This window comes from Bos mutus, chromosome 7 (assembly GCF_027580195.1).
Source record: "Bos mutus isolate GX-2022 chromosome 7, NWIPB_WYAK_1.1, whole genome shotgun sequence".
Taxonomy (NCBI): Eukaryota; Metazoa; Chordata; class Mammalia; order Artiodactyla; family Bovidae; genus Bos; species Bos mutus.
Genome location: NC_091623.1, coordinates 57,349,016 through 57,472,423, shown reverse-complemented (window position 1 = coordinate 57,472,423; position 123,408 = coordinate 57,349,016). Strand labels below are relative to the sequence as shown.

The window sequence follows — 123,408 nt, the reverse complement described above, 5'->3', positions numbered from 1 at the left end:
GTTGGAGAAGACTTTTGACAGTCCCTTGGACAGCAAGGAAAACAAACCAGTCAATCCTAAAGGGATCAACCCTGACTATTCATTGGAAGGGCTCATGCTGAAGCTGAAGCTCTAATACTTTGGCCACCTGATGGGAAGAGCCAACTCATTGGAAAAGACCCTGATGCTGGGAAAGATTGAAGGCGGGAGGAGAAGAGGGTGATGGAGGATGAGATGGTTGGATAGCCAACATGAACTTGTGCAAACTCTGGGAGACAGTGGAAGACAGTGGAGCCTGGTGTGATGCAGTCCATGGGGTCGCAAAGAGTCAGACATGATTTTGTGACTGAAGAACTAAGAGGTTCCAAGCCCACTTGGTACAAAGAGTTTGTTTGAAACAGAAGTGATGGTATACTCTACAATCAAGGTTCAGTTCATGCCCAGTGAGCCAGCAAAAAAAAAAAATGTGTATAAGTCACTAACCAGGACCATTTGGCATCAAATCTAAGCTGCCATTCTAATAGGGCAGAGACACCGGGCTTTACTTTATTCTTGTGTCTTGCAGGATGAGACACCTTCATCATATTTTCAACCAATTCCCACACCAAACACCCACCATTTCAAAGTATGTGTTGTTCGGTGAGAAACACTTGTTTGTAGATGATGGGCAATAGAGGAAGTAGCATTTATGTTTTGTGCTTTAAGTTCATGTGTTGGTCAAAGGAGAATGTTTCCTTCTTTTCTTAGAATATATCTTCCTCTTCCATGACAGTGGCTAAGAAAGGTTTAGCTTCAGGACTTCCCTGGTAGTCCAGTGGCTAAGAATCTGCCTGCCCATGCAGGGGGACTCAGGTTGGATCCCTGGTCCAGGAACTAAGATCCCACATGGCATGGGACAACTAAGCCCATGTGCCACAACTACTGAGCCCAGGTTCCAGAGCCCATACTCCACAACAAAAGAAGCCCCCACGATGAGAAGCCTAGGTACTGCAACTGGAGAATAGCCCTTACTTTCTCTATAACTAGAGAAAGTCAGCAGCACAGACCCAGCACAGCCCAAAATAAATACATAAGATTTTTAAAAGACTATCTTAAAAAAAAAAGAGAGAGAAGTTTAGCTTCTTGGTAGAATGGTAGATATGCTAGAGTGCCAGGGTGTGTATTAGTTAGTGACTTGGTGAGAAGCAGCTGGACCAATCAAGTGAATTAAACAGAGACTTAATGAAGAGACTTAATAGTGTGGGCAGATAAAAGCAGTTCTGAACCTAGTACCGATGTGTGTGGTTTTCACAAAACCATTCTCTGACACCAGCTGAAAGTCCAACAATTCAACTCAACTGTGATACTGTCTAGCCAGAGGTAGCATTATAAGTTCAGGACTTGGTTCCACAAGACTGCGCCCCCTCCCTGCAACTCCCAATTTCAGATGCCAACACAAGTCCAGGTTGTCACCTGTGCTTCTGTCCAACAGATTATAGATCAGAGATTCCCATGACCCTCTCCATGAGTTCCATGAGTTTGCTAGAATGGCTCACAAAATTCAGAAAACATTTTACTTACTAGATTACTGGTTTATTATCAAAGGTATAACTCAAGATTTGTCAAGTGGAAGAGATGTATAGGACAAGGTACTAGGAAAGCACACATTATTTCTGTTCCCTCTTCCCAAATCTCTGTGTGTTCTCTAACCCAGAAGCTCTCTGAATCCCAAGCTTTTGAGTTTTTATAGAGCTCATTACACAGGATTCCCTGATGGCTCAGCAGGTAAAGAACCTGCCTGCAATGCAGGAGACACAGGAGATGTGGGTTCAATCCCTGGGTCATGAAGATCTCCTGGAGGAGGAAATGGCAACCCACTCCAGTATTGTTGCCTGGGAAATTCCAAGGACAGAGGAGCCTGTTGAACCACAGTCCAAGGGAGTGGCAAAGAGTCAGACACGACTGAGCATGAGCATAGGGCATTACGTAGGAATGACTGATTAGATTATTGCTACTGAGCATGAGCATAGGGCATTACGTAGGAATGACTGATTAGATTATTGCCATTGGTGACTGATTTGACCTCGAGCCCCTTTCCCCTCCCTGGAAATCAGGAGGATGGGACTGAAAGTTCCTACCTTTCATTATGTGGTTGGTTCCACTGGCAACCAGCCCCAACCATTAGGTACTTTCCCAAAGTCACCTCATTAACATAAATGCAGTTGTGGTAGAAAGGGGCTTGTTATGAATAATTCATATTCACCTCTAGACAGCATATTAAAAAGCAGAGACATTACTTTGCCAACAAAGTCCATCTAGTCAAAGCTATGGTTTTTCCAGCAGTCATGTATGGTTGTGAGAGTTGGACCATAAAGAAAGCTGAGCCCTGAAGAATTGATGCATTTGACCTGTGGTGTAGAAGAAGACTCTTGAGAGCCCCTTGAACAGCAAGGAGATCAAAGCAGTCAATCCTAAAGTAAACCAACCCTGAATATTCATTGGAAAGACTGATGCTCAAGCTGAAGCTCCAATCCTTTGGCCACCTGATGTGAAGAGTCAACTCATTGGAAAAGACCCTGATGCTGGGAAAGATTGAAGGCAGGAGGAGGAGGGGGTGACAGAGGATGAGATGGTTGTATGGCATCACCGACTTGATGGACATGAGTTTGAGTAAACTCCAGGAGATAGTGAAGGATAGGGAAGCTTGGTGTGCTACAGTCCATGGGGTCACAAAGAGTCAGACACGACTGAGTGACTGAACAACAACAATATATTCACCTCTATGGCTGTAAAGTGGTTTCAGGAATCAAAGACAAGATATTGTAATAAAAGATGTTCCCATTGCTCTCATCACTCAGGAAGTTCCAAGGTTTTTAGAATCTCTATGCCAGAAATAGGATGAAGACCAAATACATATTTCTTATTTTAAAACACAATATCAGACTTCCCTGGTGATCCAGTGGTTAAGAATCCTCCTGCCAATGCAGGGGACACGAGTTTTATCCCTGGTCCGGGAAGATTTCACATGCCATGGGGCAATTAACCCCGTGTACCACAACTACTGAGCCTGTGCTCTAGAGCCTGTGCTCTGCAATAAGAGAAGCCACGTCAATGAGAAGCCTGCACACTGCAACTAGAGAAAGCTTGTGCATAGCAACAAGGATCAAGTGCAGTCAAAAAGAGAAAAGAAATAAATTAATTAAATGATTTTTAAAAGCCCACAATACCACAACAGGTTTAAAAGAAACAAAGGAGAGTGGGGCACCCTGGAAGTATAATAGCAGTGAGGGAGGTGGGGTTCTTATAACTTCTTGGCTTAAGGGAGCATCTGGATGGAGCAAGTATAGCAAACTGGAAAGGGTTTTAGCCTGTGACAGAAGAATCCAACCACTGTCCAGATGTGCAGTCCCTGCCAGGAAGAAGGAGTTGGGAAAACAAATATCCTCAACTCTCTTTTTTAAATCCTTCTTCCCTCCTTCAGGTGGCTTTGTTGTTGTTCAGTCGCTCAGTCGTGTCTGACTCTTTGCGACCCCATGGACTGTAGCACACCAAGCTTCCCTATCCTTCACTATCTCATGGAGTTTGCTCAAACTCATGTCCATCGAGTCAGTGATGCCATCTAACCATCTCATCCTCTGTCACCCCCTCCTCCTCCTGCCTTCAATCTTTCCCAACATCAGGGTCTTTTCCAATGAGTTGACTCTTCACATCAGGTGGCCAAAGGATTGGAGCTTCAGCTTCAGCATCAGTCCTTCCAATGAATATTCAGAGTTGATTTCCTTTAGGATTGACTAGTTTGATCTTGCTGTCCCAGGGACTTCAAGAGTCTTTTCCAGCACTGCAATTAGAAAGCATCAATTCTTTGGTACCTAGCCTTCTTTAGGGTCCAACTCTCATATCTGTACATGACTACTGGAAAAACCATAGCTTTGACTATATGACCCTTTGTTGGAGTTTTTCAAGTGGTTTCCACTGACATTTGTCTGTTTCTTTCTCTTCCAAACCCAACTGGAAGAGAGAGCACAAGAAGAGCCTGATTATATGATCCATACAGGACAACTCCAAGTACACAGAGCAGCATCTAAAAGGATGGTAGGATGGAGAGCAGATTCTTCCACAATCATTCAAACTGAACAGTCTCATGTTTATTAAAGCTTGAGAGGTTGGCCATACCCTACTGAACTGTTCCGTAGATGGAACATTTGCTCCCTTGGTTGGTGCAGGAAAGAACTGGAATCCTGTGATGTGTGACAGGCTACTGCTTGACCAAGGAAGGATGAGGTCATCAGCAGATTCTCCTGTCTGATGATCTCTGCTTTTGTTCTTTTTCAATTTGTTCCTTGATTTATGGGACACTGCATTGTCTGCCTGGATCCCTCTCTAGCGGGCTTTGGATTCAAACTCTCCAAGAGAGACACAACTTGGATAGATTGATCAATCAACATCCAATAGAGAGAACTGCTCTAAGATAGACTTCTCTGCTTGGGATACATCATAGGTTATTGACACCCACAGACCAAACCATGGTCCAGTCCTAAAGGATGGGAGGTGAAGTCACATGGTATGATGCCTGGCAACATGTGTGGAAAGAACTCCTTCCAGTCCACTTTGTGAAGTGTACTAGTTAGACTTGGCTGTGCAGCAAACAGTCCCCAAATTTCATTTGCTTAAAATAACAACTGTATTATTCTGTACATGATTTTGTGGGTTGGCAAGTGATTTCTTCTGGTCTAGTCTACCTGGCTGGTCTTGGCTGGTTCTTTCATGCATTTTTGGTCAGTTGGTGGGTCAGCTGTTTGCTGGATAATCAAACAGCCCACTCCTACATCTGGCAGGTTGGCAATCAGGGTGAAGAATTATTGGCTAGACAACCTTGGTTCTCTTCCACATGGCCTCTCATTCTCTAGCGGGTTAACTTGGGCTCATTTACATGGTGATCTTAGGGTTTCAAGTGCATCGGGGGAGGGAAAGCCCCAATACGTGAGCATTTTCCAAATCTCTGTTTGTATCCTGTTAACTTGCTATTCCACTGGCCAAAGTCAGTTACGTGGCCAAGTGTAGAGCCAGCATGGGTGGACTACACACAAAGATGGGTCATTCTTGCATCTATTCATGCAAATAATCTCTCATTGCAGACTGATCTTGAGCACACGGAATGCTCAGAATTTCATGGACTTCTCTTGGATTCAGGCATTTCACTTTAATATTTAGACACTTTTCACTTCACCTCAGCTGACAAAGATAGATCTAAACCTTCTTTAAGTTGCCATGCAAAATAAACTTTTTTCCATATTTTAATAACTGTAATTTTTAAAAATTTTATTGAAGTATGGTTGATTTACAAGGCTGTATTATTTCAAAAGAAACATTTTTTGAGTATCACATGAAGCAAATATTTTGAATACTACCAGAGGGGTTGACTGCCAGCCTACCTATGCAGCCATATCTAGGTATTGTTTGAATATTTTACTGCATTGACTCTAAATAATTTATAACAAGAAACGGGAAACTGAAAGATACTCATTGCAAGGACGTGAAGCTGAATAAAGCAAACGGTATTTAAAATGGAGTTGGGAAAGCCAGAAAGGGGCGCTGTCATGCCTTACCAGTCACTGCCATTTGCAGACCTCAAACAGAAAGAGAGGTACTTTGCATTTTCAACAGGAAGACTACTGCTTTATTAGCCAATGGGAGGGAGGAAGGTTTTCTTCTTACTTGGTGACAGCCCAGCCAATGAGAGATTGTCGCAGGTCAGCCAATGATAAGCCCCTACACTTTCAACTCCCAGATTCCTCCAATGGATCCTTTGTTTACAATAACCCTTCCCAACTGCTTTTCCCCTCTAAAAAGCAGTTTTCTGGTGCTGCTGCTTAGTCGCTTCAGTCGTGTCCAACTCTGTGCGACCCCATAGATGGCAGCCCACCAGGCTCCCCTGTCCCTGGGATTCTCCAGGCAAGAACCCTGGAGTGGGTTGCCATTTCCTTCTCCAATGCATGAAAGTGAAAAGTGAATGTGAAGTCGCTCAGTCGTGTCCGACTCTTAGCGACCCCATGGACTGTGGCCCACCAGGCTCTTCCGTCCCTGGGATTTTCCAGGCAAGAGTGCTGGAGTGGGGTGCCATTGTCTTCTCCGAAAAAGCAGTTTTAGTTCCCCTCTAAAAAGCAGTTTTAGTTCCCCTCTAAAAAGCAGTTCCTCTCCTTTGTTTCTCTGGACTTACATATAGTTTTTGCGATAGCATGCTTGTCCTGTATTGCAATTCTCTGCTACTTTCAAAGAAACTCATTTTTCTGGTAAAATAACTAGCTGTTTTATTTTTGTCTTTATTTAAAAAAAATTTTTATTGAAGCATTTACAATGTGACATTAATTGGGCTGTTTTATTTTCAAGGTCAACAGGGATATGTTTCACAACTATAATACAACCAGGGCAAGACATCAATCACTAAATGTGTATTTGAACTTGTCAAACTAGGAGATATTTGCAATATTTGTGGTGGATCATACCAAGACTCTTTAAATATGAATGAGAAGACAATTTCAGGACACCGTATTAATGGGACCAGTCATGAATTTTACTAGTCAAGTGGTTGAATTTAATTACATTGGGTGATGGGGCTTCCCCAGTGGCTCAACAGTAGAAGAATCCACCCGTGATGCAGGACATGCAGCAGGAGCCATAGGTTTGATTCCTGGGTCAGGAAGATGCCCCAGAGGAGAAAATGGCAACTTGCTCCAGTATTCATGCCTGGAGAATCCTATGGACAGAGGAGCCTGGTGGGTTACAGTCCATGGTGTCACAAAAAAGTTGGACACAACCTAGTGAGTAAACAGCAACAATAACACACTAGGTGACCCTATCTCTAAGACCAGAGTTATGGGTACTCACTTTGCAGAAGTGGTAAGCTGAGAAATGAAAGGATAACAGGGAACTGGGTAACATAAAGTTTATCACACTCTTCCACACTCTGGACTTCAACCCTCTCATTAAAGAAGCCTTCTCGAAGTTGCATCCATTTTCTTGGCATAGATGGAGATTGGGACCACTCGCCATTACCTGGTTTTCCGCCTTGGCCACCATCATTGTTTCCAAATTCATTTTCTGAAGTATGGTCCATCCTGGTGATGTACTATTTAAATTACTTGGATGAAAAGAGAACTAATGGACCCTTATGCAATGAGAAGTAATGGACCCATCATGCAAGTGCTCCTACTGAAAAGTTGTTATGGAGCCATGAAAAACGCTGGGATTCTTGGCCTCCGGAGGAAAGAAATTCAGTCCAGGGCCAGTGACGAGGCTTGATCACTTGGAGCTTTTGTGTAATAAAGTTTTATTAAAGTATAAAAGAGATAGAGAAAGCTTCTGACATAGACATCAGAATGGGGCAGAATGAGTGCCCCCCTGCTAGTCTCTAGCAGGGAACTATATACCTACTGCTGCTGCTGCTGCTAAGTCGATTCAGTCGTGTCCGACTCTGTGCGACCCCAGAGATGGCAGCCCGCCAGGCTCCCCCGTCCCTGGGATTCTCCAGGCAAGAACACTGGAGTGGGTTGCCATTTCCTCCTCCAATGCATGAAAATGAAAAGTGAAAGTGAAGTCGCTCAGTCGTGTCCGACTCCTAGCGACCCCATGGACTGCAGCCTACCAGACTCCTCCGTCCATGGGATTTTCCAGGCAAGGGTACTGGAGTGGGGTGCCATTGCCTTCTCCCTAGCAGGCTGCTAATTAGAGAAAGGAAATGTCTCATAACTCAGAGAGTGGCACCAGGCCCCTCACACACAACATGCATTTTGAGATAACATTGGCACAAGGTGAGTCATCTTGGGTGATAAAACGATTGACATGAGTCTTGAAGAAACGCAGATTTCCAAGCAAATACATAGTCTCATTAATACAGCTTAAGAGAACGTTTACATGAGTAAAACATACTGGTTTGTTGAGTGAAACATACTGATTTGTCAAGTCGGTTCTGAGTCTTAGACAGAACCAACTTGAAGAAAGAGAGTCTAAGGTAGATACGTAGTTCATTAACATAGCTTAAGGAAAACATTTCCATAAGTAAAATGCATAGGCTAGCTCAAGGTTTGAGAAAAGTTAAGTTTAGGTGTAATCAGGTGTTGTTATGGCAACGCAGAATTTTAAAAGAAACCTCCTTTCAATTTTGTATAGAAAAGGGAAAAAAATCTGATGCTTGTCCTCCTGCTGCTGAGCTCAATTCAGTTCAGTCACTCAGTCGTGTCCGACTCTTTGAGACCCAATAGCCTGCAGCATGCCAGGCCCCCTGTCCATCACCAACTCCTGGAGCTTGCTCAAACTCATGTCCATCAAGTCGGTGATGCCATCCAACTAGCTCACCCTCTGTTGTCCCCTTCTCCTCTGCCTTCAATCTTTCCCAGCATCAGGGTCTTTTCCAAGGAGTCAGTTCTTCACATCAGCTGGCCAAAGTATTGGAGTTTCAGCTTTAGCATCAGTCCTTCCAGTGAATATTCAGGACTGATTACCTTTAGGATGGACTGGTTTGATCTCCTTGCAGTCCAAGGAACTCTCAAGAGTTTTGTCCAACACCACAGTTTAAAAACATCCATTCTTCAGCGCTCAGCTTTCTTTATAGTCCAACTCTCACATCCATACATGACTACTGGAAAAGCCATAGCTTTGACTGGATGGACCTTTGTCAGCAAAGTAATGTCTCTACTTTTTAATATGCTGTCTAGGTCTGTCATAGATTTTCTTCCAAGGAGCAAGTGTCTTTTAGTTTCATGGCTGTAGTCACCATCTGCAGTGATTTTGGAGATCAAGAAAATAAAGTCTGTCACTGTTTCCATTGTTTCCCCATCTATATTCCATGAAATGATGGGACCAGATGCCATGATCTTCATTTTTTGAATGTTAATTTTTAAACCAGCTTTTTCACTCTCCTTTTTTACTTTGATCAAGAGGCTCTCTAGTTCTTCTTCACTTTCTGCCATCAGGATAGTGTCATCTGTGTATCTGAGATTATTGATATTTCTCCTGCAATCTTGATTCCAGCTTGTGCTTCATCCAGCCTATCATTTTGCTTGATGTACTCTGCATATAAATTAAATAAGCAGGGTGACAATATACAGCCTTGATGTACTCCTTTCCCAATTTGGAACCAGTTTGTTGTTCCATGTCCAGTATTTCTCAAGAGGCAGGTTAGGTGGTCTGGTATTCCCATCTCTTGAAGAATTTTGTGATCACAGTTTGTTGTGATCTACACAGTCAAGGCGTAATCAATAAAGCAGAAGTAGATGTTTTTCTGGTATTCTCTTGCTTTTTTGATGATCCAACGATGTTGGTAATTTGATCTCTGGTTCCTCAACCTTTTCTAAATCCAGCTTGAACATCTGGAAATTCACAGTTTATGTAGTGTTGGAGCCTGGCTTGGAGAATTTTGAGCATTACTTTACTAGCGTGTGAGATGAGTGCAATTGTGTGGTAGCTGAACATTCTTTGGCATTGCCTTTCTTTGGGATTGAAATGAAAACTGACCTTTTCCAGTCCTGTGGCCACTGCTGAGTTTTCCAGATTTGCTAGCATATTGAGTACAGCACTTTCACAGCATCATCTTTCAGGATTTGAAATAGCTCACCTGGAATTCCATCACCTCCACTAGCTTTGTCCATAGTGATGCTTCCTAAGGCCCACTTGACTTTGCATTCTAGTATGTCTGGCTCTAGGTGAGTGATCACACCATTGTGGTTATCTGGGTCATGAAGATCTTTTTTGTATCTTTCTTTTGTGTATTATTGCCACCTCCTCTTAGTATTTTCTGCTTCTGTTAGGTCCATACCATTTCTGTCCTTTATTGTGCCCATCTTTGCATGAAATGTTCCCTTGCTATCTCTAATTTTCTTGAAGAGATCTCTAGTCTTTCCCATTATATTATTTTCCTCTATTTCTTTGCACTGATCCCTGAGGGAGGTTTTCTTATCTCTCCTTGCTATTCTTTGGAACTCTTCATTCAAATGGGTATATCTTTCCTTTCTCCTTTGCCTTTAGCTTCTCTTCTTTTCTCAGCTATTTGTAAGGGCTCCTCAGACAACCATTTTTGCCTTTTTGCATTTCTGCTACTTAAGAGAAATAAAAAATGTCTGACTCTTGCAGCCTATTTCCTCCATTTAGGGCCTTACCCTTCTTGAACGTTACCATCTCGCTACCAATGCCTGCAGTCATCTCACCCAGCCACAAGACTCCTTGAGAAACTAAAGTTCAAGATAAGAAGAGATGAACTTCCTGTTTTGGTTGTTGTTAGCATGAAGAAGCTGCCAGACTGGGTGACCAGTGAGAATTTTCATCTTGTGGGTAAGGAGGAACTGGTTTTGCGTTTTTTCCACTGAAAATACAAAATGCTTTGTTTGTGATCTTGAGTCTTAAAAAAATATACTGGCTCTGGAAAGATTTTAAAGGATAGCTCGTTATATGTCCTGTTGCTTTATTTTTTAATTTAAATTTATTTTAAAATTTATTTTTAATTGGAGAATAATTGCTTTACAACATTGTATTGGTTTCTGCCATGCTTTATCTCTTGAAAGATGCTCTAGAAACATTATTTCATATTTATTTTCCCATTTCAGTTTAGTATGTATAGGACATACTAAAATGTTTTTCAAATACTCAAAAGAAATCATGAATTGTGTGTTGAGGGGCTTAAGGAGAACTAAAATAAAAGTTTCAATGAACAGAGTCTGAAGCAAATACTCTTTTCTCTCTATCTCTGTGAAATAAAATGTATTTTTTATAATGGGTCTTGTTTAAAAACAAGCAAACAAAATACTCTGTAAATCAATGTTGCTAGATATGTGAAATAAATCAGACCCAAAGAACAAATACAATATGATCTCACTTAGATGTAGAAACTACGGTAGTCAAATGCATAGAAGCATAGACTGATGTTTTCCAGGGATTGGGGAGGGAGGAAGATGGGAGTGGAAGTTCATAGGGTATAAAGTTTTAGTTACACAAGATGAAAAACTCCAGTAATGTATATACAGCTTAGTGTCTATAGCTAATGATACTGTGTTGTATACTTAAAATTTTCTAAGAAGGTAGATCTTATGTTAAGTTTTATTCACATACACACACACACTCAAATCATAAAGAGGGCAGGAGGATATTTTCAGATATGCTGGATATGTTTATGTCCTTAATGGTAGTGACAGTTTCATATGTATATATTTATTCTAAACTTATCAAGTTATATACATAAAATATGTACTTTTGCATGCTTTTTACATGATGACCATCCCTCAGTAAAGTGGTTAAAAAAAAAAAAGAAATCAACATCACTAGAGGTCTCAGCTCTTCTGAAAAATATTATCACCCTTTTCACACAAGATATTCACTTCAGTTAAACTGGTTTCAAAAGAGTCTTTAAAGATAAAGAATAACGACTAACTAGACTGGGTTTCTCTACGTTGAGAGTTTCTATAGTTTATCTTACAGTAGGCTTTTGGAAGGGAAGAGAAATATAAATAAAAAAGGAAATGAATGTTGAGAGAAGGGAAAGGATCAGGAAATAACAAAGGTAAAGTCCATGGTCTCCAGATCTCCAGAGTTCTAATTATTCCCTCCAGATCCCAAGTGGCCTCATTTATTTATATTCCAAGTTTAGACCTAGGAGACAAGGGGGTTTGGGCTTCCCAAGTGGCATTAGTGGTAAAGAACCTCCCTGCTAGTGCAAGAGACTTAAGAAATGCAGGTTTGACCCCTGGGTTGGGAAGACCTCCTGAAGGAAGGCATGGCAACCCGCTCCAGTGTTCTTGCCTGGAGAATCCCATGGACAGAGGAGCCTGGAGGGCTACAGTCCATAGGGTGGCAAAGAGTCGAACAGTACTGAGCGACGACTACTGCTACTACTAACCTTGCTCCTAGGAGCCATTATGCTATAATCATCCTTGCAGAACCTTGCTTATTTCCCGGAATTGGAGTTGTTGAGTCAAAAACAGGTAGAAATGAAAGGGTTTTGATAAACATCAACCACCTGCCTTCTAAATTTTGTGACCATCCAAAATAAATCCTCATGGGGCTTATTTATCCCAGGAACCCTTGTCACATCCTGCTTGGGAGTGCTTCTAAGGTTGTCATTCCTGGAACCTCGACTGCTATGGGAAGCAGGTGCCTGTTGCTACTCTCTGGTGAGTAGAACAAAGAATTCTCCCCACCCTCCAGTACCCTGGATACCCCAGCTTTGGTTGCTTTCTAGAATTTGGCACTTTCTCCAGAAATTCCTGTGTGTGTGTGCCCTATTCCAAACTCTGATACCGAGTCTCTTAGTTGCTCTCCTCCAAAGCAGAACTGAGACAAAAACTTGGATTTAATTAATTTAGGCTTCCCAGATGGTGCTAGTGGTAAAGAACGTGCCTGCCAATGCAGGAGACATAAGAGATCTGGGTTCGATCCCTCGGTGGGGAAGATCCCCTGGAGAAGGGCATGGCAACCACTCCAGTATTTTTGCCTGAAGAACCTCATGGACAGAGGATCCTGGTGGGCTACGGTCCATAGGGTCCCAAAGAGCCGGACACAACTGAAGCAACTGAGCACAAACAGTTTGGGAAGGAATCCCAGGAAGGCTTTAGGATTCTTTGGGAAGGGAAGCCAAAGAGGGAAGAGAGAAGAGTGGTGGTGAGGGGTCAGCACTGTGAGTAACTGGCACTCCAGTCCTGCTGGGTATCCTTTCTAAGGCACAGTATGTAATGTGCCTTAGAAGGGCAAAGAATCTGGACCAGTTCCCCTCCCGTGCTTCTTGATGCCCTTCACGGGTTGCAGAAAAACATCCTTTTACAGAAAGATACGGTAAGTTATCTGCTTACTGTGCAACCCTTCCTGGGTAGGCTTAGGGGACATGGCAAGCATCTAACATGCTGACTGACCACTATGCGGGTCCAAACTTGGAGGATCATTGCTTAGTATATTATTGTAACTGGAACCTACCCACCCGTCTGCTCTGAGCTTTAGGGACTTCAAGATAATAAAAAATACCACTGGGGGAATCAAACACAGTTTAAGGCTAGGCAGTTTGTAAGCAGTTCTTAGAAGCAAGCACGTGATGGCCATTACTTTATGACAGAAATGAACATATTTTTTCTTTTTGTAAAGATCCAGGTAATCATTATTCTCAGCTTTGGGGGCCATTTTGATCCCTGTCTTAATGCCTCAACTCTGCTTGTTGCTTTATAAAAGCAGCCAGAGTGGGACAGATCTTTTGGAATTTGTCTAGTGGGGTTTTCACAAAACTGCACTGGAAAACCTCATCCCCGCCCACAAAAAAAGTAAATAAATAAATAAAAGCAGCCACCAACCTTTTGTGAACTGATGGGCACTGCTGTGTTCCAATAAATCTTGATTTATAGACATAGGAATGTGAATTTCAGGTAATTTTCATATTCCATGCATGCACTATATTCTCCTTGATTAAAAAAAAAAAAAAAACATTTAAAAACCACTAAAAACTTGGCAACCCACTCTAGTACTCTTGCCTGGAAAATCCCATGGATGGAGGAGCCTGGTGGGCTGCAGTCCATAGGGTCACTAGGAGTCGGACACGACTGAGCGACTTCACTTTCACTTTTCACTTTCATGCATTGGAGAAGGAAATGGCAACCCACTCCAGTGTTCTTGCCTGGAGAATCCCAGGGACGGGGGGAGCCTGGTGGGCTGCTGTCTATGGAGTTGCACAGAGTTGGACATGACTGAAGCGATTTAGCAGCAGCAGCAAAAACAATTCTTAGCTCATGGGCTGCACAAAACCAGGCGGGGGTCTGCATTTGGCCTAAGGCCATAGTTGGCTGACCTCTGCCCTATGGTCATACTTCTTCTTTATGTGTCAAAAAAGTATTCACAAGGAAAATGCAGAGGCTTGAGGGTTTTTTTAGCTGTGCTGGATCTTCGTTACTGCTTGCAGACTACTTTCTAGTTATGGCGCTCAGGCTTCTCATTGCGGGGGCTTGTCTTGTTGTAGAGTACTGGCTCTAGGGTGCACGGGCTTCAGCAGTTGTGACGCACTGGCTTAGTTGCCCCATGGCATGTGGGATCTTCCCAGACCAGAGATCTACCCTATATCCCGCACATTGGCAGGTAGATTCTTGACCACTGAGCCACCTGGGATGCCCAACGAAGTGTCTATAAAAGCCCCAAAATGATGGGATTCCGAGAGCTTCTGGGTTGGTGAACACATGGAGATTTGAGGAAAGTGGTGCCAAGAGGGCGTGGAACCCCCACTCCCTTCCTCATACCTTGCCCAGTGTATGTCTTCCATTTGGCTCTTTCTGAGATATATTCTATGCGTGCATGCCAAGTCATTTCAGTCGTGTCCGATTGTGACCCCACGGACATAACCCACTAGACTCTTCTGTCCATGGGATTCTCCAGGCAAGAATACTGGAGTGGGTTTCCTTGCCCTTTCAAGAATCTTTCCAACCCAGGGGAACCCGCGTCTCTTATGTCTCCTGCATTGGCAGGCGGGTTCTTTACCACTAGTGCCACCTGGGACGCCCAATATCCTTCTACAATAAACTGGTAATCCAGTAAGTAAATGGTTTCTCTGAGTTCTGTGAGCTGCTCTAGCAAATTAATTGAACCCAAAGAGGGAGTCATTGGGACATCCAATCCATAGCCAGTTGGTCAGAAGCCCAGGGGACAACTTGGAATTGTGATGGGCATCTGAAGTCTTTGGGACTGAGCCCTTAACCTGGGATAGCTGATACTCTTTCTGGGGAGTTAGTGCCAGAACTGAGTTGAGAGGGACACATTCGGAGGTTGGGATTGACATGTACACACTACTCTATATAAAATAGGAATTCCCTATTCCAGTGGTTAGGGCTCTGCACTTCCACTGCAGGGATCACAGGTCTGATCTTTGGTTGGAGAACTTAAGATCCCACGTGCCACGCTGCATTACAAAAATAAAAAATAGATAACTAATAAGGACCTATTTTAGGCTTCCCAGGTAGCATTAAAGGTAAAGAATCCACCTTCCAATGCAGGAGACATAAGAGATGTGGGTTTGATTCCTGGGTGGGGAAGATCCTTGGAGGAGGGCATGGCAACCCACTCCAGTATTCTTGCCTGGAGAATCCCGTGGACAGAGAAGCCATGGTGCAACCATGGTGGATCCATAGGGTTGCAAAGAGTTGGGCACAACTGAAGCAACTTAGCATAGCACAAGGACCTATTTTATAGCACAAGAAACTCTTCTCAATACTCTTGTAATGATCTATATGAGAAAAAAAGTCTAAAAAAGAGTGGGGGGGTGGGGAGAGGAAAAAAGAACTGAGTTTAATTATAGGATACCCAGCTGGTGTCAGAGGATTGCTTATTGTTGTGGGAACTCCCATCGTCCCCCACACACACTGGACTTGGGTGTAGAGTCTCTGATAGCTATAATCAGTACTGTGACATTAGTGTTTATAGCCAATCTAGAAGAATCTGCAGTGAAGCTAGCACAAGTATGACTTGACAAGAGGAGACAAAGCCCCCCAGACTGACGCAGGCTTCAGCCAAGCAGAGCCTCAGGGCATCTCCCATCCGCTTTATCTCTGCCCTTATTCTTCTAGGTCTCAGTGTCCTCCTGGCTCTGTCAGGATTGGAAGCAAAGGAGGCTGGAGGTGAGTGTGTTGCTATTGTTCAGTCATATCCTACTCTTTGCGATCCTATGGACCTCAGCACACCAGGCTTCTTTGTCCTTCACTATCATTGCAAATACTTCATACTTCAATGAGAAAAAAGACACCTTGGTTTGTTTTTGTAGTTGCATACATGAACCTCACTTTTCTACACTATTCGCTTGTTGGTTATCCTCCTCGTGTTTCCTTTTTTCCAGCCTTCAGTTGTTGTTTTTCAGTCACTAAATCATGTCTGACGCTTTGCAACCCCATGGACTGCAGCACACCAGGTTTTCCTGTCCTTCACCATCTCCCGTAAGTTGCTCAAACTCATGTGCATTGAGTCACTGATGCCATACAACCATCTCATCCTCTCTCAACACCTTCTCCTCCTGCCCTCAATCTTTCCCAGCATCAGGATCTTTTCTAATGACTCAACTCTTCACATCAGGTGGCCAATGGATTGGAGCTTCCGCTTCAGCATCAGTTCTTCCAGTTAATATTCAGGGTGGATTTCCTTTAGGATTGACTGGTTTGATCTCCTTGCTGTCCCAGGGACTCTCAAGAGTCTTCTCTGGCACCACCAGCCCCCAATACATGTAGCCAAAGAGAGCTTTATTGTTGCAGGGTTTTTTTTTGTTGTTGTTAATTATTCTGGTTAGCTGATTCATATCTGGAATGAGAAGCTGGTTTATTTTTAATCCACTGACTCAGTCAGTCCATCACTGTTTGAGGAAACTAGTCCTTGGGGAAGAGGACCTTGAAAACCAGCATGTGCTGTGCAAAAAGGATGCTAGTGGCCAGAGAGAGCCCTCAGTAAGGAAACATAGGTGCTGAAATCTGGAAGTTCTACTGACGAGCAAAATTGGTATTAGTGGCAGAGGTGGGGAGTGGGTGGGGCATGGTGAGCGTCTATGTTCAGCAGTAGGATGGCTTCCAAAAGGATGCCAATAAGCTATTCCCAAGAGGAGGTTCTTGCGACTGCGGCATCTGGTACATCATAGGTGCTCAATGAATATTTCTTAAATGAAATGAATGAACAAGCGAATGAATGGATTCTATGTTCCTTGCAGTTTCCTGTCCTCCGTGCCCAGAAAATGCTAACTGCCTCAATGGCACCTGCGTTTGCAAAGATGGATTTGAGTCTGTGTCTCTGAGGTGGTACTCGAGGTCCGCTCAGAAATGTGAAGGTAAAGAAGAAGTCCGCATTCATCTTGGCATTTGAAAGGGACCAGGGGCAACCTTCCTAGTCTCAAATACTGTGTCACCTAGTGCTGCTGGTACTGCAATGGTACAATGATATTACAAAGTGGAAAATATCAGGACTGCCTCAATGTCCCCATAGAAGCCCCCAGCCCTTGCCTTCTTTTCACATGCATCCCAATGCTGGCTTAGTGAGCCCTGATATTGGCTTGGTTTTTCTTCAGAGAAAAGTGGAGTTCTCAGGACCCTGGACTCTTAAAGTCTCAAGCACTGGTGATTGGTTTTTTTTTTTTTTTTTTGGAGGGGTGTGTTCTGAGGATTCCACAAGGGCAGGGAGAATTTCTTTTGTTTATCACTCAATACATAGGAAAAAGAACAATATCACATGGCAGATGCCCAAGAAATAAGTGTTCCCTAAAGGAACAAATGAATAAACTCTCTCATCACTCAGCATCTTTCGTGGTGTGGTCCCAACTTAGCTTTTCAGTTTCACTTTTCACTATTCTCATCAGCTCTGGCCAAATCTCTTTTTCATTTCTACAAATTCTAAAGATCAATCTAAATGCCAAGGGCAATACCACTCCTGAATCCTGATTGCTAGAACTGGTTAACTGTTTGATGGCTTTGTTGTGTCAATTCATTAGGTGAAACAGAAAATAGTAGACTATTTAAGATGTATTTATTCCTTTTTAACTTCATTTTACTGTGGCAAATGTATAAATTACAATTTACCATGTGGCTCAGTTGTGTCCAACTCTTTGAGACCCCATGGACTGTAGCCCACCAGGCTCTTCTGTTCATGGGATTTCCCAGGCAAGAGTATTAGAGTGTGTTGCCATTTCTTCCTCCAGGGGATCTTCCTGATCCAGTGATCAAACCCAGGTCTCCTGTCTCCTGCATAGGCAGGCAGATTCTTTACCACTGAGCCACTTGGGAAGCCAGATGTATCTTTCAGTGGTTTTTAATACATTCACATTGTCCTGCAACCTTCTCTACCATCCAACCACAGAACTTTTTCATCTTCTCAAATGGAAACTTTGTACCCATTAAATGCTAAATTCCCATTCCTACTCCTCCCCCAGCCCTTGGCAGCCACCATCCTACTTTCTATCTCTGTTAATTTGACTCCTTTCAGTTCAGTTCAGTTCAGTTCAGTGGCTCAGTCGCATCCGACTCTTTGCAACCCCATGAATCGCAGCACGCCAGGCCTCCCTGTCTATCACCATCTCCCGGAGTTCACTCAAACTCACGTCCATCAAGTCGGTGATCCCATCCAGCCATCTCATCCTCTGTCATCCCCTTCTCCTCCTGCCCCCAATCCCTCCCAGCATCAGAGTCTTTTCCAATGAGTCAACTCTTTGCATGAGGTGGCCAAAGTACTGGAGTTTCAGCTTTAGCATCATTCCTTCCAAAGAACACCCAGGACTGATCTCCTTTAGAATGGACTGGTTGGATCTCCTTGCAGTCCAAGGGACTCTCAAGAGTCTTCTCCAACAGCACAGTTCAAAAGCATCAATTCTTTGGTGCTCAGCTTTCTTGACAGTCCAACTCTCACATCCATACATGACTACTGGAAAAACCATAGCCTTACTAGACCGACCTTTGTTGACTCCTTTAGGGCCCTCCTATAAGTGGAATCATATGATAATGTATTTATTTATTTAAATTGTTTTTTTCAATTATAGTAAAATATGTATAATGCAATTTACCATTTTAATCACTGTTATTCACTGACTACTTTGTTACTGTACTTCACTGTTATTTAGCACATTCATACTGTTGTGCAACCATCGCTGCCTTTTGTCTCCAGAACGTTTTTCATCTTGCAGAACTGAAACTCTTTCCCCGTTAAACACTAACTTCCCTCTTCTCTCCCCCTATCCTCTGGTACCCACCATTCTACATTCTATCTTGGAATCATACAATATTGGATGTATTTTTTTAGATGTTGTATTTTGAAACAGTTTGAGACTTAAAACTGCAAAACAGTGCAATGAATTCTGTAGAGCTTTTACTCAGTTCTCTAAGGTCAGCCAATGATATGACAACCATCATACAGTGAGCAAAATCAGAGGATGAATAATGGGACAATAATATCAACTAGACTAGAGACTTTATACAAGTTTTACCAGTATAAAGTTTTACCCCCTGAAATCCACCCCGCTTTTTTTTTCTGTTCTAAGAGCCATTTCAGTGTCTCATATTGCATTTAGTCATCTCAGTCCTGCCTCATCTAATCTGTGACAGATTCTTAATCCTTCTTTGTCTTCTGTGATCTTGATCCTTTTGATAGGACATCAGAGAAGGCCTTCTGAACTTTATTTCACTCCACAGTGCATCCTAGAAATTACTTTGGCTTTATAAAGTAACTTCAGGAAAATTGTCATCTCTGTATTGAATCATCTTAACCAAGGAGAGATGTTCTGGGTACATTTATAAGTGATGTTGGGTAGTAGAGATCTCATGGGCAAGGGAAAACAATATGGTTTTATGAGAATAAAAAGTGATATTTTCTAATGATATTTTCTCTTGATTCACAGATATTGATGAGTGTGCGAGAGGGCTGGCAAAGTGCAAGAAGAAAGCATATTGCAGAAATGGAATTGGAAATTACTACTGCAGCTGTGTCCCACATTATCCTCTCTTCAACTGGGTGGCTGGTATATTTACAATTAATCATGCAGAATGTTATGGTAAGAATCTCCAGATACTCCAGTAATCAAATACTCCACTATGAAAAAGGAGGCAGGAGAAGATCCCTTGAGAGTTTCACCAATTTCAGGCTAGGGTAACAAGGTAGAGATCTGTCCTGGTCCTCACCCTTCAATCCATTGTTGTCCTTGGTAACCATTTCCTGGGAGATTTCACTCAAGCCCATGGCAATAGCCACCATCTCCAAGTAGATGCCTTTGTTGTTGTAGTTCAGTCATGTCCAACTCTTTGCGACCCCATGGACTGAAGCACACCAGACTTCCCTGTCCATCACTATATCCCTGAGTTTGCTCAAACTTAGGTCCATCGAGTCGGTGATGCCATCCAACCATCTCCTCCTCTGTCATCCCCTTCTCCTCCTGCCTTCAATCTTTCCCAGCATAAGGGTCTTTTCCAATGAGTCAGCATTTCACATCAGGTGGTCAGTGTCACTTAAAATATGATGCTAGGTAGACAACAACTGATCGTTATTATCCCAATTAACACCTGTTTCTTTGGGAAGGGTTTCCCACACCCTAAACATGGTCTTTTTCTGTATACTGCCAAGGCGTCTCATCCTATGTATTAATATGCTGGACTCTTATAATCACTCAATTATTTGCTTGGCAACTTTGCCATAGGCTGCAAACTCCACAAGGGAACATATTTTGTCTCTGTTTTTAAAACCCTGGAGTATAGTTGCTTTACAATGGTGTGTTAGTATCTGCTCTACAATGAAGTGACTCAGCTCTGTGTATACACATATCTGCTTCCTCCCATCGCCCTCCATTCCACCCATCCAGGTTATCGTAGAGTGCTGAGCTGAGCTCCCTGTGGTACTGCAGGTTCCCACCGGCTATCAGTTTTACACATGGCAGTGTATTTAGGTCAGTCCCAGTCTCCCAGTACATCTTTCCCTCTACCCCTTCAGTGCTCACATGTCTGTTCTCTATTTCTGCCCTGCAAACAGATTCATCCATAAGTTTTTCTAGATTCCACATAAATGTGTTAATATACAGTATTTGTTTTTCTCTTTCTGACTTACTTTACTCTGTATGACAGGCTCTACGTCTACCCATGTCTCTTCCAATGACCCAGTTTCATTCTTTTTGTTGGTTTGTTTTGTTTCTTCTACTTATTTATTATTATTTAATACTTAAATTTTATATTTCATCTTAAAATGTATTTTATCTTAATTCTTAGTTATTTTTGTTCACTTTAAAGAAATTACTGTTTTCTAGATTCCATTGTTTCTGATGAGAGGTTAGCTATCAGTCTAATTGGTTTTCATTTGAATATAATCTTTTTTTCTCTTTGTCTTTGATTTTTAGCAGTTTATTTTTTTTTAGGTTTTTAAAAAATTTATTTTGTTTTAATTGAAGGATAATTGCTTTACAGAATTGTGTTGTTTTCTGTCAAATCTCAGCATGAATCAGCCATAGGTATACATATATCCCCTCCCTTTTGAACCTCCCTCCCATCTCCCTCCCCACCCTGCTCCTCTAGGTTGATACAGAGCCCCTGTTTGAGTTTCCTGAGCCATACAGTAAATTCCTGTTGGCTATCTATTTTATATATGGTAATGTAAGTTTCCATGTTACTCTTCCTATACATCTTGCCCTCTCCTCCTCATTCCCCATATCTGTTCTCTGTGTCTGTTTCTCCATCGTTGCCCTATAAATAAATTCTTTAGTACCATTTTTCTAGATTTCGTATATATGCATTAGAATACAATAATATCTTTCTCTTTCTGACTCACTTCACTCTGTATAATAGGTTCTAGGTTCATCCACCTCATCAGAACTGACTCAAAGGCATTCCTTTTTACGGCCGAGTAATATTCCACTGTGTATATGTACCACAGCTTTTTTATCCATTCATCTGTCGATGGACATCTAGGTTGCTTCCATGTTCTAGCTATTATAAATACAGCTGCAGTGAACATTGGGGTACTTGTGTCTTTTTGAATTATGGTTTTCTTAGGATCTGTGCTCAAGGGTGGGATTGCTGGGTCATATGGTAGTTCTATTTTTAGCTTTTTAAAGAACCTCCCATACTGTTCTCCATAGTGGCTATATCAATTCACATTCCCATCAACAGTGAAAGATCATGGCAGCTGTCTCTATTCACCTATAAGATTTAGCCTCCCTCTTAGTAAATGCTCCATGAACACTACTGACTGAATTTTTAAATGAGAAACCCCATCCTAATTCCCTTTGAAAATTCTACCTTAGAAGAGATTTGGGAATTCTTAGAATGAAATTAGGATGGTATTTGAGTGCAGAAGGAAACACTCAACTTGAATGTGATTGGAAGAAAGATCTATGTTAGAGTGTGTTATTTCCCATATTTCATTTGACTGTTACTTTTCTTTCTCAGAGGATGCCAGTGATAAGACACAAGCACCAGGGGACATTTGGGTAAGTAAGGTGTAGCCTAGGTTTGAAAAACAATCAGTCTGACCATACATTTCTCCTGCTCAAATACTACCATGGCTCTCTATGACTTTTGTTGTTGTTATTGTTCAGTCGCCAAGTCGTGTCTGACTCTTTGCAGCTCCATGGACTGCAGTATGCCAGGCTCTCCTGTCCTTCACTAACTCCTGGAGTTTTCTCAAATTCATGTTTGTTGAGTCAGTGATGTTATCTAACCATCTCATCCTCTGTTGCCCCTTCTCCTTTTGCCTTCAATCTTTCCCAGATCAGAGTCTTTTCCAATGAGTTGGCTCTTTGCATCAGGTGGTCTTCCGATGAATATTCAGGGTTGAGTTCCTTTGAGATTGACTGGTTTGATCTCCTTGCTGTCCAAAGGACTCTCAAGCATCTTCTCCAGTATGGAGAAGTTGGAAAGTATCTCACAGTTGGAAAGTTTCTCACAGTTGGAAAGTATCAACTCTTTGGTGCTATGCCTTCTTTATGGTCCAGCTTTCACATCTGTGCATGACTACTGGAAAGCCCATACATAGTCTTGACTATATGGACATTTGTCAGCAAAGTGATATCTTTGCTTTTTAACCTACTGCCTAGGTTTGTCATAGCTTTCCTTCCAAGATGCAATCATCTTCTAATTTCATGGCTGCAGTGACCATAAGCAGTGATTTTAGAACACAAGAAGAGGAAATCTGTCACTTGCCTTTCTGTTTGCCACAAAGTGATGGGACCGGAGGACATGATCTTAGTTTTTTTAATGTTGAGTTTTAAGCCAGCTTTTTCACTCTCATCAAGAGGCTGGCTCACTCAACCACACTTACGTATATTCCTGCTTTTCAAAGTTTCAATAACCATCTACCTAATTAGTTTTATTTCTTTGAAAGGAAATGCTGAGGAACAATGGAAGCAAAAACTACGTTGCAAAACAGGCGACCCAACTACTTCAACATGTAGAATTGACCATATGGAACGAGAGTTTTGTTTCTCCAGGAAAGTATGAAAATTCTGCACTTAACATAGGTAAGAAACACTAAGCATTAGTTTTAAGGCCAGAAAATTTTATGAAAGTCATCTTTCATCAGACATTGTGTTAATATATTCACATATCATGAACAGAGTTCACTTAAGTGATTTTTCCCAAATGCAGAAGACTGCTCCCAGGTGACTATTCCCTTGGAAAATTTTTATTTTTTATTGTTAAATTTTTAAAAATTGAATTAGAGTTGATTTATGTTATTGTGTTAGTTTCAGGTATATAGCATAGGAGGGCTTCCCAGGTGGCACTAGTGGTAAAGAATCCACCTGCCAATGCAGGCTTTTTGCGTAGAAAATCCCATGGATGGAGGAGCCTGGTAGGCTGCAGTCCATGGGGTCGCGAAAAGTCGGACACGACTGAACGACTTCACTTTCACTTTTCACTTTCATGCATTGGAGAAGGAAATGGCAACCCACTCCAGTGTTCTTGCCTGGAGAATCCCAGGGACGGGGGAGCCTGGTGGGCTGCTGTCTATGGGGTTGCACAGAGCCGGACACAACTGAAGTGACTTAGCAGCAGCAGCAGCAGTAGCCAATGCAGGAGACATAACAGATGTGGGTTCAATTCCTGAGTTAGGAAGATTCCCTCGAGGAGGGCATGGTGACCCACTCCAGTATTCCTGCCTGGGGAATCCCATGAACAGAGGAGCCTAGCTTCAGTCCATGGGGTTGCAAAGTCAGACATGACTGAATTGACTTAGCATGCACACATGCATGTATAGCATAGTGATTCAGTACTTTTGCAGATTACATTCCATTGTAGATTATTATGAGATATTGGGTATAACTTCATGTGCTATTCAGTAAATCTCTGTTGCTTATCTATTTTATATACTGTAGTCTGTACCTGTTAATCCCATAGTCCTAATTTATCCCTCCCCACTGCCTCTCCCCTTTGGAAACCATAAATTTGTTTTCTATGTCTGTGAATCTGTTTCTATTCTGTACATACACTCATTTGTATTATTTTTTAGATTCCACATGTAAGTGTTATCTGTAGTATTCGTCTTTCTATGACATTTTATTAAGTATTATATTCTCTAGATCCATCCGTGTTGCTGCAAATGGCAATATTTCATTCTTTTTAATGGCCAAGTAATATTCCAATATGTACCACATTTTCCTAAGTCAATCATCTGTTGATGGGTACTTAGGTTGCTACCATGTCTTGGCTGTTGTGCACAGTCCTGCTGTGAACACTGGGGCAAGTGTATCTTTTCAAATTAGAGTGTTTGTTTTTTCTGGATCTATGCCCAGGAGTAGAATTCCTGGATCATATGGTAGCTCTGTTTCTAGTTTTTTTTTTTTTTTTTTCATGAAAACTCTATTTCTTGGAAAACTTTTAAATGCTTAGCTTCCCTTGTTTAAAAAAATTAGTTCTCCTTTCCCCAGGCGCCCCATTACACATTGTTTAAAGAAAATTTTTCCCTTTAAATATTCTATGGTAAAGGCTGAGCTTGCCTGTTTCAGCCAGCTCTGGGAAGCATGACAGTCTTCTCTCTTCCCCTGAGTTGTGTGACCCACATGTGTTGCCTATACTTTCGACATTTCATCTCCACCAGTCAGAAATGTTAGGGGAGGACCACATGGTCTACCTTGCATGTAGTAAGTAAAATGACTAGTAATGGATCTGTCAAAGAAGGGAGTTATTAGCAAGTTTTTTAGGCATGAGAACTGAGCAAAGCAGGACTCACTTTCCTAATGTTTTCAGTTTATGAAACCAAGAAGTGCAATGAGACAAGTGAGAAGACTGTTCTAGAAGCTGGAAACAACACGATGGATATCGACTGCCCAAATGCTTTCAAAGGAACCACAAGAGGTACTGTGTCTAAGATGACCTATACTCTTGACCTATAATTTCTAGGCACTGTTGTCTCATTTCTAGGTGATGAAGCCAAGCTTCCAAAGCATTCAAGGTAAGAAGACTCTTCTGGCAGAATTTAAAGATCTGCTTTGACCACTAACCAGGCAATTTTGAGGACACAGTTTGTATGGACTTTGTGATACACGCGGAGGTTCAAACAGAGATTCCTTGACTTAGTTCCTTAAAAGGGACGGGCTGGTGCCTGCTCAGTTTCATGTGCTGATCCAAAAAGCTTACTCTTTTTAAAAAATTTTATTTTTTAAGTGAAGTCCCTGGTGGCTCAGCTGTTAAGACTCTGCCTGCAATGCGGGAGACCTGGGTTCGATCCCTGGGTTGGGAAGATCCCCTGGAGAAGGGAAAGGCTGCCCACTCCAGTATTCTGGCCTGGAGAATTCCATGGACTCTATAGTCCATGGGGTCACAAAGAGTCGGACACAACTGAGTGAGTTTCACTTTCATAGTTGATTTACAATGTCATGCCAGTCTCTGCTATATAGCGAAGTGACTCAGATAATACAATTTCTTTTTTAAATATTCTTTTCCATTATGGTTTATCACAGGATATAGACCATAGCTCCCTGTGTTATAACAATAGAGCCTTGTCGTTTGCCCGTCCTCTGTATAACAGTTTGTGCCTCCTCGCTCATCCTACATGCCCAGTCCCTCCCTCCCCCATCCACCTCCCCATGGCAACCTCAAGCCTGTTTGTGTCTGTGAGTCTATTTCCATTTTGTAGATAGGTTATTTTGTGCCATATTTTAGATCCACATGTAAGTGATATCATATGGCATATTTGTCTCTCTTTCTCACTTACTTCACTTAGTATGATAATCTCTAGGTCCATCTGTGTTACTGCAAATGGCATCATTTCATCCTTTTTTTGGCTGAGTAATATTCCATTGTATATACATACCACATCTTCTTTACCTATTCTTCTGTTGATGGACTTTTAGGTTGTTTCCATGCTTTGATTATTGTGAACACTGCTGCTATGAACATAGGGGTATATGTACCTGTTTGAATTATAGCTTTAGCAGGAAATATGCCCAAGAGTGGGATTGTTGGATCATGTATTGGTTTTTTGAGGAACCACCACACCATTTTCCATGGTGGCTGCACCAACTTACATTCCCACCAAATGTAGTATAGAAGCGTTTCCTCAGAGAAGCTCACTCTTGATGATGGCACATGAGTTGCCTCAAACACTCTTTCCCTTGAGAAGCATTATATAATCTCTCTATTCTGCTAGCCTGCTGCTGCTGCTGCTGCTAAGTTGCTTCAGTCATGTCCAACTCTGTGCGACCCCATAGACGGCAGCCCACCAGGCTCCTCTGTCCATGGAATTCTCCAGGCAAGAACACTGGAGTGGGTTGCCATTTCCTCCTCTAATGCATGAAAGTGAAAAGTCAAAGTGAAGTGCTCAGTCGTGTCCGACTCCTAGCGACCCCATGGACTGCAGCCCACCAGGCTCCTCAGTCCATGGGACTTTTCAGGCAAGAGTTGGCAAACTTTTTCTGTAAGAACACAAGAGGACAAATATTTCTGGTTTTGGGGCCAGATGGTTTTTGTTTTATCTGCTCAACTCTTGACATTGTAGTGTGAAAGCAGCCATTGGTGATATGTAAATGAAGGGACATGGCTGTGTGCCAATAAAACTTTATTTACAAAAACAGGTCGTAGGCTGGATTTGACCCCCAGGCCATAATTTGACACCCTTGCTTTATTCTGTCATTTTATTTAAGTCTCTGCATCACATCCACACTATGCGACCCTTTCTAATTTATTTATTTGTTTGTTGTCTATCTCTCCCACGACATCATCTCCCTGATGGCAGGGACTCTGCCCATTTTGTTCCCTGTTGTGTTGTGATGCCTGGAACACTGTCCAGTACACAGTAGATGCTCAGTAAACATGTGACAAATGAATGAATGAATGCATGCATGAAAAGTATTTCAAAGAGAAAGACCCAGTTACCTTGAGAGAGTGAAATACTTGTTCCTATGACTCCTCTGTAAAATTCCTGGCTACTGGTTAATCTTCACTGTTTACTGTGAGCTGTAGAAGAGAGGAGGGAGAGGGGAAAACATATAAAACTGAGTTGATTTTTATTATTTTTTCAACCATTCACTCCTTTTTAAAATCTATTTTTTAATTGATTTTCGGTTGTGCTGGGTCTCTGTTTCTGCTTGCGGGCTTTCTCTGAGTTGCAGTGCTCAGTATTTCTCATTGTGGCAGCTTTCTCATGCATCCAGCCTCCACGGGATGCATGGGCTTCAGTACTTGTGATTCACAGGCTCTAGAGCACAGGCTCAGTAGCTGTGACTTACTTGCTCTGCGGCATGTGGAATCTTCGAGGACCAGGGATCAAATCCATTTCCTCTGCATTGGCAGTGATTCTTATCCACTGGACCACCAGAGAAGACCAGTTGGTTTTTTTAGATCGAGTGATATAGGTGGTAAGTGGTTTGGGGTAAAACTGGCATGGTGGCACGTGAATGATTGCAGTTTAGGAAACCGTGTCATACTGTGCATTCAACTTCTATGACTTAAATTCTTCTAGCATGAAAAGGGAAAGGGAAGAGGGTGGGAGGGAGACAGAGAGAGAGAAAGAGAAAAAGAGAGAGAGAGGCTGAGCGAGAGAGGTAGGAGGAGGGAGTGAGGGAAGGGTGAGAGGATAAATTGAACAGAATGGGCCGTCACGATACTTTTCCATTAAATTAGATACCCAGGAGTCAGCTTGAGGTGGAAGATGGGAATTATTTGGAATACTTTTTAAATTAATTTTTGTTGGAGTATAGTTGCTTTATAATGTTGTGTTAGTTTCTACTATCCAGCAGAGTGACTCAGTCATGTGTATACACATATCCCCTCTTTTTTGGATTTCCTCCCCATGTAGCTCAGCACAGAGCATTGAGCAGAGTTCCCTGGCTATACAGTAGGTTCCCATTAGTTATGCACTTTATACATAGTGTTGATACTGTACAGGGCTTCCCAGGTGCTGCAGTGGTTAAGAATGCACCCGCCAGTGCAGGAGATACAAGAGGTGTGGTTCAGTCCCTGGGTTGGGAAGATACCCTGGAGTAGGAAATGGAAACCCACTCCAGTGTTCTTGCCAGGAAAATTCCATGGACAGAGGGGCCTGGTGGGCTACAGTTCATAGGGGTGCAAAGAGTTGGCCAAGACTGAGCAACTGAGCACACACACATCAGCAGTGATATATGTCAATCCCAATCTCCCTGTTCATCCAGCGCCCCACGTCCCCCCTTGGTGTCCATACATTTGTTATTTAGGTCTGTGTCTCTGTCTCTTTGGCGAATAAGATCATCTGTACCATTTCTCTAGATTCCACATATGCGTGTTAATATATATTTGTTTTTCTCTTTCTGGCTCAGTTCACTCTGTATGACAGTCTCTAGGTCCGTCTGTGTCCCAACTTTATTTCATTTTATAAATGAGTAGTATTCCATTGTACAGACATACCACATTTTCTCCATCCATTCCTTTGTTGATGGATATCTAGGTTGCCTCCGTCCCTTGGCCACCATAAACAGTGTACAGGAATGAATATGAGGGAGTCATCATCTATTCAGAAACATTTGATTTCTTCATCCCACATGAGTTCCAGGCTTCTCAGGTGGTGCTAGGGGTAAAGAACCTGCCTGCCAGTGCAGGAGATGTAAGAGATGGGGGTTTGATCCCTGGGTCGGAAAGATCCCCTGGAGAAGGAAATGGTAACTCACTCCAGTATTCTTGCCTGGAGAATCCCATGGATAGGGGAGCCTGGCGGGTTACAGTCCATGGGGTCGCAGAGAGTTGGACATGACTGAACGGGCACATGCACATGTGCGTGCCCACACAAACACACACACACACGCACACCTGAGTTTTACCTTCTGGAGACAAACATCTTGCCTTATGATTCTCCTTTTGATGTCTAATGTTCATATATAAATATTTTACAACACATCGATAGAATATTTTGCACATGCTGCTGCTAAGTCGCTTCAGTCGTGTCCGACTCTGTGCGACCCCAGAGATGGCAGCCCACCAGGCTCCCCCGTCCCTGGGATTCTCCAGGCAAGAACACTGGAGTGGGTTGCCATTTCCTTCTCCAATGCATGAAAGTGAAAAGTGAATGTGAAGTCGCTCAGTCATGTCTGACTCCTAGTGACCCCATGGACTGCAGCCTACCATGCTCCTCCATCCATGGGATTTTCCAGGCAAGAGTACAGGAGTGGGGTGCCATTGCCTTATATCCCTTATAATGTGTGATACATTTGACTATATATTACATATACAGAATAATAATCCCTAAGACACATGTAATGTATTGATTGGGCAATGGAAAAGACTTCCAAGTGCAATTATGACTTTATATAACCCTTACAACCCTTTACAACCCTCACACAGAACACTAATGTACCAATTCCCCAACCTCTAGATACCCTAGCAAACGTGACTTTTCTTCCATTTTCTCAGATGCAAGTGCAGTGGCGCTTATCACTTATCGATCTCTTGGGGATATTCTAAATGGATCCTTTTTCAGTGATAGAAGAGGGATAAAGGAAGTCAACCTGAACTCTCAAGTGATAAGTGGCTCCATTGGTGTGAAGGAAAAAGTTGATCTATCTAAACCTGTGTTCCTGACCTTCCAACATACTCAGGTGAGCAAAATCTAGGCTTTACCTTGAACAGGTGAATTATCAGTCCAGGCAGGAAACTGAATTCAACTCTGATCATTCAGAGTTAAGAGAACTAACAAATGTTGAGGCACTCAGAGATGGCAAATGTGGGACAGCTGGTATCACACTTAAGCATAAAAAGGCAATAGGGGAAAAAAAGCACTGGGGGGATGAGCATTGCCCAGTGAAGGCTGCAGGTATACAGGAAGATTGGCAATTGGAGATGGAGACAGTTGGCAGCAGAAAAGCAGTACAGAAGAAATACCGGAGCTGCCTCTTCTCCCTCTCATCCATTTCTCTCATTGGTCTTATCAATGACCAACAACCTGGGGAAAGCAGTGCATAACAGTCAGTCCCAGGGAAAACCAGAGATGGGCAGAATAAATGAAGAGCAAATCCCACAGTGAAAGTGGGGTATGCAACACTTCCCCACAAGGGTTTCAGAGTTTTTCCAATCCAGTTTCCAACCCAGTGCACCTCACTTAACCTATAAAGTTGAAATGATAAAAACCAGAAGAAATCCACTTTCATGCTCTTCTCTTTCCAGCCAGGTGGTGGGAGGAGAAAATATTTCTGTGTCTACTGGAAAGGATCAAAGGATGGGGGCAGCTGGTCGACGGAGGGTTGCGCTCATTTGGGCAGCAATGATTCTCACACCCAATGCAAGTGCTCCCACCTTTCCAGCTTTGCTGTCCTCGTGGCTCTTGTTCCCAAGGTACAACAATTTATGGTCCCTTACAGTGAACTTGACTGTGTCCAGAAAGACTCTCCGAGTCTCAGGGAAAATAAAAAAAACAACTCTGAGATAAGGTGTCAAGCAGAATTACTTGAGAGGTAATTCCAGGAAGCATCAGTAAGGGACTGGGAAATGAAATGGGAAAGAGACAGAAGCCAATCAGAGAAGCCAGATGCCAGGTACCACTATGAGTAACTGGGGTTACTTCCCTCTGGGAGATTTTTGGAGTCAGGGTAGAAGACACACCTCAGAGTCATCCTAAATGAATGGCGAGAAAGCTGGGTTATTTATACACCATCTCCCTTCAGTCATTTGTTGAAAGCTACATCATTGACTCAATGGATATGAATTTGAGCAAATTCTGGGAGATAGCAGAGGACAGAAGAGCCTTGCGTGCTGCAGTCTATGGGGCTGCAAAGAGTCAGACGAGACTTAGCGACTGAACAACAACAACATCCAGGGAGTATTCATTCTCTTGACATGTCCATGGGCACGGGCAGAGTGTGCTCAAGCTAGCAGAGAAAGCCCTCAATCATTGAAAAGTCGGTTGTCAGCCCCTACGGTGGAAAGATCCATGGAGACCTGTTACTCTGCGAGAAATAGACCTAACCCCCATCGCCCAGTCACACCAGAACAAAGGCAACTGACCATCACCCATGTAAAAGCACAGCCCCCTAAACTTCCCAGGTCCCAACCATACCTCAGATAACTCGCATTTAAAGAAATTTACCTAACTTGTTTCCCCACTTATTTTAAACTCCCATTTATTGGTCATTGACTGGAAGATAACACCATATTTCTTACGTAAACGCACAACCTCATTTTGTTCATTTAACAGATTTATATATAAGTAACTTTCTTGTTGTTCAGTCACTAAGTCGTGTCTGACTGTTTGAGACCCCATGGACTGCAGCACGTCAGGCTCCTCTGTCCTCCACTGTCTCCTGGAGTTTGCTCAAATTTATGTCCATTTATAACCAGTGATGCTATCTAACCAACTCAATGAACATGAATTTGAGTAAACTACTATATGTCTGATGCCATTCCAGGCATTGTGGATACTACAGAGAACAAAACAGCCTTCATGAGATTATATTTGATTGCTGTCTTGTCCAATAGGATCAGACATATGGTTATTGCACACTTAAAATGTGACTAGTATGACTGAAGAAAAAAATTCTATTCCATTTGAATGTATTGAAATTAAGAAATAGTATAAAATATTTTTCCACTAAATACAACTTTGTTTTTTGGTAGGACGGTGCTTTACTTTCACTCTTTAAAATATAGCATTTGATTGAGATGCTCGGTAAGTGTTAAGTACATACTGGGTTTCAAAGACTGAATATGGAGGGAAAAGAGGACCAACTAGTTCATTAATAACTTTTACACTGAATGTAATTTGAACTGATTATATTTTTGTTATATCATTATATTAATTATATGACATTCAACACGTTGAACTGATAGTATTTTGAACATGTGTACATGAGTGCTAAATTGCTTCAGTCGTGTCCGATTCTTTGTGAGTGTAGCCAGTGAACTATAGCCCACCAGGCTCCTCTGACCATGGGATTCTCCAGGCAGGAATACTTGAGTGGGTTGCCATGCCTGTCTCCAGGGGATCTTCCTGACCCAGCGATTGAACCTGCCTGTTACATCTCCTGAATTGGCAGGCAGGTTCTTTACCACTAACACCACCTGGGAAGCCCAGTATTTTGAACATGTACTATTAAATCAATTAGACTTGTTTCTTTTGACATTTTCAAAAATATGGCTACTAGAAAATTTAAAATTATGCACATGGCTCATCTGTTTCTATTTGTCAATGCTGGTCTAGCTCTGTGTGATAAATGCTATAACTACCCATATTTTGAAGAGGGAATCACCAAGTCTTAGAGAGATTAAGTCATTTCTTTGGGAGCTGATCTGGAAAGTCCATCCGATGCTCCATCAGGAACATACCTATAGAGCTGGAATAATATATTCCTCTTTTGGTGTCTTCTAGGAGGATCCTGTGCTGACCATGATCACCTATGTGGGGCTGAGCCTCTCCCTGCTCTGCCTCCTCCTGGCAGCCCTCACCTTCCTCCTGTGTCGATCCATCCAGAACACCAGCACTACTCTCCACCTGCAGCTCTCCATCTGCCTCTTTCTGGCCCACCTCCTCTTCCTCGTGGGGATTGATCAAACTGAACCTGAGGTAGGAGAATTAACATATTATTTATTTCATGGTCCTAATCCAATCTAGCCACTTAGTTTGGAGGAAAGATGGGATGAATGATGATAAACACCAATGATTGTGTAGGGTAAAAAGCAAGAATTCCCATTTTATCTCTCTGTGTAATTTTGAACATGACCCATAATTTCTTTTTTTTAATTTTATTTTTTAAGTATAAATTTATTTATTTTAATTGGAGGGTAATTACAATATTGTATTGGTTTTGCCATACATTGACATGACTCTGCCACGGGTGTACACATGTTTCCCATCCTGAACCCCCCTCCCACCTCCCTCCCCATCCCATCCCTCTGGGTCATCCCAGTGCACCAGCCCCAAGCATCCTGAATAATGTATCGAACCTGGACTGGCGATCTGTTTCACATATGATAATATACATGTTTCAATGCCATTCTCCCAAATCATCCCACCCTCACCCTCTCCCACAGAGTCTAGAAGACTGTTCTATACATCTGTCTCTTTTGCTGTCTCGCATACAGGGTTATTGTTACCATCTTTCTAAATTCCATATATATGCGTTAGTATACTGAATTGGTGTTTTTCTTTCTGGCTTACTTCACTCTGTATAATAGGCTCCAGTTTCATCCTCCTCATTAGAACTGATTCAAATGTATTCTTTTTAATGGCTGAGTAATACTCCATTGTGTATACATACCACAGCTTTCTTACCCATTCATCTGCTGATGGACATCTAGGTTGCTTCCATGTCCTGGCTATTATAAATAGTGCTGCAATGAACATTGGGGTACACGAGTCCCTCTCAATTCTGGTTTCTTCAGTGTGCATGCCCAGCAGTGGGATTGCTGGGTCATATGCCAGTTCTATTTCCAGTTTTTAAAGGAATCTCCACACTGTTCTCCATAGTGGCTGTACTAGTTTGCATTCCCACCAACAGTGTAAGAGGGTTCCCTTTTCTCCACACCCTCTCCAGCATTTATTGCTTGTAGATTTTTGGATCGCTCTACTGACCCACAGGGGAAAATGAACTACTCTTAGGATAAACCACTGATATTTTATAGTTTATTTGTTGCAGTAGCTATTGTAACCCTAACTAACACCATCAGTCTGACACTCAAACATTTTGTTAAATCAGACTGATGGTGTTAGTTAGGGTTACAATAGCTACTACAACAAATAAACTATAAAATATCAGTGGTTTATCCCAAGAGTAGTTCATTTTCCCCTGTGAGTCAGTAGAGGGTGAGTGAACAGGTGTAAAGGGTATCTCTACTCCAACCTCAGGCCATGGGAGGCTCTCTCATAGCATACACAGCTTCCAAGGTCATCCTGAGATTCTTTCCATTTTGACCAAGTGGAAAGAGAAAGAGGGTGGTGGAGTCCTAGGAGAGGGGTTTATATGGACCTCTCAAATCCCATTGGCTAGAAGCCAGTCACATGGTCAAACTAACTGCAAGGAGTGCTGGGAAATGTAGTCTCTGTTTGGTAAGTCGAGTCCTAGTGACAAACTGAGGGTGGATGGAGGCTTGGCATTTTGGTGGATGTGACTTTGCTGGTTTCTGCCATACATTTCATAAATAAAATTAATTGGAACCATGACCTTTGATGTCTGAGAGCTAGAGAAGATGGATGTCCCAGTTCAAGCAGAGAGAGCAAATTCTCCCTTTCTCCAACTTTCTGTTCTATTTATGCCCTTGACAAATTGGATGATGCCAATCCTCATTGGTGAGGGCCATCTTTGTTACTCAGTTTATTGATTCCAATGCTAATCTCTTCCAGAAACATCCTCACAGGCATGCCCAGAAATAATGTGTTATCAGTTGTCTGGACATGCCCTAGCCCAGTCAAGCTGAAACATAAAATTAACCATCCCATCCCCCCAAATGCCAAAGTCAATGGAGTATTGATTTGCTAACTCTTGTCTATTATGGATTTGAGTGCTGCTCCCACAGTGGCTCAGATTGTAAAGAATCTGCCTGCAATAGAGCAGACCCAGGTTCAATCCTTGGGTTGGAAAGATCTCCTGGAGAAGAACATGGCTACCAATCCAGTATTCTTGCCTGGAGAATTCCATGGACTGAGGAGCTTTGCAGGCTACAGTCAATGAGGTCACAAAGAGCTGGACATGACTGAGTGACTAACACTTTCACTTTTCACCCATGACATTCATTTCTTGGCACTTCTGGCTTGCCCCATGCACAAGATAGGCAGATTTCAATGGTTGGTGAGAGTCCCTAGAAGATGTGTTTCCCCTAAGCAAAATGGCACAGGTGTAAGAATTGAAATTCCAGGCTAGCATGCAGGAAATAATAAGTGTTAAGTATATAATTTGACTTCCCAGGTGGTGCTAGTGATAAAGAACCAATGCAGGAGACATAAGAGATGCAGGTTTGATCCCTGGGCAGAGAAGACCCCCTGGAGGAGGGCATGGCAACCCACTCCAGTATTCTTGCCTGCAGAATCCCATGGACAGGGGAGACTGGTGGGCTACAGTCCATGGGGTTGCAAAGAGTTGGACACGACTGAAGTGACTTGGCATGCACACAGGCAAGGATATAATCAGGTACAGACCACATCAGCTCCATGTTCCTAACTCTACTCTCCCCCCAGGTGCTGTGCAAGGTCATCGCAGGTGTACTGCATTACCTCTACTTGGCCGCCTTCACCTGGATGTTCCTCGAAGGGCTACACCTCTTCCTCACTGTCAGGAACCTCAAGGTGGCCAACTACACCACTGCAGGCAGATTCAAGAAGAGGTTCATGTACCCTGTAGGCTATGGGGTCCCAGCTCTGATTGTGGCTGTATCAGCAACAGTAGGACACAAGAATTATGGAACGTATACTCAGTAAGCATGATGAGTGCATTCATGGTGGAAGTGGTGTCCATTACCAATACAAAATCTGAAACAGTGGGGGTAGGGAGGGGCTGGCAAACTTCCTATAAAAAAAAAAAACAACAAAAAGAAAAACAACAGATGGTAACTATTATTGTTTTGCAAGCCATATGGTCTTTTTGGAAATTACTCAACATTGCCCCTGTAGTGTTATAGACAATTTGTAAATTAATGGATGTGATTGTGTTTAAATAAAACTTTATTTACAAAAACAAAGAGAGGACCAGATTTGGCCTATGGGCCATAGTTGTAACCCTTGGAATAGAATCAAGTATGGGAGATTTTCTGCCTACTGAGTATTGGTAATTGCTTACTTTTACCAGTTTCATATTGCCATGTCCTTTTTCAGAATAAATTATATTGATAAATTATACTATTTTTTCAAATATAAGCTATGAAAGAATACAAAGTATTGGACATTAGAGTGCTTGGTACATGAAATATGCTTGATTATTAGTGTTGATAGTTTTTGTAGCTGAAAATTACTACTTTTACTCTCTTATTTTAGCAATCATTATTATTAGAATCCACCTTCAATGTGGGAGACCTGGGTTCAGTCCCTGGGTTGGGAAGATCCGCTGGAGGAGGGCATGGCAACCCACTGCAGTATTCTTGCTTGGAGAATTTCATGGACAGAGGAGCCGGGTGGGCTACAGTCCATGGGGTTGCCAGGAGTCAGTCATGACTGAGCAACTAAGCACAGTACATTATTAGAATACATTTATTGGGATTCCCTGGTAGCTCAGCTGGTAAAGAATCTACCTGCAATGCAGGAGACCTTGGTTCAATTCCTGGGTCAGGAAGATTTGCTGGACAAGGGAATGGCTACCCACTCCAGTATTCTGGCTTGAAGAATTCCATGGACTCTACAGTCCATGGGGTTGCAAAGATGCAGATAAGACTTTCACTTTTCACTTTCACATGGTATTAGAATACATTATTAGCTACAATCATTGGTCTTTAATTCTGTCAGGAAATGTATTAAAAATGCATGAACATTATCTCATTTAATCTTTACTATGAGATCTATATGATGGAAACTTTGATAAAAGAAATCAAAATAAATTCAAATAAATGAAGTGATAGTCCATGTTCATGGACAGGAAGACTCAATATTGTCAATAAGTCAGTTTTTTCCTACTTGATCTATAGATTGAATGTATTCCCAACCAAAATCCCAGAAAATTATTTTGTGGATATTGACAATCTGGTTCTGATGTTTATAGGGAGTGGCAAATGACCCAGAATAGCTAACACAATATTGAAGGAGAAAAGCAAAGTCAGAGGACTGATAATACTATCTGACTTCAAGACTTGGTATATAGTCACAGTAGTTACTTAAAAGTGTTGAAAACATTTTGGTTGGCCCCACTTTATACTTGGGAAACTGAGGTTCAAAGCATGCAGTTTGCAAGAGATGAGGACCCATGTTTAATTCCACCTAATATTCAGATCTGAACCAAACAGGTATGGACACTGCTCAGATATTGCTACAGTAGCCGGAATTCAAGTCCTTTGCTTTCTCCTAAGAAATCAGCAGCTAATGCTTATCTTTCTCTCAACAGCTGCTGGCTCAAACTTGATAAAGGGTTCATCTGGAGCTTCATGGGGCCAGTAGCACTCATTATCTTGGTAGGTGACCAACCATTGATATTTACTGGTGAAACACCGAGTGTGTTTCTTACCTGTTAAAGTGGAAATGAGATGTGATAAGGAAATACAGCCTAATGTGATCAACCCTTCTTGCTGGAAATATTGTCTTCAGATGTCTTTCTTCAGCTTCCCCCAGCTCCCTGGTTCCTCTGATATAACATAACCCTCTGCTGGGAAGTCTTTTAAAAATCCAGGATTTGTTCATTTGACAAAACTTTAGAAAATATTCACTCTGCATAGAACATTTTCCTGTTTGCCAAGAAATTCCTGGTTACATCCGTCATCCTGGTATAGATGTGAATAGCATTCTTTCACTTTTAAAGTGTCCTGGCTTGAATGATAAATTATATAGTCATGCTAATCAACCATCAGATGCATGGGTTCTATAGTCTGTGTTGTATAAAAGACCAGAGCCTGTGTGCATATCACTACCCTTATAAAGTCTGTATCTTTTGGGAAAAGATTCTTAGGTCTACCTCAAGTTGGGTTGCATGACATAGCTTCAAAAGACAGTTCCAAGTCAATTTTCCATTCTGTTTCCACAGATAAACTTGGTGTTCTACTTCCAAGTTCTGTGGATTTTGAGAAGCAAACTTTCCTCCCTTAATAAAGAAGTTTCCACCATTCAGAACACCAGGTAAGAATGCATACCAGAATTAGTGGTACCCATAGATTTTTTTTTCCTATAGGACCACATTTTCTGGGACCACCCATACAAAAATAGGGTATAAAACTTCCAGGTAAAAGACTTTGCAGAGGAATAATTTTCAAGAGTGAGAAAAAAGCATTATTCTCAGAGGTCATAAACGTTAGGTTTTCCATTGCTCCTGTGCAGAAAGGTTCATCAGTACTATCTTCTTAGACTGCATGTATGCATTAATATGAGATATTTGTTTTTCTCTTTCTGACTTACTTCACTCTGTATAAAAGGGTCTAGGTTCATGGAGACGCAGACACAGAAAATAGACTTGTGGACACAGCAGGGGAAGAAGAGAGTGGGATGAATAGGGAAAGTAGCATTGAAACAGATACATTACCATATGTAAAATAGATAGCCACTGGGAATCTTCTATATGATGGAAGGAGCTCAAATCTGATGCCCTGTGACAACCTAGAGGGGTGGGATGAGGTGGGAGGTCTGAGGGAGGTTGAAGATGGAAGGGGCATACCTATGGCTAATTCACGTTGATGTATGGCAGAAACCAATACAATTATTGTAAAGCAATTATCCTCCTACTAAAAATAAATTTTAAAAACTACTTTTAATTTCAAAAGAAAAAACAAATTGGGTTCTGCCTTCTTCAAGTTGTATGAGTTCGAGGAAGACACTTTGCCACATGAGCTACTCATGAGGTTTAACTAAGGTGATTCATGAGAGGGCTTCCCAGGTGGCACTAGTGGTAAAGAATGTGCTGAAAGCCTTGAGTGCCATGCACACTATGTAGTGATAAATGAGAGGTATTACTGTTTTTTCCTTTTTCAGAGTCATGACATTTAAAGCCATCTCTCAGCTGTTTATCCTGGGATGTTCTTGGGGTCTTGGTTTTTTCTTGGTTGAAGAAGTTGGGAAGACCACTGGATCGATCATCGCCTACATGTTCACCATCATCAATGTTCTACAGGGGACTTTGCTTTTTGTGGTACACTGTCTTCTTAATCGCCAGGTAAGGCAAATCATTTTGTGTCTCACCAGCTTAATCTGAAAGTCTTGTTGAATTGTTGTTCATATCCTCGCCCTTCTCTGACCGTGTGAAAGTCGCTTAGTCGTGACTGACTTTTGGCAACTACTGTCCATGGGATTCTCCAGGCCAGAATACTGGAGCAGGTAGCCATTCCCTTCTCCAGGGGATCTTCCGAACCCAGGGATCAAACTCAGATTTCCCACATTGCAGGCGGATTCTTTACCATCTGAGCCACCAGGGAAGCCCTGGAGTGGGTAGCCGTTCCCTTCTCCAGGGGATCTTCTCTCTGACCTTGTATATTTATAATTTTGGAGTTGCCTTGATTCTAGGAAGAGGGTTTAGGTGCTTCTTGGGTAAATCATGTGCTCTGAGTCTCATCCATTCATCATTCCAATCTGGACCTGCCATATGGAAAAAAAAAGGATTGTTAGTCTAGTTATTAATAACTTCTTTTTAAGTAAACTTTTTATTTTGGAATAATTTTAGAAGTATATGAAAGTTGCATGCCTTTGTCTGCTGGTGACTGCCATAAAAAATATCACAGAGTGATCTGGTCAATAGAAATTTATCGTCTCACAACTCAGGAGACCAGATGCCTAATATCAGGATGCCAGTATGTTTGGGTTCTGAAGAGGACTCTCTTCTTGGTAGATGGCCACTTTCTGAAAGTGTCTTCACATGGGAGTGAGAATGAGAGTTTTCAGGTCTCTTCTTATAAGGATGTTGTTAATCCTATTGAACAGGGACTCGGTGCTTATGACCTCATGCATGCTAAGTTGGTTCAGTCGTATCCGACTCTCTGCGACCTCATGGTCTGTAGCCCGCCAGGCTCTTCTGTCCATGGGATTCTCCAGGCAAAAATTGGAGTGGGTTGCCATGCCCTCCTCCAGGGGATCTTCCTGACCCAGGGATTGAACCTGTGTCTCTTGTGTCTCCTGCATTGGCAGGCAGGTTCTATACCGCTAGCACCACCTGGGAACTTATGACTGCATTTAACCTTAATCACTTCCATCAAGGTCATACCTCCAGATATAACCACATTGGGAAAGTTAGGGCTTTCATACATGAATTTTCAGGGGACACACTTTAATTCATAGCAGAACACATATCAGTCTGGATAAGGGAGATTCTGCTGTAGTAACAGTTAGCTCATCCCCCTCTGATTTCAGTGGCTTACAATGACAAAGGCTTATTTCTTGCTTATGCTACATAGCTGCAGTTTGATATGTATCATCTTCACTCTGTGATGAAGGCTGAAGGGACAGCCCTTATTTATTAGTAGAACATTAGTGTGTTCATGGCAAAGGGAAAGGAGATTATGACAAAGCACAGTTCAACTCTCTTTCATTGGCCAAAGCAGATCCCATGGCCATACCTGAGTTTGTCAGAGAGAGGATGAATAATCCTTCTAGTCAGGTGCACTGTATGGAAAAGCACTGGTTTATTGGCATAATTTTATATTACCACAAACCCAGAAAGACCAGAATCCTGGTATTTCCACTAATTGGGTTGCTGTGTGACTCTGGGAAGGTTTCTTACGCTCTCTGAGCCTTGGTTTTTCTCATCTGCAAATATGGCAATACCAGCCTCACCAGATTGATAATTAAACGAGATAACATAAAACAAATGTCTTAGCAGTTTGTGGCACACATGTTCTCAGTGAGGATCATTATAATTTCACTCTTTATAGGGTAAAAATTGAAAACAACTTTCCTGGCTTTTTCCCCTTTGCTGTTGAGTAGACCTATCAGCAATTAAGATGCTGGCGGTGAAAAGACCATCTTAACAATTTACAAAGTTCTCTTTCATCTTTTAGTGCCTTAATGCTTGGTGCTCCTCACACACAGAAGTAAAATAGAACTTAATGCGAGTTAATGTTGAGTATTAAGAATTTAGATGTCTTTTAAAAAATATGATAATGTGGTTAAAGGAAGGCAATTCATGGAATCACAGTGGGTGGTCTGTGTCAGGGCTCTGAGTAAAAATGACAAGATTTTGCATGCTGGCCATGTGATCTTCAGTTCAGTTCAGTTCAGTTCAGTCTCTCAGTCGTGTCCGACTCTTTTCGACCCCATGAATCGCAGCACACCAGGCCTCCCTGTCCATCACCAACTCCCAGAGTTCACTCAGACTCAAGTCCATCGAGTCAGTGATGCCATCCAGCCATCTCATCCTCTGTTGTCCCCTTCTCCTCCTGCCCCCAATCCCTCCCAGCATCAGAGTCTTTTCCAATGAGTCAACTCTTCACATAAGGTGGCCAAAGTACTGGAGTTTCAGCTTTAGCATCATTCCTTCCAAAGAAATCCCAGAGCTGATCTCCTTCAGAATGGACTGGTTGGATCTCCTTACAGTCCAAGGGACTCTCAAGAGTCTTCTCCAACACCACCCTTCAAAAGCATCAATTCTTCAGCACTTGGCTTTCTTGACAGTCCAACTCTCACATCCATACATGACCACTGGAAAAACCATAGCCTTGACTAGATGAACCTTTGTTGGCAAAGTAATGTCTCTGCTTTTTAATATGCTATCTAGGTTGGTCATAACTTTTCTTCCAAGGAGTAAGTGTCTTTTAATTTCATGGCTGCAGTCACCATCTGCAGTGATTTTGGAGCCCCAAAAAATAAAGTCTGACACTGTTTCCGCTGTTTCCCCATCTATTTCCCATGAAGTGATGGGACCAGATGCCATGATCTTCGTTTTCTGAATGTTGAGTTTTAAGCCAACTTTTTCACTCTCCTCTTTTTAATGTGGTTAAAGGAAGGCAATTCATGGAATCACAGTGGGCGGTCTATGTCAGGGCTCTGAGTAAAAATGACAAGGTTTTGCATGCTGGCCATGTGATCTTAGGCAAGTCAATTTACTTCCAAGAGTCTCAATTTTTTCACATTTAATTGGGGGTAAGAGAAGAATCTTTCTTCTGTTGTTTCTTCTGAATGTTACATTGCATTGGTTAACGTATTAACTGATACATTGTCTATAAAGTACATTAAACATTGCTAGTGTTCAATAAATAATGGCCTTCATCTTCGTAATCATCACATCACCATTACCTTCTTTGTCATCATCACCATCACGACCATAATCCTTTTCATCATTATTACTATCATATCATCACCATCACCATCACCACCATCATACCAACATCATCATCATTTTCACCATCACCCTCACCACCAACATCATCATTATTATCATCCTATATAGAATCCTTATGGTGCCTTTCATTTAGTAAATGCCTCTTTAACAACCAAGCAAATCCAGTCTAAATTAAATGAATCAGCATGAATATGGCAATATTATACCAAGAATCAGTATAAGGGTGGCAGAGAATATGTCTTGGCATCCACACCTTTAATTTCCTGTTTTAGGGTCTTTTCTCCCAAACCAAGCTTTGGATGTAACACAAGCCTCTATATTCCTTAGGTGCAGATGGAATTCAAGAAGTGGTTTAGTGGGGTGCGGAAAGGGGTTGAAACTGAAAGCTCTGAGGTATTTCGCTCTGCTACTCAGACCAAAATGGTAAGATGGGCTCTTCTGCAATGCCGTGTACTTGTCTGAACTCAGTATCTCCTGCTACTCGGAACTTCCTGGTTGTTTGATCTGAAAAAAAGAGAGAGATTACATTAGATTCCTGCATTAAGCTGTGGAAGTTTCTGGGTTTTGAGACCAAACCCAGAAAATCTCTTTTTTCCCTTTTTCTTCCTCTCCCTTACTTCCTTTCTTCCCTTTTCCTATCTTTCTTCCTTCTTTCCTTTCTTTCTTCCTCTTCAGTCCATTAACAAATACCCAATGATATTTAACAGAAATGTTACACGTATTCAACAACATTCTTTTAACAAAAATTAACTGAGTTCCTAGTTTGTGCCAGCCACTGTTTTAGATATTGGGGGGAAATCCTCGCCTTCACAAAGTTGATATTCCAATAGGGAGTAGACAGACAGTAAATACCAAAAGTAGATTATACAGAGTGCTACAAAATGATATATGCTATAGAAAAAATATAGAGCAAAGGACTCACAGATACAGAGGACAAACTCATGGCTGGACTTGAGGAGAGGCGCTGCAGGGATGGGGACATGGGGGGTACGAACAACTGGGTATAAGATGGGCTCAGAGATCTATTGTACAACACAGGGAATATGCCCAATATTTTATAATAACTTCAAATGGAAATTAACCTTTAAAATTATATTAAAATTTTAAAAAGAAAATGAAAAGGGGAAAAATTTAGAAAGCAATCAGGAATGCACCAGGCTGAAAGAGTTTTGTTGTTCTTTAGTGGCTTAGTCGTGTCCAACTCTTTGTGACCCAGTGGACTATAGCCTGCCAGGATCCTCCATCCATGGAATTTTTCAGGCAAGAATACTGGAGTGGGTTGCTGTATCCTCCTCCAGGGGATCTTCCCATACAGCGATTAAACCTGCATCTCCTACACTGCAGCTAGATTCTTTACCACTGAATCACCAGGGAAGCTCTGGGGAAGTTTATTTTTAAATAATGTGGCCATAATGAACCTCCCTTCCCAGGTGGCTCTGGTGGTAAAGAACCTGCCTGCCAATACAGGAGACATAAGAGATGCAGGTTTAATCCTTGGGTCGGGAAGATCTCCTGTAGGAGGACCTGGCAACTCACTCCAGTATTCTTGTCTAGAGAACCCCATGGATGGAGGAGCCTGGTGGGTACACTTCATAGAGCCACACAAAGTCGAATACAACTGAAGTGACTTAGCGCACAGCACATTGAACCTCCCTAAGACTCTGGCACTTGAGTCCTCAGTTGTGTCCAGCTATTTGTGACCCCATGGACTGTAGCCCAGCAAGATCCTCTGTCCCTGGAATTCTCCAGGCAAGAATACTGGAGAGGGTTACCATTTCCTTCTCCAGGGGATCTTCCAGACCCAGGGATCAACCTGGGTCTCCTTCATTGCAGGCAGATTCTTTACTGTCTGAGCCACTAGGGAAGCCAAAAAACTTGATGAATATACCTAATTTTTAAAAAATGACCCCTGGGTAATCCTCTGGTGGTCCAGTAACTAGGGCTCTCTGCTTTCACTGCTGAGGGCATGGAGTCAGTCTCTGATGAGGGAATTAAGATTCCTAATGCTAAGACCCTAATGCTGGGAAAGACTGAAGGCAGGAGGAGAAGGGAGCAGCAGCAGATGAGATGGCTAGATGGTATCACCGACTCAACGGACATGAGTTTGAGCAAACTCTGGGAGATAGCAAAGAACAGGGGAGCCTGGCCTGCTGCAATCCACCAGATCGCAGAGTCAGACATGATTTAGCAACTGAACAATAGCAACAAAACAAGAAATTAAGACTCTCAAATCCAGTGAGCAATTTCCACTAGCCAGGCATTGCCCTAGGCAGAAGGAAAACAATAGTGACCAAAGCAATGAAATTTATAGAGAGTAGAGATTGACCAAAACACCTTTAGGGGCAGGACAAATATCATACAGTGAGTATGCAGAGAATTAGAATATAATGATAGGTCATGAGGAAAAGACTATTTTGGAATGAATGATTAGGGAAAAACTGAGGAGGTGACATTTCAACTAACTATATAGAAGAGTCCAGAATAATAATCATAATCCCTTATTTTTTTTAATGTGGATTATTTTTAAAGTCCACATTCTTGCCTGGGAAATCCCATGGATAGAGGAGGCTGACGTGCTACAATCCATGGAGTCTCAAAGAGTCAGTCACAACTTAGCGACTAAACAACAACAAGATTTTTAGACTTTACTGAATGTGTTACAATATTGCTTGTTTTATATTTTGGTTTTTTGGCCCTGAAGCATATGGGATCTTAACTCCCCAGCCAAGGATTGAACCCACACCCTCTGCATTGAAAGGCAAAGTCTTAACCACTGGACCCCCACAAGAGTCTCATAATCCCTATCTTTGGACAACGTGTTACATTCTAAAAAGCACATAATCAGAGACTTTCCTGGTTGTCCAGTGGTTAGGTTCTGTGCTTCCACTGCAGGGGGCATGGATTAGATACCTGGTCCGGAACTAAGATCCCGCATGCTGTGTGGTGGAGCTGCCAATAAATAAATAAGTAGTACATAATCAACCTAACCAAGCTTGCAACCTCCATTAATCCTCTGTAGCGTTTAAGTGATCCATCACTATTGGGTTTATATAGAGCCCAAGTGTCTGGATTCAGATCCCAGATTCTACCATCTCCAGGCTGTGTGACCTTGCACAAGCCACTTGATATCTCTGAATCTCAGTTTCTTCATCTGTAAAATGGGAATGATAATATCTGTCTCATCATGAGAATTAAATGATATCTTATAGGTTAAGTGCTTCAAACGCTACCTGGCACACAGTGTATGTTAGTTGCTCAGTCATGTCTGACTACTTGTGACTCCATGGACCGTAGTTCACCAAGCTCCTCTGTCCATGGAATTCTCCCTGCAAGAATACCTGAGTGGTTGCCATTCTTTTCTCCAGTGAAACTTCCTAACCCGGGGGCTAAACCCAGGTTTCCTGCATTGCAGGCAGATTCTTTACCTCTGAGCCCCCAACATGTAATGTTTGTGAAGAAACTAAGTTTTTAAACCCCATCATAGATGGTGTTATGGGGTGTTGAGTAAAAAAACCAAAAAAATACACAACCTAAAAGTTGAGAATTATGTTTTATTTGTCATACTTCCGAGGACTTCAAGAAGAGCCCTGAGGGACTGCTCCAAACAGGCAAGGGAGGAGTCAGGATATATAAGAGTTTTTACAACAAAGATCAGGTAGTCAGAACAGCAAAAGATTACTGTTAATTAAGGGAGATTAACTTAAGGGACATCTTAAGGAATTTAGTGCTTTTCTATGTACAGGAAAATGTGAGTCTGCATGTTTGCTCTAAGTCCCTTCAGTCGTTCCCACTCTATGCGACCCTATGGACTGAAGCTCTCCAGTCAAGACTACTGGAGTGGGTTGCCATGCCCTCCTGGATCTTCCCCACCCAGGAATAGAGGATCTTCCTGACTCAAGTCTCTTAAGTCTCCTGCTTTGCAGATGGATTCTTTCCCACTAGCACCACCTGGGAAACCCACGAGAGCCTAGGCTCTTTGAAATAATTCCTTTGATAAGCATCTTAGCTATTTACCTCCATATCCCATTCTTTCTCATCCTGAGTCCCCTCAGGGTGCACCTTTGTAGGTGGCTGTACCATCCTTTGTTTACTGATACATCAGGCAACATTAATAGCACCCCACTCCAGTACTCTTGCCTGGAAAATCCCTTGGACGGAGGAGCCTGGTGGGCTGCAGTCCACGGGGTCGCTAAGACTCGGACACAACTGAGTGACTTCACTTTCACTTTTCACTTTCGTGCCTTGGAGAAGGAAATGCCAACTCACTCCAGTGTTCTTGCCTGGAGAATCCCAGGGACGGGGGAGCCTGGTGGGCTGCCGTCTATGGGGTCGCACAGAGTCGGACATGACTGAAGCGACTTAGCAGCAGCAGCAGCAGTAGCTTCGGATTTACTGAGCTTTGAACCTTAGGGCAATTCTAGCTTGTCACTTCCAAGCACGCTTAAAAGTTTTAGTTAATTTCTGAGGTGTTCATTTCCCTTCAGCTTTTTCTCCACATTGTTTCCCCCAAATAGGAGAAACTGGAGAAGTCATCAGAATTCTTTTGCAAAAAAGACTCTGCGTCTATCCAGCCACCGCCTGGGCCTCAACTTGTTAGTGTTTCTTGGCTCAAAACAGACAACTGAGCTGCGTGTGGACTGCGCCCCCTCGTGGTCATGTATGGATGGGACCAATGCCACTGTGGACCTTACCTGTGAAAATGAGTCCTAACTGATTTCCTCATCTTGGTTTCTCTCTCCATAGAAGGAAAGGGACACCTGGGGGAATTCTTAGATTCAGAATCCAGTATTGTGTGTCAGGCGCAATCAAATGGTTAAGAAATCCTTTTTAATGATGAGAGAAATAAGTGGATTTTCCTCTGCTAGACATTACCAACTTGCCTATGACTGACTAACATCTGGATCCAGCTTACAGATTCTCCTCTGGCTTCTCCGCTGCATTTTATGCTCCCCAAGATTTTGCATCTCTGGACACCTGCATAATTCAATAATTCTCATATGAATTAATATGAAAAGAGGGTTGCATGCTTGGCAATGCAAAAATGGGACACCACCAGTCCCACTTAGGAGTGAATTGTCTTCAGGAAGAAGTTTGCAGTCAGAACACCAGCACTTTTCCGTTTTCTTTGCCTGAAGACTTTTTTGAACCTACCCTACTCTCTGATTAAATATAATTTTGTTTTCTTAGTTTCATCTCTGAAGGAAAGTTACAGGGCTCAAAATAGCCTGGCGTTAAAGTTCCCCTCCAGGTCCTCCCCACCATTCTATGCAAAACAAAGAACTCTCTCACCCCAAGAAAAAATGGACATTAAGGTTGATTATGCCCAGCTCCCAGCCGGTCCAGCCTCTGGCCGATCTCCAAAATTCCTTGCCCCAGCCGTTTAAGAGATAACTACTCCGAACAACCTTGAAGAACAGGCCCCCTTAAGACAGTAGCTTTCCACGTACATGCCTATATATACTTACTGTTTTCTTGGGTAAGTGCAGCAGCTCACTAATCTGACTGCTGCCCCTTCTCGCCTCATTAAAGGTGATCTGTCCCTGTAGAGTGCTGGTCTCGTTATTTTTCTGAACCTCACCTTCTTTAACTCCCTTACCCTACATTTTTGGTGTCGAAACCCCAGGAGGTTGACGGTTCCTTCTCCTTCTCCACGGCCAGCTCTTCGCAGCGTGGAAGCCTGCCAAGCTCTTTCCCGCTGGGGTTTTCAAGACCTCCTCAAGAGGACGCCCTATGCCTTCGTGAGCGGTACAAGTCCTGTGTAAGGGCTTTATTGGTTTTCTATGTAACCCGAGGAATATTGGCCTCTCTCTCTCTCTTCCTCTTTTCTCTACACTTTTCTTTTCCACAAGACCGACCAACTCCAGGACAGAGGCCTTTTGCCATTCGATCCCTTTACATGCAACACTCCACTCAAGCCGGCCCCTAAATTAAGGTAAGATCCGGACGCTGTTCTAGAGGCTCCCTAGAACCCAGTTCTCTCCGATCCCGGGACCCCCGGCCTAGGACCACTCTGTAGGCGATGGTGGGGGACCCTCCACCTCGACACAGAGCTCTCTTCTCGTAACTCCTATTGCGACTACGGGTGACAACTCGAGCTCCCAATAAGAGCCTTTGCTTGCCTTTCAATTATGGGGTCTGGCCAATCTGTCCCAAAAGATTCCTCTCTAGCTTGTGTTCTCAAAAATCTCAGACCACTCACTCACTGAACTCAAAGCTAACTGCTTAAAACAACTGTATACAGATCTGGCCTCAATACCAATTAGACAATCAAAATTAGACAATCAAAATCCTGGCCTGAGATCGGGACTTTCGATTTCAATATTTTATCAGATCTCACTAACTTCCTCAAATGGAATGGCAAATGGTCAAAGGACCCCTATATTCAAGCCTTCTGAGACCTTAGAAGCCATCCTTCTCTCTGCAAAGACTGTTCATCAAATCCTCCTCTGCTGTCTCTCCCTGTCCATTACAAAAGAATCCAAATCTAAAGCCCCTAAAAGGCCCCCTAAACCCTCAGCCCCCGATTTTGACCCAGCAGATGAGCCTCCTTCCTACCGCCCCGGAGAAAAAGCTTCCGGAGACGAGACCCCATCCTCTAGCCCTTCCTCCTCTGAAACAGAAGGCGATGACTCCAGAACCCCCAAAGAGATTTCCAGCCCCCTCCATCGGCCAGGACCCGAAGCAAACACATTTCCTCTCAGAGAGGCAGTGGGACCAGAGGGCCCTACACGGGTTCATGCACCTTTCTCAATTTCTGATATGAGCCAAACTGAAGAAAAATTGGAATCCTTTTCAGAAAATCCTACTAGATACATAAAAAAATTCCTCCGCCTTACACAAGCATATCATTTAACCTAAAATGATCTTTATTACATCCTAAATGCCACTTTAACCCCTGATGGAAAGAAATGGATATGACAGGCAGCCTGGACTCCTGCTGATCAGCTCCATAACCAAGATAGGACAAATTTGGTGATTGATGATGCAGTCCCTTTAACTGAACCACTGTGGACATATCAAGCAGGCAATGCCAACATCTGGTACCTACATCATATGATCATTTGTTTACTAGAAGCAATGCTAAAAAGCTCTCACATTCACGTTAATAATTACAATAAGATTAGGAAAGTGACTCAAGAAAAAGATAAAAATACTGCCCTTTTTCTTTCATGGCTTACTGAGGCAGTCCAAAAATACACTAATCTAGATATTTCCACCCCCGCCGGACTTCTGTACCTACATGTCCAGTTCATAAGCCAGTTAGCCCCCAATATTCGCTGAAAACTATGCCAGTTAGAAAAGGGCCCTAAATCCCCTCAGTGAGATCTCCTAAAATTAGCCTTTAAAGTTTTCAACAATAGGAAGGAAGAAGCAAAAAAAGAAAAAGAAAAAAAAAAAAAAGGCCACATATGCTTTATTCGCTGCAGCTATCCAAGGGAAAAAATCAACCCCTTTGGCCCATCAACCTCAGCCCACCCATAGGAAACTACTCTCCAGGTCCCTGCTTCAGATGTAACCAAACAGGACACTGGGCTAAGTCCTGCCGAAACCCCTGCTGCTGTTGCTGCTGCTGCTAAGTTGCTTCAGTCGTGTCTGACTCTTTGCGACCCCATAGACGGCAGCCCACCAGGCTCCCCCGTCCCTGGGGTTCTCCAGGCAAGAACACTGGAGTGGGTTGCCATTTCCTTCACCCACCAAACCCTGCCCCACCTGCAAACAACGGGTCCACTGGAAAATAGATTGTTCTCAGACACTACCCACCAAATCTTGGGGTCCACCCCAGGCCCAACAACAATGGGCCAGGAACCAGACTCAGGGAGGCCCTGGCATCCCAGACCATGGTTCCTCGAATTAGGTGAGAGATGATCCAATCATGCCTGGGTTATTCCAGTGATGGAGCTCAAGCTCCAAACCCCAAGTCCGCCCCATACAGATAGACTCAAAGCTTCAGGTAATTGGCATGGTGGCCAGACACAAAGTCTCATTTCTAACACTGGAGTGGCCTTTTCACTTTTAACCTCCTTTAAGGGCCCTCTCCAACCTTCAAAAGTGGCCATCATATGGGTCTCAGACATCCCTTTCTATCCCAAAATAACCCCTCCTCTCCTTTATTCCTTTGGCAAAACAACACTAACACATTCTTTTATAATAGTTCCTCAATGCCCAGTGACAGTGATCGGATGTGATCTTCTGGCTAAGCTAAAACTTCCCATTTTTAGATCCCATATCACTTCTTTGCATTCAAATGGCACCTGAACCCCTGGCCAACCCTCACTCCCAAAACCTGCCCCCTGACCTTTCCCCGATAGATCCTCAGGTCTGGGGCACCGAAGCCCCATCAGTAGCCAGACACCATTCCCTATGCAGGTCTTTCTTTAAAATCCCTCTCAAATAATAACCCAAACTCAATATACCCTGATCACAGAATCCCAACAAGGACTTAAACCAATAATCTCCCGACTGCTCAAAACCAGCCTTTTGCAGCCTATCTGTCCTCCTCATAATACTCCTATACTGGCAGTCAAAAAGGGACCCCACTCATGGTGTCTAGTCCAAGATCTTCACAAGGTCAATGAGGCCATAATACCTGTACACTCCGTGGTCACTAACCCTACACCCTTCTCTCACGTATTCCCCCTGACACACTCTATTTCATGGTTTTAGACCTCAAAGATGATTTCTTTACTATACCCTACACCACTCTTCACAGCCCCTATTTGCCTTCACCTAGACAGCTCCAGGGATGGGGGAGCCTGGTGGGCTGCCATCTATGGGGTTGCACAGAGTTGGAGACGACTGAAGCAACTTAGCAGCAGCAGACAGATCCAGATACATATCAGTCTCAACAGTTAACTTAGACCGTTTTACGGGAGTTTAGAGATAGCCCTCATTTTTTCGGTCAAGCCCTCCAAAGAGACCTACAAACTTTAGACCTAGGTTCTACTACCTGACTCCAATATGTACATGATTTATTGTTCCTCTCGTCATAACTGCCTGGTCCACACTGCGACAGTATTAAATGCCCTAGGCGACTGTGGCTACAGAGTCTCACTCTCCAAAGCACGAATTACTTCCACCATTGCTGATCACATGGGATTACTTCTCACTCCCACATCCAAAATAATCCCAACTCAGAGATTTCGAGCCTTGACACAGACCCCCAGGCCCCAAACCAAGAGAAAACTTCTTTCTCTATTAGGTCTATTAAACTTCTTCCAAATATGGGTCCCAAATTTTGCCCTCCACACAAAACCTCTCTACCAAGCTACTCGAAATAACTTGAATGAACCCTTATTGGCCCCCACCTCTCTCCACACCCCAATACAGACTCTTATCAAACATTTACTACAGGCCCCTTCTCTTTACTTACCTGATTACACCAAGCCTTTCTTCCTTTTTGTACATTTTCGACAAGGACATGCCTTAGAGATTCTGTGCCAAAAAAAGGGGAGACTTACGGGGCCCCTAGCTTATCTAAACAACTTATCTAAACAACTCGATCTCATCACGCTCGGATGGCCACCTTGTCTCCAGGCCTTAGCTGCAACCACCCTCTTAATACCTGAAGCCCAAAAACTAACCCGAAATGCTCCTCTAACTGTATGCTCACCTCATTCCTTCAAAGATTTACTCTCTCATCGGGCTTTCCTTTCTCTGCCCCCTGCTCAACTACAAATCCTCACCCACACCTCCTTGGCCCATCCCTTTCTTTTATGCCTTGTAAACCTCTCAATCCTGCTAGCTTACTCCCTACATCAGATCCAGAAGCAGAACACCTATTTCATGACTGTGTTCAGACTTTAGATGTGACACTTAATCCCTTTGAACATATAACTGATCAGCCCCTTACTGACTCCAAAGTCCCATCCTGGTTCATAGATGGCACTGCCCAAAAACAAGCCCCATTTGGGGCTTGATACACTATAGTTCAGGGACAGCCCGACAAAGTTATCCCCGCTAGCCTCATCAAGTCAGCCACACTCCCAACTCACACGTCCTCACAACAGGCTGAACTGATAGCTCTTACACAAGCTTTGACCCTAGCCAAAGACCAAAAGATAAACATTTACACTGACTCCAAATACGTCTATAACATATTACATTCTAACATTATAATCTGGAGAGAAAAGAGATTCCTCTCTCAGAAAGACACACCCATTCTCAATGCTTCTTTTATATCTGAACTCCTCCATGCAGCTCAGCTCCCAAAATAAGCTGCTGTAATACACTGCCAGAGACATCAGCGATACAGTCCTATCTCCTTTTATAGTGAAGTCGCTCAGTCGTGGCGACTCTTTGCTACCTGTGGAGTCTAGCCCACCAGACTCCTCTGTCCATGGGATTTTTCAGGCAAGAATACTGGAGTGGGTTGCCATTTCAACAACAGGCCGCCTCTGTTAGTCCTGCCTTTACTATCGCCCAAATTGGGGAACCTAACACCCACACATTACTTTCATATTTACATTCCTTTTTCCACCCCTCTGCAAAAGTACTTAAGGCTTTCCTTCAGAACTTTATTAAACTGACTAAGGATGATGTGACTTATTTAAATAATCTGACCCAAACTTGTGCCATTTCTCAGTAGACAAATCCTAACATTTGACTCCCTCCTTTCCCCACCCACCAAATTCGTGGACATCTTCCTGCACAAGACTGACAGATAGATTTCACCCACATGCCACCCGTAAAAAGGGTTAAATTTCTCCTAGTCCTCGTAGATACATTTTCTGGATGGATTGAAGCTTTCCTGACTACTAACAAATGAGCCCCTACTGTGGCTCAGCTTATTCTTACTGAAATCCTCCCAAGGTTTGGAATACCTTCCTCCTTCCAGTCTGACAACAGGCCCGAGTTCACATCCCAAATCACCCAAAATATTGCATGAGCCCTTCTAGTTCCTTGGAGGCTTCACATTCCTTATCATTCCCGGTCTTCTGATAAGGTTGAGAGAGCCAACCAAGTCCTAAAAGAAACTCTGACCAAATTAACAATCAAACTTCATCAAGACCGATCTAAACTCCTCCCTTTACCCCTCTTAAAGGTCCAGGCCTTACCAAAAAAAAAAAAATCCCTTAAATATCAGTCCATTTGAGGCCATGTATGGGAGGCCCATAATACCTTTGGGTCTACCCCCTTCCCAGGACAGTCCCAAACTGCCTTCCCACCTTCCTTTTCCTTTAGTTGCCCAGATACGAAATGCCCTTTGGCAACATATGGATAACTTACTCCCTCGACCACACCCCAATCTTCCATACCCATCCCTTCAAATAGGAGACAAAGTCTATATGACAGTTCAGTCCCACTCAGATGTAACCCCAAAATGACAAGGACCCTACATAGTAATTCTGCTGACCCCTACCACTACAAAATTAGAAAAAAAAAAATCACCCCTTGGGTACACATCACCCTGTTTAAAAAAAAAAAAAAAGGTTATGCAGCCCAATGATGAAAATGCTTGCCAGACTAATACTTATCTAGTTTCTCACACAGACCCTACAACTCTAAAATTCTCACAGCTTCCACTAGCCCCAACTGGCAACAGATGAGCCTGTCTGTTTCACGGCTACAATTATTCCTGGAACAACTTCTGGCAGATATCTGGGTCATGAGTCCTCAAGGATCCACACTCAAACACATTGAAGATTACATCTCCACCCTGTGGCTACAGGAAACCTTTTATAACTTGTACCCCTTCTCAGACCATTCATTTTTATCATCCTCCTACTCACCTTTGGGCCTTATTTGTTTAATCTTTTCCAGAAATTCCTCCAAGGCCGAATCTGAGCCATTTCCCAAGACCAAGTCAAGATTGTTCTTTTGTTTGAGACCCTGATGGCTAGAATAAAAATCAACACTACGGGCCTTAGACTTCCTTCCTCCCAGACCACAAACCCCTGATCCTCATTTATCAGCATGAAGAAGCCCTAAACATTAACTGCGTCCATCTCTCTTTCTCTTTTTATATATATTCCTTAGGGCCTGGAATGAAGAAAAGTTACGTGGCTCAAAATAGTCTGGAATTAAAATTCCCCTCCAGGTCCTCCCCACCATTCTACGCAAAACAAAGAACTCTCTCACCCCGAGAAAAAATGGACATTAAGGTTGATTATGCCCAGCTCCCAGCCGGTCCAGCCTCTGGCCGATCTCCAAAATTCCTTGCCCCAGCCGTTTAAGAGATAACTACTCTGAACAACCTTGGAGAAGAACAGGCCCCCTTAAGACAACAGCTTTCCACATACATGCCTATATGTACTTACTCTTTTCTTGGGTAAGTGCAGCAGCTCGATAATCTGACTGTTGCCCCTTCTCGCCTCATTAAAGGTGATCTGTTCCTGTAGAGTGCTGGTCTCATTCTTTTTCCGAGCCTCGCCTTCTCTAACTCCTTTACCCTACAATCTCCATGTCCTGGTATAAATGCTCCCAAACTAAAACCGTGAGGCATATCACATCAGTAATTTGATCTGATTTATTCTGTTCTACTGTTTCTAAATTCGTTTCCAAACATGTTGGGTTTTAGGTGTGTGTTTCAACATTAGAATTATTAAGTGCATGGATAACTTGGTGACCAGACAATGTTTCCAAAACAATTTTAAATTGTAATGACAGTACAATTATGATTCATTAAAAAAGAAAGTGTAGAACATACTGTAAAGTTAAGCATATAGTCAAATTCAGAATACCCCAATACTGTAATTATAACAGGCTTCCCAGGGGCACTAGTGGTAAAGAACCCGCCTGCCAATGCAAGAGAAATAAGAAACTCAGGTTCGATCCCTGGGTTGGGAAGATCCCCTGGAGAAGGAAATGGCAACCCCCTCCAGTATTCTTGCCTGGGAAATCCCATGGACAGAGGAACCTGGTGGGCTACAGTCCATGGGGTCACAGAGTCAGACAAGACTGAGCATACACCATATATAATGCTATAATATGGCGGTGTGTTAACAACTTAGTCTTAGTAAAGGTTAAAGGATGAGATATTAAAAATAACTGTAGCTACCTTAATTTGTTAACAAATACAAAATATAAAAAGAGATTGTAATTGTGATATCAAAGACAAAAAAGGAGAGAAGAGTGTAGCTTTTATGTGTGATTGGGGTTAGTGAAAATAGAAGTCACTCAGTTCCTTTGCAACCCCATGGACTATACAGTCCATGGAATTCTCCAGGCCAGAATACTGGAATGGGCAGCCTTTCCCTTCTCCAGGAAATCTTCCCAACCCAGGGATTCCCCACATTGCAGGTGGATTCTTTACCAGCTGTGCCACAAGAGAAGCCGAAGAATACTGGAGTGGGTAGCCTATCCCTTCTCCAGTGGATCTTCCCGACCCAAGAATCAAACCAGGGTCTTCCGCATTGCAGGCGGATTCTTTACCAACTGAGTATCAGGGAAGCCCCGGGGTTAAGTTGCTATCAACTTAAAATGGATGATTTTAGCTGTAAGATGTTTTATGGAAGCCTTGGGGTAACCACAAAAGCAAAAACGTATAGTAGATTCACACACACAAAAAAAATGGAATCACTGTATACCACCTTGGAAAATCATCTATTCATAAAGGTAGGCAGAGAGGAAAAAGGGAACAGTGGAGCTACAAAAAAATTGCCAGGTAATAATTAGTGAAATGACATTAGTGTGTCCTTAACTAATAAGGACCTACTGTACAGCTCAGGGAACTCTATTCAATACTCTGTAATAGCCCACATGGGGAAAGAATCTTAAAAAATAGCAAATATATGTATACATATAAATGATTCACTTTACTGTACAGTAGAAGCGAACACGACATTGTAAATCAACTGTATTCCAGTTAAAAAAACAAAACCAACATTTATACAATGGAATATTACTCAGCTGTTAAAAAGAATGAAATAATGCCATTTATAGCAACATGGATGGACCTCTAGATTGCCATACTGAGTGAAGTAAGTCAGGCAGAGAAAGAGAAATATCTTTATTATGGCATCTCTTATATGTGGAATTTAAAAAGAACTGATACAAATTAACTTACTTACAAAAAAGAAACAGATTTACAGACTTCAGTTCAGTTCAGTCGCTCAGTCCCGTCCGACTCTTTGCGACCCCATGAATCGCAGCACGCCAGGCCTCCCTCTCCATCACCAGCCCCCGGAGTTCACTCAAATTCACGTCCATCGAGTCAGTGATGCCATCTAGCCATCTCATCCTCTGTCATCCCTTTCTCCTCCTGCCCCCAATCCCTCCCAGCATCACAGTCTTTTCCAGTGAGTCAACTCTTCGCATGAGGTGGCCAAAGTACTGGAGTTTCAGCTTTAGCATCATTCCTTCCAAAAACACTCAGGACTGATGTCCTTTAGAATGGACTGGTTGGATCTCCTTGCAGTCCAAGGGACTCTCAGGAGTCTTCTCCAACACCACAGTTCAAAAGCATCAATTCTTCAGTGCTCAGCTTTCTTCACAGTCCAACTCTCACATCCATACATGACCACTGGAAAAACCATAGCCTTGACTAGACGGACCTTTGTTGGCAAAGTAATGTCTCTGCTTTTCAATATGCTATCTAGGTTGGTCATAACTTTCCTTCCAAGGAGTAAGCGTCTTTTAATTTCATGGCTGCAATCACCATCTGCAGTGATTTTGGAGCCCCCAAAAATAAAGTCTGACACTGTTTCCCCATCTATTTCCCATGAAGTGATGGCACCAGATGCCATGATCTTCGTTTTCTGAATGTTGAGCTTTAAGCCAACTTTTTCACTCTCCTCTTTTACTTTCATCAAGAGGCTTTTTAGTTCCTCTTCACTTTCTGCCATAAGGGTGGTGTCATTTGCATATCTGAGGTTATTGATATTTCTCCTAGCAATCTTGATTCCAGCATATGCTTCTTCCAGCCCAGAGTTTCTCATGATGTATTCTGCATATAAGTTAAATAAGCAGGGTGACAATATACAGCCTTGATGTACTCCTTTTCCTATTTGGAACCAGTCTGTTCCATGTCCAGTTCTAACTGTTGCTTCCTGACCTGCATACAGATGTCTCAAGAGGCACGTCAGGTGGTCTAGTATTCCCATCTTTTTCAGAATTTTCCACAGTTTATTGTAATCCACACAGTCAAAGGCTTCGGTATAATCAATAAAGCAGAAATAGATGTTTTTTCTGGAGCTCTCTTGCTTTTTCGATGATCCAGCGGATGTTGGCAATTTGATCTCTGGTTGCTCTGCCTTTTCTAAAACCAGCTTGAACTTATGGTTGCCCATGCATGCTAAGTCTTCTCAGTTGTGTCCGCTCTTTGCTACCCTATGAATTGTAGTCCGCCAAGCTCCTCTGTCCATAGGAATTCTCCAGGCAGGAATACCAGAGTGGTTTGCCATGCCCTCCTCCAAGGGATCTTCCCAACCCAGGGATTGAACCTGTGTCTCCTGTGGTTCCTGCATTGCAGGCAGATTCTTAACTGCTGAGCCACGGGGGAAGACCATGGTTGCCCGTACATACTGCTGTATTTTAAATGGATGACCAATAAGGACCTACTGTATAGCACACAGGATGACCAATAAGGACCTACTGTATAGCACACAGGACTCTGCTCAATGTTATGTGTCAGCATGGATGGGAAGGAAGTTTGGGAGAGAATGGACACATTTACATGTATGGCTGAGTCCCTTTGCTGTTTGCCTGAAGCTATTGCAATGTTGTTAATTTGTTAAAATCCTATACCAAATAAAAAGTTAAAAAAAATTAAAGCTTCACTGAGAAATAAAATGGACTTTTACATAAATATAATTTTAAAATAATTTTAAAACTAAACAAAAATTGTAACAATAGTAAATGTTAAAATAGCAGCCAAGAGTCACCATAATTCATTTGAAGAGATTTTGTGTGCATTTTTAAGGTCATAGACAAAGGACTGTATCCCCTTTCTACTTAGGGGGCTCAAATATCTCCTCCATGTGGTAGCAATATAACCAGAGTATACAAATCACTTCCTCTCCCAGCTTTGAAATTATGTAATTTCTCTTGAAAAGCTGGCTTCTCCTATGGCTCAGTGGATAAAGAATCTGCCTGCAAAGCAGAAGACATAAGAGATGCGGGTTAGATCCCTGGGTTGGGAAGATCCCCTGGAGAAGGAAATGGCAAGCCACTCCGATTTTGTTGCCTGGAGAATCCTATGGATAGAGGAGCCTGGTGGGCTACAGTCCATGGGGTCACAAAGAGTCGGACACAACTGAAAGACTAAACACTTTCACACTTTCTCTTCCTTGAAAAGTTAAAATTTAGGGAAATTCACATGGTTTCAAAATGTGTACACATAGAGTGATTTGTTTATATTATGCAATTTCAAATTTACATAGATGGAACTTGCATAAAACAAAATATTTTTCAGGAGGACAATTTGGCACTAACTCTCCAGATTTAATCATTAAATAATCCTTCCATTTAAAAACTTCCTTGATAGGAAACTATCCAGGGGCTATTGTGATAAGCGTAATTTTTAACTACAGGGATGTAGGATATATAAATTCAGGTCAATGATGTTGAATTTAAAAATATGTCCAGCCTAAAATTTGAGAGAGTCGGGCTTCCCTGGTGGCCCAGTGGTTAAGAATCTGCCTGCCAGGGCAGGGGACATGGGTTTGATCCCTGATCCAGGAAGATTTCACATGCCGTAGGGCAACTAAGCTTGTGCACCGCAACTACTGAGCATGCGTGCCTAGAGCCTGTGCTCTGCAACAAAAGAAACCACTGCTTTGAGAAGCCTGTGCACCGCAACTAGAGAGTAGCCCCCGCTTGCCACAACTAGAGAAAACTCAGGAAGCAACGGAGACCCAGTGCAACCAAAAATAAATACACATTTTTTTAAAAATGAAAGTTGAGAGTTAAGTTTTATTTGGTGGAAAATCTCAAATAACTTTGAGAGACTGCTCCAAAGAGGCAAGGGCAGGACCCAAGATACATAGGAGTTTTTGCAATAAAAACCAGGTAGTTGGAACATCAAAAGTGACTTAAAGTGAAAGTCCCTCAGTCGTGTCCAACTCTTTGCAATCCCATGGAATTCTCCAGGCCAAGTGGGTAGCTTTTCTCTTCTCCAGGGGATCTTCCCAACCCAGGGATCAAACCCAGGTCTCCCACACTGCAGGCAGATTCTTTACCAGCTGAGCCACAAGGGAAGCCCAAGAATACTGGAGTGAATAGCCTATCCCTTCTCCAGCGGATTTTCCTGACCCAGGAATCGAATTGGAGTCTCCTACATTGCAGGTGGACTTTTTACCAACTGAGCTATCAGGGAAGCCTTGGAACATCAAAAGGTTACTGTTAATTAAAGAAAACCAGATATCTGAAGTTAAGAAATTTAGCGCTTTTCTAGGTATGGGAAGATGCAAGAGTCTGGGCTCATGGAAATCATTCCTTTGACAGGCACCTCGGCTTACCTGTGCTTTCTCTTCCCGAGTTTCCTCTTAGAGGTTGTCTGCAGTGGCTGAGGGCTTGATGCCGGGCATCCTGTCTTTTTTTACCCTGAGTTCCATCAGGGCTCACCATCTGGATGGCTGCAATACCCTTTGTTTACTGAAGTGGCAGGCAATATTTTTCATTCACAATGTGATTTGTTCTATCACCCTGAATTATTTGCTGTGATGTATCAGATGGAGGAAAAAGGAACACTTTGTACAGAAAATGTTGCCTTAAACTTGTACATACAGTTACAAAATTACTAAGCTGCCATGCTCAAAGATAGTCCACGCTAGCATGGCTTAACTTTTGTTGTTGTTCAGTCGCTAAGTCGTGTTCTCTTGTCAGACTCTTTGGGACCCCTTGGACTGCAGCACACCAGGTTTCCCTGTTCTTCACCATCTCCCAGAGTTTGCCCAAACTCATGTCCATTGAATCAGTGATGCCATCCAACCATCTCATCCTCTGTCGTCCCCTTATCCTCCTGCTTTCAATCTTTCTCAGCATCATGGTCTTTTCCAACGAGTTGGCTCCTTGCATCAAGTGGCCAGAGAGTTGGAGCTTCAGCTTCAGCATCAGTCCTTCCAATGAATATTCAGGGTTGATTTCCTTTAGGATTGACTTGTTTGATCTTCTTGCAGTCCAAGAGACTCTCAAGAGTCTCCTCCAGCATCACAGTTCAAAAGCATTAGTTCTTAAGTGCTCAGTTTTCTTTATGGTCCAACTCTCAGCTTTGCCTATATGGACCTTTGTTGGCAAAGTGATGTCTCTGCTTTTTAATATGCTGTTTAAGGCTTGTCATAGCTTTTCTTCCAAGAAGCATGCATCTTTTAATTTCACAGCCACAGTCACCATCTGCAGTGACTTTGGAACTCAAGAAAAAAGTCTGTCACTGTTTCCACCGTTTGCCCATTTATTTGCCATAAAGTGATGGGACCAGATGCCATGATCTTAGTTTTTTGAATGTTGAGGTTTAAGTCAGATTTTTCACTTTCACCTTCATTAAGACACACATACACATATACATATATCAGATGAATGCATATATATGGTATGTCATTTAAGTTTTGAAATGAACTTTCCCTATTATTCAAAACAATGCAGGTTTAAAAAAATATAATAAAGACTTATCATGGGAACTGGATGACTTACAAATTTTCTCTCATGACAAAAAATGTAGTCCTGACCTGCCCTCATGTTCTTAGCTCAATTTACAATCTAAATATGTGTTCTGTTATCAAAGCCTCACAGAATTGGGGGTGGGGTGGTGTATGATTGTGTGTATGCCAGTGTAAACTTGCCTGTCTTTACAGTGCTAAAAAGTTTAATACCAGTTTTGGAAAATCATCTTGCAAGTCATCATCATAGCCAGGATGATACTACTACTATATATATTAGTATATGATATGTATATGTATATGTATATTGGTAAATACCAAAATTGGTACCAAGACTATGTCTCCCACATTGGCAGGTGAATTCTTTACCCTAGAACCACCAGAGAAGCCCCACTTCTATCTATCTATCTATCTATATAATGACAAAGTTTGGCGTGATGTGTGTGAGTATGTGTCTTCAAGCAAAATTGATGAGGTTCGTTGTTTCACTCGCTCATTACGAAAAGAAAGAAAAGAAAAAAGAAAAACCTGAGTTTTTTATGCTCACCTGTTTCCCCACATGCGATGTTTTTACCACATATAATGTTTAGGAGAATGAACAGGATAGGTAATCAAAGTGTACCTAGCTGGAAAAGTCAGTGTATTATTTCTACCATTCTGTAGATATAGGTGACTTCTAAAGAAAATATTGATTTTTTTAGAGCAGTTCTAGGTTCACAGAAAAACCAAGCGATGGGTATAGAGAATTCCCTGCCACCTGCACACAGGCAGAGGCTCCCTGACTGGCCCACCCACAGCGGTACATTTGTTAAAACTGATGAATCTGCATCAATACATCATGGTCACCCCAAATCCATAGTTCACCAGTTAGGGTTCACTCTGGGTGTTGTGCATTCCAAGGGTTTAGATAATTGTGTAATGATCTGTGTCCATCATTATAGTCTCACACAGAGCATATTCACTCATGAGCCCTAAAACTCATCCACCTATTCATCATCTTACTGCTAATGCCACATTTGGGGGGTTTTTTATAGCTAATATCGCATTGTATGCTTTTAAAGACTTATTTGTTTATTGGCTGTGGTAGATCTCTGTGGCTACACATGGGCTTTCTCTAGTTGCCTCCAGCGGGGGCTTCTCTTTGATGTGGTGCTCGTGCGTCTCATTGTGGCGGCTTCTCTTCTCGCTGAGCACAGGCTCTGAGGTGCACGGGCTTCAGTAGTTAGAGCACACTGGCTTAGTCGCTCTGCAGCATGTGGGATCAAACCCGACCAGGGATCAAACCCGTGTCCCTTGCATTGCAAGGCTTAACCACTGGATTCTTAACCACTGGACCATCAGTGAAGTCCAGCTCATTGTATATGCCATTATGTATATATATATGATATGTAATATATATAAATATATCACATCTTTTTCAATTTAATTACACTTGATTTACAATGTTATGTTAGTTTCAGGTGTACAGCAAAGTGATTTGGTTATATATATCTATTATATATATATGTATATAATCCCCACCCCTTGGGCTTCCCAGATAGTGCTAGTAGTAAAGAACCTACCTGCCAATGCAGGAGACATAAGAGATGCAGGTTAGATCCCTGGGTCGGAAAGATCCCATGCAGAAGGAAAAGGCAACCCACTTCAGTATTCTTGCTGGGAAATCCCATGAACAGAGGAGCCTGGGAGTCTACAGTCCATAGAGTTGCAAAGAGTTGGACACGACTGAAGCGACTTAGCCTGCATGCATGCATATTCTTTTTTCAGGTTTTTTTCCCATGTAGGTTATTACAAAATATTGAATATAGTTCTCTGGGCTGTACAGTAGGTCCTTTTTTTTATCTATTTTATATATAGTAGTCTGTATATGCTGACCCCAAACTCCCAATTTATCCCTCCTTCCTGCCTTTCCTTTTTGGTAACCATAAGTTTAGTAGTCTGTATACACTGATCCCAAACTCCCAATTTATCCCTCCTTACTGCCTTTCCCTTTTGGTAACCATAAGTTTGTTTTTGATATGTGTGAGCCGGTACCCTCTTTTCAGAGAATGCAATGGCACCCCACTCCAGTACTCTTGCCTGGAAAATCCCATGGATGGAGGAGCCTGGTGGGCTGCAGTCCATGGGGTCGCTAAGAGTTGGACACGACTGAGCGACTTCACTTTCACTTTTCACTTTCATGCATTGGAGAAGGCAATGGCAACCCACTCCAGTGTTCTTGCCTGGAGAATCCCAGGGACGGGGAGGGCTGCCATCTATGGGGTCGCACAGAGTCGGAAACGACTGAAGTGACTTAGCAGCAGCAGCAGTACCCTCTTTTAAGATTCCACATGTAAATGGTATCATATGATATTTGCCTTTCTCTGTCTGGCTTACTTCACTTAGTATGACAGTCTCTAGGTCTATTCACTTTGCTACAAATGGCATTATTTTATTCACTTTTATGGCTAATATTCCATTATATAAGTATACTACATCTTCTTTATCCATTTATCTGTTGATGGGCATTTTCATTGCTTCCATGTCTTGGTATTGTTAAATGGTGCTGCTACAGACATTGGGGTACATGTATCTTTCCAAATTAGCATCTAAATGTTTTTAGATATATACCCAGGAGTGAAATTGCTGGGTCAGATGGTAGTTCCCAAATTGAAGATTTTTTTTTAAAATTTCAAAAGTTATTCAGGTGACCTTGACATAATACAATATCACATACAAGCAGTTCTTTTGACCTCTCCCCCACCCCCACACCAAGGTCAGACAAAGACAGTACAGAGCGAGAGGAAGTCATGGAGGAAGTTAGAACATAAGACATTCTCAGGACTCTTGTCCACTCTCTCCCGCCCAGGTGGTGGAGCATTTGTGGAGCAATCGATATAATTTGGCAGGTGCAGAAGCAGAAGGAATCTCTTTCAGAATGAACTGTCAGATACCATCCCAAACAGGGTCCCCAATAATGCAGATTGACAAAAGAACAAAAAGATGCTTCTGAAATATCCAGAGCAGTGTCAGTGATGTAACATCAGCCAGAAGCCAGAATTAGAAGAGAAAGGGAGTAGAGACCATGAATGACTTTTTTCCAGCTTCATTGCAGTGCAATTGACATATAATATTGTCTAAGCTTAAGTTTACTTACATGTTGTGTAAGTAAATCGTGTGATAATTTGACACATATACAACTGCAAAATGTTTACCATCAGATTATTTAACACATCCTTCACTTCACATAATTAACATAATTTTAAAAGAACTGTTTCAGAAGGTGCTCCTCATTGCTAATTATTAGAGAAGTACAAAGCAAAACTATAATGAGGTATTACCTCATCATTCTAATGATGGTCAGAATGGCCATCATTAAAAAGTCTACAAATAACAAATGCTGGAGAGGGTGTGGAGAAAAAGGAACCTTCTTACACTATTCATAAGAATATCAGTTGGTGTAGTACTATGGAGAACAATACGGAAGTTCTTTTAAAAAATTAACAACAGACCTACCATACGACCCAACAATCCTACTCTTGTCAGTGTCACCACTGACATTGCTCTGGATGTTTCAGAACCATCTTTTTGTTCTTTTGTCAATCTGCCTTATTGGGGACCCTGTTTGGGATGGTATCTGCCAGTTCATTCTGAAAGAGATTCCTTCTGTTTCTGCACCTGACAAATTATATAGATTGCTCGGCACCTGCTCCACCAGCCGGGTGGGAGGGAGTGGACAAGAGTCCTGAGAATGTCTCATGTTCTAACTTCCTCCATGACTTCCTCTCGCTCTGTAGTGAGAGGATCCATGCACTGTAATGTTCATCAGTTCAGCTCAGTTCAGTCGCTCAATCGTGTCCGACTCTTTGCGACCCCATGAATCGCAGCACGCCAGGCCTCCCTGTCCATCACCAACTCCCGGAGTTCACTGAGACTCACGTCCATCGAGTCGGTGTTACCATCCAGCCAGCTCATCCTCTGTCGTCCCCTTCTCCTCCTGTCCCCAATCCCTCCCAGCATCAGAGTCTTTTCCAGTGAGTCAACTCTTTGCATGAGGTGGCCAAAGTACTGGAGTTTCAGCTTTAGCATCATTCCTTCCAAAGAAATCCCATAGCAGCACTATTTACAACAGTCAAAATATGGAAGCAACCTAAATATCCATCCACAGGTGAATGGATATCAAAGATGTAATACATGTAGACAGTGGACCATTAGCCATAAAAAAGAATGAAATAATGCCATTTGTAGCAACATGGATGGACCTATAGATTCTCATATTAAGTGAAGTAAGTCAAACAAAGATAAATATCATATGACATTGTCTCTATGTGGAATCTATAAAAAAACGATACAAGTGAATTTATTTACAAAACAGAAACAGATTCACAGACACTGAAAACAAACTTATGGTTACCAAGTGGGAAAGGGGAGGGTGGAGGAATAAATTAAGTGTTTGGGATTAATAGGTACATACTATTATATATAAAATGAACATCAAGAACCTATTGTACAGCACAGGGAGCTATATTCAGTATCTTGTAACAACCGATAACGGAAAAGAATCTGCAAAAGGATAGATACATACACCAGAAACTAACACAACATTGTACATCAACTATACTTCAGTAAAAGAGAACTGTTTCAGATTTATAGAAATGTGATGATAGTACCGATGTAGCCAGCACCCACGTACCCCCAGGAGTAACATCTCCGTAGACACCGAGCGTCTCCTTCACTTCTCTCTCCTGTGTAATGCCTTAGAAACAGGAATAGCATTCGTATTCCCAAGGCAAATTAACAGATTAGTTGGAGCTCAATAAATATTTGAGAATATTTGAGAAATGAAGGAACAGAGAGCCAAAGGAGGAAAGAAAGAACCACTTAATTCGGATTCATGAAATCTCAATCTTTAGTCTCTTGCTAAATCAACCAAATTCTGATCTTTTTCTTGAAAAAAAAAATTGTTTTTTTTTAAAGAAAAAATTAAAACCAAAGAATTACTATGTATTATATCAAACACTTATATACCCATCACCTAGAAAGGACAATTAGTAACATTTTATTGTGCTTCCCTGGTGGCTTGGTGGTAAGGAATCCACCTGCCAATGCAGGAGACCCAAGTTCAATCCCTGGGTTGAGAAGATCCCCTGGAGGAGGAAATGGCAACCCACTCCAGTATTGTTGCCTAGAGAATCCTATGGACAGAGAAGCCTGGCGGGCTATACAGTTCATGGGGTTGCAAAAGAGTCAAACACTACTTAGCAACTAAGCAGCAACAACAGCAGCATTTTATTATATTCAATTTGGGTCTTAATTAGCAACATTTTATTATATTCATTATGGGATTTTAAACAAAGAAAATAACTTTTGACAGATCCAATGACTCCCTTTGACTCTCCAACCCTAGGTTCTGTTTTTCTTCCCATTCCCCCAAGGCAGCAAATAGTATTTATTTAGCATATATCCTTCCTTTCTGATTTTCACACATATGTTTATTATATGCATCCAAATACATATGCATCTCAACATATATTCATGCATAAAACACCCATATCAGTGAACAATGTCTAGCATTGCTTTGTGCATTTCCATTTTAATCTATATTTGCCTAAATACATAATAAATACTTACAGTTCATCTTATATTTTTAAGTTCAACTGGTCTATAAAGATGATGTCTGTGAAACTGGAATGTCATACTGCATGTTATATTAGCAAGCAAACACACATTCATCATTCGTTTGCACCCTGAGCTCTGCTAGTTACCACAGGAAGAAAATGGGGGAAGTGGGTTTTTGCAGCAACATGCATCAGGGTGCCACCTTTACAGAGCTAAATAATCTAGTCTGAGAAAAAATACCCATCAGTATCTAGGAAGTGAGTATGGCAACCAGACAGCACATAATTAAAGCACCCCATTTCTCAGTGCATGTTATTTTTTAAATGTGGGGAAAACACTAAATGCTGGTATAAAAACTTTGGAACATTATTTGTCCATATCTACTGCATCTCTGTGATCTTTATCCCTATCTATTGTTATCTGTATATACTTTTTGCTGTGTGTGTGTGATTTCACTCCTAGGCATATTCCCAAAAGAAATGAGTACCCATGTACACCAACAGATATGTATGGATAAGTAGATTGGGACATATTCATGGAATGGAATCCCATATACCAATGAAAAAGGACAAAGCACAGCTACATGCCCCAACATGGATAAATCTAATAGACAATGATTAACAAAAGAAGAGCAATTGAAGAGACAACAGACGGTAAGAGTCTACTTATATAAAGTTCAAGAACAGACAAAAATAATCTGTGGTGGTGGAAATGGGTTAATTCCAGGGTTGGGAGGATGGTACTGACCAGAAGTGGACATTGGAGAATATTCTGAGGGACTGAAAAGGTTTCCATGTCTTGATTACCCTCCCTCTGAAGAGAGGAGAACACTTCCTGAGACACTAGCTTGCTGTACTCCCTCTTTGCCTGACAAAGAATAAATCTGCTCTTTCTTTCTCCTTCGAAACTCTGTCTCCGTATCTCATATCAGCATTGTGTACAGAGGACCAATATTTTGGCGTCAGTAATGGTCTTCTGAGTTTGTACGAATCTACAAACTCGTTGAGTTGCACATATTCATTATGCACAGCTTTTTTTTTTTGTATGTAAAAAATTACTTAATTAAAAGAAAAGAAAATAGAAATAACCTTCTAATGAATGAAAGGCATCAATCTGGTCTCTGATGGAAGGAAGTAAGATTCAGGTGGAGAATATAGCATGATCAAGTTGTTGTTGGGCATATGTTGGGGCCGAGAGGCGAATGCAGAGAGAAAGGCCATGGTGGGACATTCAGCATCTCACAAACGTGGGCCTCCATCTGGAAGAGATCAGCTCAGTGATTTGATAACTTCATCTTTGTAGGACTTGATCAAAAAGCAGCTTATAAGTAATAGCTAATGTGAAGACATCTATAGCTAAGATATTTCTTTAAAAAGCAGAAGAAAAGAGACTTCCTTCTTCTGATCCCTTCCCCTGCTCCCCGCAAATTTGCAAGTTTATTTTGGTCAGAAATAGCAAATCAGAATGGAAACTAACACCTTGGCCCTCTTGGCCCTGTTCGGACTTTGCACTTCCAGCCTGGCTGGGTTGTTGGTCCATGAACTAAATTCTGAATATTGGCCCTAATGCCCACTTATTCTGGAACTCATCATTCTCCTTCATGTGTCAAGGCTTATTTAATCTCTCCAGCATCATCTGAAATCACATATCCTTCAAGAAACCATTTATTGTGGATTATCAAAAACACTAATTTGAAAAGATACATGCATCCTAAAGTTCATAGAAGCATTATTGACAATTGCTAACATATAGAAGTAACCTGAGTGTCCATCAACAGATGAATGGAAAAAAGATGTGGTATACACACACCCTGGAATACTTCTAAGCCATAAAAAGGGATGAAAATTTGCCATTTGCCATTTGCAGCAACATGTATGAACATGGAGGGCATTATGCTAAGTGAAGTAAATCAGGCAGAGAAAGATAAAAACTTTATGATATCACTTAGAGGTGGGATCTGAAAAATACAAAAAAACTGGTAAGTATATAATAAAAGAGAAGCAGACTCACAGATGTAGAGCACAAGTTACCAGTGGGGAGGAGGGGCAACGTGAGGATGGGGAAGTGGGAGGTGCGACAGTGTTTTCATTGTCACATCTGGGGGGGTGGTACTGCTAGCCTCTAGTGGGTGGGGCTTACAACAGGCTCCCACAGCAAAGAATAATCCAACTCCAATGTCAATAATCCCAAGATACAGAAAAAATATGTAGAGCATAATTAAAAATTTTCTAACATTAGTAGGAGCTCTGAGCATAGAGCTTATATGTAACTTTTATTTTCTTCTATTTCAAATCCATGTTTCTAAGATTTCTATAAGAAAGGTACTTTAAGATTTTTAAACATCATTTTATTATGAAAACTTGCCAAGCTGCAAGAATTGTACAGTGAATGCCCATGTACCTGAGAGAGGCTGGGACCTGGGACCCTTCGTTGCAGTGGTTCCACCTGGACAAACATCTCCCTGAACAACAAAAGGCAAAATGGGACTAATAACTTCACATATGCACAGATGGGGGCAAATTATGAACAATAAGATACAAAAATGCCACAAGCCAGTTGCCATTTCTGAGGGGTGGGAGCAAAATCAGGTCCTGCACACGAACCTGGAATCTTCAGTGAACATTTTACTTGTGTTTTTACAATGTATCTCCATGTCTGCATTGCCCTCTCACTTCATTCGTTCATCTTACTTTTAAAAATTAATTCATTTTTTTATTGGAGGATAGTAGCTTTACAGAATTTTTTTGTTTTCTGTCAAACCTCAACATGAATCAGCCACAGGTATACATATATCCTTTCCCTTTTGAACCTCCCTTGCATCTCCCTTACCATCCCACCCCTCTAAGTTGATACAGAGCCCCTGTTTGAGTTTCCTGAGCCATACAGCAAATTCCCATTGGCTATCTATTTTGCATATGGTAATGTAAGTTTCCCTGTTACTCTTTCCATACATCTCACTCTCTCCTCCTCTCTCCCCATGTCCATAAATCTATTCTCTATGTCTGTTTCTCCACTGTTGCCCTGTAAATAAATTCTTCAGTGCCGTTTTTCTAGATTACATATATATGCGTTGCTGCTGCTGCTGCTAAGTTGCTTCAGTCGTGTCCGACTCTGTGCGACCCCATAGATGGCAGCCCATCAGGCTCTTCTGTCCCTGGGATTCTCCAGGCAAGAATGCTGGAGTGGGTTGCCATTTCCTTCTCCAATGCATGCATGCATGCTAAGTTGCTTCAGTCACGTCTGACTCTGTGTGACCCCATGGACAGCAGCCCACTAGGCTCCTCTGTCTACAGAGTTCTCTAGGCAAGAAGACTGGAGTGGGTTGCCATTTCCTTCTCTCATATATGCGTTAGAATATGATATTTATCTTTCTCTTCCTGACTCACTTCACTCTGTATAATAGGTTCTAGGTTCACCCACCTCATTAGAACTGACTCAAATACGTTCCTTTTTAGGGCTGAATAATATTCCACTGTGTATATGTACCACAGCTTCTTTATCCGTTCATCTGCCGATGGACATCTACATTGCTTCCATGTTCTAGCTATTGTAAATAGTGCTGCAATGAACAATGGGATACATGTGTCTTCTTCAATTTTGGTTTCCTCAGGGTATATGCCTAGGAGTGGGATTGCTGGATCATATGGTGGTTTTATTCCTAGTTTTTAAGGAATCTCCATACCGTCTTTCATAGTGCCTGTATCAATCTACATTCCCACCAACAGTGCAAGAGCATTCCCTTTTCTCCACACCCTCTCCAGCATTTATTGTTTGTAGACTTTTTTGGTGATGGCCATTCTGACTGATGTGAGGTGATATCTAATTGTAGTTTTGATTTGCATTTCTCTAATAATGAGCGATGTTGAGCATCTTTTCATGTGTTTGTTAGCCATCTGTATGTCTTCTTCAGAGAAATGTCTGTTTATATCTGTTTCCCACTTTTTGATTGGGTTGTTTGTTTTTCTGGTATTGAGTTGTATGAGTCTCTTGTATATTTTGGAAATTAATCCTTTGTCAGTTGTTTCATTTGCTATTATTTTCTCCCATTCTTAGGGTTGTCTTTTCACCTTGCTTATAGTTTCCTTTGCTGTGCAAAAGGTTTTAAGTTGAATCAGGTCCCACTTGTTTACTTTTGCTTCTATTTCCATTACTCTAGAAGGTGGGTCATAGAGGATCTTGCTTTGATTCATGTCATCGAGTGTTCTGCCTATGTTTTCCTCTAAGAGTTTTATAGCTTCTGGTTTTACATTTAGGTCTTTAATCCATTTTGAGTTTATCTTTGTGTATGGTGTTAGGAAGTGTTCTAACTTCATTTTTTACATGTAGCTGTCCAGTTTTCCCAGCACCATTTATTGAAGAGGCTGTCTTTACACCATTGTATATTCTTGCCCCCTTTGTCAAAAATGAGGTACCCATAGGTGCATGGGTTTATTTCTGGGATTTCTATCTTGTTCCATTGGTCTATATTTCTGTTTCTGTGCCAGTACCATATGATTTTGATGACTGTAGCTTAGTAATATAATCTGAAGTCAGGAAGGTTGATTCCTCCAGCTCCATTCTTCTTTCTCAAGACTGCTTTGGCTATTTGGGGTCTTTTGTGTTTCCATAAGAATTGTGTAATTTTTTGTTCTAGTTCTGTGAAAAAAATTCATTTGGAATTTGATAGGAATCACACAAAATCTGTAGATTGCATTTGGTAGTATAGTCATTTTCACAATATTGATTCTTCCTACCCAGGAACATGGAATATCTCTCCATCTGCTTGTGTCATCTTTGATTCTTTCATTAGTGTCTTATAACTTTCTGTGTAACAGTTCTTTTGTTTCCTTAGGTAAATTTATTCCTAGATATTTAATTCTTTTTGTTGCAATAGTGAATGGGATTGATTCCTCAATTTCTCTTTCCAATTTTTCATTGTTAGCATATAGAAATGCAAGTGATTTCTGTGTATTGATTTTGTATCCTGCAACTTAAATTCACTGATTAGCTCTAGGAATTTTGTGACATTCATCTTATTTTTTAAAATGCATTTCAGAGTAAGTTGCAGCCTTAAGTTGACCGTCTCTGTTTCTGTATTTAAAAAAAAAAAATGCTGTTCTCTTTAGTTTCTCATTAGAATACTAGAAGATGGTCCCACAGTAGCGGTTACAAAATCCCCAATTCTCCTTGAGAAATACCAGAGATAAAGACATATAAGTTCCTATTTCTGTTCTCATTTTGTCATGATGGCTCGAAGTCTCTTTTTGCCTTTGAGTGGTAAGTCATTAAAATACTTTATTCTCTCTTAACAAAAACAGATATTGTATATTAATACATATATGTGGAATCTAGAAAAAAGGTACTGATGAATCTATTTGCAGGGCAGGAATAGACACAGGCACAGAGGATGGATTTGTGGACACAGGGGAAGGTGAGGGGCAGGGAGGCAAGAAGTAGGTGAGACAAATTGAGAAATAGCATTGAAACATACACTTTATCATGTGTAAAATAGATAGCTAGTGGGGAGATGCTGTATAACACAGAAAGTGCAACTCAGTGCTCTGTGACAACTTTGAGGGGTGGACTGGGGTGGGGGGCAGTGGGGGTGAAGTTCAAGAGACAGGTGACATATGTATACTTAGGGCTGACTCACGTTATTGTATGGCAGAAGCCAACACAACATTATAAAGCAATTATCCTCCAATTAAAAATAACTTAAAAAAAAATAATAAAAATTTTAAAAATATATTTTATTCTCTTTAAATAGAAATAGCAAGGACACTTCAACTCTCATACTCTGTTTTCAACACTGTGGCTTGGGCAGGGGGCATCCACCTGGTTTGTTCTTTTAAACCATGGCTGAGGTATGTGTCCTATGGAAATACCTGGAGGAATTAAGATAGGGCACTTCAAAATGATTTCATCAGGCAATGGGGCTCTTCAAAGCTTGCAATCTCTTATACTCCGTCATACAAGGGGTGGTTGTTGTTGTACTGTGCTCAGTCGTGTCCTACTCTTTGCAACCCCATGGACAGAGGAGCCTGGCGGGCTACAGTCCACTGGATTTTCCAGGCAAGAATGTTGGAGTGGGTTGTCATTTTCTTCTCCAGGAGATCTTTGCCACCTTGTCTCCTGCAACTCCTGCATTGGCAGGCAGATTCTTTACTACTGAGCCAGCTGGGAAGCCCTTGCAAAACATGAATCTCATGTAAGAATGGATTATTTCGTGTCAGGGCCAGGTTTTTGGCATGGAAAGCTGTCCCGTGCTCATTGTTCTTCCTGAAACTGAGTTTGATTCTTCCGGATCTATTTGCTTAGTGAGCCAGAATTTCCATACTTGGGTCCTCTAAGTCTCTTAGCTGATGACTCAGAGCATGCAAATTGCTTGTAAATTTACTGAGCGTGCAGATTGCTTGTAAAATTGCAATGTTGCTCTTTCTGTATGAACGTACCTTGATGGGAACTAAAAATTGATGAGTATCTTTCTTGTTTCAGAGAAATCACGTTTGCTTCCTGCTCCTAATTTTGGAAGCCCCAACATGTATTTTATAAAACATATTGAAATTGCTCCTCATTCCATGCTATGTGTTTTTGTTTTACTAAAAATACAAAGAGGACTTCTAGAATTATACTTTTTAATTTACTTGCCCATGATAAACTCGTTCAATTGTCCAAGTCCTGTGACTTTCTCTTTTGGCCACACTGGATCTTACTTCCCGGACCAGGAATCCAATCCAGCCCCTCAGTAACGAAAACACAGAATCCTAACCACTGAACGACCAGGGAATTCCCCAACTCTTTTGACTTTTATGAAACACTTGTCCAGTGAGAAAACCTAACTTCTGCATTATTTTCAAATAAAATAAAGTGCTAATGAATGTTAAATTCAACAATTGACGAAGCCACATTTTGCTACCTATGTAACTATATAGGGGCTTCCTTGGTGGCTCAGACAGTAAAGAATCTGCCTGCAATTCAATTCAGGCAGCCCAGGTTTGATCCCTGGGTCATGACAATCCCCTGGAGAAGGAAATGACAATCCTCTTCAGTATTCTTTCCTGGAAAATCCCATGGACAGAAGAACCTGGTGGGCTATAGTCCATGAGGTCGCAAAGACTGAGCAACCAGCACTTTCACTTTGCTTTTTTTCATAGACTTATAAAAGGCATTAAAGTAAATAATTATTTGTCAGTATTATTCAGCTTTCTAAATTTTCACGTTTCATCCATTTTTATCCTTGACATCTCAAAAATATTTTTATCAATCTGTGAATGTTTGTTGATTATGATCAACTGACTTTTAGCTCTCAAGGACCAAACAGTCTCTAGAGAGCCAAAATTGTGTTGAATGTGCTTAATGTGTTTAGAGAAAGTATTCAAGAGCTATTTGGGGGAGGAAAGTAAAGTCAGCCTCGACAGATTCAGGCCACCAGAAAGTATTTAAAAAATTAAACTCCCCTTTTGTTTTCTCCCCCAGGACTTTCCTGCTTAATTTTCTCTCTGAATATTCCTAACGCATCACTTCAAGGTACGTGGGTGATGGGCAGAATGAATCTGGAATAGTTTGTGTAGCCTGTGTTTCTACAGATGTTGGGTTTTTTTTTTTTTTTTTTTTGGACCGCACCCAGAGGCATGTGGGACCCTAGTTCCCTGACCAGGGATCAAACCCATAGCCCCTGCACTGGAAGGTGGAATCTTAACCACTGGACTGCTAGGAAAGTCCCTATAGATGTTTCTTTACAAAGCAGTTTGAGGATAAGCAGAACAACTTTCTCTTTCCCCAAATTCAGAGTTAAAAAGAGAAACATGGAAATGGTAAGCATTTGCTCAAACTCATGTGACTCTCCAAGTAATTCTAGCCTTCACAGTTTTTCCTACCATGCTACATTTATGACACTTAAAAACAAGTAGCTTTATTGGCTCATTCTTACTGTGTAACTGAGGCTATTTACACAAAGAATCCACAAAAGTCAGAAGAACAATTATATAGAAATAATAAAGAGAAAACTATTCTTTTTATTATGTGTGCATGCTAAGTCTCTTCAGTTGTGTCTGACTCTTTGCAAAACCCTAAAGCTGCCAGGCTCCTCTGTCCATGGGATTCTCCTACATATATATACACACCTATTTATGGGCTTCCGTGATGGCTCAGTGGTAAAGAATCTGCCTGCAGTGCAGGAGACACAGGCTTGATCCTTGGGTCAGGAAGACCCCCTGGAGTAGGAAATGGCACCCCACTCCAGTATTCTTGCCTGGAGAATCCCATGGACAGGGTAGCCTAGTGGGCTACAGTCCATAGGGTTGCAAAGAGTTAGACATGGCTGAGTGACTGAGAATGTCGTACCTATTGACTTATTTATATAGTTATTTTAAAAGTATATATTAATATAAATATAGACAAATAGGTGTATATTTAAATATATATACATACATAACTATAGACATTTTAAAATATATATTATATATATAATTAAGTAAATATGTGTATATTTAAACACATGAGTCACAGTAAAAAGAGTGATCATCTTTTATTATTTCCATATAATTTTTGTGGGTTCTTTGTACAAATAGCCTATGTATGTTAAATAGTATGTACGTAAATATAAACATGCATTTACATACATAAGTAGGTAAATAGATATAGATACAGACCAAAATTTGATAAATGCAGATATGACTATGTATGTATTATTTACAAATGCAGTCACAGTTTATGCATTTTACAATATCTTTTTATTTCACCTAATACATCCTGAATATCTCTTGTCAATCAGACATAGCATTCCATTTTGTTAATATACCACAGTTTATTGATCCATTTTCCTGTTGATGGACTCCTGATTTTCTGATTTTCTGATGGTTGACTATGATGAAGAGGGCTGCTGTGAAGCCTATTGAACAAAGTCTTCATGTACAAGTCTTTCTGTGGACATATGCTCTCATTTTTCTTGAGGAATTTCTCGAAGAAGAATCACTGAATCATAGGATGACCAAATATGTAGAATTATTTTCATCTTGTAAATGATAAAATGAAGGCAAAAAATTAAGAAAATGCAATCTAGCCTGGGAAATTAAAAATCATGAGACTTGCCTTGTGGTCCAATGGTTATAACTCTATGTTTTCACTGCAAGGGGCATGGGTTTGATCCCTATTCTGGGAACTAAGGTCCCTCATGCTGTGCCTCCTGGCCAATAAAAATAAATAGTTAGGAAGTATTATCTTCATGAATATTTACTGGGAGATTGCCTTGGGACATTAACTTTTTAAGATTATATTTTAAAAATTTTCTTTTTGGCTATCCTGGGTCTTTGATGCTGCACAGGCTTTTCTCTAGTTTTGGAGAGTAGAGGCAACTCTCTAACTGTGGTGCAGCTTCTCACTGTGGTGGCCTCTCTTGTCATCGAGCATGGATTCTAGGATACTTAGGCTTCAGTACTTGCAGCGCATGGGCTCTGTAGTTGTGGCAAATGGGCTCAGTTGCTCCAAGACGTGTGGGATCTTCCTGGACCAGGAATCGAATCCACATCTCCTGAACTGGCAGGTGGATTCTTTACCACTGAGCCACCAGGGAAGCCTCTAAGATTACATTTTGAACTCAGAGATGATCAGTCTGTCTTCCTGTTCACTCCTGTCCACCATTCCACACCAAGATGGTCTCCATCTCATGGCTGTCCCACTGCTCAAGAAAACCTTCTGCTAGAGACTTCCCTGGCTGTCCAGAGGTTAAGACTCCACACTTTCAACACAAAAGACCCAGGTTCAATCTCTGGTTGGGGAACTAAGCTCCTACATGCCATGTGGCAGGGCCGAAAAAAAAAAAAAAAAAAAAACCATCTTCTGCTAGATTTTCTCGTACTTAGTCATCTCGGCTTGCCCTGATGACACTTGCCCTGGTCATCCTACAGAATTTCTCTTCCTGACCCTCTCTTAACTTCTGGCTTCTTTTTTTTCAAATTTATTTTTAATTGGAAGGATAATTGCCTTATGGTATTGTGTCGGTTTCTGCCATACATCAATATGAATCAGCTATCAGTTCAGTTCAGTCGCTCAGTGTCCAATTCTTTGAGACCCCATGGACTGCAACGTGCCAAGCTTCCCTGTTCATCACCAACTCCTGGAGCTTGCTCACACTCATGGCTGTACATATGTCCCTTTCCTCTTGAACCTCCCTCCCACCTCCCACCCCATCCCACCCCTTTAGGTTGTTACAGAGCACTGGGTTTGAGCTTCATGCTTCATACAGTAAAATTTTCACTGGCTATCTAATTTTACATATGGTAATGTATGTTTCAATGTTACTTTCTCAATTCATCCCACCTCGGCCTTCTTCCTGTGGTTGTTCAGTCATTAAGTCATGTCTGACTCTTTGTGGCCCCATGGACTGCAGCACACCAGACTTCCCTGTCCTTCACCATCTCCTGGAGTTTGCTCAAACTTATGTCCATTGCGGAGAAGGAAATGGCCACCCACTCCAGTACTCTTGCCTGGAGAATCCCAGGGACAGGGGAGCCTGGTGGGCTGCTGTCTATGGGATCGCACAGAGTCGGATACGACTGAAGTGACTTAGCAGCAGCAGCATGTCCACTGAGTTGGTGATGTCATCCAACCATCTCATTCTCTGTCACCCCCTTCTCTGTCACCTTCTCCTTTTGCCCTCAATATGGCTTCTTACATCTATTTGCAATCCTTTCCATATGGGATTCCCTTGCCCCCTCATAAAAATATAAGCTCTGTGGAACCAGGACCTGGAGTGCTTTCATTAACTGGTGGGGAAGAGAATGGTAAACCAAGTGCTGAACCTAAGGAACACTCTGTAGTGGACCGAACACCTGCCTGATAGGATAGTGACATGGACTGAACTCACTCATTTGACCTTTGATGGATCCTTAGTCACAGATGTGAATGAATGCATGGATACCCGGGCCTGCCCTTCGAAAGCCACCTGCACGAACACTGTGGGAAGCTACTTCTGCACCTGTAAATCTGGATATGAATCAAGCAATGGGAAGAGACAGTTTAATGATCCTGGAGTGACGTGCATAGGTGAGTGTTATTCCAGTAAGAACATTCTAGAAAAAGAGTAGGTCTACTCATCCCTCCTATTGAGAGATTGGACCTAAATTTTGATAATAACTGATCAAATCAATGGCTTTGATAGTGGAGACCTACATGCTAGGCATGAAAAACAATCTTTTTTTGTTGAATAGCATTAAAGAGCCCTTAAATTCTTTAGCTCAAGGATCTTTTTGTTTAGACTGCATAGTCTTTGGATCTAAGTGCTAAGTAAGAAGGAATGTTACCAGGGATGTATAAAAGGCGTCTGTCCTCAATTTGGGATATTTTAAAGTCCATATTAATAAGGGGTTGGCAGATATGTATAGCCTAATGAGTTTTTCTCATTTGGAAACGTTGTTGTTCAGTTGCTAAGTCATGTCATACTCTTTGCAACCCCATGGACTGCAGCATGCCAGGCTTCCCTATCCTTCACTACCTCCCAGAGTTTGCTCAAATTCTTGTGCATTGAGTTGGTAATGCTATCTAACTGTCTTATTCCTCTGCTACCCTCTTCTTCCTTTGCCTTCAACCTTTCCCAGCATCAGGGTCTTTCTCAATGAGTTAGCTCTTCACTTCAGGTGGCCAAAGTATTGGAGCTTCAGCTTTAGCATCAGTCCTTCCAATGAATATCCAGGACTGATCTCCTTTAGAATTAATTGATTTGATCTCCTTGCTGTCCAAGGGACTCTCAAGAGTCTTCTCCAGCGTCACAATTTGAAGGCATCAATTCTTTGGTGCACGGCCTTCTTCATGGTCCAACTCTCACATCCGCATACGACTACTGGAAAAATCACAGCTTTGACTATACAGACCTTTGTTGGCATTGGCAAAATGATGTCTCTGCTTTTTAATATGCTGTCTAGATTTGTCATAGCTTTCCTTCCAAGGAGCAAGTTTCCTAATATACTAAAAAAAAAAAATAGAGTTCACACAAAATTTTATTACTACTATTTTGGGGTTTCAAAAAACTGTAAGCACTTACATTTGTGTTTATAGCAAAAAATTAATGAGAAGGTTATAAAGATTTGTGCATGGGAATTTGTTTTCATTATATGTTCTAACACGTTATTGCTTCGGTTTAGAAAGTAGTTTTTAGAAAGTGTTTTATAAGAACTTAACTTTTAAAACACATTAGTGGTTTTTCAAATGTTGTTCCTGATTTTTTCAAATGGAGAAATCAACTCATTTAAAAAAGTTGTTTATATATTTAGTTTTTAGGTAGAAATTTTCTCAGGAGTAGGATTATGGAATCATATGATAACTCTATTCTTATTTTTTTTAAGCACTCCACACTGTTCTCCATAGAGTGGCTGTATCAATTTACATTCCTACCAACAATGTAGGAGCGTTCCCTTCTCTCCACACCCTCTTCAGAGTGTATTGCTTGTAGACTCTGAACATAAGAATACCAACTGTGCCCAAGACACAGAAAACGTGAGCTTGTCGTAAAGTCGTCTTAGTTCTTCCGTTGTTTTCTACACAGATGAGTTCCGTGTATGCTCAGTCACTCAGTCACAGCCCGACCCCAGGGACTATAGCCCACCAGGCTCCTCTTGTCCATGAAACTTTCCAGGCAAGACTGCTGAAGTGGATTACCATTTTCCTGACCACATCTCTTGTGTCTCCTGCCTTGGCAGGTGGATTCTTTACCACTAGCACCACCTGGGAAAGCCCAGTGAATTCCATTCTGTTTTCTAAATCTTACTCCACTGTTTCCTTTGGGGATTTCTTGTATGGTGTTTCCATATTCTCTTACACTTTGTCACTTCCTCTGAGACATATTTTCTAAACTCATACTTTAAAAATGGGACCTAATTAAACTTAAAAGCTTCTGCACAACTAAGGAAACTATTAGCAAGGTGAAAAGGCAGGCTTCAGAATGGGAGAAAATAATAGCAAATGAAGCAACGGACAAACAACTAATCTCAAAAATATACAAGCAACTCCTACAGCTCAACTCCAGAAAAATAAATGACCCAATCAAAAAATGGGCCAAAGAACTAAATAGACATTTCTCCAAAGAAGACATACAGATGGCTAACAAACACATGAAAAGAGGCTCAACATCACTCATTATCAGAGAAATGCAAATCAAAACCACTATGAGGTACCATTTCACGCCAGTCAGAATGGCTGCAATCCATAAGTCTACAAGCAATAAATGCTGGAGAGGGTGTGGAGAAAAGGGAACCCTCTTACACTGTTGGTGGGAATGCAAATTAGTACAGCCACTATGGAGAACAGTGTGGAGATTCCTTAAAAAACTGGAAATAGAACTGCCATACGACCCAGCAATCCCACTGCTGGACATACACACTGAGGAAACCAGAAGGGAAAGAGACACGTGTACCCCAATGTTCATCGCAGCACTGTTTATAATAGCCAGGACATGGAAGCAACCTAGATGTCCATCAGCAGATGAATGGATAAGAAAGCTGTGGTACATATACACAATGGAGTATTACTCAGCCATTAAAAAGAATACATTTGAATCAGTTCTAATGAGGTGGATGAAACTGGAGCCTATTATACAGAGTGAAGTAAGCCAGAAGGAAAAACACCAATACAGTATACTAACGCATATATATGGAATTTAGAAAGATGGTAACAATAACCCGGTGTACGAGACAGCAAAAGAGACACTGATGTATAGAACAGTCTTATGGACTCTGTGGGAGAGGGAGAGGGTGGGAAGATTTGGGAAAATGGCATTGAAACATGTAAAATATCATGTATGAAACGAGATGCCAGTCCAGGTTCGATGCACGATACTGGATGCTTGGGGCTGGTGCACTGGGACGAACCAGAGGGATGGTATGGGGGAGGGAGGAGGAGGAGGGTTCAGGATGGGGAACACATGTATACCTGTGGCAGATTCATTTTGATATTTGGCAAAACTAATACAATTATGTAAAGTTTAAAAATAAAATAAAATTTAAAAAAAAAGAATACATTTGAATCAGTTCTGATGAGATGGATGAAACTGGAGCCTATTATACAGAGTGAAGTAAGCCAGGAAGAAAAACACCAATACAGTATACTAACGCATATATATGGAATTTAGAAAGATGGTAACAATAACCCTGTGTACGAGACAGCAAAAGAGACACCGATGTATAGATCAGTCTTATGGACTCTGTGGGAGAGGGAGAGGGTGGGGAGATTTGGGAGAATAGCATTGAAACATGTATAATATGTATGAAACGAGTCGCCAGTCCAGGTTCGATGCACGGTACTGGATGCTTGGGGCTGGTGCGCTGGGACGACCCAGAGGGAGGTAGGGAGGGAGGAGGGGAGGAGGGTTCAGGATGGGGAACGGGTATACCTGTGGCGGATTCATTTCAATATTTGGCAAAACTAATACAATATTGTAAAGTTTAAAAATAAAATAAAATTAAAAAAAAAATCTACTCACCACTCTCTCTTCCTTCTACTGTTTTTTAAACAATAAATAAATATGTATGTTAGTTAGTGTTAGTCGTTCATTCATGTCCAACTCTGAAACGCCTAGCCCACCAAGCTCCTCTATCCATGGGACTTTCCAGGCAAGAATACTAGAATGGGTTGACATTTCCTTCTCCAAGGCATATTCCTGACACAGAGATTGAGCCTGGGTCTTCCACATTGCAGGCAGATTCACTATACTCTGAGTCACCAGGGAAGCCCATATTAAACTATTTTTTTTAAGTAATACGTATTCAACTATTTTTTCATGTAAAAAAATGTCTGATGTATTTATTGTTGTTTTTCAGTCGCTAAGTTGTGTCCAACTCTTTGCAACCCCATGGACTGTAGCAGGCCAGGCTTTCCTGTCTTTAACTATCTTCCAGAGTTTGCTCAGATTCATGTCCATTGAGTCAGTGAAGCTATCTAACCATGTCATCTAACTGATTATTCTACTCTTATTTTCCTTGCTTGTAGTTACCCTTCATTAGCGTGGTATTAGGGCTTCCCTGGTGACTCAGACAGTAAAGAATATACCTTCCTGTCATCATCCTCATGGATGGGCTCCAACACTAGGGAAAAAAATGTTTTATATACTCCAATAAAAATTGATTTAAAGAAAGGAAAATAAATATGAGTAATCCTGTTCACTGCTCTGGCACTGGCTGACCATCTCGGTTGGGTTGGCACTTAGTGGTTTTCTAGAGGCAAAACTTTCAGCTTTATATTGAGACAGGCTTGGGCAAACCAAGGTGAGTGCCTTGAAATGCACAGACTGTGACCTGTGTGTGGCGGACATGCCACAGATGTGGCATGAAAAGGTGAACTCATGGAGCCCTGAGTGACCCCATGGAGCCCTGTCACTGACTGATTCACTTTTCATCCTTTTCCTGCCACAGATAAGAATGAATGCCTGAACAGCACAGCATGCCCACTGACAGCCACGTGTACTAACACCTGGGGAAGCTACTTATGTGTCTGCAATCCTGGGTTTGAGACACCTGCTGGGAGAGCTCACTTTACTGGCTCCAGAGGAACTTGCATAGGTAAGCAGATTCTCTGACGCCTTCCGGTGAAAATTTCCTCAGAGAAAGAGTTGAGGAAAACAAACAATGCATCAGTACAGGTCTTACTTCAATATGCTATAACCTTTCAATTCCTCAGTATCTAAACACTGTCACTTGATACAGCTGTTTATTGTGCATAACATGTATGCATGTGTGTCAGTCGCTTCAGCTGGTTCAGTTCTTTGCGATCCCATGGACCGTAGCCTGCCAGGCTGCTCTGTCCATGGGATTCTCCAGGCAAGAATGCTGCAGTGGGTTACCATTTCCTTCTCCAAGGGATATTCCCGACCCAAAGATCAAACCCTGGTCTCCCACATTGCAGGCAGATTCATTACAGTCTGAGCCACCAGGGAAGCCCAAATATGTTTTAAATTAGTTTTTTAATTTTTAATTAAAAAAATTTTATTGAAGTATTTATTGCTGTTGTTCAGTCACTTAGTTGTATCCAACTCTTGCAACCCCATGGACTGCAGCATGCCAGGCTTCCCTGTCTTTAACTGTCTCCCAGAGTTTGCTCAGATTCATGTCCATTGAGTCAGTGAAGCTATCTAACCATGTCATCTAACTGATTATTCTACTCTTATTTTCCTTGCTTGTAGTTACCCTTCATTAGCATGGTATTAGGGCTTCCCTGGTGACTCAGACAGTAAAGAATATACCTTCCTGTCATCATCCTCATGGATGGGCTCCAACACTAGGGAAAAAAATGTTTTATATACTCCAATAAAAATTGATTTTAAAAATGGAAAATAAATATGAGTAATCCTGTTCACTGCTCTGGCACTGGCTGACCATCTCGGTTGGGTTGGCACTTAGTGGTTTTCTAGAGGCAAAACTTTCAGCTTTATATTGAGACAGGCTTGGGCAAACCAAGGTGAGTGCCTTGAAATGCACAGACTGTGACCTGTGCGTGGTGGACATGCCACAGACGTGGCATGAAAAGGTGAACTCATGGAGCCCTGAGTGACCCCATGGAGCCCTGTCACTGACTGATTCACTTTTCATCCTTTTCCTGCCACAGATAAGAATGAATGCCTGAACAGCACAGCGTGTCCACTGACAGCCACGTGTAATAACACCTGGGGAAGCTACTTATGTGTCTGCAATCCTGGGTTTGAGACACCTGCTGGGAGAGCTCACTTTACTGGCTCCAGAGGAACTTGCATAGGTAAGCAGATTCTCTGACGCCTTCCGGTAAAAATTTCCTCAGAGAAAGAGTTGAGGAAAACAAACAATGCATCAGTACAGATCTGACTTCAGTATGCTAATAACCTTTCAATTCCTCAGTATCTAAACACTGTCACTTGATACAGCTGTTTATACATGTGCATAACATGTATGCGTGTGTGTCAGTCGCTTCAGCTGGTTCAGTTCTTTGCGATCCCATGGACCGTAGCCCTCCAGGCTGCTCTGTCCATGGGATTCTCCAGGCAAGAATACTGCAGTGGGTTACCATTTCCTTCTCCAGGGATATTCCCGACCCAAAGATCAAACCCTGGTCTCTCACATTGCAGGCAGATTCATTATAGTCTGAGCCACCAGGGAAGCCCAAATATGTTTTAAACTATTTTTTATTTTTAATTAAAAAATTTTTTATTGTGGTATTTATTGTTGTTCAGTCGCTTAGTTGTATCCAACTTTTTGCAATCCCATGGACTGCAGCATGCCAGGTTTCCCTGTCTTTAACTGTCTCCCAGAGTTTGCTCAGATTCATGTCCACTGAGTCAGTGATGCTATCTAACCATCTCATCTGATGATTCTACTCTTTAGTTTCCCTTGCTGGTAGTTACCCTTCATTAACATGGTATTAGGGCTTCCCCGATGACTCAGACAGTAAAGAATCTACTTTCCTGTCATCATCCTCATGGATGGGCTCCAACATTAGAAAAAAATGTTTTTTATTCTCCCATAAAAGTTAATTTAAAAAATGGAAAGTAAATACAAGTAATCCTGTTCACTGCTCTGACACTGGCTGACCATCTCGGTTCGGTTGGTGCTTAGTGGTTTTCTAGAGGCAAAACTTTCAGTTTTATATTGAGACAGCCTTGAAGACACCAAGGTGAGTGCCTTGAAATGCACAGACTGTGACCTGTGTGTGGCAGACATGCCACAGATGTGGCATGAAAAGGTGAACTCATGGAGCCCTGAGTGACCCCATGTCACTGACTGATTCACTTTTCATCCTTTTCCTGCCACAGATAAGAATGAATGCCTGGACCCCGCACTGTGCTCACCGACAGCCAAGTGTAAGAACACCCGGGGAAGCTACTTATGTGTCTGCAATCCTGGGTTTGAGACACCTGATGGGAGAACTCACTTTACTGGCTCCGGAGGAACTTGCATAAGTAAGCAGATTCTCTGACGCCTTCGGGTTAAAATTTTCTGAGAGAAAGAGTTGAGGTAAACAAGTGAAGGAAAACAATGCATCAGTATGGATCTGACTTCAGTATGCTAATAACCTTTCAATTCCTCAGTATCTAAATACTATCCTTTGATATGGCTGTTTATGTGTGCTTAACATGTATGTGTGCACACATGTTTATGAGTGCTCAGTCGCTTCAATCATGTTCTATTCTTTGCGACCCCATGGACTATAGCCCACCAGTCTCCTCTGTCCATGGGATTCTCCAGGCAAGAATACTGGAGAGGATTAGTATGACCTCCTCTAGGGGATCTTCCTGATCCAGGGTTCGAATCCAGGTCTCCTGCGTCTCCTGCTTTGGCAGGCAATTCTTTACTACTGAGCAGAGATGCATTCCAAATGTGCAGCTCCTGTTAAGGTAACACATTAAGACTCCCCCTAGTGGTTGCCAATTTATTCTTATTTTAACTTGTCTTTCTGACTTATATTGAAATATTGAAGCTTAGGGCAACTCAATTAAAAAATGAAAAGACAAATTATTTTATAAAAGAATAGAGACATATATATATATATATATATGTGTGTGTGTAACTAAAGCACTTTGCTGTACTCCTGAAACTAATACAACATTGTTAATCAGCTATACTTTGATATAAAATAAAAAGTTAAAAAAAATGAAAAGATAACCCACATAATAGGAGAAAATATTTACAAATGATAAGATGGACTAGGGATTAGTATTCCTCAGCAAAAGACTTGAATAGACATTTTTTCCAAAGAATAAATACAGATGGCCAACAGGCACATGAAAAGATGTTTAACATTGCTGATCATCAGAGCAATGCAATCAAAACCACAATGAAGTAACACCTCACACCTGTCAGAATGGCTATCATCAGAAAGTCTACAGATAAATGTTGGACAGGATGTGGAGTACAGGAAACCCTTGTACATTGTTGGTGGCATTTGTATAGTCACTATGGAAAACAGGGATTCCCTGGTGGCTCAGAGGGTAAAGAATCTGCCTGCAGTGTGGGAGACCTGAGTTCGATCCCTGTGTTGGGCATATCCCCTGGAGAAGAAAATGGCAGCTCACTCCAGTATTCTTGCCTGGAAAATCCCATGGACAGAGGAGAAGGCTGGCAGGCTACAGACCACAGGGTCGCAAAGAGGCGGACATGACTGAGTGACTTCACTTTCACTTTATGGAAAATAATATGGAGTTTCCTCAAAATACTAAACATAGGACTGCGATATTATCCAGCAATTCCACTCCTGGGTATATATCTGAAGAAAACAAAAATATTAATTTGAAAAGATACATCCATCCCAATGTTCATAGCAGTAGTATTTACAAGAGCCAAGATGCAGAAGCAATCTGTGTCCATCAACAGATAAATGGATAAAGAAGATGTGAGATATAGAGACAGACATAGATACACACAGAATGGAATACTACTCAGCCATAAAAAAGAATGAAATTCTGACATTTGCAACAATATGGACTAGAGAGTATTATGCTTAGTGAAATAAGTCAGACAAAGACAAATACAAGTAAGTATGATATTACTTACATGTGGACTCTAAGAAATAAAACAAATAGATATATAACAAAACAGAAACAGACTCACAGATATAGAGAACAAACTAGTGGCTACCAGTGGGGAGAAGAAGGGGGAGGGGCAAGATAGGGGTATAGAATTAAGAGGTACAGACAAGTATGTATAAAATAAATAAGCAACAAAGACATATTATATAGCAGAGGGAGATATACCCATTACTTTGTGATCATTTTAAATGGGGTATAATCTATACAAAAATATTGAATCACTATGTTATATACCTGAAACTAATACAGTATTATAAATAAACTATACTTCAATTTTGGGCTTCCCTGATTGCTCAAACAATCCGTCTGCAATGCAGGAGACCCAGGTTTGATCCCTGGGGAAGATACCCTGGAGAAGGGAACGGCAATCCAGTATTCTTCCCTGGAGAATTCTATGGACGGAGGAGTCTGGTGGGCTACAGTCCACGGGGGCACAAAGACTCAGATATGAATGAGTGACTAACACACACACAAACACACACATATACACACAAACACACACATATACACACAAACACTTCAATTGGCTAGCAGGCATGACAACCAGCAGGCATGACTGAGAAGCAGAAATCCCATAATAAAAGAAAGCTGGGAGCAAGTTGGAAAAAGGAAAAGTTGGGGAGGGAAATTTTCCGAATTTCAGACTGGGAAGAAACATTTCTGTTTTTCTTTTCTTTTTTTTAATTATCATTCTATTTCTAGGAATCAACCCTAGGTCCCCTATCCCAACCCAAGTTACATTTTCGGAAGACTATAAACAACAGGTATGTTTCCATCTTTGTAAATCTGTGTTTGGTGCCCACCACCAATATGTGGAAATAAACAGTAATTACAAATAAAATATTCTCTAGAGGGAATATCCTTAAATATAACATATAAAACGAGGGTTCAAATCAACCTCCCCACACCTGCCAGGGCACATATACTTAACGGTCTTTGGGGATAAAAAGGTGTTTCTTGATATTAATATTTTTGCATCTTCTCCTATTTCTTCCATATTTTGTTTTATCGATTGCTTTCTTTCTGAGCAACAATGTATTGTTTGGAGAATACATGGCAGCCATGAAGTGTTCTCAGTCAACACTAGTTCTGTACAGAATTAATTATAAAAAACACACCATCTGGGACTTCCCTAGTGGTCCAGTGGTTAAGATTCTGTGCCTCCAATCCCTGGTCACAGAGCTAAGATTTTGCATGCTAAATGGCATGGCCAAATTATTAAAAAAAAAAAAACAGTAAGCACCCACACCCCCTCAATTTAATCATCATTATGGTTGATATAATTTCACTGTTGCAAATGTTATGTGTTATTGCAAAGAAATCTTTCAAAAGTGACTTACAAAACAAACGTATGTTACATTGAGACAATATGGAAATCAATATTACACCCAAAAGATGAATTTTCAAAATTCAGTCCTTTGTTTCATTAAAAGTTATTTGCAGCTTGACGGAGAAGGCAATGGCACCCCACTCCAGTACTCTTGCCTGGAGAATCCCAGGGACAGGGGAGCCTGGTGGACTGCCGTCTATGTGGTCGCACAGAGTCGGACACGACTGAAGTGACTTAGCAGCTAAATTGTCCAGTGTCATATAGAACTTACAGGACTTAAAAAACATGCCTTCTAGACCATTTAGGTTAAAGTGCACTTTTGGAAAACAGACTCTCTCTAGTCACAGTCAAGAATAAAGGTAAATGGAATATTACTTAGCTATAAAAAAGAACACATTTGAGTCAATTCAATGAGGTGGATGAAACTGGAGCCTATTATACAGAGTGAAGTAAGTCAAAAAGAGAAACACAAATACAGTATATTAACACATATATATGGAATTTAGAAAGATGGTAATGACGACCCTATATGCAAGACAGCAAAAGAGACACATGTAAAGAACAGACTTTTGGACTATGTGGGAGAAGGTGAGGGTGGGATGATTTGAGACAATAGCATTGAAACATGTATATTACCATATGTAAAATAGATGAACAGTGCAAGTTCAATGGATGAAGCAGGGCACTCAAAGCCGGTGCTCTGGGACAATGCAGAAGGATGGGGTGGGGAGGGAAGTGGGAGGGGGGATTCAGGATTGGGGGACACATGTACACCCATGGCTGATTCATGCTGATGTATGGCAAAACCCCCGCAATATTGTGTACTCCAATTAAAATAAATAAATTAATTTTTTAAAAAATAAATTACACACACACAAACCAGAAAAAACAGTAGAGTAGGAGGAGAATAAATAAAGCTGGGAAAAAAAGAATAAAGGTAAATATGTTATACAGATTGTTTTTATTAAAATGGAGAGTGGAAAGACATGTCTACATCATTATCTGTTATACACAAAGGTTATATAGAAATAAAGACTTTATATAAAATATATAAAAATAGAAATACATTTTAATATTTTGACTATTATGAATGGCATTTGATTGTTTCACTTCCATCCCCCAAAGTTGATATATTTGAATTGCCCCTCCTACAATTTTAATTTTCTCAGTGGGGGAAAAAAGATATTAACTTAATAGCTGGGAATATTTAGGCATTTTTGACAGGTAAGCTCTCTAGAAACTACTTTTGAGAATAATGGGGTGGGTGTTGAACTGATTCATTCTTTTCAAATGGATACCCATTAGTCCCAAAACAATGTATTGAACTTTATTTACATTGTGTGTGTGTGCTAAACTCCAACAAGTGTGTTTAATTTTGCAGTCTTGCATTCACAGATATGTCAGAGTATTTCTCTGCCAGAGCCAACTGTTTTAATAAAGCTTCTGAGAACTTGAGAACAACCTCTGGATGCTTCTAACTGAATGAAAGCCAATGATATGTTTCTATTCTCTCCTTTTAGGTCACCACTCAGGACCCAAATAACACAAGGATTAGCTCTGTTACCATGGTGACAAAAGGAGTACCAGAAGATAACAATGTCACACTTAAGTTACAGGTTTGAAATCATTCCCTGTTTCTGTGAATGTTTCCTCACAGTAGACAATTCTCCATCTTTTTCTTCCTCCAGTATGCCGGAAGGAATTAATTATAAGTTAGGTGGGACGAGTTCTTTTTCCTTTCTGGGTCTCCACATCACAGGAGAAATTCAAACCGCACGTGTAGATTTTTAACCTTATTTCAAGAGGTCTCTCCCTTCCTACTTTTCTGAAAATAAACATTTTCCCATATTGGATGACAATTGACTGTTTCTTCAGGGGTATACTAAAAAGCTCTAAAAGAAAGCACAAATGCAGAGGAATTCAGCAGAAAAGCAAAGGTGAGACCAGGCAGCATGGGCACGTTCTCAGTCGCTCAGTCGTGTCCGACTCTTGGCAATCCCACGGACTATAGCCCACCAGGCTCCTCTGTCCATGGGATTTTCCAGGCAGGAATACTGGAGTGGGTTGCATTTCTTCCTCCAGGGGATCGTCTCCACCCAGGAAACCAGGTAGAAGGTGATGCAAAATCTAGGATCAGTGAATTAAAAACATTCAATTACTTCACAATGGAATGAAGTAAAAGTGTAAGGTCTGAGTTTCTTCCTGCTTTGTTTAAACATTCGCGTCTTTTCCCTACAAACTGTTCCCTTCTGCTATTGAGCAATGGGAATAATTCCAGAGAAAGCTCATAGTTGTGGAAGCTTCGAGAAAGGACTGGAAAATAAAATCTGTAGTCTTAGTTTCCTTTTATGATTTCCTCCTAGACAATAGTCATTTTCATATCCACTACTTTTTTGTTTATTCATATTTCATTCTTTTAAAAAAATTTTATTGGTGAATCACACTCTGTTTTTTGTTTATTCCTAAGTATTCTATTCTTGTTTAAAAATTTTATTGGAGTATAGTTTATTGACAATGCTGTTAGTTTCAGGGGTATAGCAAAGACATTCGGTTATATGTATATATAAATACGAATGAATGAATATATTCATTCTTCTACAGCTTCTTTTCCCATATAGGTATTGTAGAATGTGGAGTATAGGTCCCTGTGCTGTACAGAAGGCCATGTTTTATATCCTGTGTATGTTCATCCCAGTTTCCTAATTTGTCCCTCCCTGCATCCTGTGTTTCCCCTTTGGTAATCATTAGTTTGTTTTAGAAATCTGTGAGTCTGTTTCTATTTTATAAACGCACTCACAATTTTTAAATTTATTTTTTTCCGTTATGGTTTATCACAGGATAGTGAATGTAGCTCCCTGTGCTCTACAGTGGGACCTTGTTTTTTATCCATCCTTCGTATCATAGTTTGCATCTGTTAATCCCAAACTCCCAGTCCCTCTCCCAACCCTCTCCCTCTCGGCAACCACATATCTGCTCTCTACGTCTGCACACTCACTGTTTGTATGGCAGGAAATAGCCGATTCTTTTGGCAACTTCAGCAACATCACCACCAAGCCATCTCAGGAACACAAGGAAGAAACTGCCCGTTTAGCAACACAGTATCTTCACAGAGTGCAGTCGGCAGCCTATGAAGCTGCCCTCAATCGACCCACAGGAGGAACGCTGAGGAAAGAGTCACAATTTATGGGTAAGCTGCGGTCATAGATACTCAGGCAGACTCTCAAACTTAATTGGGTTCAGGAAATGCTGGTTGAGCTACAATTTCATTGGCAGAAAACACCCTTCTCTTTCTTTACACTGGCAAAATCTGTGTATGAACTTGACATGAAATATCTTATTTCTCTTCAGAACCCTAAATTTGCATTGAATGAGGCTTGAAAGTTCATTTAACTGGACCATCCATTCATCTTTCAAGTCTAACCTATTTTTTTTTTTGCATTTTATTTATTTTTTAGTATAAATGTATTTATTTTAATCGGAGGCTAATTACTTTACAATATTGTATTGGTTTTGCCATACATCAACATGAATCCACCACGGGTGTACACATGTTCCCCATCCTGAACTCCCCTCCCACCTCCCTTCCGATACCATCCTCTGGGTCATCCCAGTGCACCAGCCCTGAGCATCCTGTATCGTGCATCGAACCTGGACTGGCGACTCATTTCATCTATGATATTATACATGTTTCAATGCCATTCTCCCAAATCATCCCACCCTCACCCTCTCCCACAGAGTCCAAAAGACTGTTCTATACATCTGTGTCTCTTTTGCTGTCTCACGTACAGGGTTATTGTTACCATCTTTCTAAATTCCATATATATGCACTAGTATACTTATTGGTGTTTTTCTTTCTGGCTTACTTCACTCTGTATAATAGGCTCCAGTTTCATCCACCTCATTAGAACTGATTCAAATGTATTCATTTTAATGGCTGAGTAATACTCCATTGTGTATATGTACCACTGCTTTCTTATCCATTCATCTGCTGATGGACATCTAGGTTGCTTCCATGTCCTGGCTATTATAAACAGTGCTGCGATGAACATTGGGGTACATGTGTCTCTTTCCCTTCTGGTTTCCTCAGTGTGTATGCCCAGCAGTGGGATTGCTGGATCATAAGGCAGTTCTATTTCCAGTTTTTTAAGGAATCTCCACACTGTTCTCCATAGTGGCTGTACTAGTTTGCATTCCCACCAACTAACCTATTTTCATAGTGAATCTTTTGTGGCTGCATGTACTGTCACTTTTAATCCAAGAGTCACCCTAGGGTTATTAGGTACAAATCTTTATCAAGGATACACTGAAGGATAAAGCAGTCTTTACTCTTAGAATTAACAAGGCTTCCATGGGGATAAAGAGCACCTGGTAAAGTGTCTGATACCTAAAAGGATTTGTGCTGTGTACTTAGCCACTCAGTCATGTCAGACTCTTTGTGACTGTATGGACTGTAGCCTGCTAGGCTCCTCTGTCCATGAAATTCCCCAGGCAAGAATACTGGAGTGGGGTGCCATTTCCTCCTCCAGAGGATCTTCCTGACTCATTGAACCCAAATTTCCTGTGTCTCCTGCATTGCAGGTGAGTTCTTTACCTGATGAGCCATCAGAGAAGCACCCTAGAAGGATTTACTAATTGTCAAATAAATGAATGAATATATGAACAGAAAAGCTGTGGTGTTGTCATCAATTAGAGGGTAAAATTCCACTTTAAAAAATTATTTTGTTGAAGTATAGTTATCCCCCTCACAACCTCTAAGTTTTCAGGCTCTTCTTTCCTGCTGACATCATGCATAAGCAATGATATCTCACTATAGTTTTATCTGCATATCACTGATTACTAGTGGATTAGATGTCTCTATTTTATGCTGGCCATTAGGTTTCTTTTTTGTGATTATTCTGATTTATATTTTTTGTCCATTTCCCCTTATCCTTTTGCTCTTTGTCCATTGTGTTTTTGGTTTTTATCTTATTGATATTTGGGAGCTCTTTACATATGATGGACCTCATTTATGTCTCTAAATATCTTCTGCCAATCTGTAGTTTGTTGAAAGGATATTTGAGTGGAGATGTTTTCACTTTTGATTTAATCAAATTTGTCTGTCTTAAAGAGGAGGTGAGGGACATAGCAAATGTCAGGGAGGCAGTTTGTGATGCTAATTAGAGTGAATAGAGTGGGCTTGGAGAGAAGGCAAGATTTGTGTGAAGACTTGAAGAAGAAGGAGTGAGCTGCGTGCATATCTGGGGGAGAATGATACTGGTCAGAGGGCTTGAGGTGAGCATTCCTGGTGTGTTGGAGGTACTTGCAGAGTGACTGAAGGTGACTGGACAAGGAACTGATACAAGGCAAGATCAAGCAGGGTCTTCCTGGGAATTGTAACAACACTAACTTTTATTCAGGGAGACCCTATCTGATTCACATTTTGAAAGGATCCCACTGGCTGCTCTGGGGGAACAATGAATGCAGTTAGATGACTGGGATGAGCCAGGAGACATCTCCTGGTGGGCCAGATGAAGTCAGTGCCCCAAATCAGACTCACACCAAGGTTGGTGTCTTTTCAGCAAAAGGTCTTGATTTGCTGCCAGGGTGCATGTGGAGTTTGAGAGAAAGAGAGAGTTTGGTGCTGAAGTTGATTAGCTTATTCAAAACAAAAGAGGCTGAAGAGTGAGTATGGACAGATGAAGGGAAGAAAGATGTCTTATGATTCTTTTTTTAATTAATTTTTTTTTGGAGTATGGTTGCCTTACAGTGTTGTATTAGTTTCAACTATACAGCAAGGTGAATCAGCTACATATCCTCTTTTTTTTCTATTTGCTTCCCATTTAGGTCACCACAGAGCACTGAGTAGAGTCCCCTGTGCTAGAAAGTAGCTTCTCATTAGTTATCTATTTTATTTTTTGTTAGTTTTTAGTTGCAACATCGCATTCAACCCTTTGAGACCCCATGGACTATAGCCTGCTAGGTTCCTCTGTCCATGGGATTTCCCAGGCAAGAATACTAGAGTGGGTTGCCATTTCCTCACCAAGGGATCTTCCTGACCCAGGGACGGAATTTGCATCTCTGGCGTCTCCTGCATTGGCAGGCAGATTCTTTACCACTGAGCCACCTGGGAAGCCCATAGTATCAATAGTAATTGACATATTGTTGTTGTTGTTCAGTCACTCAGTCATGTCCAACTCTTTGTGACCCCATGGACTGCAGCAGCCAGGCTTCCTTGTCCTTCACTATCTCCTGAAGCTTGCTCAAACTCATGTCCATTGAGTCGGTGATGCCATCCAACCATTTCACCCTCTGTCGCCCCCTTCTCCTGCCACCTTCGATCTTTCCCAGCATCAAGGCCTTTTCTAATGAGTTGGTTCTTCGCATAAGGTGGCCAAAGGATTGGAGCTTCAGCTTCAGCATCAGTCCTTCCAATGAATATTCAGGACTGATTTCCTTTAGGATTGACTGATTTGATCTCCTTGCAGTCCAAGGGACTCTCAAGAGTCTTCTCCAACACCACAGTTCAAGAGCATCAGTTCTTCAGTGCTCAGCCTTCTTTATGGTCCAGCCCTCACATCCATACATGACTACTGGAAAAACCATAGGTTTGAGTATATGGACCTTTGTTGGCAAAGTAATGTCTCTGCTCAATATGCTGTTTAGCTTTGCCATAGCTTTTCTTCCAAGGAGCAAGCATCTTTTAATTTCATGACAGCAGTCACTGTCCACAGTGATTTTGAAGCCCAAGAAAGTAAAGTCCATCACTGTTTCCATTGTTTCCCCATCTGTCTGCATGAAGTGATGGGACCAGATGCCAGGATCTTAGTTTTTTGAATGTTGAGTTTTAAGCCAATTTTTTCACTCTCCTCTTTCACCTTCTTCAAGAGGCTTTTTCGTTCCTCTTTGCTTTCTGCTGTAAGAGTGGTGTGATCTGCATAAGTAAGTAAGTTCAGTCACTCCTTTGTGTCCAACTCTGCGACCCCATGTACTGCAGCATGCCAGGTTTCCCTGCATATCCGAGGTTATTTATATATTGAATTTTTCCCTCCAATAAGAGACTCGGTACCCAAATAAAGCCAATAGCTTCTATGTGTCCACTCAAACTTCATCACCCAAATTCCAGTTTTCATCTGAAGCTCCTACAGTTGTCATTTTTTAAATTTAATTTTTATTTATTTTTCTGCCACACCATGCAGCGTGTGGGATCTTGGTTCCCTGACCAGGGATCAAACCCACATCCCTCGCATTGGGAGCATGGATTCCTAACCACTGGGCACCAGGGAAGTCCTTGTCATTGTTTTTTAATGAGATGGACAAGGAGATTATGTTTTAAAATAAGTGTTTATAAGGATTTCCAACATTCATGCAGATTTTCTGTTTTTTTAGTTATTGAAGCGCTGACCATCAAGAATGGTTGCAAAACAGAAAACGAGATAGTTAAATTACAGATTGAAAAGGAGACAATGGACATCGATTGCAGTGTTGTCACTGGAGGAGGAACTGGAGGTAACAGAAATTACCTAAATTATCTCAACATCTCTAGAATTGGGGGCAGGGGAAATTTACTCTTATTTTTTATTGAGTTATACTAACAATTAATACACAATATTATACTAATTTCATGCATGCATGCATGCTAAGTCGCTTCAGTTGTGTCCAACTTTTTGCCACCCTATGGACTATAGCCCACCAGGCTCCTCTGTCCATGGGGATTTCATGCCCTCCCCCAAGGGATCTTCCCGACCCAGGGATCGAACCCATGTCACCTGTGGCTTCTGCACTGCAGGCAAATTCTTTACCATTGAGCAGTACTTCTTTACCAGGGAAGCTCAATTTCAGGCATACAACAGGCTGATTTGATGCTTTTATACATTATGAATGATCACCTCACTATACAAAATTGTTACAATATCCTTGACTATATTCTCTGTAATTACATCTTTGTGACATATATTTTGCAGTTGAAGTTGGTACCTCTTAATCCTCATCACCCTTCTTCTCTCCATGTCCCCTGCATATTTTCTCCTCTCGAAACCACCACTTTGTTCTCTGTGTCCATGAATCTGTTTCTCTTTTGTCTCGTGTTTTAGATTCCACATAGAAGTGAAAGCATGTGGGATTTGTTTTTCTCTGTCTGACTTATTTTACTAACATAACATCATACCCTCCAGGTTCACCCATGTTGCTGCAAATGGAAAGACTTCGTTCTTTTTACGGTTGTGTAATATTCCATTGTGTATATATACCACTTCTTTATCCATTCATCTATGGGAGGACACTTTGCTTCCATATCTTGACTATTGTAAAGTGCTGCTAGGGACATAGGGGATATCTCTACTAGAATCCAGACATAGCCTTAACATCCTGCAAGTGGAAAGATTTTGGAATCTCCCCCATCTATTTTTCAAGGATGTATGGTCTAATAAATTAGGATTCTGAGTCCTACATTCCATATCTGACTCCTAAGAAACTGGCCAGATAACTCCTTAACTGGCAACACATTCTCCAGTCTCCTCCTCAGGTTCATTGGTTCTTTGCTTCCTTTCAGGTGCTGTGGTCTTTATTTCTTACAAGTCTTTCGGGTCCATCTTAGATGGCTCCTTTGTGTCTAAGGAAAACCTAACTCTTGATGAAAAGCTGGATCACTTTCAACTGAATTCCAAGGTGATAAGTGGCACCACAGGATGCAAGAAGAATTGTTCCCTGGCCAAACCCGTGAACTTCACGTTTCACCATATACAGGTGGGCAAAGTATCCACTTGTTTGAGCACCTAGAGATTTCTACTGATCATACCTATAAAGCTAGTAGTGAAAAAGTATGGCTTTTACAGTCAGTTCTTTCTGTCCAGGCTGATTTATCAGGAATTGCTGATGGAGATTTGAAATTCAACCCAGTCCTTGGTTAAGAGTTACTCCAAAAATTACATGATGGGAATTATTCCTTCAACAGACTAAAAAGTGATTTAAAAAAAACTGTAGCCTTATTTACTGTTGGGAAATGAACAAATAAACGTGACTCTTTACAATCCCATGGACCAGATCCAGCCAGGCTCCTCCATCCATGGAATTTTCCAGCAAGAATATTGAAGTGGGTTGGCATTTTCTCCTTCAGGGGATTCCTCCCAACCCAGAGATCGAGCCAGTGTCTCCTGCACTGCCAGGCAGATTCTTTACCACTGAGCCACCAGGGAAGCCCAAGATGTTCACAGTAAGATCTTTAAAGTAAAATCATCAAGTCATGTACTTTAAGTATGTACAGTTATATTTGTCAAGTATTCCTCAATAAAGCTGGAAAAAATAAACGACTCAACTTAAAAAATTAAAATACAGATGAGAGCTTCCCTGGTGGCTCCTTGGCAAATAATTCACCTGCCAATACAGGAGACGTGGGTTTGAACCCTGGTCTGGGAAGATCCCACGTGCCTCAGGGTAACTAAGCTTGTGTGCCACGACTATTCTGCGCTCTAGAGCCCTCGAGCTGCAATGATGAGCCATGTGTCGCAACTGCTGAAGCCCACGTGCCCTGGAGCCCATGCTCAGCAACAAGAGAAGCCAGCCATCACAGTGAGAAGCCCGTGCACTACAGCTAGCGAGCAGGCCCTGCTCTCTGAAACTAAAGAAAACACTGCCTAGAAATGAAGACCTAGCACAGCCAAAAATAAATAAAGAAAAAAAATTTTTTAAGTCAGATGAAAGATTTTTTTTTTAATATTAGGGTTTCATTTCTGACCCCAGAATTGAAACTTGAGCCTCTAATTAATTGAAGAAGGATTTGAAAATACTGCTCTCTGGTCTTCCAGTTCTAAGTAAAAGATACTTTGTATAACAAAGCCCATAGTACATATGGTATCATGCCCTTCAAATTTTGTTAAGAGGGTAGATCTCATAATCAGTGTTCTTACCACAAAAAGCAGAAACAAAGGGACGCAGGAAACTTCAGGAAGTGTTGGATTTGTTTTGTTGCTTTGATGGTGGTGATGGTGTCACAGGTGTACATATATCCCAATTCGTCACGTTTCATGTAGTATGTTGTGTTCAGTCGTGTCTGACTCTTACGGCCCCATGGACTGTAGCCCGCCAGGCTCCTCTGTCCATGGGATTGTCCAGGCAAGAACACTGGATTGGGTTGCCATTTTCTCCCCCCAGGGAGTCTTCCCAACCCAGGGATTGAATCCCTGTCTCTTGCATCTCCTGCATTAGCAGGCGGATTTTTTACCTTTGTGTATCAATTATACCTCAGTAAAACCATACAAAAGGAAAAACTGAATTCCATGACTTTTAAAACACATTAAAAATTGTCCTCACAAGATATTTAATATACTTCCCCATGCTGTATAGTAGGACCTTGTTGTTTCTGCGTTGTAAACGTATAGTTTGAATCTACAAATGCCAAACTCCCAGTCCATCCCTCTCCCTCCCCACCCGCTCCACCCCCGGCAACCACAAGTGTGTTCTCTATGCCTATGAGTCTGTTTCTGTGTGAACAAAATTTTGCGATTATTGTAAATGGAAAGTAACATTTAAATTATATCAAAAATTAAAAACCAAAAACTTTAACATAACAAACTTTATTGGAGTATAGTTGATTTAGAATGCTGTGTTGGTTTCAAGTATACAATATAGTGGGCTTCCCAGGTGACTCAGTGGTAAAAAATCTGCCTGCGAGTGCAGAAGACAAAGGAGGCTCGGGTTTGATCCCTGGGTCGGGAAGATTCCCTGGAGGAGGAAAAGGTAACTCATTCCAGTATTCTTGCCCAGAAAATTCCATGGACAGAGGATCCTGGTTGGACACAACTAAGCATGCACGCATTCATACAATATGGTAATTCAGTATTTTTGCATATTATATTCCATTATAGGTTATTACAAAATAATAGGGATAGTTTCCTCTGCTATATAGTAAATTGTAGGTGCTTATCTCTTTTATTGATATGAGTTTGTATCTGTTAATCCCATAGTCCTAATTTGTCTCTCCCCTCTTCCTTATCCCCTTTGGTCATCATAAGTTTGTTTTTTATGTCTGTGAGTTTGTTTCTGTTTTCTATATTCCATTCGTTTTATTTTTTAGATTCCACATATAGGAAATAATATAAGTATTTGTCTTTATCTACCTGACATTTTGCCAAGCATAATATCCTTTTGGCCTATCTGTGTTGCAAATGGCATCATTTCATTTTTTATGGTTGAATAGTATTTCGTTGTGTGTAAGCATGCATGCATGTGTGTGTGTGTGCATGTATGTGTGGAAAGCTTCAGATTTTAAATGATAGTGTCTCATGAAGAGCAATTTTCTTTCCAGATGGTAGGGGAAAGCAGAAAGTCTCTTTGTGTCTACTGGGACGAGCTGGTCTGGTCTAATGAAGGGTGCCACGTGATCTTGTCCGACGGAACTCGAACTGTATGCAGTTGCAGCCATCTGTCCACCTTTGCCGTCCTCATGGCCTCGGTCGAGCTGAAGGTACGTGTGTAAACACACATGCCGCTGAAAGTCAGCTCTGCTGCAGGGTGGTGCTGGTGGGAGGCAGGGATCTTCAGAAAGAAGATGAAAAACATTAGCAGAGGAACAGCTATGTATCTTCCTCTTTTTCTTTTCATTTTTTAGAATTCAAGGATAATGCTTTACAATGCTGTGTTAGTTTCTGCCGTACACCAACATTCCCTTCTCTTTTGAGTCTCCCTCTTACCTAACCCCCATCCCACCCAACCCCCATCCCACCCTGTTAGGTCATCACAGAGTACCAAGCGGAACTCCCTGTGCTATTGAGCATCTTCCAGCTAGCTTTTCTTTCACACATGGTAGTGCACTTGTTTCAGTGCTACCTGAGAAGCCACAGTGCATACGCTCCAGTGCTGCTCTCTCACCTGCCCTGCCCTCTCCTTTCCCCTCTGTGAACACAAGTCCTTTCTCTATATCTGAGTCTCTATTCCCACACTGCAAATAGGTTCATCAGTACTGTTTTTCAGGAAGATTCCTCTGGAGAAGGAAATGGTAACCCACTCCAGTATTCTTGCCTGGAGAAGCCCTTGGACAGAAGAGCGTGGCCAGCTATGGTCCATGGGGTCGCAAAGAGGTGGACATGACTGAGTGACTAACCCTTTCTATATATGCATTAATATAAATTTCTCTTTTTCATGTTAAAAATGTACAACCCTTTTAGGAGGTGTATAGTGGTATCTCATTGTGGCTTTAATGTATACAGACCTGATGACTAGTGGCATGGAGCCTTTTTTCATGTTTTCATGGGGTAGAACTTGTGAGTGAAACAACCCTTATATCTGGGAAACCTAGTCATCCAAAACCACTGCATTCAGCCTTTAGAATTTCTGGTGGATTTCTTCACATGCAGTCCTGTAGCAACCATGTGTTCCTTCTGTGCTCTGTCAAAATTGAAATCGTTCTGTCTCATCTCTTTTGGGAAGAACTTGAGTTAATGTTGCCTCTTTGCTGTGCAAACTTGGCTCTCCAATGAGATCAAGAAAAGTTACAATTTTGTCAATTATCATTTTCTTATTGTTGGGGTGAGAGTCATGTTTCATTGTGATTGTCTAATCTTTTTAAAAATTATTTACATTCAGCCGCCTGGGTCTTCATTGCTGCACATGGGCTTTCTCTATTTGTGGCAAGCCAGGGCTACTCTCTAGTTGCGGTGCCCAGGCTTCTCATTGTGGCGGCTTCTCTTGCAGAGGAGCCCAGCAATGGGCTCTAGGGCACATGGGCTCCACTAGTTGCAGCACACAGGCTCAGGAGTTGCAACAGGTGGGCTCAGTACTTGTGGCACACGGGCTTAGCTGCCCCACAGCATGTGGGACCTTCTCAGACCAGGCATGGAACACTTGTCCCCTGCACTGGTAGGCCAGTTCTTCACCAGTGGACTACGAGGGAAGTTTGGCTTGGCCACTATTGATCTGTTCAGTTTCTCACGAGGAAATTAACACCATGCATTGAGGGTTCTAAGACCCGGGTTATTGGGAACCACAGTGTCCAAAACAAAAACCAATTGGGATCTCTTTTCTCCTGCTGCGTCTAGGAGGACCCCGTGCTGACTGTGATCACCTACGTGGGGCTGAGCCTCTCTCTGCTCTGCCTCTTCCTGGCGGCCCTCACCTTCCTCCTGTGTCGATCCATCCAGAACGTCAGCACCTCCCTCCACCTGCAGCTCTCCATCTGCCTCTTCCTGGCCTACCTCCTCTTCCTCACAGGCATCAAACGGACAGAGCCCGAGGTAGGAGAATTAGCCAAAATCCTTTCTTATTTTTTATTTTGGCCAGGCTACATGACTTGTAGGATGTTAGTTCCCCAACAAAAGATTGAACCTAAGCCCACAACAGTGAAAGTGCCAATTCCTAAACTGGACTGCCAGGGAATTCCCTTCTTTTTTTTTAAACAGCTTTTTCTTTAATTTTTATTGGAGTATGGTTGCTTTACAAGGTAGTGCTAGTTCCTGCTGTACAGCAAAATGAGTCAGTCACACATATACATATATCCCTCCCCTTTGGGGCTTCCTTCTCATTCAGGTCACCAGAGTGCATTAAGGAGAGTTCCCTGTGATGTACAGTAGGCTCTCATTAGTTACCTATTTTATACATAGTATCAATAGCATAATTCATACATATATAGTTTGCCCTTTTTAAATGTACATGTCAGTGGCTTTCAGTATATTCATGGAACTGTGTATTCCCTTGGGTAATTTATTACTTATTACACATTCATATCCACAAATTACATCAGCCTTATCATGCCAACCCCTACCTCTGTCTCCTGGCAATCAGGTTTTCACTCTTTTCTTTTTTCATGAATCTGAGATTTTTCAATTCCACGAATAAAAGATTATACAGTATTTGTCTCTGTCTGACAATCTCCTGAGCATAGCTCAAGGTTCATCCATGTTGTTCCAGAAGGCAGGAATCCTCCTTTCTCCTGGATAGATAGTACATTAGATATGTTGTTGGGAAATTCCATAGACAGAGGAACTTGCTATTACCTATGTCTATAATAGATATAGATATGTTGTTGTTTAGTCACTAAGTTGTGTCTGACACTTCTGCAAGCCCATGAACCATAGTCCGCCAGGCTCTTCTGTCCATGGGATTTCCCAGGCAAGAATACTGGAGTAGGTTGCCATTTCCTCCTCCAGGGGATCTTCCCAACACAGGGATCAAACCCATATCTCCTGCATTGGCAGGTGGGTTCTTTACCTCTGAGCCACCAAGGAAGCCCAGATACAGAGACAGAGATACTAAAACCGTCACCCTGATCAAGATCTAGAACATGCCCAAAACTCAGAGTTTTCTTCATGTCCCTTCCCCAGTTAACAGTCAATTTAAAAACTTACAGACTGAATGAACGATGCACAGTGGAGCTGGGTCTTGAGGGTCACTGATTTATGATTCCAAGCTAGCAGGTTTGATATCAAACATGTGTTTCATGCAACAGCATCTCCAAGGAGTGAGAGGTAGAAACCAGGAAGTGAATGGAGTTTTGCAAAGATTGAGAGGTTGCTAGAAAGACTCAGGACATGATTCCTAAGAAAAGAGGGTTTTATTCACCATGAAAAGAGAGTCAATGGTCCAGGAGAGATCATGAGCAGTGTCGAGGAAACCCAATTCCCCTCAGACAATGGACAGCGGTCACTGTTCTCTTCAAATGTGTGGGAAGCAGTGTCCTCAAACAAAAGCTAGGTTATACTTTAATCAAAGACATGGGGTGGGGGCAATCATTTCCCTGGTGGCCCAGTGGTTAAACTCCACACTTCCAATGCAGGGAGCGTGGGTTTGATCCCTGGTCAAGTAACTAAGATTCCACATGCTGCATTGTGCAACCTAAAGAGAGGCGAAAAATTGACTTTTTCAAGTTCCAGTGGTCCTAAAGACATGCAGGGAACATTCAGTGAATATGAAGAAGGAGGGGGGAGGGTTTGCTTACTACAGAAAAGGTCATTCAGAGCAGATGCTTTCATAGTGGAGGAAACCAGGAGCTGTTGGATCAAAAGGGAAAACTATGGGGCTTTATGCAGATAAGCATATTGGAGGAGTCACTCATTCACTCACTCATTCATGTACCCAACATATATGCCACACAGACCAGAGTGACTTCAGTTCTGGGTAGTGATCAAGATGGAAGAGACAGTGATCACGGCAGGACAAGCAGGCCATAAGCTTTCTACGGGGATTAATTTCATCCTCAGAAGGGGAAAGGGGGCAGGGAGGTGGTTAAGGGTTCTTGGGATGGAGACAGCCCTGGCCAGGACCAGCTTCATCCGACTCAGAGAAGTCTAGCATCCATTAGCCAACAGGCAAAGGTCTATCTGATTTCTGCAGTCCTTAACACACTTTGAATATTGTCATCTTCCATTTTAAGATGGACAAAGATCTCTTTGAACTTTAGCTAGTTAGCTATTTTTGGCTGCGCTAGGTCTTCATTGCTGCGAGCTTTCGCTAGGTGCAGTAAGTGGGGGCTACTCCTTGCAGTACACGGACTTCTCACTGTGATTGCGTCTCTTGTTTCAGAGCATGCGCTTTGACCGCTTTGACCGAGAGCAGGGCTCTCGGTCTTCCGTAGTTGTGGTGTTTGGGCTTAGTTGCCCCATGGCATGTGGAATCTTGCCAGACAAGAGATCAAACCTGTGTCCCCTGCATTGGCAGATGGATTTTAAGCCCTGGACCACAAGGGAAGTCCCCCATTCAACTTTAAACATGATACATTTTCAGTTTTTCTTGGATGGCCCAAGTGACACCCTGCCAAGGCATGGGAATAGACAAGGGGGACCATCCATCTGTTTGGAGACATGACTCTAAAGAGAAGAAGGACATGTGAAGAAGGCTAAGGAGCATCTCTCACCAAAGTTACCCGGAGACAACCCTGGTGAAGAGCAGATGGTGAGGTCATTGCACCCAGGACCACTCCAGTGCCCCCTCTCCCCCCAGGTGCTGTGCAAGGTCGTCGCCGGTGGATTGCATTACCTCTACTTGGCCGCCTTCACCTGGATGTTCCTCGAAGGGCTGCACCTCTTCCTCACTGTCAGGAACCTCAGGGTGGCCAACTACACCAGCGCAGGCAGATTCAAGAAGAGGTTCATGTACCCTGTAGGCTACGGGGTCCCAGCAGTGATTGTGGCTGTGTCTGCAGCGATCAACCCCCAAGGATACGGCACCACTAAGCAGTGAGTCCGGTGCTGAAAATGTGCTGTCGGGGACGTGGGTACACACCTGTCTTGGGAAACTGAGGGTGGAAGGAAGGGTTGAGTAGGTCACGACTCAGGCTGAGAACAAAGATGCTGAACATTTATTTCTCCAGCCCCTGGGGCGAAGTGTTTCATATACACCATTTCTCATGTCTATCAAAACAACCCTAGAGGAAAGTGCTCCAATTGTTCCCATTTTGCATACTAAGCAAACTGAGGTTCAGAGAAAAAGGTGAACGACTAGTGTAAAGTAACATGGACAGTAAACTGGAAGGAACATGAATTTTTATTTTTTATATAAATGTCTACATTTATAAATGTCACATGTTTATAGATCTTTAATACTTCTATTACTGAAAGTAATAACTGGTTTTATAAAAAATAATATTCTAATAAAGAACCTCTGTAATACCACTAAGCCCAGTATGTGTTAGTCATTCAGTCACATCTGACTCTGCAACCCCATGGACTGTGGCCCACTAGGCTCCTCTGTCCATGGAATTTTCCAGGCAAGAATACTGGAGTGGATTGCCATTTGCTACTCCAAAGTATCTTCCCGACCTAGAGTTTGAACCCATGTCTCCAGTGTCTCCTACTTTGCAGGTGGATTCTTTACCAACTGTACCACTTGAGAAGCCCTTAAATATATATATATATATATATATATATATATATATATATACTTTTATAAAAATGGGATCATGATAAAGATATTGCATGTAATTTGTTTATTCCCTTAATACTCTCCAGACCAGAATACTGGAGTGGGTAGCCTTTCCCTTCTCCAGGGGATCTTCCCAACCCAGGGATCAAACCTAGACCTCCCACATTGCAGGCAGATTCTTTACCAGCTGAACCACAAGGGAAGCCCAAGAACACTTGAGTGGGTGGCCTATTCCTTCTCCAGGGTATCTTCCTGGCTCAGGAATCAGGAACCAGGGTCTCTTGCATTGCAGGTAGATTCTTTACCAACTGAGCTATCAGGGAAGCCCAATATATATATAATATACATGTAAATGTATTTTTTTTTTATAAAAAACGGGATCATGATAAAGGTACTGCATGTAATTTGTTTATTCCCTTAATAATATATAGTGGACTTTTTCCACATTACTACAGATACACATCATCATTCAATGTATTACGTTGTATATTCTTACCATCTTTATAAAATTAATCTCTAAGTGATAGACATCTGAAATTCTTTACAAATTTTTGCTGTCATAACCAAATGCTTCCATAAACTTGAAGGAGCATGAATTCTAGACTTGATTACCTGATTCCAGTTTTCAAGTTTCCTCACTTACTAGCCTGGTGACTCTGGAGACAGTTAAATTCTTTCCTAGGTTTTCTCACCTGTAAAATAAAGAGAGTAATACTATCTACTTCCAAGTATTAGAATGGTACCTGACACATGTAAATGCTATATGCATGCTCAGTCGCTTCAGTTGTATCCAACTCTTTGTGACCCTATGGACTGTAGCCCACAGGCTCCTCTGTCCATGGGTTTCTCTAGAATACTGGAGTGGGTTGCCATACCCTTCTCCAGGGCCTCTTCCCCGCCCAGGGATCAAACCCAAGTCTCTTTCATCTCCTGCATTGCATGTGGATTCTTTACCAGTGAGCCACCTGGGAAGCCCAAGAAGTCCTATATAAATATTCTCTATTGCAGATCATGTATTGTATTCCATTACCTTTCAAAATGCTGCCACTGTTGCTTTCTGTTTTTCAGTTGCTGGATCAACATAGAGAAGGGGTTTATCTTGAGTTTCTTAGGACCCATATCAGCCGTCATCTTGGTAGGTTTGTAGTGTGCGTGTGTCTGCCTCAGGTGCCATGTGTGTATAGAGTATGTGTGTGTGGTATGTAGTATTCAACTTAATTTGAAGGTCAAAAGAGGTACTATTTTTTATTTTTTATTGCAATACAGCTGATTTACAATGTTGTGTTAGTTTCAGGTGTACAGTGAAGAGATTCAGCCATATATATAATGGAAAGTAAATGGGAAAAGTATATTATATATATATATGTACACACACACACACACATATATATATACTTTTCAGATTCTTTTTCATTATAGCTTACTACAAGGTATTCAATATAGTTCCCTATGCTATACAGTAGGTCTGTATTGTTTATCTGTTCATATATAGTAATGTACATATGTTAATTCCGACCAACTAATTTATCCTTCTCTCCACTTCCCCTTTGGTAATGATAGTTTGTTTTCTGTTTGTCGGTCTATTTCTCTTTTGTATTTAAATTCATTTGTGTATTGTTTTTAGATCCCACATATAAGCAAGAACATAATATATTTATCTTTCTCTGACTTAACTTCACTTAGTATGATAATCTCTAGTTGTAACCATGTGGCTGCAAATGGCATTATTTCATTCTTTTTATGACTGAATAATATTACATTGTATTTATGTACCACATCTTCTTTATCCATTCCTCTGCTGATGGACATTTAGGTTGCTTCCATGTCTTGCATACTATAAATAGAGCTGCATGAACACTGGGGAACATGTATCTTTTCGAAGTATGGCTTTCTCTGGGTACATGCTCAGGAGTCGGACTGCTGAATCATATAGTAGTTCTAGTTTTACTTTTTTAAAGAATCTCCATACTGATCTCCATCCCGGTTTTACCAGTTTACATTCCTACCAACAGTGTAGGAGGGCAATCTAAGTATTATTTTAACATTCATTTGTTTCCTTTTAATAGTAGATGTTTGAGCATATGTCTTTATTTAAATTTTTTGAGCATATTTTTGCCATCAAAAAGTCTACAAACAATAAATGCTGGAGAGGGTGTGGAGAAAAGGGAACCCTTTTATACTGTTGGTGGGAATGCAAACTAGCACAGCCACTGTGGAGTATAGTGTGAAGATTCCTCAAAAAAAAAACTGGAAATAGAACTGCCATACAACTCAGCAATCCCACTGCTGGGCATACACACCAAGGAAACCAGAGTCAAAAGAGACACATGTACCCCAGTGTTCATTGCAGCACTGTTTACAGTAGCTCAGACATGGAAGCAACCTAGATATCCATTGGCAGACAAATGGATAAGGAAGTTGTGGTACATACACACAATGGAATATTACTCAGCTATAAAAAATAATGCATTTGAGTCAGTTCTAACAAGTGGATGAAACTGGAGCCTATCATACAGAGTGAAGTAAGTCAGAAAGAAAAGCACCAATACAGTATATTAACGCATATATATGGAATTTAGAAAACAGTAATGACAACCCTATATGCAAGGGAGCAAAAGAGACACAGTTGTAAAGAACAGATGTTTGGACTATGTGGGAGAAGGAGAGAGGGGGATGATTTGAGAGAATAGCATTGAAACATGTATATTACCACATGTGAAATAGATGACCAGTGCAAGCGTGATGCAAGAAGCAGGGGCCTCAAAACCGGTGCTCTGAAACAGTCCAGAAGGGATGGCGTGGGGAGGGAGCTGGGAGGGGGCTTAAGGATGGGGGTACACATGTGCACCCATGGCTGATTCATGTTGATATATGGCAAAAACCACCACAATATTGTACAGTAATTAGCCTCCAATTAAAATAAATTAATTAATTTTTAAATAATAAAATTTAAAAAATTTTTAAGGAAAAAAATTTTGAGCACATTTAAATGCTGATGAATAGAGAAGAAATCATCCTTGTATCTCTAATATCTAGCATACCATACTGACTAATCATCAGACTATATCCTGAGTCGAACAAACATAAAAACTGAAGAAGATTTAAGAACACTTGGTGAAATCACTTCCAAATCACATAATTCTATCATATTCACAATTATATTGTTATACACCCACTCATTTGTTTATTCAACAAATATATATTAAGTGTGTATGGTATTGGAGTGGGGTGCCATTGCCTTCTCTTGTCGTGGAGCACAGCTCTAGGCATGAGGGCTTCAGAAGTCGCAGCACATGGACTCACTAGTTCTGGCACATGAAGTTAGTTGCTCCAAGGCATGTGGGATCTTCCCAGACCAGGAATTGAACTCGTATCTCCTGCATTGGCAGGCAGGTTGTTAGCCCCTGTGGCACCAGGGAAGTCCTCAGCTTCTCTTTTATGATTCAGTTATTTTGACATATGACCTTGTTGGTTGTTGCTGGAGGGGAAGAGAGTTGAAGACTGTGTAGGATTCAGGCATATGTCACTGCGACCAACATCTCATCCACTAGAATTCAGCCACATGCCCCAGACTATCTGAAATGAGCCTGGAAAATACCTGCCCATGGCCCATGTGTGCAAGGAAAGGCGTTGGTGGAGACACCACATTGCACTGTGTGCCACCTGACCACCCACGCATGTTCTTTTGTGGCCTTTCAGGAGCTCCTTGGTGGTATTGTACAAGTATCCCCAGTCTGCTCCAAAGGAATTTCAATATATTCTTTTTTTTTTTTTTTTAACTTTTTGGCTGTGCTATGAGGCATGTGGGATCCTAGTTCCTGACCAGGGATGGAACCTGTGTCCCCTGTATTGGAAGCATGGAGTCTTAACCACTGGACCGCCAGGGAAGTCCCCAAGTTGCAACATATTCTAACTATAAAATCTCATACCTTTTCCCATGATCTTCAGTGCTTTCTAGTTTGACTCTTTCTTTCTTAGGGAATAGTTGCCCTGCAATGTTGCACAACAAAGTGCATTAGCTACAGCATGTAGCATGTTAGTCACTCAGCCATGTCCAGCTCTTTGCGACTCCATGGGCCATAGCCCACTAGGCCCTTCTGTCCATGGAATTCTCCAGGCAAGGTTACTGGAGTGGGTTGGCACTCCCTTCTCCAAGGGATCTTCCTGACCCAGGATTGAACCCTGGTTTCCCGCACTGCAGGCAGATTCTTTACTTTCTGAGCCATCACATATATCCCCTCTCTCCTTCCCACCCTCCTTCCCACCCACCCCCATCTCACCCCTGTAGGTCATCACAGAACACCCAGCTAAGCTCCCTGCACTCTACAGCAGGTTCCCACTAGCTATCTGTAGCTCTCTACACATGGTATCTTCACACATGGCAGTACACATACATGAGATGAAACGACAGCCATCAGAATGGGAGAATATATTGGCAAACAAAGCAACTTACAAGGAATGAATCTCTAAAATTTACAAACAGCTCATGAAACTCAATATGAGAAGAAACATACCCAATCAAAAAATGGGCAGAAGACCTATGTAGACATTTCTCCAAAGAAGACACACAGATGGCCAAGAGACACATGAAAAGATGCTCAACATCATGAACTATTAGAGAAATGCAGATCAAAACTACAATGAGTAGTTTACCTCACACGGGTCAGAATGGCCATCATAAAAAAAACCTGACTCTGTATATTGGTCCACAATTAGCATCTTATTTTTTTTCTTTCAGATAAACTTAATCTTTTATTCGATAACCCTGTGGATTTTGAGAGATCGACTTTCTTCCCTCAATAAAGATGTGTCCAAGATACAAAACACAAGGTAAAACGGGTTTAGACAGTTTAATGGGCTTAGCATCGGTTGTAGTCCTAAAGGATTGCTTTTTCAAGCATGCATGCATGCTCAGTTACTAAGTGGTGCCCAACGCTTTGCAACCTCATGGACAGTAGCCCACCAGGCTCCTCTATCCATGGGATTTCCCAGACAAGAATACTGGAGTGGGTTGCTATTTCCTCCTCCAGGGAATCTTCCCAACCCAGGGATCAAATCCACATCTCCTGCATCAGCAGGCAGATTGTTTACCTACTGAGTCTCCGGGAAGCCCCTAAACAGTCATCTGTAGAGAGTTGCCTACCCTGTTAGGAACCACTGTCAAATGAGAATCACCCTTAAAATCATATGCATTTGAAACCTTGAAATTAATGAGAAGATTCACAGAAACAGAAAGTAGAATTGATGTTGCCAAGAGATGAGAGTATGAAGAAATGGGTACTTATTGTTTAATGGATACAGTTTCAGTTTTTCAGGGTGAAAAAAAAAGCTCAGTAGAAAGATAGTGTTGCTGGTAGTACAACAATGTGAATGTATTTAATGCCTATGAACTGTATGTTTAAATATAGTTGTAGTAAATTTTGTGTTATGTGTATTCTGCTGCATCAAAGTAAGTAGTGGTAAAATATCACACTTGCCTGGGAAATCCCATGGACACAGGAGCCTGGCGGGCTACAGTCCATTGGGTCACAAGAGTTGGACACGACTTAGCGACTAACAACCACCACCACCACAAAATATCATTCCAGTTATAAACATTCACATTAGAGGAAAACACCCATGGAATAAACTCATGTTCATCTATTAAAGTTTTTACAATGAAAATAATAGCATTACTTCCAAATATTGCATCACAACCACAGTTTCTCCAAGTCCATCTTGGCTTGAGAAAATTTCACCAGTAACTGGAGAGAATAGGCTTCCCAGGTGGCTCAGTGGTAAAGAATCTTCCTGCCAATACAGGAGATCTAGGCTCAATCCCTGGGTTGGGAAGATCCCCTGGAGAAGGAAATGGCAACCCACTCCAGTATTCTTGCCTGGAAAATCCCACAGACGGAGGAGCCTGGAGGCTACAGTCTATGGGGTTGCAAAGAGTCAGGTATGACTTAGCAACTAAAGAACAACTGGAGAGGAAGGCAGATGGGGCCTGAAGACAGGACAATATACTATTCAAGAGAGAAGGTGGTGAGTTGGTGACTCTCCTTCTTGGTGTTAACAGGATGCTGACGTTTAAAGCCATTGCTCAGCTCTTCCTCTTGGGCTGTTCCTGGTGCCTTGGCTTCTTTCTCACTGAACTGATAAAGGAACCCATCAGATCCATCATCGCCTATGCGTTCACCATCACCAACGTCCTGCAGGGAGTCTACATCTTCCTGGTCCACTGCGTCCTCAACCAGCAGGTAATAGGACCCATCCTGTCTTCTTCCCAGCTCCCAGCTGGGGTCCTCTCATGCGTTTACCTGGCTAGCCCTTCTCTCCCACATGATGCCCTTCTGCCTGATGGTGTGTTCCCATTTCCCCCAAGCCTACCATTCTCCACTGAGTCCGGGAGTTCAAGCCCCTGTTTGTAGAACCTTTTTTATGTATCTGTAGGATGAGGTGAGATCCACATCCTACCACTCCGCCATCTTGATTCTCCTTTGGGCATTCAAGTCTCCGTTTTCCAATTGTCCAGTTTCCCAACTCATGAATCTGTAATGAGTATTGGATGGTAGTGGCCTCATTCTTCTCAGATCATGAATATGGGGTCTAACAGCAGCAAAACTAAAGTTTGGGGGACAGTAGTTTCCATTTCTTACTATTCATATTATATGTTAATGATTATTACTTGCTTGGCTCTGGGGGATCCAGGGGCTGCTTTCTGAACAGTGAAGAAATCAGAAATGGGAAACAACATAACTAGACGTGAATAACCAACTGTGATTTTCACCTTGGGGAAAATCGTTAGGGAGATATTAAACTACCAAGTAGGGCTTCTTTAGACTTGACGGTGAGGGGCTTAAGGTGGGTAGGAGACAACCAGCCAAAGAAGGGCAGTAAAGCTGATGTGGAAACCCTTGCCAGTCCCAGAACCCAAAGATGTGTAGTGAGGGCAGTGCTCTGAGTGTAGGAGAATGTGGTGGTAGTGATGATCCAGGTGCCAGCATTGGCCGGACCACATAAACTTTTTTTTTTTAATTTATTTATTTTAATTGGAGGCTAATTACTTTACAATATTGTATTGGTTTTGCCATACATCAACATGAATCCGCCACGGGTGTACACGTGCTCCCCATCCTGAACCCCCCTCCCGCCTCTCTCCCCGTACCATCCCTCTGGGTCATCCCAGCGCACCAGCCCCAAGCATCCTGTATCCTGCATCAAACCTGGTAACGATAACCTTGTATGTGAGACAGCAAAAGAGACACAGATGTATAGAACAGTCTTTTGGACTCTGTGGGAGAGGGAGAGGGTGGGATGATTTGGGAGAATGGCATTGAAACATGTATCATACCACATAAACTTTTTAAGCAGTGATTTTGCACTGCATTCTGACTTGATAAATAGATGGATTTTGCTAGGATTCACTCCAGTGGGGTTGTATGGATCTCAGAGAGACGTGTAGTCAGGTATAAATGTAAGAGTTGAACCATAAAGAAGGCTGAGCGCTGAAGAACTGACACTTCAAACTGTGGTGCTGGAGAAGACTCTTGAGAGTCCCTTGGACAGCAAGGAGATCAAACCAGTTAATTCTAAAGGAAATCAACCCTGAACATACATTGGAACTGATATACATTGGACTGATGCTGAAGCTGAAGCTCCAATACTTTGGCACCTGACGCAAAGAGCCAACTCATTGGAAGACCGTGATACTGGGAAAGACTGAGGGCAGGGGGAGAAAGGGGCAACAGAGGATGTGACAGTTGGATGGCATCATCGACTCAATGGATGTAAGTTTGAGCAAATCCCAGGAGATACTGAAGGACAGGGAAACCTGGTGTGCTGCAGTCCATGGGGTCTCAAAGAGTGGGATAAGACTTAGCAACTGAACATCAACAACAACATTGAGAGGAGGAAGCAGTTCTCAGTGGTTACAGAAAACTGCTCATGCTCTTAAGGATAATATAAATGTTGAGTTATCATTAGCATAAAGGTGCATAGGCTGATCCACAAATAATATCTCTGTAATCACTCATAGGGGCCTCCCTGGCGGATCAGATGATAAAGAATCTGCCAGCAATGCAGGAGACCTGGGGTTGATCCCTGTGCTGGGAAGACCCCCCTGGAGAAGGGCATGGCAATCCCTCCGGTATTCTTGCCTGAAGAATTCCATGGGCAGAGGAACCTGGTGGGCTACAGTACATGGGGTCACAAAGAGCTGGACATGACTGAGCGACGAACACACAGTCACTCATAGATCAATCTATCTGATATGGCCTCCGCGGACCATCTGCAAATAAAAATGGGGGAAAGTACTATTTTCGGTAGAATTTTGCATATAGCCAGAAAGCATTAAAATGCAAGATTTTTGTTTACCATCTTTTCAGGTGAGAGATGAGTACGTAAAGTGGCTTAGGAGGATGAATAAAAAGACAGAGTCTGACAGCTACATCCTTTCCAGCTCTACCAGCCAAACCCACATGGTAAGATGATTTCCTCTCCTAGTCCATGCTGTTTCCTAATTTGAATTATTCTCTTCAAACCCGTCGGCAGTTCGGTCTGCCTCTCCCCCAATAGTGTGACTGGACCACACATTGACTCTTGGCACAGGAACCTGTTAGCATCTCTGTCTCAGCTTACTGTGCAATATCTGACACTGAGCATCTCTAGGGTGGGGTAATAGTATACTTACCCACACATAATCTGCACAGTGAAAGATTTTGTTTTTCTGGGATTATTGGTTTCTAAGTGCAAGGGCTTCCCTGGTGGCTCAGTGGTAAAGAACCTGCCTGCCAATGCAGGAGATGCGGATTAGATCCCTGGCTCAGGAAGATGCCCTGGAGAAGGAAATGACAAACCACTCCAGTGTCCTCACCTGGGAAATCCCATGGACATAGGAGCCTGGCAGGCTATATAGTCCATGGGGTCCCAAAAGAGTTGGACACAATTTAGCAACTAAATAACAACAGCAATCTGAGTCCAAACCTTGGAGTTACAAAAACGTGAATAAAACTCTTTCTTATTTATATTATACTGTAACTAAGATATCCTTGTTCATGAGTTCCACAAGTTGCCAAACAGGTTTCACTGCTGGTAGGCTCTGAGCCTTAACCAGGCCTGTGCTTTGTAAATCTTCAGAGAGGCCACAAAACTCGGGACTTGCCAAACATCTTTAGCCAGGATCTTTTTTTCCAGCAGAAAATGTCTTTACATTTTGTAGAACACTGGTGTTTTTTAAAAAAAGAAGACATAATTTAAGGACTGTTGGCATAGGCAAAATAGTACTTGAAGAAAGTGATAGACATCACGAAACACTTTTCTTCTTTTACTTGATAATGATGAAGGAAAATGAACGGAGGGATAAATAAGACGAGTTTAGGTGAGATGTAAGAGCATGAGAGCTTGGTTTTAGACCTACTTCCAAAATTAATTTGGATGTGAATTTGAGGTCAGTCTCCTCATGGGTGAGTTAAGGGGACCAGACTTCATCAACTTATGCTTACTTTCATATCTTCAACTTTCTGAGATACAAAAAACAAAGTTAAGTACATTAAGCCTGGAAGAAAAACACTCAGACTTGCCCTGGGATCCATGCTTCAATATCAATCTCATCTTTTTGTCAGGAAATTCCCATCAAATGATTTCAAAAATTACTTTCAGGAATATTTCAGCATTAATTATATTTCTGTCTCTCCCACAAATTCACACATGGAGGTGGAGAAATCATCCGACTTCCCAGGGAAAAGCAGCAATACTTCAGTCTGAATGTGACAAGTTCTTCCATATCATCCTCCCAATCACCCTGGAGAAAGAATTAGCCATATGACTCAATCATCCATGAGAACTGATTTATCCTACAGGAGAACTATTGGCAGAATGTATGCTTAGGTTGAGTAATATTTTGTGTAGTGTTGCAGTGTTATTTGCAAATAATTAAGAATAGTGTTTTCAAGTATTTTACGCAGAGACATGTAGATCTTAAATCTGGTGAGTTTCCAAATGTATATACGTGTATTTGTTGTTGTCGTCTAGTTTCTAAGTTGTGTCCAACTCTTTGTAATCCCATGGACTGTAGCCCACAGGCTCCTCCATCCATGGAATTTGCCAGGCAAGAAATAATAGAGTGGATTGCCATTTCCTTTCCCAGGGAATCTTCCCAACCCAGTTTTGAACCCAAATCTCCTGCTTGTATGTCTATCAACTATATCAATCAAATCAAGATATGGAGTATTTGCATTATTCCTGAAAGTTCCCACGTAATCCTTTCAATCATGTATCCCCAGTCTTCCACCCCAGAAACAATTATTCTGATTTCTATAGCAACAGATTAATTCTGTCAGTTCTTAAAGCCCCTATACATGGAATAATACACTGTGTCTGCCTGGTGTCTGCCATGTTTCTCTCATCATGATTTTAGAATTCATCCACTTCATGCATATGTTGCTAGTCTGTGCCTTTTTATTGCTAAGTACCGTTTCACACTATTGTATATCACAATTTGTTTATCCATGTTCCTATTGATGTCTATTTGAATTATTTCCATTTTCTACCATGAATAAAGATGCTATGATCATTCTAATATAATATTTGTGTTTGTGTGTGTGTGTGGCCACATGTCTCATTTTTCTTGGGTAAATACCTTGGGTGTAATTGCTAGGTCATATGTTAATGATCCACTTTCAAAGAAACTGACAAAACTCTAAAATGTTTGCAATAGTTTACAATAACCCCGGAATATTGAAGAGTTTCACTTCCTCCACTTCCTGAGCACCACTTGGTATTATCTGTACTTTGACTTTTATCCATTTGCATGGGGGACAGAGGTATTTCATTGTGGTTTTTAAAATGTTGAGCACCTTTCCTTGTGTTTCTTTTTCATTTGCATGTCACCCCTCATTAAACATTCAAGGGTTGTTTGCAGGAATTGAGCATGTATGATGCATATGAGTCTTTGTCAGGTACATGCATTCAGATCATTTCATTTTCTTAACTTCAGTAGAGTTGATTTTGTTGTTGTTGTTATAGTCGCTCAGTCCTTTCTGACTCTGTGACCCCATGGACTGCAGTCTGCCAGGCTCCTCTGTCCATGGAGTTTCCCAGGCGAGAAACTGGAGTAGATTGCCATTTCCTTCTCCAGGGGATCTTCCCAACCCAGGGATCAAACCTATGTCTCCTGAATTGGCAGGCAGATTCTTTACCGCTAAGCCACCAGGGAATCCCCACTGTATAGCAAAGTGAGTATTTTTCCTAGACTGTGGATGGTGTCATCCCCTAGGTAGTGTCTGCTCTGTTTTTAGCTCTCTCTGCAATGTGGATTTGGTCCTAATGAGACAGCAGAGCTATTGTCTTTGCAAACGTTATAATGCAGTATCTCCTTGCTGTCCAAGGGACTCTCAAGCATCTTCTCCAGTACCACAATTCAAAAGCATCAGACAGTTAGGATGATGATTTCATGGAGTCTAGGAAAAGCCCCAGCTCACATCTGGCTCTGAGTCTAACTCCTCTGAATCTAGCTCAACCTCCCATTGAGGCAGCAGCTGCCAGTGTACCAGGGGGAAGATCCACTCCAAGCTCACTTTAGAACCATTCCCAACTAAAGCAAATGGGCTCACATAGATAGTATACAGACACTCCCAACAAGGACTTGCCTTCAGGACTGGGAAAGGTTACTGTTTCAACCAATTTCAAAACGGCAAAGGGAGAAAGTGAAACACAATGAGAAGGCCGAGGAGTATGTTTTGAATGAAAGAACAAGATGGAACCTCTGGGGCTATCTTAGGATCCTGTAATCCCACTCCTGGACATGATCAGAAAGGATCCTTGAACCCCAGGGTTCATCGAAGGTCTGTTTACAATAGCCAAGACATGTTGTTGTTCAGTTGCTTGGTCGTGTCCCACTCTTTGCTACCCCATGAACTGCAGACATGGAAGCCAAGACATGGAAGCAACCTAAATGTCCATCAAGAGAGGGGTGAATAAAGAAGATGTGGTACTTATATATAATGGAATATTACTCACCCAGTAAAAATAATGAAGTCATGTATTTGCAGCAAACTGGATGGGTCTAGAGATTGTCATACTGAGTGAAATAAGTCAGACAGAGAAGGAGAAATATCGTATGATATCCCTTATTTGTGGAATTGAGAGGGTAACAGGAAGGAAGGCCAGAGGTCCCCAAGCGGCAGGAGGAAATAAACTGCAAATGGCAGACTTTTTCCCCTTCTCTGTTGACAAAATCAGTTCTGCTTAAGACTAACCTTTTGTTTTCTCAAAACTTGGGCTTCTAATGGCTCAACAAACCAAAGTTCATGTCAATTGTTTTATGGCCGGGGATGACATCGTGCCATCCTATCTCAAAAATGCATATTGTGGGAGAAGAACCTGGTGAAACTCTCTCAGCCTGGAGGTGTTTCTTTTATCTGATTAGAAAGAATCCCAGGGATGGTGGAGCTTGGTGGGCTGCTGTCTATGGGGTTGCACAGAGTCAGACACAACTGAAGCGACTTAGCAGCAGCAGCAGCAGAAGCTCTCTAATAGACATAAAATGCCTTGCTTAAAACTAGCAAGGGGACACTCTTTCCATCTCCTTCTGGTGTCTATGTCAGAAGCTTTCTCTATCTATATTATACTTTAATAAAATTTTGCTACACAAAAAGCTCCAAGTAGTCAAGCCTTGTCTCTGACCCCGGATTGAAATCCTCTCCTCTGGAGGTCACAAATCCTGGTATAATACACGGCTTGGAGCAGCAACCGTTCATCTTGGGGGCTCCTCTGGGATCTTCAAGACAAGGTAAGGATGCTTGGAGTTCTAGTTCTCGGTTCTCCTAGTAAACACACTTTCCACAGCACTTTACTAACTCTATGGTGTGCCTGTGTGTGTGAAAGCAGCATGAATAAGATGTGAAATTGGCCACGGAGCCATCACTGAGCCCTGTTCTGCGGTTTTGTGGCGCCTCATGATGACCAAAGGCAGCCCCAAGGGAAGCCTTGTTGGAGGTTTATACCGACCTGCCAAGGCCAAGAGGCACCCAAAGTTCCTGCAAGGGGAGAGGCCAGAAATGGGTGAAGTGTGTGAACCAAACTTTCTTTCTCCAGTCACCTTTGCTGGTCTCTTTGACCATTTCACTACTGCCTGAGGAATTAGAAATACTAACCAAACATGTCAGAATTTAGACTTTCAAAGGACTTGGAATCCATGCTGTTGGTTGTTTTATCATGCACTACAGACAGATGGTGACTGCAGCCATGAAATTAAAAGACGCTTACTCCTTGGAAGGAAAGTTATGACCAACCTAGATAGCATATTCAAAAGCAGAGACATTACTTTGCCAACAAAGGTCCATCTAGTCAAGGCTATGGTTTTTCCTGTGGTCATGTATGGATGTGAGAGTTGGATCATCAAGAAAGCTGAGAGCCGAAGAATTGATGCTTTGAACTGTGGTGTTGGAGAAGACTCTTGAGAGTCCCTTGGACTGCAAGGAGATCCAACCAGTCCATTCTGAAGGAGATCAGCCTTGGGATTTCTTTGGAAGGAATGATGCTAAAGCTGAAACTCCAGTACTCTGGCCACCTCATGTGAAGAGTTGACTCATTGGAAAAGACTCTGATGCTGGGAGGATTGAGGGGCAGGAGGAGGAAGGGGACGACAGAGGATGAGATGGCTGGATGGCATCACTGACTCGATGGACGTGAGTCTGAGTGAACTCCGGGAGTTGGTGATGGACAGGGAGGCCTGGCGTGCTGAGATTCATGGGGTCACAAAGTGTCGGACACGACTGAGCAACTGAACTGAACTGAACTGAACTGACAGACAAAAGCATGTTCGGTAGCTAGGTGGAGCTCTAGCTCCTGTCTCCACCCCCCATCTAGAGCAGGGAGGGACATCGCTGGTAGAAAAGGCCACTGGATGCTGCTTTTTCTCTCTTACAGATGGGAGCTGACAGTTCCAGCCTCGCTCCTTTGAACTGCATCCTGAAAAACTGGGATAGATTCGACCCCCAGGGCTTAAAAAGACTCACCTGATCTTCCTATGTGATACTGCATGGCCATGGTATCCATTGGAGGAAGGGAAACAGTGGCCGGTTGGAGCATCTTTAATTATAATATTGTCTTACAATTAGACCAGTTCTGTAGAAAACAAGGGGAATGGGTAGAAGTAGCATATGTGTTGCCTCTTTTTCTCTCTGAGAGACATGCCAGACTTACGTCCTAAGGGTATAGATTTGGGTGTGAAACCTTCAGCTCCCTCCTGTCCTCCTACTTTGCCCCCATATTGGGGGCTTCCAGCTGAGCAAACTGAAAGTCAGGGCACCCCTCAGGGGCAGGTTGCCTCTGTCTTGGTAGAAACTCAAACTGAATTTCAAACCGCTCCAGTCTCAGTAGCAGTTCAAACTGCTGTCTCAATATAACCTCGGACTACTCTGGTTTCAACTGAAACTCAGACAATCAAAGTGAAAGAGGCTCAGACAGCTAAAACTAAGAGTGACATACAGCATGAGATGGAGGACAGGAGACAAAGAGATAAGGAAAAACAGGTTTCTCCAATCTATCCTTGGGATCAAAAGTGAAGGGCAGCCAAAGAGGCTGCTGCTGCTGCTGCTAAGTCGCTTGAGTTGTGTCCAACTCTTTGCAACACCATAGATGGCAGCCCACCAGGCTGAGGAACAGCCAAACAAGATGTTGCCTCTCCATGAAGCACCCACCAGGAAAAATAATCAATCTGTGAGAGTTTCAAATGAGCCCTTTTCTTATCAAGAAATACAAAGAATCAAAGAAGACCTGGGAGACTATTTAGAGGACCCAGAAAAATATATTAGAGACTTTAAGGGTGTTATTCTGCTTTATGACCTTACTTGAAAGGATGTGATGTATATCCTGGGGCAGATGCTAACTCCTGACTCAAAAACTTGAGCTTTGGAGAAAGCTATTGAGTTTTGGAGTTATGGAGATGAATGGCTTGGTAATAAATTAGCAGAAAAGAGGTAAGACAAGATAGCCACCCTCCCTACTGGAAATCAGGTGGTCCCAACTATAGAACCAGACTGGCTGCCATACAACCCAGCAATCCCACTGCTGGGCATACACACCGAAGAAACCAGAATTGAAAGAGACACATGTACCCTAATGTTCATCGCAACACTGTTTATAATAGCCAGGACATGGAAGCAACCTAGATGTCCATCAGCAGATGAACGGATAAGAAAGCTGTGGTACATATACACAGTGGAGTATTACTCAGCCATTAAAAAGAATACATTTGAATCAGTTCTAATGAGGTGGATGAAACTGGAGCCTATTATACAGAATGAAGTAAGCCAGAAAAAAAAAACACCAATACAGTATACTAAAGCATATATATGGAATTTAGAATGTTGGTAACAATAACCCTGTATGTGAGACAGGAAAAGAGACACAGATGTATAGAACAGTCTTTTGGACTCTGTGGGAGAGGGAGAAGGTGGGATGATTTGGGAGAATGGCATTGAAACATGTATATTACCATATGTTAAACAGATCACCAGTCCAGGTTTGATGCATGATACAGGATGCTCGGGGCTGGTGCATTGGGATGGCCCAGAGGGATGGTATGGAGAGGGAGGTGGGAGGGGGGTTCAGGATGGGGAACACGAGTACACCCGTGGCAGATTCATGTCGATGTATGGCAAAACCAATACAATATTGTAAAGTAATTAGCCTCCAATTAAAATAAAAAATTCATATTTAGAAAAAAGAATCAGACTGGGACTATAGCACAGTAAAGGGCGATGGGGTCAGAGTCATTTTGTCAGGTGTATTCTTGAAGGACTCAGGCAAGCATATGCTAAGACTTTAAACTATGCCAAATTGGCAAACATAGAACAGGAAGAGAAGGAAACACCTGGTAACTTCCTAGACAGACTGTGAGAAGCCCTTCACAGATTCCCTGAGATTGATCCTGAAAGTGAAGAGGGAAGAGTGATCTGAAAGGACAGATTTCTCACTCAGTTGGCTCCAGATATCTGCCATAAGCTACTAAAACAAGTGTATGTATCAAATCAGTCTTCAGATAATTTGTTGCAACTGACTCAGACAGTTTATTATGGAAGGGAATATGAGGAGAGGAAAGAAAGGCAGAGAAAGACCAAGGAACAGACTGAAGCCCTAATAATGACGGTCAGAACCATTCTGAGACAGACTGAAAAAAGTGCCCAGAGGGACCCTGGTGGAAAGGGATGGATTTGTTATTACTGTGGAAAGGAGGGGCACCTCAAGTGGGATTGCCCTCAGGCTTCTAAGCCACCCCTGGGTGCATGTCCTGTCTTCAAAAGACCGCACAGGAGAGACTGCCCCCAGAGACATAGGCCCCAGAGGTCAGACTCTCAGGACAATCAAGACTGAAGGTACCCACACAAGCTCCCATTCTAAATACACCTGAGGAATCCCAGATATTAATAACTGGTGTGTGTGTGGGGGGGCAATCTGTTTTCTTCCTTTTGGACACCAGGGCAACTTACTCTGTGCTTACTGAAGCCCCTGGCCCACTTTCCCCCAATCCACTACTGTAATGGGACTGTCTGGATGAGCCAAATGTTACTATTTCAGTTGTCCTCTAAGCTGCAACTGGGACTCTGTACTGTTTTCACACGAGTTTCTGATCGTGCCAGAGTCTCCCTCACCCCTTTTGGGGAGGGATATGCTGAGCAAGGTCCATGCCTCTGTTTTCATGAATATGAAGCCCTCTATTTCTTTCCCATTAATTGAACAAAATGTAAATCCTAGAGTGTGGGATGATGGAAAAACTGTGGGCCAAGCCCAAAATGCTATTCCTGTCACTGTCAAGCTCAAAGACGCTCACATATTTCCACATCAAAAGCAGTATCCTCTAAAGCCCGAGGTTAAAGAAGGGTTAAAACCTGTCATTGAACATTTAAAGGAGCAGAGGCTATTAATTCCCTGCAACAGTCCATGCAACACTCCTATTTTGGGTGTGAAAAATTCAAATGATAAATGGAGATTAGTTCAAGATTTACAAATAATAAATGAGACTGTGGTTCCTTTACACCCCATGGTGCCTAATTCTTACACTTTATTGTCTGAAATTCCTGAATCAGCCAAATATTGTTCAGTCATTGATTTGAAGGCCTAATCATACCCAAAGGGATGAGAGCCATAGGCCCAAGAGAATTAAGCCTATACCAAATTATCCCCTACCTATTACTTTAAGACAATCGAGAGGATTTGGGGTCATCACAGGTACTGCAGCATTTGGATTCCGGGTTATGGGAAACTTGTCCAGCCTTTATATAAACTTATAACTGAAACTCAACAAGCCCAAACCAACAAGATGATTTGGTCTCCAGATACTCAAATGACTTTTAAGGCTCTTCGATCTGATCTCCTGCATTTCCTGCTTTAAGCTTGCCCACGGGATCAGAGTTTAATATGTTTGTCACTGAAAGAAAAGGTATGGCCTAGGGAGTTGTGACACAACCTCGAGGACCTCACCAGCAACCTTTAGGATACCTGAGTAGAGAATTAGATGTAGTGGCATGTCGGTGGTCAAGTGTCTAAGAGTAATTGCTACTATTGCTTTAATAGTACCTGAAGCTCTTAAGTTTTAATGGGCGAATTCTTACTGTACTGACTTCCATGACGTCAGTGAAATCTTAAGCTCTAAAGTTAATATCTGGATGACAGACAGTTGGCTTCTTAAATATCAGTCATTGTTGTTAGAAGGACCAATAATTAAGCTTAAAGTTTGTGAAAACTTAAATCCTGCCACTTTCCTTCCTGAGAAAAAAATGAAACACCCGATCACGATTGTTCCCAATTTCTAACCTTAAACTATACAGCTCAGGAAGATCTAATGGGTACTCTATCAGATCATTCTGACATGAAATTATTTACAGATGACAGTTCTGTTGTTTGGGATGGGAAGCAGAAAACAGATTATGCTGTGGTGGTGGCTGGACAGGTTTTAAAACCAAAGTCTCTCTCCCCCGGAATTCCAGGAAGGGACTCCTGACTCAGCCTCTGAGTCAAGCAAGCCACTGTTTGAGCCAGGAACTGAGGTCCTGATAAAGACATTGGGACCTGGGGGTGGGGGCAATCTCTCAAGCCCCTCTGGGAAGGCCCTTAACAGGTTACTCTTTCTTCTTTCACAGCTGTCAAGGTGCCAAGAACTGATTCATGGGTATACCACACTTGAGTTAAAAAGTGGCATACTGACCCCTCAGACTAACTGATGTCATTTTAATGTCTTTATTCTCTATGATTTTACTTTTCACTTCTTATATGGGCCCAATAATCTCTGTGGCCCTGCATCTGCTGACTCCAAAAATCCTGACTCTGCTGTTTGACTCTCAAGACACCACCTTCCTGTCCTGGGCTCATTCCTAAGCCACATTCCACAATAGGTCTAATTGCTGGGTCTGCGGAGTGCTCCCCTCCTCATTGGTGGAAGGCTTCCCAGGGTGGGCATCTCCATGTCAGGGAAAGGACTTTCTCCAAGTCTGCAACTACCTTCGACAGCAACGATCATATGTGATCCCCCTTCTTAATCTGATGACATCTAACAATCCTAAAATGGACTAGTGTAACATTTTGTACCTTAACTATGGACATAAGGTGACTTTTAACTTTGCTGATTGTTCTGTTTTTGCTCTTTGTTCCATGCATCTGTAACTGTGTAGTTGGATTTGTTTCTAGCCACATGAAGGCTTTTAAGTTACAAACAGTTGGCCAAACTCCTACGAGTGCCACAGCTTCCTCCAACTACTACCTGGGGCCTCTGGATCAGGGACCCTTAATATGAGGATTAGGAGAATATGTTGCCTCACGAATTTAGGGACAACACCCCTTATCAGTGGAAGCAGTTATGGGATGAGAATGCCACCCCGTTCCCTAGGCAACATAATTCTCCTAAAGGAAAAGGGGGAAACGAGAGGGTAATAGTTAGGAGGCCAGAGGTCCCCAGGCATCAGGTAAAAATAAAGTGCAAGTGACAGATGTATTTTTTTCCCCTTTCTTTGTTGACAAAACCAGTTCTGCCTAAGACTAACCATTTTTTTCCTTTCTCAAACCTTGGGCTGATAATGGCTCCACAAACCAGTGTTCGTATCAATTGTTTTAGGCTGGGGCATGACACCTCACGCCATTCTATCTCAAAAATGCATACTGTGAGAGAGGGGCCTGGTGAAACTCCCTCAGCCTTGAGGTGTCTCATTTATCTGATTAACAGCTCACCAGCAGACATAAAACACCTTGCTAAAAACTAGCAAGCAGGCTCTCTTTCTGTTTCCTTCTGATGTCTGTGTCAGAAGCTTTCTCCATCTCTGTTATATTTTGATAAAACTTTGCTGCACAAAAATCTCCAAGTATTCAAACCTTGTCGCTGACCCTGGATTGAAATTCTCTCCTCCAGAGGTCACAGATCCTAGTGTAACACATGGCTCACAGCTGCAACCCTTCAAGAGCAAGACCCAGATTCCCCCACAGCCAGTCCCTCCCTTCAGGAAGCTTCCACAAGCCTCTTATCCTTATCCATCAAAGGACAGACAGAATGAAAGCCACAATGACTGAAAACTAACCAAACTGATCACATGGATCACAGTCCTGTTGAACTCAATGAAACCATGGGCCATGCTGTGTAGGGCCACCCAAGACAGATGGGTCATGGTGGAGAGTTCTGACAAAACGTGGTCCATTGGAGAAGGGAATAGCAAGCCACTTTAGTATTCTTGCCTTGAGAACCCCATGAATTGTATGAACAGTATGAAAAGATATGACACTGAAAGATGAACTCCCCAGATGAGTAGGTGCCCAATATGCTACTAGAGAATAGCAGAGAAATAACTCCATAAAGAATGAAGAGGCTGAACCAAAGTGAAAAAATGCCCAGTTGTGG

The 123,408-nt window shown here is 41.9% G+C and overlaps 2 protein-coding genes and 1 non-coding gene across 4 annotated transcripts; all 3 read left to right on the top strand.

The window, feature by feature from the left end:
* The first annotated feature begins 10,210 nt into the window (after positions 1 to 10,210).
* LOC102277268 (putative adhesion G protein-coupled receptor E4P) lies at positions 10,211 to 47,280 on the top strand. 2 transcript variants are annotated; one of them, XM_005890731.2, is made up of 17 exons: positions 10,211 to 10,281; positions 12,019 to 12,113; positions 15,531 to 15,581; positions 16,652 to 16,768; positions 19,322 to 19,474; positions 21,852 to 21,892; positions 22,786 to 22,921; positions 24,648 to 24,755; positions 29,280 to 29,464; positions 30,030 to 30,197; positions 32,227 to 32,421; positions 35,029 to 35,264; positions 36,878 to 36,944; positions 37,511 to 37,602; positions 38,449 to 38,629; positions 42,071 to 42,166; positions 46,258 to 47,280. In XM_005890731.2, the coding sequence occupies exons 2-17, from the start codon at positions 12,083 to 12,085 to the stop codon at positions 46,366 to 46,368; spliced, it is 1,968 nt and encodes a 655-aa protein (XP_005890793.2). In that variant the 5' UTR covers positions 10,211 to 10,281; positions 12,019 to 12,082; the 3' UTR covers positions 46,369 to 47,280. The 2 variants fall into 2 exon arrangements, with proteins under 2 accessions (XP_005890793.2, XP_070229911.1); XM_070373810.1 differs by lacking the exon at positions 42,071 to 42,166.
* On the top strand, positions 13,165 to 13,229 carry LOC138988682 (U7 small nuclear RNA). Its single transcript, XR_011464949.1, has one exon. It is a non-coding gene; the product is annotated as a U7 small nuclear RNA (small nuclear RNA).
* A 23,789-nt stretch (positions 47,281 to 71,069) lies between the features above and the next one.
* LOC102277557 (adhesion G protein-coupled receptor E3) lies at positions 71,070 to 114,104 on the top strand. Its single transcript, XM_070373809.1, has 19 exons — positions 71,070 to 71,130; positions 73,330 to 73,380; positions 76,744 to 76,896; positions 81,252 to 81,398; positions 82,441 to 82,587; positions 83,618 to 83,764; positions 86,093 to 86,154; positions 88,241 to 88,336; positions 89,730 to 89,907; positions 94,086 to 94,205; positions 95,248 to 95,441; positions 97,999 to 98,157; positions 99,728 to 99,922; positions 102,624 to 102,859; positions 104,613 to 104,679; positions 108,283 to 108,374; positions 109,603 to 109,783; positions 111,911 to 112,006; positions 113,238 to 114,104. The coding sequence occupies exons 1-19, from the start codon at positions 71,097 to 71,099 to the stop codon at positions 113,286 to 113,288; spliced, it is 2,406 nt and encodes an 801-aa protein (XP_070229910.1). The 5' UTR covers positions 71,070 to 71,096; the 3' UTR covers positions 113,289 to 114,104.
* Positions 114,105 to 123,408: the final 9,304 nt, after the last annotated feature.

Excerpts from the sequence above, each read along its gene's own strand:
- LOC102277268 (XM_005890731.2), top strand. The coding sequence starts at position 12,083 with ATGGGAAGCAGGTGCCTGTTGCTACTCTCTG. Across the intron at positions 15,582-16,651 it reads GGAAGCAAAGGAGGCTGGAG|TTTCCTGTCCTCCGTGCCCA; the intron begins GTGAGTGTGTTG and ends TGTTCCTTGCAG. Across the intron at positions 38,630-42,070 it reads ACTGTCTTCTTAATCGCCAG|GTGCAGATGGAATTCAAGAA; the intron begins GTAAGGCAAATC and ends TATATTCCTTAG.
- LOC102277557 (XM_070373809.1), top strand. The coding sequence starts at position 71,097 with ATGATGGCTCGAAGTCTCTTTTTGCCTTTGAGTG. Across the intron at positions 71,131-73,329 it reads TCTCTTTTTGCCTTTGAGTG|GACTTTCCTGCTTAATTTTC; the intron begins GTAAGTCATTAA and ends TTTCTCCCCCAG. Across the intron at positions 112,007-113,237 it reads CTACCAGCCAAACCCACATG|GTGGAGAAATCATCCGACTT; the intron begins GTAAGATGATTT and ends TCACACATGGAG.